Raw genomic sequence first — 139,137 nt, forward strand, 5'->3', positions numbered from 1 at the left:
AAAGAGGTTTTGTCATGAAAATAACACTAGCCGTCTATTTCTATTCATGTGAATATAAAGGTAAGTCGTCATTCAGTCGGTTGTGACTTAAATTCCCAACCGAGTGTTAGTTATTACTTCTGAAACTCTGACGACTGATTTTATGTGGACTACCTGAAGGCAGCATGAGCTGGAGGGGCGAGAGAAAAAGCGCGTGTGAACGCGCATGCGCGGCCACCGACGCAGCAGCCCTGCCTGTCTTTACCGTTGACGTCCCTCTCCTCCCTTTTTCTCTTGTCACGGTGTTTTTCGGAAGGTGGAGGGGGGGGATCCCGTTTTCTTTCGCCTCCTTCACAGAAAACAAATGCTATATTTCCGCCACAAGGGAGACATATCTTCGTGTTGCGCGGCTGCACATCCGAAGCCGGCGACTTTTCATTCAACGCCACAGCACTTTTAACCAAACCGAATGAGAGGAGCTAAGGGCGGACTGGACTGATACGAAGAGCCGGAGACAGACTGGGAGGCTGCACATTCGCCGCTTTCTTTAATACAACCGCAGTTTGCCATTGATTTATTTTCCAAAGGCCCCGGGCATCCCCCGGTCTCCTGAAATGTTATCTCAGACGGTTCCGGGTTCTGTTTTCGCGACAGTTTCTCCGTGGGGTCCACCGGTTTGACCCTTGTCACCCAGAAAAATTAGCTAGCTAACAGGAAAACACAAACTCCCCCTTTTTTTCTCAGCTCAGTCCGTGGTGGTCACAGGGACACAGAGAGCCCACGGCTGTGTTTCCTCTTATTAACCCTTATCAGTTGCCTCAGTGGTTGTGTGTTCACTCCTTTTTCACCAGAAGACGATGCAGCTAAAAGGAAACTGGTGACCCAGGGGACTGTTTTGAGAAAGATCCAGCCAGTGTCCACCGAAATGGTACGATAGCGTCTGGGAGGGATTTGGGGGAAAGTGAAAAGCTAAGTGGGGGGTTCAGTCTCGGCTTTTTTTTTTTTTTTTTTCCTCTCTCTCTCAGATGTGGCTGGTTGGTACCAACAACACCAGACAGACATGAGGTGGCTGTAGCTTAACAGTTTTGTTTGTTTTTTTACGCATCAATTTAAGATGGATCAGTGTCTTGGTGATCTGTGCTGCCTTCATGGACTGTGACAATGAGGACTGTATGAGAAGTGAGGCCGTTTTTTTTTTACTAATACACAGAGCCCGGTGTGAGTGACAATCAGGCTAATCTGGTAGTGTTTTTTTGTTTTGTTTTTTGTTTTGTTTTTTAACCCACTGTGAACACAAACCCACAGCCTACTTATTTTTTTCTCCTGGACGGCGGAGCGCACTCAGGGACGAAAATGTCTTTACGCATGGCACTGCCTGGGAACGAGCGGAACCCGGACCATGTAAGTAGACTATTAAAACACAGGGCGTCGATGTGTCACCTCCAGGAATAGGTTACAATTAGGTTTTATCATGCTTTTGAAGAAAATGATAATAACACACCACCCCCCAAGGCTGTGAGATTAGTCTGCCATGTGCAAAGAGCAGCTGCAATCAAGCAAGGCGACACAGACGCGCTAATCTCCCCCAGCTCTTTGGGACGGGAAGCAATTGGACACACAAGCTGGCCAAGACCGAGACGGAGAACATGGGGAGAGAGACGACGGATGGGGGAGGTTTAGGTGCAGGGTCGTGCTCGTTATATTGGTTTCAGAGACGTGCAAAATGTCTGTCAATTAGTGAATTGCTTAAAAATCCTCCTAGACTTTCCCCTCCACCTGCTTTACCCATCAGTGCGCATGTTAGTCTTCCCCCAGCTGATCAATAATTAATGCATCTGATGTAAGGCCACCCAGCCTGCCCTGCACACATCCCACCTTTTCTCTGCCAGTCCATCCCTCCTCCCTCACCAAACCTCCAGCTCTTCACCTTCTCTGTCCCCCTCCACCCTGTTTGACCTGTCCAGTTTTCCCTTTAATGAAACTGTGTGACAGGCAGCTTAGTGGGCAGCCCAGTATTGCAAAATCTGCTGTGTCAGGCTAGCCTGGTTTGTCCTGCTGATGTTTTTTCTGTGTCTGTAGCAGTGTCTGGGTTGTTGGGGAGACAGGACTTGAGTTGAAAGGCTTTTGAAGCATTTTACATGTTTTTGTTCTTAGGATTTTTTGAAAAGATGCTTGTAAGGATGTGACCCTCTCTCTAATATCTCTTCGCCACATATTGACATCAGTAGTGTAGCTGTACAAAGAAGCCCCATCTTTATTTCAAGGGCACCAAGCTTACACCAACCTAGCAGCTGGAAATATCACTTAGTCCTTTTGGATTTTAAGCTCTCACAAAGAGCTACTTCCTTTTGCAGCACCGGCTAGCAGCTGACAAAATACAGAATACTTCCCTATTGTTTTAAAGGGTATTTAAAGGGTATGTCGTCACTACACCAATCCCTGTGTGTCTGCTGCCTAGATATTTTGCAAATATCTCAAACCAATAGGGACTGTCTCAGAATTTATCCAACAATTAGCTGGTTTCCTTGGTGTTCACACTGACCTTTCACCACAGTGACTCTTGAATGTTTGCTATATTTGGGGTGGGAGACTCAAACCAAAAGAATTAGATTAATGAAATATAGTTTTCAGTCCTGGCTGCAGGCTGTAATGTAAGTTTTGAATGGCATCCATAAGTAACTACATGAAAGCCATACGTAAAGATGAGGTCCCTCTGCTCAGGGGCATTTACTGTATGCAGTGTAAACCCTGGTTGTACCATGGGTGAGATGTTGCCGCCCCTCCTTACCAACCTCCTGTGTGATTTTTGTCTGTGTTCCTGACTCAGTGTGGATTGTAAGTTATGTGTTTATTGCCTGTAGCCCTTGCCAGTGTCCAGAAGCACTTTTAAAGGTGGCAGAATCCAGGGGGATTTTTTCTTTCTTTCTTTCTTTCTTTTTTTTGTGTATACGAACCTGTATTTTTGGTTTGGACAGTCTGTGTCAGACCACACCCAAATGTAAGGGTCCAGAAAGTGACGCTGCTTTTGGGTGGAGCCTTTTATTCTGATAATAATCAAAATAAAGAGGAAACTTCCCTTCCAGTTACTTAAAATTTTTACAATATCTTATTTGCTTTCTGAACATACTCTTATTGTTTACATAGTGTTTAGCAGTTTCTGGGAGTTTCCAAATAATACTGGATGCCACTGGTGGCTACCTTCTCCTGTAGAATAACTGTAGGGGCGATAAAACAGTTTCTCCTGAACAAAACAGAGCACTACACCAATAATATTTCCTATTAAGTGCTTGATGGAGTTCCATCTTTGTTAGAATATGCTGTATGTTGAGTGCTAGTCTTACATATAAAAGAATGCTTCTTTCTGTCTGTGAAAGCAAGATAACTGAAATGATCATTTAAGTCAACAATCATGTTAACACTTGTAGGAAACCTGTTTTTTTCCTTCTTCAAAGTTATTGATCTTACATCAATCCCACTACTGTGAAATCAGCAGTTTTAAGATTTTTTTTATCTTCACAGAACAAAATCAGTCCTATTTTAGGTCCCTCTTAATTTTGGTGGATGATATAATAAACACATATCTCCAATCTGGTAGAGGAGGCATCTTTTATAAAAGCAGCACAGGGAATAAACTATTTGGCTGTAAGCTGGGCAGCAGAGAGACTGCTGTACTTGGTCGGGAACAAGCCATTCTTGTTAGCAACCTCACCATGGCAACAGCAGGGGGTCCTCCATTCCCCCACCTTCCTTTTTCTTCTCCAACCCCACCCTTCCTCACCCCCTTTTGTCCAATTCAACAAGCACACTCACATGAACAGTCATTAGCTCTCACACAAACTGTCTTAAAGAAACGCACACTCATGTTACTAAGTCTGCATGCAGTGTATAAAGGCCGGGACACATGATCAGTGTGTCTCTTGCGATTTGTTATCAAGACAATAACCTCGATATTGTGATACATTTTATTATAATACTTAAGCAGAGTTGTTTCCTTCCTTTAGTGCAGACATTTTCTCTGACCTATTCTGCTTCCTGCAGTTCAACTTTTTAACATGTTAAGGCTGTTTGGATAATGAATTATGGCTTGTATTCATGTTGCTGTGTGCACTCAGACTCAGACTATGCACTTAAATAGTGGAAGCTATAATCTATTGAAGATACTCACTACTGATTGGAACTGTGACTGCTATATGTCATCCAAGAAACCATCTCACTTCTCGTTTTAGCTTGATACGACTGAGGTCTTACATTACTCCTTTACTTAGCTTAAGAGCTATTTTATGAAGGTTTTTGGCAAGAAACAAGCAAATGTCTTCAGTTGATGCTGATATAGCTGCTTGTGCTAATTATAAAACTGAGACCTAAATAGATTTATAATGTCACAGAAGAACCTTTTCCAAAGCTGTCAAATTTGAGAATTTAATATTTTTTACTTTCCTAGTATGTCAAATTGAATGCATTTTGGTTTTTGTGATTTTGATCTTGATGTTGAAAGTCATCACTTTTTGCAGGACTTAGAAGATTGTAGTGCTTGAGAGATGTGAAGGTCAGAAGACAGACAAAATAGAAGTAAAAAGAAGTGGTTGAAATGGCACATAATATGAATGTTTTTGATGTGTATATGCGTGTTTCTGGGTATAACATGCTGATGCATGTACACGTGTATTTTGCATATTACAAAGAAAGCAAATGTATAGCTCTTTCACTCAGTTTCATAACCTCCTGCAGAGTCATCATAAACACACTGTTACGCTTATCTTCAATTTTAAAGCCTGTATAATTTTACAAGTGTGTTATTATTGTATCTCCTTGTACTACTTCTAAAATTCATCCTTTAAAATGTTCATCAGAAAATTACCATTTGTGAAATGCGTGAAACCTGCAAAAATGCATCATTATCACAAGAAACCCAAAGCCAGTTTCAGTAATATTCATGTTTTACTTTAAACGACAGGATCACATGTCTTTTTCACTTTAGCTACTTGAGACCTTTGACACATGTTGGTCCATAGTTATATTACTCTTGTGCACCTTGTTGTGATCTTGTGAAATAATGTCACAAACCATCTTCAGATCTGTTTCTGTGATTGTGTCAGTATCAGTGTTCATCCTCCTCTCGAGTTTCTTCATTTGCACTGACAGGTGATTTTACATAACCTGATAAACCTGCATCTGTTATGGTGATAGTTGGTCATGGTTAGAAAAAATAGGAAAATAAGGACATTTTGTCACTTTAAAGTTATAGTGTTGCATTGGCACTTGGGTTTAGGAATACATTAGACTCCAGTTTAGATTAGAGTTAGCACTGTGATGGTGAAGTTTATGGAATATAGTCAGTGAAGGTCCTTACCATTATAATAAACAGGTATGCCTGTATGTTTGCTGCTTTTTGTTGGTGTACTGTGGGAATGGACACTATTGTGCTTGGGGCTAATCTTGAGGTTTTAACTCTGTGTGTGAGACAGAAAAGGAAGTCATATAGTAGGTGTGGGTGAGTGCTTGTGAGTACATGTACAGCTGTGCGTTCTTACAAAAAGGCCAAAACGTCTTTCAGTGTGCCCCCGCAGGGCAGAGAAGGGCTTTTGTGCTCCACGGACAAGTAAAAGATTCATGAGCTTGCTGTTCTGACATGTTAACCAAAATCCACCCACCTCTGATGCCCCCGATTGTAATCGTTTCACCTAGAAACACATCAGATACACACACAAACAGCTCCAGGCTTTTAATCATCTGGTCTGCAGAGGCCAACTGAACCATGTATGATCGGTATAAAATTAGGCGGGTTCATATTAGATGACCTATATTGGTCACAGTGCCTCGCTGACGTGTGCGGTTTGAGTTACGGCTGAAACTGTATCCTAAAGGTCAGAGAAGTGGGCCAGTTACAGGGAAATTTCTGGCTTAAGCTCAAGAGGCGACCATTTGTTTAGCCTTAATAACTACTACTAAGGTGCCCGTGAGCAAATTACTGAGCTCCCAGTTTCTCAGGTGGCAGTTGTCATTGAGCGGCAGCGACAAACTGTGGTAGCTCTGCGAAGACTCAGATGTGAAAGTATGAAAGTGTGAATGTAAGGCAGGACAGAGCTGGGAAAAGAGCTTAAGACATTTAGCAGACTTTCCTGTGAATGGATTGCCCAAGAGCACTTCAGTGGCAGATTTTTAAGGGAAATTTAAGTATTTGCTGTCCTTACTGAGATTAGTATTACTTGCTTAACTGCATTTTTTTGAATTATTTACATTCCCTCTCCATTGTATTTTACACATTGCACTTTCCAATATCTGTGTGGAGTCTTCTTCCATGGAGAGTATGTAGATGAAATTACAGCTACTGTTGAGTTACTACACACTAACTACCTAGTTCTGTATTTAATCCAAATAAAAGCTATTATTTCTGAAGGGCTTTTTTTATTTTTTTTTTTTTTAGAACATTTAGTGTAGTGAAGTGGATGTATGTTGAATGTTTATTAATATATCAGTAAGGAATGAGTAACAGACATTTTACAGACCTATATGAAAGTGTTACAGACAAACATTCAGGTAAAGGTGCACTAAGTGACGGGAATATTGACATTGTAAAATGGGGATGCGCTTTGAATTAGGCATAAATTGATTGGTACAACAAATTTGTGTGAATTGAAAATCATGCCAATTCATCTCAGAATTGCATTTTTATGTTGCTTAATTGTTGTGAATTGACACATTTTCTGCTCTCTGATCTTACATAATGTAACTGTAAGCAAGCCTGTTTTCTATAAAATAGGACGTGTGTGTGTGTGTGTGTGTGTGTGTGTGTGTGTGTGTGTGTGTGTGTGTGTGTGTGTGTGTGTGTGTGTGTGTGTGTGTGTGTGTGTGTGTGTGTGTGTGTGTGTGTGTGTTAAATCCTTGAAGTCCTTTAGCAGTCCAGTTTCTTACAATATCTGTAAGCCAAATGTAAAAATGAAAATCAGGATTGGCTTCATGAATGTTTAAAAGGAAGGAGCCCAGTGTCAGATTCAGGATATAGAGGCCAAATATAAATTTTCATTTAACACACATTCATTAAACTTTGTTGGCATATAATCCAAACGTAACTGTCAAGGCCATTTGTAAACACAAATTGTTTTTTTTCTGCCAGCTATTGTGTAATTCTAGTCAAGTGGTTAGTCAGCAACCGGTGCTGAACAGGTGGTGTTTTCTGGAGATCAGGCTACCATGTGAAGAATGACGCTGTTCACGTAGCCTCTGTTAACTGCCAAGCACGCACGCACGCACACACACACAGAGACACGCACACAGACCCCTGCAGATAAATGTATTATCACACAGACACACACAGACACACGCACACAGACCCCTGCAGATAAGTGTATTATCACACAGACACACACAAATACAGAAAAACAAACTTGCAGACAAGCATAAAGGACACTTAAATGCTCATAGTCAGAGAACACAGTCAGTCTGTTGTTTTGCCTTGTGTAATGGGGCTCTTCTGCTCTCGAGCTCTCAGGTGTCGACTTGCTGTCCTCAGTCTCCTTCCTCAGGCCTGAGCTGCTGCAGTTTAACCCATGCAGATACCATTTCTACTCTTCCTCTTTTAAGTATGTTTGCGTTGTAGTGAGTCTCTTGTCAGAATCTTGTCAGCCTTGCAGCTCATGAAGCTCATGAAGCTCATGTATGCATGCGTGAGGTGACAGTCAGATAGAGATTTTGCAAGTTAAAATTGCTTGTTGAATGAAGGATATCCTCATTTTAACGGTAATGTCCGTATTCAGATCTTAAGTTTTAAACTTTTAAACTCTGTGTGTCTGCATTTCCACACACCTTTTTTCCATTTAAGCCACCCACTTGTTTTGCATTTCAATCTCATAGATAACATAGTGACGAATTGATATGGTATCTACATTTATTTGGTTTTTTGTAGACACTGCCTTAAAGCTGGTTTCCTTAAGGTGTACTTCTATTTCATTTCATTCATTCTAAGCTGTATGTGATAGACTGTATCGTGATCAGTGTGTGAATGTGATAATGTCCTTGTTGTTAACCAGAGGAAATGTCGCATCAGAAAAAGCTGCAACTGTTTCTGTCCTTTAGCTGCTGCAGATTGGAGCTTTTCAACAAAAGAGTGTTCTTTAATTGTGATCGGCAGAAACACAAACCTTATGATATGGTCATTTTCACAATACTAGCATTTCCCATTTGAACCCTCCTTTAGGGTTGAACAGACTTTTTGGACCTTTGTGCTTTATTAAATGGGTAATGGCAGACAGTCGTACATTGTAGGTGCTGTTGACTGTTGGGTTTAATGACTTCCCCTAACATAGAGCTCTAAGGCGGTGGCCACACTGCATACCTGAGCATCAAGTGTGCGTTGTGGAACCTCTTGCTTTTCATTTCGGCACCCATGTTAAAAAAAATTAGAGCAGCCAACCAGCCCACATGAGCAGTGCAGCTCAAGCGCAGCTGAAGCAGCGCATCATCTAGAGATTCGGCATTTCGCCTATTTTTTTCCACGTGACACTCAGCAAAAATAGATAATGACAATGACCTGTTGATAGTCATATTGACATCATACCAGCAACATTAAACCTTTCACTACAATTTCAATGTCTATATCTGTAGAATATAGTATGTAACAGACATGAAAAAAATAGTGCAAGCCACAGCAGTTCAGCGTGGTAGCCTTCGCACACAGGTAGAGTTAGGCGGTGTGTCACAGGTGTAATAGTTTCCTGCAGCAGACTGTAATCTTAAAAAAACCCATCACCAGACATTCTTGGGCAACAATCTTACTCAACAATTCTCCTTAACATTTTTGTTTCAAACCAAATAAGTAAAGGCCCATTTTCAAACACTAGCTTTGAACTAAAAATCTCATACAAGGAAATTCCTTGTTTCAACCAGGTAGTCACAGGATCTGCACTAATCCTCATCTTTGAAGCCAAACCAAGCATTACATTGCATTAAGCAGATACCAAGCAGGTCATGTCTCTCTGCTTGTCTCTGTGCCTGTCTTTCTTTTAACAAAAGAAGCTTGTCAACATCCCCCATGGTTTGACTTTTTAGACATTTTTTTTTGGCATGAGGAAGAAAAATAATTATAGTGAAAGGTTAAGGAGATCTTGTAATTTTGGGTCAGACTGAAGTGGCAGACTGGGCAGAAACAGACTATGAGCTGGGAGAATGATAGGGAAGGGAGTGGGTGGAAGTTGCTGAACATATGGGGTGAAATGAATGGTGTTAGTATACAGAGGTGATTCAAAGAGCAAAGGTGAGAGTATAATGTTCAAGTACCACCTTTTGGAGGGAAATTACAGTTTCAAAAAACTTCATTTTTGTAGTTTTGGCCACCATTGCTACCAGTAATAATACTCGCTAGTACTCACCATCGACATTGCTAAAAAGAAGTCTGATAGGGCAAAGAGCACAAGAAGTCAGACAATCACATTGGTTTTAAACAAACCACCAGGTTAGCCAAACCTGGAATTTGTAAGAGAAAAACAAAAGTGAACAGTAATATTATTACACAAATTCTCTTCTGCAAACATTCACCACGCTTTACAGACTGACTTGCATACAGTTACCCTGTGTAGTGAGGCAATATTACCGACATTTTGGGTGCACTCACTCTCAGTTTTGTGTTTCTTTCCCCGTCAGACTTCATTCTGGGAATGTTGCTGTATTCTTAGATCTCATTTTAGCAGGTTATTTTGGTGAGTACAATGTTATCATTACCAATAGAAATCATGGCCAAAACTACAAAAAATAGGACCCAAGTTGTAATGGTATTTTTTCTAAATGTGTTGGGTGTAACTAAGAAAATTGTATCTCTGTTTGCATTTGTAGAGGAGACTTTTAAAAAATGTATCTCAGAGCATGCAGTGACACAGAGGAACAGATCAGTACAGAAGGAAGTATCAGTCTATGTAGCGACAGCGAGAGAAATTGAGGTCTAGCCAAGGAGTGACTCAGCTCTTTAATCTGCTGCTGTTGATCCAAACAGAATAAATCTGAAACTTTCTCAGCCTGGTCTGATGATCACAGCTGTGCAGTGAATGATATACTGATGAATGTGACAGATCTCCAGAGGCAAACGGAGAGGATGCGTCTGTGTGTCTGTGTGTCTGTGTGTCTGTGTGTCTGTGTGTCTGTGTGTCTGTGTGTCTGTGTGTCTGTGTCTGTGTCCTGCACTGTCAAGACTTAGGGATCCAGTTACAGTTTGCATACTGGAGCCAGGTAATGTCAGACTGGAGGAGGAAACCCGCCTTTAAAATACAATGTCGGGTAGTTTTCCTCATCAAGTTTGTGCCCTCTGGCTCATGTTGTTATTTAATATTTAGATGTTATTCAGCATGTTAGTTGAAGGAAGTTAAGAAAATGATGACTTTTTGTTCCTCTTTAAATCCACTCTCTGATGTTAGACTATAAGAGAGTAATAGACTCAACAAAGGGAACATCATGGTGTAAAAAATTGTGGCATTCATTAATTTATTATTTTTCAGAGTAACTCAGTGGAGTTAATTTTTAAATGGGATGTTGAATACCAGGTAGACAGTCTTTCATATATGGTAAGATGTCACTGTCCACAGGGTAATTATTGACCAGAGGTTAGCAAATTCAGGTTCCTTTAATGATGAATTAAGCCCTAAAAACTGCAATTAACAGGCTGATGAGAAAAACCTCCATGATTGCTAACATCATGGAAGAACCTGACCCCTGGCAATTACCATGTTTTTACATGAACTGAAGGTTTATTTGTTTTAGAGCCAGTATCCTGAACTGAGGGCCCAAGAAACCCATTCCAAAGCCATCTTAAATTTTCAAAACTTCTACCTTCATCAGTGTAATGAGGGAGTCAAATGAGGCTGCTTTAACTGAAATTCCTGAAAAGTAGAGTTTTTTTTAACGAAACCTTTGCTAATGCTACTGGCACATAGGACAGAAGGTTAAGATTGACCTTCCAGTAAGAACAACACAATTCCGCCTGCCGAGAGCTAAATATACAGTAGCTGTCAGAGAGAGCAGCCCTAAAGCAAAACTGGTCTGACTTATACACTGGCTAATGGTTATTGGTAGGAAATTGAATGAGTCTGACAGAAGCCGAAGAATGTCTATCAGCGGCTGTGCTGTTTTTATTTAAAAATTTCTCTAATAAAAACAGATGCGGCCTCCATAATTACAAAAGAAGAAATGTTAGAGATGTTTTTTTTAATTATTGGTCATTTAAATTGTTAAAGGGGGCTGGAGGGCAGCTCATGCCAATTACTCACAGTGTAAAATAGTTTAATTTTGGCTCATAGCTTTTGTGGTACAGTATTTCATTTGCACCTCCTTAAAAGAAAACCAATTCTATTAGCAGCATTTTCATTGTTAATTATTCTGAAACTCAAACATTTCAATCCAATGTGACCTTCATCTATTCAACATGCTCTTCTTCCTGCCATTGAAATACCTCTGTCATATCGAACAGCAGAAATAAGCCATGAAAAGATATCCTAACAACTTCTTGTGACAATTTGTACAATTTTTCTTGTGACAAAAGTCAACCAAACTGATGGGGGTGTCACAGCTGATGGAAGACTTTTGTGTTGCGTCAGGGCTGAAACGTTTGCATAAGGATTGCTTATTACGTTAGTATTGGGGCTTTGTTAGATGGCTAGTGATCAATTTTAAAATAAAATCAATTAGACTGATCACACGTGATTTACAGCAAGGTTTTATATGGTCAGTCCTGAAGGTGGAAGAATGCCCCAGAGATTCACTCAGGCAGCCACTATCATCAGGTTTCTGTGTGACGATGGATTCTGATTATTTTTGTGGCTTTTATATGTTCCTGTGAATGATGCAGGATAATAATGGCTTGCAGATTGATTGTTTGCGTTATATTTTCAATCAGAATTTCTTAAATCACACTCTATTACCCTATTCACCAGGTGCGACTAATATCCAGGATTTTTTTTTCGGTAAAAACTGATGCACATTACTGAAAACCTGTATAGTACATAAACGGTTAACACAGTGGCTGATAACCAGTTCGAATTTTTTTCCTTAAAAAATGTATTATCTGGACTGAAATGCTTTGTGAAAAATCCAGACCACAAGATAGTTAAAGGCAAAGAAAGGCTTCAGCAGCTGATGGAGAGTCAGCTCCACAGTATCAGACAGCCTGTCTGTCACCGTTACTGACATGTTTTTGTGGCAGCTCCCTCTTCCTCGAGGGACCTCCCAGGAAACGCTTGCTGAGTGTTGCAGCGCAACATGTGACACTGCTGTCATCGCTGTGACATTTGTGTCTGCAGGACAGGAAGTGATGCATGTTAAGTTCATGCAACTTCCTGCTGCACTTGACACACACGCCAGATGGATGACTAAGATGTGAGGAGTTAATACAAATATTGACAGTTTGAAGATTAAAGATTTTAGTTTCAGATTCAGTAGAAGAAAGGATTTGTTGTGTGGCCTGACAAAGCAAATATGTCAAATGTGTATTGGCTCTATTTAACATATATAGGATCTTTTTATGACATTCTTAGTACTTGCCAGTAGAGAACAACCAGATAGAGAGGGGTGTCGTGAGACAAGGAGTCCCAGTCGGGCTTAAACATTCGATACTGTTGTTGCATGAGAGGAATCTTAGGCTGCTAGTCCACCACGAAGCCAGGACTATACCTACCAAAAGTGAGCCAGTGGTTTTTAGAAAAATTTGATTAAAGGCTGGCATGTACAGTAGGTGTAGAGCATCATTGTCACTCTTAAAGCCACAATGGTAAAAGACTCCCCTGTGAATGCCCTTTCACCTTTTTTCAGTTGTTTTCCGTGGTTTAGATGTAGTATGCAAATATTTTCTTAGTTTGGATCTAAGTGCTTTGAGCACTTCAACTTCTGCCTCAACATATTACATCATTTAGACCAAAAATAGACTTTTTTAAAAGACTATGCTTTAACTGCTGCGATGGGACATGATCATTTTAATCTCCTGACCTTCCCATAAAGCAAGATATCATTGGCTACTCCCTCCATCTCAGAAAGTTTGAGACTTTCTTTTCTTTGTTGTTTTTGTATCTCTTTTTGTTTTTGTTTTTTGTTAAATGGGACAGTACAAAGTACAGCAAGTTACCACAGACTGGAAGAAACAGTACCGATGTATGTAGAAAACATGACGGCAAAGTAACATGTTATGTAATTTAGTCAAATGAGCCACTAGGATAATTCATCCTTTTTTTATTTTGAAACCATTATCTCTTTGTTGTGTTTTGTGATGTTGTGGAGACAGTGTGTCTGCTGGTGTGTGATAGAGTAGGTGTGTGTCAGGGCCAGTGCCACAACGGTCTGAGGCCACAAGGCCGAGGGCCACAGCAACAAGGGAGGAAGAGCAAACTGGAAACACACTCTCTCTGTGTGTGTGTGTGTGTGTGTGTGTGTGTGTGTGTGTGTGTGTGTGTGTGTGTGTGTTAGTTAGCAGGATGGCTCAAGGTTACGCCATTCCTCTGCTAGACCAACGTCACACATCCTGTCTTTACTCAATACCTCCCTACTATTACATCCAGGCTGCAGCAGCAGGACACCTCCCTCAGGGCGTGGTCCATTGTTTGGAAACATGTTTGTGTTCGTCACATTATGAGTCTCGATGTAGCAGTTGTCTGCCCTCCCTTTTGCTGCTCCACCTGCTGCATTTAAAATGACAATAACAGAGCAAGGAAGACAAAAAAATCACATTTGCATTTTACGTTATTAGCATCGAGCTGACACTTGCATGTCATGTGAGTTATTTGAGGCCAATAGCAGAATAAGCAATAATATCTATATTAATAACGTTAAAAAACTCATATAATGACTGCAAGTGGCAAGATAAAATATTCCTGTAGCTTGAAAATACGCATGCATGGCAGAGAAGCAGCATGTAAAGAGATACAAAACAAGCAAAGATAATAAAATCGTTTTCAACTTTTTAAATGAAAATTATTGAACACTTATAAAATCATATGTTCGAAGTACAAAAGAAAAGTGGTATCACATTTCGTCAAATTAGGCACATTCAAAGTAGAGGAACTATATCACAAGATTCATGAGTCTCCTTTCATCCATTCATATGCATTTTTTTATTCAGCTGTACGCCCACACAGACTAAAACAGATGGAAGATAGCTGCTGGAATGTAGAATAGCTGATGGAATGCCAGACATGCAAACATGCGAACATACATGTCACCATGATGCCACCACATATTTTAGCTAATATTTATTCTTTAATACTGAGGAGGATATAAAAATTAAGTGATTTCTCATGGTTTGTAGCTCTACCTCATGTCATATCTGATATCCCTCAAGGGATATTACTTTTCGTAGTTCACATATAAGATGGGACCAGAACGCTGTAGATCCACTTTGAAAAAGTGACAATAAATGTATTTCATATTAGGAAGACACAGATAATTCCTGCATCGGATATTGAGCTCATACTTACCTTCCTGGATGGTATGTTCAGAGTTTGTGATGTTTCATACCAAAGAAAATAAAATATATAACAGAGGGAAAAGATCGAACATTGGGAGGGAGGCCACATAGAGCGCTGTGCTCATTCAAGGCTGGTTACAAAGCAGTTGCAAATTTCACCCTTTAAGAAGAGAACCAGATACGAATGTACCTGACTACACAGTACAGCCCATCTGCAGTGCCTGAATTTAGTCAAGCTGGTCTTTCTTCTCCTTAACATCTTCAATTTATGGTTAAGGCTGGTAATTGCATAATTACATTTTACACATTTTACATAAAAAAATCAGCAGCTTTGAGAAACAGTAAGCCACATGGAACAGTTTTTAACTTTAATATTCCCATTTTGCCCCATTTTTTTCAGTGCTTTTGCTTAGTTTTGAAACACGTGTAACAAAATGGCTGAGACATGCATTTAGGGCTTTTATTTTGGAGGAAAACTTAACTGACCCATTTTAGCTTGTTATTCAAATATCAGAGAAAGGACAGACATAGTCTTTATCTGTTTTGCTTACACATGATCATGATCAATACCCTGCAGTCATGTCAGCACAACAACAGGCTGACAGTAACAGTTTGTACGGTTGCTGATGACAAATTATTTTTTGTTCCTGTGGATTTGAATTACAAACACTTAGAATCTACAGTGTTATAGTGTGATAATTTCGTTAATGAAAACTATGACGAAAAATATTCGTTGACCTATTTTCAAAGTAACCTTTGAAAATGAGAACTATGACAAAATGTATTACATTTTTTGTCAACAAATAAACTAAACTAATGTGAAAAACAGATGAAACGACATGTTTTAGTGCAAAGTCTAATTCAGCAACCTGCATCTGTGGAATCAAACACTGTAGCAAATGATTAGTAAAACTGTTTCCTCTGCTGTTCAGAAGATGATTTAAAAATGATGATTTAACAATCTACAATCCACTGAGAGTTAGACAATGAGTGGCAAAATAACAGCTGAGACAAACTATGAAAACATGCATGAATTTTACAAACGACTTAAGACTAAAACTAAATCAAAACCAGTTACCAAAATTAACACTGGTGTTAGACATTGAATTTGTCAAATTGACTTATGTACTGAGACATTTTGATGTCTGTACATAACTCATGTACAGAGTACATGTAAATAAGTAAGTACATGTTGACGTAAGGACAGAATGTACTAGAATTCCCATCAGCGGCGCAATAATTTAAAGGAACAAACTTCCTATAGGCTTTTTCTAGTCAATGAAAGGAGCCAGATTGGTGACAGTGTTGCATTCTAAGTTGATGTAGATGGATTCACTGAAAATTGGGTTAATGCTGTTAACGGCTTATCATAAAACTCAGCACAAATAAAGCTTCCACAGAAATCAGCTCCTATCATTAGAATCATTGTCGTGCTTTCAATAAGAGTCAAAAAACCTGACATTTCAGGATAATTTTGCTTCAGAATAAATCAAATATTTTATCTTCCACACTTGTAGATGATTGAGAAGATAGACAGTTCAAATGGAGAGCAAAATAAAAACATCTGTAATTTTAAAATAAATAATATTATGGTAACATTAGATGTGTTTAGCGTCAGTTATGTCCTTGACTCTCCCATCCACCCCACAAGATTCACGAGCAGCAGAGAGCAAAGAGGTATAGGACAGCAGAGCAGAACATGATGTGAGATGTAGGGCATCGTCACAGAGAATTGGATTGCTTTCAGTTCGCAAGGACAGGGTGCAGCATGTTTGCTGAATGTGCAAATTACATAGTAAGAGCCCACAACAACCCATACCCCCCCCCCCAATCACCACCACGCCACACACATACACCTAACCATCCACCAGCCCTCCATCTATCTTCTATACCAAATGTCATCCTACGTGTATAATGATGTGGGGGGCTTTCATCCCCCCACTCTCCATCCAAATACCTCTGCCTGCCCCAGTCTGCTGGCGAGAGACCCCATCACACTTTGCCAAACAACACACACACACACACACACACACACATTCACAGAGGCTTCCTCTTGAATGAAACTGTGGGGTAATCAGAAGGAGTGGGTGAATCAATGGATTGCACTCCTTGAAAGGAGTATGTGGGATGGGGGGAAGGGGATATGAGAGTGGAGGGGTGGGGGTTTGGGTGGGGGGTTGTGGGGGTGATGGAGGGCAGCATGAAGCTCAAATTGATGTGAGGTTGCTGAAAATGAAGATAGTGGCGCGAGACAAAAGAGAGGGCGGGTCCAGGCATGGAGAGGAGAATAGAGGGAGCGGAGGAAAATTGATTTGTCTGGGGGATGGGATGAGCCAGGGGAAAGAGAAGGAGGGTGAATAAATGGGGGAAGGGGAGGAGGAGGTGAAAATTGAAGATTGCGAAATAAATTGGAAAAGGAATATATTGTGCTGGGTGGCTAAAGTTCTAAAAGTGCCTTATAGTACCTCTGTAATCCCTCAAACACTTCTTCCTAAAATCATTGAAAACTGCTCCAGTGGTTAGTTTACAGTTTTATTGTTCCACATGAGTTTTTTTGGTTTCAGTTTTTGATGCTTTGTTTCTGTGCCAAGCTTAGAAATTATCAAATTCTGGCCCTCGGTGGTTGATGTGTGTGGTCAACTTCAAATAGAGCGTTGAAATATTAAAAGCTGAAGTAGATTTTGGATGTTTTCTGGTGTACTGCTAAAAATGGTGTGAGTTGCTGAAAATAGTGAAAAGTAGAGGGTTCATCAGTCACCTTTGCAGGGGGATGACTGTCTTACCAGTCATGAACAGCCCTAAATACCACAGACTGCCACAGCGCTGTCACTTCTCTGTTTTATCATGTGAAAGTGGGTAGAAGTTGGCAAACAAGACAGTTAAAAACAGACATTTAAAGTAAGTGTAAGTGTTTTGTTTGTTTTTCATGGTGGTGAGGCCTGAAGACGGGTAACTAAAGTCCATCTGTGAGACTCTGATGCTTCCTCCTCTTTCTTGTTTTCTTGTTCCTCATGTCATCCCCAATACGGATGATAAATTCAAGTTAGTTTAGCAGAAGGCTGGCAGTGTTGGGTATTGCATGGCAAATGTCTTTATTCAAAATGACATTTTTAGTTATACTGACAGTTAATCTTTCTCTCTCCTCAGCATACCTCCCTGTCGGCCAGCCGCTCAGAGAAGGGTACTGGCTGGTCAAGCCGCTCACTTGGTGCCCGATGTCGTAACTCCATCGCCTTGTGTTCAGACGAGCAGCCACACATTGGAAACTACCGGCTACTCAAAACCATTGGCAAGGGCAACTTTGCCAAGGTCAAACTGGCACGGCACATATTGACTGGCAGAGAGGTGAGTTCAAAGAAAGCAGTTGACAGTATACTGCAAAAACTGTTCATGATGGTACCGGAGCAAAGTGTCAGTAAAGTCCTGCATGCTGGGCCTGATGAGGCTAAAGAAAAAGACTTACAGGAAGTAGCAGACTCCTGGGTAAATACCAGGGTTTGGGAGCCAGAAGATGATGGAACTCTCTGACTCAGTCCACAGATAGTTTTAAAGGGCTGTTCCTACAAGCTGAGAGCATCTTCTGTTAGCTTTTATAGTCAACCAAAACTGTCTTGTCTCACAGCACAGTCAAAGCCTTAACCCACTGAACGGAGACAGTCAAGTTTTTCTTGTGTGTAAGTGTATGCCAGTGTGTTTGTATACACTGTAGTCTTTCTTCTCATAAAACCCTGACCTACATTACCTGAGTTGGTAACGCCATCAGGCTCAGTAGAAAGTTCATGTGTTGCTTCTGGCTCGATCATGTGAGAGCTGTTGCTTTCCACCCACATAAAACGGAAGACAGTAATATACTGGGGGTTTACAGTGGTTGTTTGAAACAGTCTTTGACCAGGTCACCTCATGTTGTTAAGCTTCTTATGAAGCCTTGTTGGTTTGTTTAGTGGATTTCAGCTTCTGTGTTCATTACATGCTCTGTAACACTCTGCATTTGAACTGTTTGTCGTCACTACAGTGTTGTTGGTTGGCATGTTTTTTTCATGTTTAACTTGGAAGAGGGGATAATGCTAATGTTGCTACAAAACTTTGTTTTATTTTAATACATGGTTTATATAGTCCGGAAATTGGACCCTGCACCAGAGCACATTGCTCAGCAGTTACCACTCTGATAAAGACAAAGAAAGCCTTATGCAATTTGGAAAAACCAAAGTAGTTCATAATAAATTCGATTAGAGCTGAAACAAGTAGTCAATTAATTAATTAAAAAAATGATCAGCAACTATTTTTGATAAATGAATTGTTTAAAGTCAGTTTACAAGCAAAACCGAACTTTTTCTAATTTGAACTTCCTGAGTTCGTAGATTTGGTACTGTTTTTGTCTTGATTCATAGTAAACTGAATATATTTGGTTTTAGACTGGTAGTTGGACAAAATGAGACATCTGAGGACATCCTCTTGGGCTATAGGGAATTGTAATGCACATCTTTCAGTTGTTTTTTTTTTAACATTTTATAAATCAAACTATTACGTGGAAAAAATAATAGGTGGATTAAATCATAATGAAAATAATTGTGAGTTGCTTTAACATAAAACCAGAAAAATTGAAACCTTTTCACAGTGAAAAGCATGTCAGTGCTATAGCTCAGGAATAGAAACTACCTTTTTAAAACTTAGTGTTCAGTTTTTGTTGAGATTTTGTGTGGAATGATTTGCTTGCGACAAATCAGCAACTCTGTGTGTGTGGAATTAATATATTTTCTCTGTAAGATTGTTATTGTTCATTTCTTTTTCTATTGTTTCCTCACAGGTTGCAATAAAGATCATCGATAAAACACAACTCAACCCAACCAGCCTACAGAAGGTGAGTGACGTGTTACTGTTGTGTTTGTATATGTGTGTAGACTTGTGTGTGTCAAAGTAAAATGTAGTGAATGTAGAAGGTAAAGATGAAAACAAAGAGTATATGCAGCCGTCAAAGAACCATAAAACACAAACACATTGAGATGTTTTTCATTGTCCAATGTTTTTTGTGGTGATGTAGCAGCTGGTGGGTTTCTCAGCCTACCTACATCAAACTCATGAGTTGATCCCCTAATTTTCCTTGAGCAGAAATGATCTGCCTTCTAGTTTGTTTGTTGTTTTTTGTTTTGTTTTTTTGTATTATAAAAGCAACAACACGGTTATCCTACTTTATTTCTTTTTTGTGATCGCTGTCTCAGCCCTGCTACTTTATTTACTTAACCTCTGTATCTGCATGATCTGTGTGAATATGACCCCAAACTGTTTGTCCTTTTATTTTAAATATTTAACAGTCAGTCAGTCTGGTGTCCTAAGTGTGTTTATTTGCATTTGTGTTGCATCAGGAGAAGTCATTGAGCACAGTAACGTCTTCAACATGTTGTTTTGCCTTAGGCTGTAACTCAGATGACCCTTGTATACAGCAGTCGTCTGAACTTTGACCCTTTGGTTGTTATGTGAAACATCATTTTATGGAAGTGGTTACTGGCCGCAGGTTAAGAGCTTAAAAAACACTGCATCACTTCAGTGAGAATTTGTGAAGAGTTAAGACAACAGAGTTGGTTGAGTGGGTATGTCACTGTATTCTTGTCTAGTGACATGTAGGGTCCTGTGTTAACTACATGTATTGCATTCATGGCTTAATGAGATTAAGCTGTCTCCTGTCTGAACTTGGTCTGCTGCGGCTACTTGTGTGTGCATGTCTGATGCATGTGTTCATTGAAAGTGATTTAATGAAACAAAATTGAGTGAGAACGACTGCCTCAGGCCTTGGTACTGTTTTCAAGCCATTAAAGTTGCAGCGTTTTCTCATCCGGCTTTGCTAGTGGAATATTCGCATTTAAAAATAAAGCAGAATTGAAAGATTGATTTGATTTTTGGTCATGCTGTCAATGCAGCTTAACCTCTGATGGTTGAGAAAAAAAGTAAATCTTAAATCATTCACTGGAAAACATTGTCATAACGGCTGTATTACAGCATCTTTGGCTGAGCCAGCATTAGCCTGAAATTCTAAAGCTTGATTCAGTGTTGAGAATGAAATCTTCGGAGCTAAATAATTTCAGAAAACTTTTCCATTTTCCATTTTCGAAAGAACAAAGCCAAATTGAGCTAATGTGAGTGTGACTCAGTTTGGCTGATCTGTGTGTCTTTAGTAAGAGAGGTTCAGGTACCAAAATAGTTGTCACATAGTTTCTTAATATTAATATTTTATCAAAATGGTCCTTTATTGTCAACTGATATTTTAACTGACTCTAAATCAGGATTTTTGATGGCATGTACTGTAGTTGGTGTGTGTGTGTGTGTGTGTGTGTGTGTGTGTGTGTGTGTGTGTGTGTGTGTGTGTGTGTGTGTGTGTGTGTGTTCCGTTCATGCATTTTTGACACATTTTTTCACATTTGTAGAAGATTTGCATGGTCTTTGCTATTTGTCACTTAGAGATAGTTTTAACCTGTGTGTAGTCTGTGAAGCCGGCTCACGGTTGTATGGACAGATCATACAAGTCAGTCTTTGTTCAGTGGCGGCAGATCTGCTGACCAAACTTTGGCCTTCTCTGACTGAGTCTTATTTATCAGCACCACGACTGCAACAAATACACTCACTTGCATCATTGAGATCGATCCTGCATCACACACACCAACACACACACAACTAGCTTATTGATGAATACTCAGCTGGTTGGCTGGCCAGGCTGGGTTTTGACTCTCTTGATAACACAGAGTTGCCTTATTGATGGGGTCTAGCTCAGTGTGATAGTTGGTTCACCTGGCCTAGATACTGGTCGGGACGGCTGGTGTATCACTCTGCTGTTCTGACTGTTAACGTTAACACGAAATGGGGGAAAAAAAACAAAAACACATGCTTTGTTAGCAAAATCTTAATATCATATCACCTTTGTAACAAAAGATGGCAAAAAAGATTAGTTTATCATATTCTTTTGTCCAAATCCAGTTTCTTTTAGTTCTACTCCTAATCTAGCCTCACAATTTTTGTGTCAGGAGATTGGGGAGCCACCCTCCAGTCCCTTTAAAAGAAACTGTGGTTGTGTTTCTGCAGTTTACACATTTTGAAGGGCATTATTGCATCTGTAATGGTCCTGCCAAGCCTCTTTTAAACAGCTCCTCTCTGTTTTATTCCCTGTCCCAACATTCTGTTTCAACTGGAAATAACATCAGATAAAAGCATGAACATGACATAATTTAGCTAATTTAAAGCAAGAGGATACAGAAAAAAAGTTTTTCACAACCACACATTCCCAGTCTGAGCCTCTCCTAAAAGAAGTCCCAGTTCGGTGTGACGTCTGAGCTAATTAATATTCTTAAGTATAAACACCTTCAGAGCTACTGTGTATCTATCTAATCCAAACAGATGATTTAGACTCATCATTGTAAAGAACCTTGAGGACCATTACAAATCCCCCAGCCCTTGAATTGTTTTTAGCTCCTCTGAGAAATGAAACAAAGATCGATAACTAAGGGTTAACATATCCTGATCATTTTTATCCTGGCTGGAAAATGTTCAAATCGGATCCAATAGTGGCTGTAAAATCTAAACCATTTGGCACCTGCAGTTCTACTGTAACACACTTCAACCCAGTGTAGATTATTTACAGGGAGACAGATTGATACTGACTACTGCCACGCAAAAATGCACATATGACAAAGGATGGAAGTGTTTATTGCCAAGAGGCAGCATATCAGTTTTCAGCCATCGACTGAAGTTGATCATTTCTCTGAAATACACCAGGACATAACTTCAAAACTTTTGTAAAGTAACATTATCATGTCACAAAACCCATTTTGGAGTTCACGTTTACTTCACAGCACAGTTAATATTCTGTCAGTGTTATCACCTCCTGATAAACTACAGATACTCTTTAACAGAGGTGAAACTGGGGTGATGGATGGTTGTCTGTATCTTTGTGTGCACTTCATGTGAACACAGACCTGCTTGTGCTGAACAGTGCCTGTGAGATCCACTGTTTGTTTTCTCAGAGCATCATTTGCCTTCTGTTCCAACAGTGAAGTGTCTGCTTAATTACATCATGAATCTACTCTTCAAATCTTTAAGCTAAGACCTTGGTTTTAACAGGGCTGGTACAGAGTTGTGTGTGTGTGTGTGTGTGTGTGTGTGTGTGTGTGTGTGTGTGTGTGTGTGTGTGTGTGTGTGTGTGTGTGTGTGTGTGTGTGTGTGTGTGTGTGTGTGAGATATATATTATATATATTATATATAATATTATATATAACATTTCTTATTCTAGTCTATAATTACTGATTACCCACACACTATATATACATGACTTTAGAGGTGCAATTTATAAATATTCATTATTGATTAATCTGTCAGACCTTATTTAAATTATTCGATACATTTTTTTAATTCAGTAAAACATAAAGAAATTGTTCAAAATTAATCTTTTAAATGGCTTGTTTTGTCTGACCAACAGTCCAAAATACAAAAATATTCATTTTTATTCGGAATAAAATGGAGAGAGGCAGCAAATGCTACTATTTTTCACAACTGGAAGAGTAAATTTTTAGCGGTTTTGCTTGATAGCAACTCGATTAATTGTTGAAAATTGTTGTCAGTTAATTTTCTGTTGATTTACTAATTAATTAAGCGACTAATCATTTCAGCGCTACTACAAACCCTTTCACCTTTGTCACCATGCAACAAACTTGAGTATAAAGCAAAAACATACATAGGATTTCTACACACTTAAAGCCGTTTTATGAAAGTATAATGCAATAAATTAAAATGTATTTGCTGATTAAATAATGATGCATTTAAACTACTGAATCAATCTGGATCAGCAATTTACAGACCTACTGTCTCCCCTCCCCATTCTGGTTTTATGACCATTAGCTAATGTTTCCTAATTTTGCCTCTGGATGAAAACATGAAAGCTGACACTGAAGAATATTTATCCAATATTAATCAATCTTTTGTCTTTCATGGAAGATTGATTTGTATGCTAATGAAAGTACACATAATTTTTTATATTAATTTTCACGGCATTAATATTCAAAAAATGTAGTATTTACAGTTGGGTTGAAATAGAAACAAACAGTAGCATCTGTCTAATTCTCTTCACAGAAGCTCTCTGCTTCCTCTCCTTGCTCTCTCTTTCTGTTCACACTCTGATACACCTCAGTCTATATTCTGTCATCTTCTCTGTACTGTAGCTTTATGCCCCCCCCCCTTCTCTCTCTCTCGCTCTCTCTCTGTGTCTCTCACCCCCTTGCTCTCCCAACTCCCCTCTCCTCCCATTTTATTTTCCCTTTTTCTTCATCAACTACTTATTTCATTCTCTTTACTGCTCTGTGTCCCACTTTCTCCCCTTTTTCCCCCAGGCGTTGTATTGCAGTATTAGTAAAAATGTAATCACAGCTGTACTCTATACCGTCTGTAGTACTACAGTATGCATGCTAAATTTATTTCAGGGATGTAGCAATTGTCAGGTTTTAGACTTTTAAAAGTGTTCTCAGTTTCTAGAGAACAGCCAGCACTGCCAAAGTGCAACTGTGCAAGCTCCCTGCTTCCCCCCGGTTGCCAGGCTGCTCAAGTGCAATAGGTTGTTTAATTTGCCTGGCCTCGAAATAGTGTAAACCATGCCAATACAGGTATATTTATTGTTGACAGTGGATCAATCATACGATTGATGTAAGCACACCCTGCGAAAATTCATGAACAGAGTCATTATCACACCTTTCATCAAAATCAAACACAAATTTTCACTGGTTATCATAGTAACATGATAAAGTGTAGTTATAGTGGAAAAAAAATTATATCGTTGGGTCTCAGTACAGTCTAGACCTGCTCTATATGAAAGGTACCCTGCGATAACTACTGTTATGTTTTGGCACTAAATAAAATGGACTTAACTTCTATTGTTGCACACACCGACTATAGTATTTGGTAGAGTGCAAATCTGTGCCAGTGTTGAGCAGTTTTCCAAATTGAAAAGCTATAGTGTCTTGGAAAAGAGTATATAATGCATTTCCAAAGGTGTTTATAAGCAGAGTTGGAAATCCTAATATCAGACAGTCATACTCACGTTGAAACTTTGGCCACTGAATCTCAGTCAAATCATTCTGTAGGTTTTTGTCAGTACCTTTCCAAAAATATGCTGTTTTCCTTTTTCATATCTTAAAAATTATAAGGTTATAATAGCAGCATACAGGACCAAGTAGGGTTTTTTTGTGCACTCTTCCCCTGTGGTGTGTGTTGCTGGATAATCTGCAAGACTATGCAGGGCCCCATCAAAGCCTGGTATTACTTTGAGATCAGGAGAATTTTGTAGGCAGCCGTCCAATGTTGTGTATGTGCATAAAAGGAAAGTGTATGCGTGTGTATGCAGGACAGTGTTTGAGCCACCATCTAATGCTATGAAGTGTTGTGAAGTTTTGTCCCTCACCCAGGCCCCTCAGCCAAGAGCTGAATTCCAGACAGGCAAACAAAAGGGGGGGCTGAGTTGGCGTGGTGTGGGGGTGTCATGGGGGCCAGGGACCCTGAGAAAGACAAGATACAGAGCAGAACCGAAGAGAACAGACAGAGTGTGTGTGTGTGTGTGTGTGTGTGTGTGTGTGTGTGTGTGTGTGTGTGTGTGTGTGTGTGTGTGTGTGTGTGTGTGTGTGTGTGTGTAGGCCTACATGAATGATAACAGGCGGATAAACTCACAGTCTGACACGGTCTCTACTCTTCCTTTGTATGCACGTGTAATGCCATTATCTGCATTTCTATTCTCCCTGTTGTGGGTGTCTGTGCATAATCATATTGTTGCAGCTGTATGCATTGTTGTTATTGTGCCGGTGTGTAAAGAGAATAATTATACAATAAAGGGACAAGAGGGCGGGCAGAGCGAGAGCAGAAGGTTTTCCCACAACAACGGGAATAGAACAGTAGAAGAGAAGTACAATACCTTGCCTTGGTCTGTCTATATTGCTCCCTCCCTTTACCGTTCCTTGTTTAGCCAGCATCTATAAGAATATATATAATTCTTCTTATTTAATCAAGCTGAGTCAAGCTTCTTATGATCTGGGTCAAATTGCCAGCAAAATGAGACCAGAATAAAACTCCAGCTACTCTTCATTAATGATTCAGCTCTTCACATTGACAGGCATGGGAGTTCCAATTACTGCTGTACATTAAGGGAATGGAGGGATTGAGAGTAAGTGTTCATATAGTAGCTGTTTTATTGGGATAACATAGAAGGGCAGTGCTCCAGGCAACAGGCAACAAAAGGAGAAACGGGGTCAAAAGTCTATTCAAATGTTCCCCAGCGACAAGCAAAGGAGCGGAGTCAATTCCTTGAGTAATGCTACTCATTAGAGTCTCTCAAAACATTCAGCAGGACACAGTTTGGTTCATTGCTGTTTGCCTTTAACCCTGCCAGAGAAGCATCGACATGTGCTGAGGTGGCTCAGACTGTGGGATTTCTATCTGATCTTTGTTCAAATAAACATATGAAATGGAAGAAATAGAAGATTGGTTTATCCACTCAATAATTCCGATTGCTTGCAGAAGTGTTTGACCGGCTAGATTTTGTGATGAGGTATTAATAAGATAAATAATTTCATAGTACAACTTTATTATTATATATATATATTTATGCGAAATGGGCTTATTAATTCTTTGTTGAGGATGAACCATAAAAGTTTGACATGCCAAATATATAGGCCTCATGGTAAACTTAGTATTATATAATATAATATTATATTAATATTATATAGTAATAATATATAGTACGTGTCTCTAATAATATTTTGGTGCAGGAATCGATATATAGTTTTATTTATAGCTCACCATAGATTTCACCAATTGATAGTACCACTGCAACAATAGCTGGATGTGAATCATACACTATAGGACTTTACATGCTTTAGTTACATCCCAAAATATCATGTTAACATCCTTTTGTTCATTGTGTGATTATAGAATGACATTGGGAAGGTTTGCCCTGTCTCATTACCGAGTTATTTTGTTGACATTCTTTCATTAACTTTGTGATTGTAAAGTTGAGCAGAATATTTGCAAAGGAAATGACTCTAGAGATACTTGAAAAAAAAATTGAGCCTTTTTCAACTTTCTTGATGTTCAATTCCAACTGTGTCTGTCGGCATCAGAAAAATGCAAGAGTGAAAGCTTGCTGTCAAAACTGACATCTCACAATCTTTGCGGTCTCCGTGTAATATGTCCATAGTCACCAAAGCAAAGCAAAAAGAGGTGTATATTTGTGGAGGTGCATCTTAGCTATGGTGGAGCTTATACAAAAGGCCTTGGTAGCTGCACAGTAATCCCTTAATGCACATGTATTAATTTATTAAATGTATTAAATTATTACATTTAATAAATTTTATTTATTTTATTTATATATTTTACCAGACTAACATTTAATTTAACCTTTTAATCCTACCAGAGCAACAGTTGACAGCAATAGTATCTGAGCCAACATTTACTAACACATAACACATACGGAAAACCATTGATCTCTAGGGTTGTGTCCAAATGAACTGGCTTTGATTGAGCTGTGCCTTGCTGAAGGGAACCATGCCAGTTAATGTCATGATGACGACTTGTACCTAGAAACCTATAGGTACAACAAAAAATCCGGTTTTGCTGGTAGTAGTTGCCATATACTGACTGAAGAGAGATAAAATGGTTCATCTAAACCACAGTCAGTAATGTACTGAGAGCTGGACTCTCTCATTCATAGTTTAGAGACGTTTACACATATACACATACACACACACACCCACACACACACACACACACACAAACAAACAGGGTTATTCACAAGAGTTACTCTGACGTGGGAGTAGAGAGAGAGGCCTGTGTGTTTGTTCATTCCTCTCATTCTGTCGTTCTTTGTCTTTCTCTCTCTTCTCCTTTTTTCTCTGAATTTTGCTGGTCTTGTGATTGGCTGCAACTGATAAGTGGAATTGTCGTTCACATTGTGTAGAGAACTGTAGCGTGTTAGACTGCGTGTCATGCAGTGGACAGATGCGAAGAGGCTGGGTTTTTAAATATGTGAGCTAGAGAAATATTTTTAATTACTCATTCCTCTATTTCAGCATCTTTGTTTTCTTCATGCCCCTTCTCTCTTTCTCTCTCTCTCTCTCTCTCTCTTTGTTTGTGCATGCAAACTTGTATGTGAAGGAGAGGAAAAGCATGAATAGATGGCCTGGATAAACAGGTCAAAGGTCAACAGACTGGCAAGCCAGACACATGAATCAAACCCACGCAGCACCACTGTCAAAGTGAAGAAAAGTTTAAAAAAACAAAAAGAAACAAACAGTTATTAAGTTGCTTTGTGTAAATCCTTGTGGAAAAGCAGTGAAAGCTCTTACTTATTAACAGTTGAGTATTAATTCCTGGAGAGGAAAAACAGAGTAAGAGAGGATGTAAATGCTCAAAAGTTGATAAATGCTGCCTGAGAGGAGGAAAGCATAAAAGATATTTTGAGATACGAGGACCACAGATTAGAACAGCTGTGTGTCAGTAGGTTTTGTGTGTGTCTCTGTGTGCACAGCTCCTGCCATGTGCTTGATGTTCCATGACTTCCCACAACAACCTGGGGTGCAGGAGATTCAGGCCCAGGGATTAATACCTGGGTTGGCATGGCAATGGTGATGCAGGGCCATCGCCGTGTGAGACAAACGTGGAGTGATTTAAGAGAGGATGAACATAAGAAGGCCAGAAAGTGAAGTTATTCTTTTGGCTTAGTGGACAAATGCTCCATCCGGACGAGATGGGAATCTGACATTTTTATTTGTTTGTAATCTTCAAAATGCCCCTAAAAGTGCAATAAGAAACATTACAAGCACCACATTAATTCAATATGAGCTGAGGATTGATCGGACTGTTGATCAATACCAGTGACTCAACAATTTCCTGGCCAGCTGCTGAGGTTTCTGGTTCCTGAGTGTCTCTCATCCATAGTCGGATTTTGAGACAATTCCAAGTTGTTATTTTTTATCTTTTAAATATTGTCCCAGTGACCAGTTGTAACAGATTGGATTTTGTCAGTTTTGTGGACCAAGTAGGCAGAAAAAAGAGTGAAAACGTGGGAGAGAAAGAGGTGAATAAGTATAGGAGAGAGGAGGAGCGAGTGAAAGAGAGAGAGAGGTGAATGGGTGTATAGGAGAGAGAGGTGAGGAAGGAGAGACTTAAGTGATAATTCTTTTTAAAGCTTAGATGAACAGCTGATGCACCATGCACTTAATTCAATTACACACACTCCCAGTGGGCTTCTGTGTGTCTGTTTATGATGAGGCGGCTTCCTAATTTTAAAGCACTGAGTAGGAAAACTGACAGAGCAGAATAGAAACTAATGTTTATAACACATTAACAGCCAGAGCATATTCTCTGTGTTTCTTATGTGTGAATGCTTACAGAGCACAACATTTTTCTTCACATAAGTTCACATCAGGGTCTTGAAAATTACAGACTGGACGCCAAACCACCGTCTTTTCCTTTGAGGAGTTAATTTCCTGAACACTAATAAATCAGTTTATGGCTACGACTAATAGTTATTTTCATTATTGATCAGTCTGTCAATTTTTTTTTCCATTAATTAAATCCAGAGCCCGTGGTGGGGTCTTTTAAATGGTTTGTCCAAACACAAAAAATTTCATTTTACAATGATATGAAGCACAAGAAGCAAACTCTTACATCAGACAGAATGAAGCCAGCTTTTTTTGAGAACTTGGACAATTAACAGTATCAAAATTTACAATTCATTTCTAATAAGTCAAGTCAGTTTATTTATAGAGCACATTTAATAACGACAAACGTTGACCAAAGTGCTTTACAGACAGATGAAATTACAGGATTATTTGATTGATGATTGCAATCAAACAAAAACACAGGAATGATCAAATATAAAACACTGTTGCAAGTTCATCATATACACCAGTTCTTGTGTATTAGTTGTTTGTTATTTGAATGTTTTTTCTTTTCTTTTTTTTTTCCTTTTTTTTTTTTAAAGTAGTTAGCTTTTTATCTTGGCATTAAACTTGCATTTGGCTGTACAGTATGGCCAAGTTAGCGTGTGTGGGAGGATGGGTGTTTGCGTAGACGAACTAAACTGGTATTTTCCCCTGTGGTCAACTGCATACCAGGAATCTGTCTCTGATGATATCTGTGAAAACACGCACCCAGGGATACACACATCGCCTTGGGGCGACTCTAGAGTTATGTCACCGTGGAAGTGTTGTTACTTCACTGTGAGAAAGCAAATTCCTTGAACACGTGGCATACTCAGCAGCTGTTCGGTCTGAAATGAAATAAATATAATCAATATGAATGTGAAGCAGGACATATGTACTGTAGCCCTCCCTGGATGAATAGGATAAAGGTTTTGACATTTTCTATCCTCATTGAATTCATTGTTTCTCTAAAATATTAGTTTGACACTGTGAGAAATACAGTTATTTGCTTTCTGCCGGAGAGTTAGATGAGAAGATTGACACGACTCTCATGCCTGTACGATAAATATGAAGCTACTGCGAGCGGGCAGTTTGCTTAGCTTAGCACAAAGGCGTGCAAGCCGGGTTAACTGTTTCCCTCTGTTTAGAGTCCATGTGCCACGCTAACTGAACTGGCTGCTAGCTGTAGCTTTATATTTAACAGACAAATATGAGAGTGGTATTCTCATATAACTCTGCTAGAGAGAAAATAAGTGTATTTCCCAAAATGTCAGAGTATTTCTTTAATTGATCACATATGTTCAGAATAAAGTAACATAGAGTAATATATGCCTGTTTTTGAGTTCTTCTATCTGAAGCCTGCTGCAGTCAGGAATGTAGTGAAATGGAAATGCACCGAATGCCATTTTATTCACATTTTCATTTTTTCAACAGTTTATCATCTTTTTAGACCAATAAATAGATCCCCCCCATCTCCTATCCATTGTTAATTTGCCTCATTTCTGTCTTTCTGTTTCCTGGTACCACACTGCCCTCATAACACACACATTTTGTTTTTTGTAATGCATTCCACTTACACACCCTTCCCAGTGAGGGCGCATGTCTCACTTTGTCGCTAATAACTAAACCAAAACAACTAATGGTGGATGAATCGATTAGTTGCATTTATTTAACACTTTACAGAGTCAGTATGCAGACCTTAAAAAACTTTTGCAGTGATCTGGCAAAATCCCAAATTTTTAATGAATATACACATGTTAGTTTAGAATCCATTTTCAAGGGTCTTGTGAAAATTTGGTGTTAAAAACATCTCGAGACTGGCCATCAGCAGGTTCCAATTTGATGCGTCTAGCCCTGCTGATTTCACTCTGTAATCTTTTAAAATGGAGTTCACAGACAAATACATTACTTAATTGGAGAGACAGAGTGACGCCATCAGAGTGGCAGGATGAGGCAGCAGTCTGGAGCTCAGTGATGGATTGAATGGGGGGGGGGGCACACCCCAGGGGAGGAGGCCCTGCTGTCAGCCTAGCATCAGTGAGACACTCCCTTGGGTGGTCCAGAGGTGGTTGGGAGGATGAGTGTGAGGTAGAACACGTATGTGTGTGTCGAGGGGTAAGATGGATAAAGGGGAACAGTGTCTGTATACCAGCTGTGAACTGTATGAATTAACTGAAGAACCATTCATTTGATGAATGAACGAGACAGTCAGGATGAAGGTGGAAGAAACTCAATGTAAGCACAGAGAGAAGAGCTTCTATTTTAAAGTGACTCAGATGTATTTTTTATTTCACAAAGAAGCATTATATTGTGTTCTTATTCATTGTCTCCATATATTGATTGTCACTATACAGTCTTCATATTCCAAACTCCCATGTTAAGATTTCATGGTTCACAGTTCTTACGTGTAAATAAATGACGAAAAGTTAAATTCTACCCAAATCTGTAGCTGCATGACATCTAAATACATCAAGTCAAGATAGAGCTGCGGTAACTGTCCCTTTTTGTTTTTAGTTTTTGCCATATTGCCCATTCCTACGCTGAATTTACTTACACATCATAAAATAGCACAAGCAACTTTTCAGTTCTAGTCATATAGCAGTTTATAAGGCCCATTTATATATTTTTTTTAATATTTTAAGTAACTTATCTGTGAAATATCCTGTATATATAGATGTGTGCAATTTTATAACAGAGACTTGACAAGAACAAGGGAGTCTGACGGATAATTCTCTCGTTTAAATTTTTTTTTTTTTTCAGCTGTTTCGAGAGGTACGCATCATGAAAACCCTCAACCATCCCAACATAGGTGAGTTACACCTCAGAGAATTATCGTGTGTGTGTGTGTGTGTGTGTGTGTGTGTGTGTGTGTGTGTGTGTGTGTGTGTGTGTGTGTGTGTGTGTGAGTGAGAGATTCTGTGCTGACCCTTGTGCTCACATCTCTTCTTCTGTGTGTTACAGTGCATTTGTTTGAGGTGATTGAGACAGAGAAGACTCTTTACCTGATTATGGAGTACGCCAGTGGAGGTGAGTGACATCCCCACAACCTTCATCATCATTGCCAAGTATTGAACGGTGCCAATTAGATTCTTTACTTTGACTGAACTATAAAGTTCAACTGATGAACTTATTAATTTAGGTTATAAACGATTGAGCTCAATGCCACAGCCTTCATTTTCATTAGTGAGATCACATGTCTGTCTCTGTCTCCCAATGTCTGACTTTGTGCTCCTCTATGAATCTTACTCTTTAACATGGTTCATCTGATTCCCACACACTCTTCTAGTTTTTGTGGCTTCTCTATTTTTCTTTCTTCTTTCCAATTCATGATCCCTTAATCTCTCTTTGCTTCTCTGTATATTGTATGATCTCTTACTTCCAATACCTAATAAGGAGGCAGCAGCTCACCAACTGACATGCTGCTCTGTTCAACTCAACCTTAGCCTGCTTTACCTATTACACATACATACATACATTACAGAATATGTATGGAGGCTTGCGCACAAAAACATTTGAAACTGGAATATCATTTAAGTGTTCCTGACAAGGGATGTCAAGCAGTTTCGGAATATCAGGAATGTTTTTTTCAATGTGTCATCAAAGAAATATAGCATACGGTATTAAGAAATAGTTTCATACTTGACACTTTACTGCATAGCAGGAGCTGAACAATAATGTTAACAAACCAGGAGGAACGAACATTGGAGGACATAGAATAACTTATTGGAAGTCATAGATAGTTTTTTCTCTTTCCTAAACATGACCACATACACACACCCATATGCCTTTACTCGTTTTAGTCAGGCCACTTGTATCAGGTTTCAACCCTTTTACAGTGTTGCTACATTTGCTACTGTAATGCACAAAACAAATTTGTACAAGCTTCGCACAGACCTGATTCTAAATTCATAAACCCCTGGCAGAGTGTTTGGGATTTTGTAATGTTTAAACACACATGAACACATTCAGATCAAAGAAAAATCATCATATATGATTGGAAGGTGGATGGGGCATCGGACTAGTAAACAACTTTCACGCCTGTCTGAACTGCAGCATGTCTTCACACTCTTTGTTTTTCTTCCAGGCGAAGTGTTTGACTACCTCGTGGCTCATGGCAGAATGAAGGAGAAAGAGGCCAGAGCCAAGTTCAGACAGGTCAGAAAAACCCCATACCTTACCTCACCATTCCATGTGCCTGTACGTCTGTCTGTTTGTCCCTTTACAGCTGCACTGTGAGCCTAACTGAGAGATTGGCTAAGATTGTAATTTGGTCATGTGAAGTCAGTAGAAGAAAAACTGCAGTCACATTACGGTTGAAAACAAAATCTCAACAAACTTGACACTCTAGGGGTTGTCTGTGTATAGTAAAAGATGTGGTTGTAAAACTGAGCAGAACAAAGTAAAGTCTGGGCTGAAGACAAAGAGAGGAAGAGGACTGATAAATTCATCATGCTTACCAAAAGTTATAGGAGCTGACATCTCGTTAGAGTTCATGTGGCTTATTGTTTACAGTCATGGCCTTGCTAGTAACCGGGCAGTGTAAACCTAAAACAGGCCAACACAGAAATGCAGTAATTATTTCTGCTGGGTTTCAGACCTAATGAAGCAAAACACTAGGTGTGATCCCACAGCAAGAAATTCAGTTATCCACATTTTATTCGTAATCTTGTGTTATGTCATTAGTCAAGGAGGCCTGTGTGAATGGAGCTCCTAGTTTCTCTACCATTTATGTGATGTAAGTACAAAGAATAAATGCAATTATCGTATCTTGTTTGATGTCTTTTTTTCTATTTCTCTCCTCAGATTGTGTCAGCGGTGCACTACTGTCATCAGAAGAACATTGTTCACAGAGACTTGAAGGTGATTACACAGTGTAATAGGAGAAAGAATGAAAAGGGTCCATAAACCTTCTTTAGATAACAAAAACCTGTGAAGGTTAATGTCTGACTGCATGTATTACTTTTACCCATAGACATTTACTTTAAGCTAATATCTTTTACTTTCCATATTATAGCAGAGGGTGGTAACTGAAATGAAGTTAAAAACAACAGCTAAATTTTATTTAAATCAGCCATTGCAAAAGAAAACACATCACTTCCTATATGCAGTGCTGAAAGAAATCATGGACTCCACCTTTAAGTTGCAAATATGCAAATAACACTCTTATTCAACACTCAGCTTTTCAGTAACAAACATGATTATAGTTTCCTGTTTTTTTTAATGTCTTTATGTGTTTCACTGTCTGTGTTGTTTCCTACAGGCTGAGAACCTGCTACTAGACGCAGACTCCAACATCAAAATAGCTGACTTTGGCTTCAGTAACGAGTTCACTGCGGGCAGTAAACTGGACACGTTCTGCGGTTCCCCGCCCTATGCTGCCCCAGAGCTCTTCCAGGGGAAGAAGTATGACGGTCCAGAGGTGGACATCTGGAGCCTGGGTGTCATCTTGTACACACTGGTTAGTGGGTCGTTGCCCTTTGACGGACAAAACCTAAAGGTGGGTGATGTGGAGGCTGTGTTGGTTCAGTATAATGTCATGTGAGGTGACTGAAGGCTCCCATGAAGGGATTTCTTAGGTTTTGGTTTTGATTAGAGTGAAAATGGGTGCAACGACATTGTGCACGAAATAAAGCTTTATCTCTATTTGACTATTTTCCGTAATTTATTTTGGGTATACAGAATAAATTTAATTCACCAAAGAGACATTATTGTGAATTTATTTTAGATACAGTCACTTTACTTTGCCTTTGAAGGCTAAAACACTAGGGATTTTAAAATGCCAGCTAAAAATAGCTGTTATGCATCTTCTCATTTCCTTGCGTATTAAATAGCATACCAGTACATGTTAAAAAATAGCTTCCTTTTTTTTTTTTTTAGTTTTGCTTAAACTGTAGTCATTGCATGTCCTTCACAGTCAAAACTGGTTTTAATGTGCCTCTGAGGGTTGTCCACTATAGTTAAAATCAGTTTCATGATAATTAGGTAACAAGATTATCAAAATTATTATTTAAGATACAGACATTGGTGCTAGTCAGGTTGAACTTTATGGTATTCCTAGCATAATGTCAGAATTGAAATTTGCAAATAATCCTTTGAGGTTTTCCTACCACATTTTATCAGTTTTATAATCACAAAATTGTGCATCACAATATGACATCATATATTATATTTGGAAATTATAATATAGCATAAGTAATATTGCCTAGTTCCGTTCTTTAATTGATTCAGTGTTCCTCTAGTTAAAACTCACGGTGTATGGACGTGTGTTGTGTTCAGGAGCTGCGGGAGCGTGTTTTGAGGGGGAAATATCGCGTACCCTTCTACATGTCTACAGACTGCGAGGGAATCCTGCGCCGCTTCTTGGTCCTCAACCCTGCCAAGCGCTGCTCGCTGGAGGTGAGCAGGAAACTTAACAACAACATGACTGGGCGGCACATACATGACCACATCGGTGTCTAAATATCAAGCTCTACAATGCAGTGTGTTTGATCGTTAAATAGTCAGGATATAATTGCCCTTCATGTTTGATGCCTCTAGGTGATGTAATCTTCAAGGACAACAATCATAAATTAAAACACACAAAGATGAACAAAGGCACACACATTGATTTGTTATTGAGTATGTAGAATAATCAGTGCATAAAGTAAATGGTGAACAACTGAATATGGATACAAAGGAAAATCTTGACGTTACCACTCCCAACAAAATGAAAGTTAAACTAGACTGTATTACTGTGTTTGTCAAAGCTTCTCTCTCCTTCTATTTTCTCAACAGCAAATAATGAAAGATAAGTGGATCAATGTCGGCTATGAGGGTGAGGAGCTGAAGCCTCACACAGAGCCTGTGGAGGACTTCAACGATACTGGTCGCATCGGTGAGAAAAACATTAATTTATTTCTTAACATAGATAATGTTGATCACAAAATGATTAACTGATAACCGTTGGATTGTGTTGCAGATTACAATAAGACTAAACAGGAATATTCAGTGAAGGTTGACTGCGAACATCTGGTTGAGTATCCTGTTGGTAGTGTTTAACTCCCACAGGTCGGGGACAAAGAATTCGTAGTAGGGCATGTTCAAAGGCCTCCATTGCGAAGGCGGCTGTTTAGAGTTGTGGCCACAAAGTCATCAGTGTCTGCCACAATGACTTATGGATGACTTTGAAAAGGTTTGGGTGCACTGATGTATTGTTCAGCCTCCCAGGGGAAGGTTTTGCCAGAGTCCTGGATTATTACAGTATATCACTCAAAGTTTCCTTTACATAAATGTGCTAGGGGGTGTCATAATTTACTAACCATAAAAGCTTAAGTGGACCGACATGGTGTTCCAGACATGTTGTACTGGCTCTAAGCTCTTGGCAGGCGTTAAATTCAGGTCCTGCATATGGATCAAATACTAAAGGTTCACACCAAGCAGAGCACTGAGGTTGAACCTTTTATAACTGCACACAAGCTGAACCTACATGTTTCCTGCATCGGTTACAGGATGTAGGATAACTGTTTTTAATTTCATTTTTCTCATTCCAGATGTGATGGTTGGGATGGGCTTCACCAGAGAAGAGATCAGAGATTCTCTGGCCAGTCAGAAGTACAATGAGGTCACCGCTACGTACCTGCTGCTTGGACGCAAGAATGAGGTTTGTCAACTTGTTTTGTTTGTTTGTTTTTTCACTTCCTGTAATTAAATGAAATATATAAATTATGCAGCCATAATTAAAGTTTTGACAGTGAATATTATCTTTAGCCACATGAGCTCATATACAGTACTAACCAAAGTTATCTCTAAATGAAGAAATACTACAATTACAGGTGTGTCAGACTCAGAATGGAGAAGGTGTCTTTGGTGTCAGCATTTTTGAATGTTCATTTGTTTACAGCTGTATTGTGTCAGTCACGGCTGAATCTGTTTTATTCAACGTACAAATGTGAATATATGATTTGATCTGGTTTTGGTCCCTGTTTGATATAGACTGAGACCTGGCTTTGGAATTGATTGCTCTGGACTAAATTGGTTTTGGTTATAAGCCTGGGTTGTTGCACTGAGAGAAGCTGTAAACAACTTATCTAATGCCTGTCTCTGTTCATATTGTAATTTTGCATCTTCTATCTGTGTCTGTTTGTCTGTATCTCAGACTGACGGCAATGAGTCTCGGTCGGGCAGCAGTCTGAGTCTAGCCCGAGTCCGGCCTGGCACCATCACCAACGGAACCAGCAAACACTCCACATCCTCCTCCTCTTCTGGTGCACCCCCTTCCTCCTCTGGGCACAAAGCACAGCGCAGCGCCTCGACATACCACCGCCAGAGACGACATTCTGACTTCTGTAAGGCAAATTACAGAGATCAATTATATAGTGGGGTTTAACTTGATTAGTTACAGTTTGAGATTAATTCTGAAATCTTGAAATGGTGAAAGAAATCCACCTCACTGAGAACTTCTCTCCTATCTCTCAGGTGGTCCAGCAGTTCCGGGGTCGACGCACCCCAAACGGAGTCCCAGTGGTGTAGGCGAAGGGGCGGGGCTTAAAGAGGAGCGAATGTCAATCCGCAAGCCGAGCACCAATACCGTTGGGTCCCGTAGCATCCCAGCCCCCTCTAGTCCCATGGTTAGCTCCGCTCATAACCCAAATAAGGCCGAGATACCTGACCGGCGCAAGGAAGTTAACTCAACCACAGTAAGTATTGAATCATCCAGTGTAAACAATTTGTGACATTAAATCCCTTATCAATGCAACAGGCACAGATGGCAGAACCCTCACAGTCCTCCTAATCCCCTTTCCTCAGATTACCGCACCTTGAGGCAACACTGACACAGATATTATGGAGGCTGCAAACCTTAACATCCTCCACAGGTTAGAGAAGAGCTGAATAGTAAAACACTTACATATCTTTAGATTAATAATAAATTGTAGATTCATCCAGCAGGGGTAATATGGAGATCAGAGTTGTTCAGTAAAATTAGCATGAAACAGAGAAAGAAAGAGAGTTGAGGGAATTTAAAGAGTTAAAGACAGAAGACAGATTAACCTGAGATTAACTCTTTAATTTTCTGCGCGGCAGATACAGGCAAACTCGTGAACGTCTGAGGTCAAACAGTCAAGGCGGTGAAGTCTGTTTTCAAATCGTGTCAACTAAATTGTAAGGTAGAGGAAGGCATAATGAATATCCTTCCTGAATTTGAAGCGGTCTTTGCGTCGTGTGGTAAACCACTCTCATCCACCACATCAAGATAAAACAGACCTTTTACAGATATTCAGGACATTATTTATTCATCAGCAAAGTCATGTGATGTGGGGTTTCTTATTCTTTCTCCAGAATAACATCCCTGCTAGTGCCATGACTCGAAGGAACACATATGTGTGTACAGACCGATCCGGCACTGATAGACACCCACTGCTGCAAAATGGCAAGGAAAACAGGTGAGAGGAGCATAGGTGTCTGTGTGTATCTCCGTTAATCCTTTACTGTATTTATGATGACAAAATCCCCTTACAAAGCTGAAGCAGTCATTGACATCTTTCAAAGTGCTGCCATTTTGGTGATTTTTTTTTTTTTTAATTTCTCAAAAGAACTTTTATATTGTATTTAAGACAACATAAGGCAGTGATTTTTCTTGCTTTGTTTGTGGAAATCGGACCACAGCCAATGGTCATAGAGCATACATGTATAAATATATTTATTACAAGTGAGAGCACCATCATCATCACAGTTCTGTACCTGTGCTGAAGGTCTCCAAGCAGTAAGATCGGGAGTCACTTCACTGTGTGATTTTAAAAAAAATTCTGTCTGAAGTTGAAACATTTTTATATCAGGTAGACACATTTTCGCATCAGTTCACACTGCCTAGAGCAAATTTAAGTCTGTTTGCCACCATTTTTGACTTCTTGCAGCTTTAAATTTCACTATACTTTGTATCTAAACTCCCTGAAGGATGTTAAGGATTCTGAGTTGAGAGAAAGGGTTCTGGCTTGGTAAAAAATGATCAAATAGATTCTTTTCTATGAAAACAAGTGTGGTGCACAGGGTATTAATTAACTGCCTGGTATTGTTGGCTGTTAAATGTCAGTGCAGTGTAAGAAACAACAGCAAAGCAAACAATATTAAATAAATTATATTTTAGGAAATATATTCATATTCATAGTACAGTTTGAAAGTTTATTATAATGGGTTGGTTTATAAAGACTGGTTCAAAATAGGCTTCTTTTGTATTTGTTTTCTCTTGCTTAGAGAGTATTTTGTAGGGGGTGTTTGTCTCATATATATTTTGTCTCATCAAGAGGGGATAAAGGGCTTAAACTGTGCATGAGTTTGTGTGTGTGTGTGTGTGTGTGTGTGTGTGTGTGTGTGTGTGTGTGTGTGTGTGTGTGTGTGTTTATGTACACAGTACAAACTGTCTTTCTGTTGTTGTGACAGATGGTTGTCTGCTTGTCAGTCTCAGAGCATGGCAAGCAATATCTCCTCCCTCCCTCTCTTCCTTTGGTCACTCTCTAACTTTCATTCTGGCTGGCTGGTTTTCCGTCCCTCTGCCTCTTTATCACTCTGTAATTTTGCCTCTCAAAGGGAAAGCCAGAGGGGTCTTGTCTGCTGTCTGACCTCCAGTAAAATTTTTCCTGCACAGATGGGAGGGGGCTGGGGGCAGGTTAGGCAGAGGGTGCATCGCATGGATAGGAGACTTTTTAAATATAAGACTTCATTGAATGCAACAAGGAAAAACATGAATGAGAAGTTGTACAAATTTAGGTGGAGTCAAATTTTAAAAATATTTGCATTAAAGGTTTACCAACCGTGATGCTTTATAAGATACCAAATGGAAAAGAGAAAAAAGACAACAAATAGCACTCTGGATTGAGCACTGGCTCACTGGTGATTATGAGACAGTTTGGATATCACTCCATTTTGATTTGACTCTCCTTTGAGCAAAGACACACCTGACCATATTACATTCAGGCATTACAATGAGGTATTATTCTCTGCTGCAGCTCCATTTTCTGATTTAACAGGTGGTGCTGAGGGATGTATGAATGGAAGGAAAAGGAGGGAAGGAGGATGAGATGTGGAAAAGAGAAAGTAGAAAGCAAGGAAGCGATGAGAGAGTGGGAGAAAAGGGGAGGTGAGCAGTAGAGAGCAGCAGGATGAAGTGAGGACTGGCATTGTACCGGTGTAACCCTCCACTTGCCTCAGAGGCCTTGTCAATGCCATGCCATGCCAGAGTGGTTGATGGGACAAACACTTGCATGGACACACACATACCCAACACACACACAGTTATATTTATCTGATAAAAATGTGCATGACAGTTGTGTATATTATAGTGGTGAAAGCACATAGGAGACACTGATTATGTGTGTAACTATAGTAAGTCATATGTTGTTTATATTAAAACACAGGTTCTTGCATTTAACAAACATTACTGTGTGTACATACATTATATACACAGACACTAATCGATGATGACGCAGAAAGATAAGTGACCTCTATATACATACATACAGACTATACATTTACATCTATAAATAAGAAAACACATCATAAAGCACGTTCTAATGCAGACAAACAAACACAGTCCTGAAGTCCAGTACCCAGAGTGCGCTTATGAGGTGCAGTTACTAAACTAACTGAAATATACTTATTTTAGATTGTATTGTATTTTTTTTAGAGTTGTAAATGTGTTTTTATGTTGAACTCTGAAATTCGCGTGATTATAATAATTTATTTCTAATAATAAATGTAAGTCAATGTAAAAAAATTTCCATATTTAGCTAGAAATAACAAACATTTTATGGGTGTCCCCCTGTAGTTAGCTGCAGTAGGTAGCCAGTTCACATTGACATTAAACGATTTTGCTCTGCAGCGGCTGCGCTTCAACTTAAGCCATCAAATGGTTCTGCCCCACTAGAACCCTGTGTGTGGGTGTTATCTAGAGCGTTATGAATAGCAGCCTCAGGCCACCGGCCAGCCAGAGTCAGGGGTGGAGAGGTGTGTCTGTGTGCAGAGGTGTGACAAAACGTTAGTGTTGGATGAGGAGAACGGAATTGGATGAGAGGGCCTCAGTGTGGGGAGAGAGAACATTTTGGGTCAGTTTTCAGAGATTAAAGGAGGTGGTAGGATGGATGTGATACCTTTTCTCTCTGATCCTGCCTTCCATATTTAAGGTGTAAATTAAAGAGGCATAATTAATCAGAAATACACTAGGTAACTGGGTTTTTGTGTCTTTATTCTAGTTGTCTTTTTTTATTATATTAAACCTAAATTCAGTTGTTGAGTTGATCCTACTAGTAGGATCAGTACTAGTACTAGTACTAGTATTGAGATTGACTCATTATATTGTCCACTTGCTATAAATACTCATTAGCAACCCAAATGTATATTAATCCACCAATGAAAATGCTGCTTTTGGAGTAACGTGTATTTGAATAGTCTTTACTGCGATGAAAAAAATGTAAAGTTACCCACTAGCGTGTTTTTATTCTGTTTAAACTGAAGAGACCACTGTCCATATTTTTAATATAATATAAAAAAACAATGGAATGCTTTGGAAAATGGCAGGAGGTGCTATAATTTAAGACGTATGTGACTCCTGCACAGTTCATGAATTACCAGTCAAAATGATTTTGATTGCAACTATTCACTCTTGCTTTTCTTGCTCCTCTTCCTCTCCTCCCTCCCTCCAGTACCTTATCCCACCGCCTTCCCCCTGCCTCCCCCTCCACTCACAGCATCGCCGGCGCCTCTGGGGCATCCTCTTCGTCCTCCACGCCCTCCTCCCGCCTGTCCAGGGGATCCACAGTGAGGAGCACTTTCCATGGAGGGCAGATTAGAGACCGTCGGCCTCCCTCCCATGCTCCCCCAGCTTCCCCCACACCATCCCACGATGCCAGCCCACTGCCCCATGCCAGGACCCGGGCCACAACCAACCTGCTGAGCAAAATCACCTCCAAGTTGACTCGCAGGTAAGGGGAGATTAAGAGAGGAAAGGAAAGAATGGAAGGTTTCCATATGGAGTCAATTGATAATTCAGCATAAAAAGAAAATAGTTTTGCTTTTGTTTAGAGGGAGGCTCTAAAGTTGAAAGAGGAAGAGGAAAGATGATATCTGGCAGAAATCAAGAAACAACAGATAATAAATGAACTTTAACTTTAAGGTTCAGGGCTCATTCAGACATTTTGAAGTATTTTCAGGGGTTGTATGTGTTATTTTTTTGTGATTATTATTGCTAATCACCCAAATGGGGTGAAGTCATAGCAGACTGTAAGTTTAGAGGCTTGTAACTGGACGGTGTAGCTCTTTTGCCATAAACCTGTATATGAAGATCATTCAGATAACCTTGCTACCGCTCACTGTCTCTTCCTTAAACAAGTACTAACCTACCAGCCTTCCTTCTCTAATAAAGATTTTCAGAAGGCTTCAGATCTTGTCCTTCTCAATCTCAGACCTGGGTCTATTAGTGTTTAAACATTATTCTTAGTTTGTCTTACTTGCTTAAATTAGAGGTCTTGTGTGTGTTTTTTTTGTTTTTTTTTTTTTTTTGGGGGGTTGTTTTTTGTTTGTTTGTTTGTTTTGTTTTGTTTTTGGGTTTTTTTTCAATCTCAGACTTGCCAGCAGCTGTAGGTTTTCCACCCATTACCACCTGCTTCCTACAACACTTGCGACTGAAAATCTGGCTGCGCCTTCCCACAGGAAGGATAAAGGCAATGTGGCCCTTATGAAAAAGTAAATAACAAATATGATAAGACATATACTGAAAATAAGAAACATACATTTTTATAGTAATTTTTTTTAACTTGAACTTTTAATAGTATTTTAAATTTAACAAAGGGGGTGGTAATTTCTAATGTTACAAACGTATAGATCTTACTACATTACTAGAGAGAGCAAGAAGAAGCAAGACCGAATGGTAATTTGGTACTGGAAAGCATATGGTGTACTGGATGGCAATGGACATGATACTGTATCCTGGAGTAGTAATGCTGACTGCTTGCTTCCACTAGGAGCAGAGACACTCCACAGTTGTCAAGTTCGGCTGGACACAGTCACCTAGTCCTGTTGCAGCCCTCTATCTTAACCAATCAGATTTATGCAGTTGGGTAGTATGCAAAGTCTGAGAAAATAGTTCAAATCCAAGTTTCTGTCATCAAGACTGAGTACTCTAATCTGGTAAAAACACATGAAAACCTATTTGACCCAGGTCTGCTGATCAGGTGGACATACTGTATGTCTTTCACAGTCAGTTCTTCTTGGCTGCTTATTGTTGCTTTATCTGTCTGTTTGTTTGTTTGATTGTCTGATTCTTTAACATGTTTTGCTTTTCCTTGCCAGTCACCTGCTAATCTTCTATCCTTCTTTTTCCTGAAATACAGTACACACAGTTTGATTTGTACTTCTCTGCCTCTTCTTCCGGTGCTTCTTACTGTCTGTCACCTCTGTTTTGTTCCCCCTCACTTGCTTTCTTATCCATTCAATATGTCTGACTCTCTGCTGTTATTTTTTCCTTTTTTTCCATTCCTCTCATCCTCTCTTCATCTCCCTCTCTTCTTCCTCTCTGCCCCTAGGGTCACTCTTGACCCTACTAAACGTCAGAGCTCAAACAAGTCCATGTCGGGCTGCACCCTCCCACAGGGGACAAAAACAGTTAGTAAGTCTTCCTTTCCCATGTTTTCTGGCTTCTTCTGTCTGACTGTCTGCTTGCCTGCCTGCCAGTACACTGTCATTCCCCTTTACTTCTCATTCGCTGTCTGTTGCAGGTTGGAGATTAGTTATACAAACATTTATCTGAGGTGAAGCTGCTCTACAGGCAGGAATTTAATCAGTGGTTGTTTTAAATTCAACCTGTAGTTTTCTGGCTCCAGGAAAACTGCAACTGTATTGAAACTACTGTGAACTGGAAAACCTCTGTTTCTCTAGACCTACAAAGTCAACTCAATGTTATTTTTTTATTAACATTTTCCACTTCAGTTGTGGCTCTCAGTAGTTACTTTCTGTTTAAATGTATGTTCCATCAAGAAGAGACTCAGGTTTAGAGAGTCATGTTTGCTGTTTGAAAGGTGTCTTAATAGGAGTGGACATTATAAAGTCTTCTATCACAGTACATGTAATTTTATATCACAGGGCTGATTTACAGTATATTGTGATATTGATACACATTGTGATATACTCAATTTTCTGGCAATTTTCTTGTTAATCCAATGAAGCAGATATTTGAAAAATCACTGTTCTTCCTCACATTGATGCAAAACTTGTAAATTCCAATATTGCCCTAAATCAGTCCTATTACAATATAACTATATATTATATTAAAATGGTAGGTACCTCAGTATAAATAAATTAGTCATCTCATGGCATACTTTCAGTGTCATATAAAGTATGCCTGATCCTTTCAAGTTCAGCTGGTGTGGTTGCTGCTCACTCATCCAAACCTCAGGTCCACGCTGTTTTTACAAATTTACGTATTCTTTCTCTGGTAACTGCCAGAGGTGGGTTGGGTTCAGAAAATCTGGACTTCACAGTATCTCTTCAGAAACTTACAATACACTAAAACGGACATTTGCAGTCTTAAGAGCTAGAGCTGAGAATTGGAAAGCCCTGGCCCAGTTTAAACCCAGCTTATTCTCCAAAATTCTTATCCAGAAAATGTCCGGTATAACTCAGTTTAAACTGTTGGTTTCTTCCTATAGAGCAGCTTTATCTCTAAACGGTATGTTTGTGTGACTAAAACTCTGATCAGCAGCTGTCTGCCTGAATGTCTTTATGTCTGTCTGGACTGGTTGTGTTTCTGCTGGCTGGGCTTTATGCTGTAGCACTCATTAGAGGCTGTAGGTGGCTCAGCACCATTACCGGCCTCCTACAAAACACATAAGAGAATTGGTTTTCTGAAACAACATTGGCTGGACTTGGTTTATTGTTTAATTTTTTGATTTGAGTTGCCCCTACTTTCTAGACAGCAGTTGTGAATGTGTGTCTGTGTGTTCCCTTGAGTATGTGAATTTATTGCAGCTCATATGCACTAGTCTGAGTCATGTAATCAACACCATATGTTCGTCCATGCTGTTAACAAATCAGCTGTCCTGCCGCAGGGCCGTGGGATCTCTGGGAGCAGAGGATCCAAGACAGACAGGAAAGGCAGGGTGGTGCTTTATTGGTGTTTTATACAAGACAGAGGCAGGGGGTAAAGGATGAAGGGTAGTGATGAAGAGAGAGTAAACGACTTAATCACTGTTAAAATGAAGTACCTGTAATGTGGTTTGCATTCTTGGGTCTTTTTTAGCTTGTAGGGGGAAATATTTCTAATTCCGTGTATAATTGGCCAAACAGAGACATAATGGCACCACTTTTAAGCTACACATTTCCAGTTATCCAGTTTCATATAAAATGTCTCAGTGATCTAAAACTTCTGAAAGTATATGGAGTTTTTGGTGTCAGTCCTTCAGAATCAAAGAGGAAAGGTGTCTTTCTAGAGCCAAAGTTTTGCACCAACGTTAGACAGTCTTACAAAGGGGAAACCTGTGTTCGAGATACTAGTGTTTCATACCGGTATTAGAGACCATAATCTAGTGTGAGCATAAGATGTGTTTTGATTTTAGCTTTTGCTCTGAAGTTGATGGCACAATTTCTGGTGATATCTGTTGTCAAGTGTCATTTTGAGAAAGTTAAGAACTGATAACTGAAGTAGGAGTAGGTTGAGAGAATGTGAAGACAGAAAAATGGTAGTAAATTATAATATTTAATCATAAAATTATTCCTTTCTTAATGCACTATATATGCTAGGGCTGCAGTTATAATGATTTTCATTATCACTTAATCTGTCAGTTTTTTTTTTTTTAACCATTTACTCTATCAGATACCAGAAAAGAGTGGAAAATGCCCATCAGAATTTGAAGGTGACGTCCTCCTGCGTTTTTTTGTTTTGTTTGTTTTTTGTTTTTGTTTTTTTTTGTCTGACCAACAGTATAAAACCCAAAAACATTGAGGTTACGAAAAGGAAATGAAGGCAACCAGCAAATATTCTCATTTGAGAATTTGGAACAAGAGATTTTTTGTTTCTTACAAAATTACTAAAAAAAATGTATCCAATAACAAAATTATTTCCAATTAATTTTCTTTTGATTAATCATTGCAGCTCTAGTATATATACAGTATATTACTCTCTTGAGATTGTGTTGACTGACTTCAGGTTAGATTGTGTCAACCTTTGTGATCGCATAAATCACATTCACAGTGTAAAGAGCAGGGATATGGTGGTGAATAGTTAAGCAGGTAAACTATGACTTTCAGTGTATAATAGTGAAAAAGGCAAATACAGAAAACATAGGAATAAAAGGTTTACACTCTTTAATGACCCTGTCCTTGAAAACTGGTCATAGGTTGTAAAGATTCATGTCTGGGTAAAAAGGTGTAGGTGGTAAACAGAATTCAGTCTGCATCATTGCGGCCTTGAACTTGTGACAAAGTACACAGCATATGCCTGAGCCCTCTGCAAGAGCAGATACTTGTAAGAAACATCTCAGCCTGCACCAGTCATCCTGACTGACTGACCGACCCAGCGTCACTGCCGTTTTAAATCAGGATTAGTTATGTAACCAGGATTTATCCTTCTCTTAAAGAGGGATCTTACACAGCTCTCCCTCAAGATATAAGCATATTGTTCTGTTATACTGCTGCTAGCTTCTCTGTCTGTCTCTCACCCTATTTCTGTGTCTCTTTTTAATGTCGTCTTCTATTCTCTCCCTCTGTCACTTTCGGCTTATCTTTCTCTGAATCCCTCACTTTCAGCCCTCCCTGTCTCTCGCACTTGTCAGCCTTCATACAGATTTAACAATCTGGTACACATACCATACAGTATATACGCAGTCACTGCCTCAGATCACATGGGTGTATCCGGTCTGTCACTCCTTACTCCTCATTTAGAAAACACTTGGATTGATTTCTCTTACTTTTATTCTTCCATCTTCCATTTGATAGCACTTGTCTTACTCAGGGGCACCTTGGCATCAGCTTCTTAAGGAAAGGCTAAATGTTTCTCAGTCACTTTGTTTACCCAGACAAGGAAGGCAAGGTCATAATCTAAATGGGACAGTCACAAAACATTATCGTACAGTATATTCAGAAAGTGTTCAGAACCCTTCACTTTTTTCACATTTTGTTATGTTGCACTTTCATGCTCAAATCATTTAATTCATTTTTTCCCTCATCAATCTACAGTAAATACACCATAATGACAAAGTGAAAACACAATTTTAGGATTTTTTTTTGCAAAGTTATTAAAAGGAAAAACTGAAATATCACACTAACATGAGTATTCAGATCCTTTACTCATTACTTAGGTGAAGCACCTTTGGCAGTGATTACAGCCTCGAGTCTTCTAGGGCATGGGGACCGTCAGTGAACTGCCATTTTCACGTGTCTCCAGAAATGTTCGATTGGGTTCAAGTTAGGGCTCTTGCTGGGCCACTCAAGGACATTCCCAGAGTTGTCCCTAAGCCACTCCTGCATTGTCTTGGCTGTGTGCATTAGGGTCATTGTCCTGTTGGAAGCTGAAACTCTGGCCCAGTCTGAGGTTCTGAGGTTCTGATTGCTCTGGACCAGGTTTTCATTAAGGATATCTCTGTACTTTGCTCCGTTCAGCTTTCCCTCAACCCTGACCAGTCTCCCTTTTCCAGCAGCTGAAAAACACCCCCACAGCATGATGCTGCCACCACCACCATGTTTCACCACAGGGATGGTATTGGGCAGGTGATAAGTGGCACCTGGTTTCCTCCAAACATGACACTTAGAATTTAGGCTAAATCTTGTGTCTCACATTCTGAGAGTCATTTAGGTGCTTTTTTGCAAACTCCAAGCAGCTTTCATTTGTCTTTTACTGAAGAGAGGCTTCCGTCTGGCCACTCTGCCATTAAACCCAGATCGGTGCAGTGCTGCATTGATGGTTGTCCATCTGGACGTTTCTCCCATCTCCAAACAGGATCTCTGGAGCTCAGCCAGAGAGACCATCAGGTTCTTGGTCACCTCTCTTACCGAGGCCCTTCTCCTCTGATTTCTCAGATTGGCCAGGCGGCAGCTCTAGAAAGAGCCCTGGTTGTTGCAAACTCTTCCACTCTGCTCTTGGAAGCCTTCAATGCAGCAGAAGGGTCTGAAAACTTATGACAATGTGATATTTCGGTTTTTCCTATTTAATAGATTGGCAAAAATTTCTAAAATTCTGTTTTCACTTCGTCGTTATGGGGTTTTGAGTGTACATTGAGGAGGGAAAAAATGAATTTAAACGATTTTAGCATAAGGCTGCAACATGTGAAAAAAGTGAAGGGGTCCGAATACTTTCTGAATGCACTGTAATTGCTGCCATACAACTGAGTAAAGACAATTATTGATAAAAGATTTCAAAAGATGGTCTTAGAAAAATATATAGGTAAACATTTGTACGGCTACCTATTTTTAACACTGTAATGGTGTTAAGAGTCAAATGTTCCCAACAAAATTGCTGGAATGAAATTTAGTGTTACAATCCAACAGGGATTCCCCTCCAGATATTTTCTGGATAATTATTTGGGTAACATTCATTCATAAATGCTGATGCATGTCTCAGTGATTATCTGTGTGGATTAGGTGGGATCTCTCCATGTACGTTCGGAGAGATGACTCAGTCAAAAAGCTGAGACACAAAGTCTTGACATATATTTAGATCTGATTAAAGCCACTATCCAGCAGCAGCTCCTGAGTCAGAGCCAGGGCCAAATGAGACTAGGTTAAATTTTCAGTTAAATTAAAAAAAAAAAAAAAAAAAATCTGTCAATGAAATCTCACTGCTAGCTCCTCCAGGCCACCCCCAGTTCTTGGAATAGAAATCAGGTTGCCAGGTTGGTTGGAAAAAACCCTCAGTGTACACACGGAAAATAGCAGCGGTAGCCCCTTGTGGCCATCAAAGGGAAGTGCAGTAGTGACACTTTAAATGCAATAATCTACTCTCTAAATTGTAAAGAACTTGTATTATACAATATGATTAGAAGATGAGATTTTTCACATCTGCCTAAGAAAGGACCAGAATAGGAAGATCCCACATGAATAACAAGAAGAAATCACATTCTACCAAACTTAAACTGTAGTGAGGGATGTTAGCAACCTTAGTGGTGTCTGTGGTGCATGAATGGCTGTGCTGTGGGAGTTTTATATGCTGCAGTAAAAGTAGAAAACCGACATAATCAAACTTAACAAGCCCAGAAGACAATGGACACCAGAGGAAATATAAACAATTGACTACTAACATTGGGTTATACAGCCTGGTAGCCTGTCTTATGTGATCATAAACTGAATATCACTGGGCTTGAGACTGATGGTCAGAGCAGAACAAGCAATTTGCTAACATCGCCTTGAGCATTAGTAAATGAATATATGCATTTTTCTTTTTTTAATAGGTTAAATGATTAATTGATTAAATAATCATCAGAAGAATCAATAAGGAAAATAATTTTTAGTTGCCATACCTGCTTTACAAACTTTATGCTCCTATCTACATCTCAGCTGTGACAGATGTCAATATCAGGCAGAAAAGTATAATGTTTTCTCTCTGAATGAGGCAGGTGTTGTGTTTTGGCCTGCATTAGATTTGTATTTGTTTGAGTTATGCCTGGCCACCACTGCAACAAACACTGTATTTGCTGTCTGTTGAGACCTGCTAATATGCTCTGGATTCACTCCCTCTACATTTGTTTCATTCCCCTTGTGTTTTGGTGGTGACTTTGACATTTTGTCGTTTCTACTCCATCCAATGTTCCCGTGTGGTGAATGTAGGTTGGTGATGATCCATCTGTGATTTGACGATGAGTTGTCATGTTCTGTGTCGTAATTGGTGCAGTCATTGACGTGGATTGATTGATATAGCTTTGCTGCTGATTGTTGCAATATAACAGGAAGTGGGGGGCAGGGGAAATGAACGGGGGGTTAGTGTGACAACATGATTGGCCAGTTGATTCCTAACAGATACGTTTGTCTTCTTCTTGAGGGTCACAGACGAACCTGAGAGAATCAGCAGATCTCCGGTCACAAGGTGAGTAATAATATACATTCTTTCAACTTCAGCCAAAGAATAATCCTAAAATTTGTCTTAGCATCATTACAAGTAGAGCTAGACCAATAAATCGGCCAGGCAGATAAATCAGTATTGGTGTATATGTCAGCCGTTAATTAACAAGAGATTGCAGCACAGAAATGCCAAACTAGGTTTGAGATAACTAAGAAACAGTGTCACCATTAATGTACATAGTTTGTCCAGCAGAGAGCACTAAGAGGATAATTTTTCCACTGTGAAATGCCTCGCTTATTATGTATCTTGATCACTATTCTTTACAAATCAAATCTAAGGGATCTACATCAATATTGTTTGTCTATAGTATTTGTTTATGTTAAAGAAATTACTATCGAAATTACCAATGTCTTTATCTTTTTTTTCTATCAGTATCAGACTAAAAAATCTAGTATCCTAAAATTTATCCATCAATTTACCATGTACTTAAAGGATGCAAATGGCTTTAGTTCACTCCTTAATGAGACATTTTGTCTGACAGAGAAGTCTCTGAGACTGAAGAAAATTCAATTGTAGCAGCTAACTTGTACGTATTAGTCGGTATTACTTTAATCTCCAAGATACATTAAAAAGATTTGTTGTGTACTGTATGCATAGACTTATATACTGTCATACATGGTTTAAGCATTACAAGATGTCAAATAAATGGCGAACGGAGAAACATCGTGTTCACACTGCAACTGTAAGTGTTCGAATTCTGATGTATGACCAAGACCCGTTTTTTTTTTTTTGTGGTTGGGTTTTGTTTTTTTTTTTGTTCTTTTTTTCTGATCAGTTTCACACCAGAAGTCTTCATGGAGTATGGAGTCACACTTTTGCATGTGATCCAACATGGGAACTGGATAATAAATCCAGCACAGAGCCCTGAAGCATACTTACTCACATGTGAACATTCAAATCAGATTTTTTTCTCCCTCTTTTTTTTTCTTTTTTCTCTTTTGTGTGGTGAAGACATATAGGAATACAAATATAACAAAAGCAATTTCACATTGTTTATACAGAGAGTGCACACTGTGTAGTCAATAATCTACATACATTCTCATGAAAACAGAATAAATGTGTACTTCTCTGTTCTCCATCTTGTGAAATCAAGAACCTACAGCAATTACAATTACAATTGCTATAAATGGTTAAACACAAACATCAATACCCACCTACACTATATTCCCTACATACAGTATCTCTAAGCCCGTAGTTGCTGAAAAGAATGAATGAATGATTGAATGAAATAATTTGATACTGTTGCCTTTTCATGATGTCTATCTGAGACAACAGTCGTCATTTTGCACAAAATAATGGCTTTTCACTTACTGCATGTAGCACAATCATACACAACAATGTAATGAAAGTCAGGTATCTATCATTATTGTTGCAACACTTTGATTAGATCAAAGCTTAAAGGCACATACTGCAACCATTACAAGCACATACACTACATCTTTTTGAATCACTGTCAGTTATTGGTTTCATTTTTGAGTTAAATGCAAAAATATTTTATGAAGAATCAGCTAAAGCATTTTCATGCTTTGTGAAACCATTGAACCAGAGATTATAGAATTGGTATTGATATCTTGTACTCTTACCTTATTTATAATGTATTATTTCATGGTTATCAGTCTCATCTTATCAGTATGTTACTAAAGGTCTTATATACTTCCTCTCAGCCTCAGCTGCTCCAGCCCAGTGTCAGTCACAGATTAAAAACAGCAGGTAAACCAGCAGCACCAGGGTAACATTAGCTAACAGACTGTGTTGTGGTCGTAGATGCTGAGCATGGCTCCTTGTGGTAGATGTTCCTTTGATGTCAGATTTAAAGAAAAAAGAAATTTTAATAAGTTTCATCATGTAGTTTTTGTGTGATTCTTGAAAAATGACCAGCTTTATAGCAAATTTTATTACAAAAACAATCCATTAAAAATAGTCAGTATTCATCAGTATTTTATGAATTTATCTGTATAATATTCTATTAATTATATAGATTTAAGTATAAATTTCCATTAAAGAACAAAAATAATTGTATGATTAATCCCAGCTTGACCTAAATCACTCACATGAACAATAAATTTGAGGTGGGTATAATTTGCATTTCCACTTATCGTATTGTACATCCATTGTGTTGTTAGACTAGAAAATCCACATTTACCTAGCTATGACCTGTGTAGGTTGCAAAATGTCAAAATCCAATGATGTATGGTATTAATTCTTTTTCTTCTTCTCTCCTTTCCTGACCATTCATGTATTCACACTCCTACAACCATGCATACATTCACTTACCTACACTTGTCTCTTTACACATCCATCTCACTCAAATACCCATACATTAATTCCTTTATCCTTAAATCTGTTTATCAATTCTCTTACATTTATATCTGATCTCCTGCTCTCAACCCTCTTTTGCTATCGCACACTTTAACCCTCTCCCAATGTAAACCCCCCGTTTCAACCTCACTTTGTCCCCTCTACTTTAAATCTTCATACATTTCGTACTCCATCTCCCATTTGCATCACCCTTCCACTCCCCTCCCCTCTGCCCTCTTCCAGTCGCCATCTATCTGGGCATCAGAAAGCGGCCGAGCCCCGGACCCCCCGATGCGGCTGGGATGTGAGGGTGCGGAGCCCTCGCGACCCGGCCGAGGTGGTGCTAGCACTGCGCGAGGCGGCGCAGGGCTGCGGCTGCCAGGTCCACCTGGCCGGGCCTTTCCTCCTGTCCTGCACCCACGGAGCAGCCGGCGCCCGGGTGGCCTTCGAGGCCGAGGTCTGCCAGCTGCCCAGCGGGCTGGGCCAGAGCAGCGGTGTGAGGTTCAAGCGCCTGTGGGGGGCACCATTAGCCTTTAGAGACATTGCCACCAAAGTGTCCAAGGAGCTAGAGCTCTGAGGGCGACAGGAGGCGGGGCAGATTGATGAAGGACAGGACAGGTTGACGAATGAGGAGGGATGAGGAGGAGGAGGAACAATGAGACAGACACCATTGCCTCCTTCTCTTCCTCCTTAGGCTCCACCTCATCTGATGCGGCTAGCGATGCCTCGCCTCCGCCAAAGACCCTCTTCCTCTGATGCCACCAATCACAGCCAGAAAAACGGATGCACAAACACGGATAGACCGCCATCGGCAGACTTACGATGACCCTTGATCTTGGAGCTATCAGTGACCTACGACCCCTGCTTAAAACACGCCACCACCTCCATATTATGTGAGCCCATGGAGTCAAACTGTTGTTTTTGTTTTTGTTTTTTTTTTTCAAATTTTTTTTTCAAATTTTTTTCAGGATTTAATATTTGATAATGATGATAAGGACGGTGTTGCTGAGAATGATGGAGAGTGATAATTTGTTGTTGTTGACATTGTTATTCCTATTGTACCATATTTGTCATCATTCCTTTTTAAAGAGCTGCTATTTAAAGAAACGTTTTAATTTTTTGTGTATTAAGTTTATTTTCTTTCTGTAATGCTTTTAAAATGGGCAGACGTTTGACACCTAGTCATCCACGGGAGCAGACGTCACACATTTAAGGAGTTAGGACGCAGTCTGACCTCCGGCCTCTAGAGGGAGACATGCAGAAATGCAGAGACTTGTGACAGACTGAATGAAGCACCATGGCCTCTGCCCATCCACTGACAAAGCCCATTTTACTGCTCAGTTGGGATTTTGATGTTAGTTTGCACCATTTCTGGTAAAATGTTGTCTTCTCTGCAGGTTATCCAAACTGTGCTGATAGCTGGCAGGTGAGTTGCCTACATAAGAGCAACGCTGCCTAGTATTACAGGACCCAAGCTCAAATGTTGTAGTTCATAACCGGATCATTTGAGTTTAGGGTTTGCTCCTTACGAATACTCAACTTCGCCTGACGTTTTGTTCCTTTCTGCGTTTCTCAACAAGCAAAAGTCGTTTCAAATAATTGAAAATTACAAAACTTTTTGTTGGTTTAAAGTGCAGAGTAGAATTTATTTCTACCAAATGAAAAAACAGAATCTTCACCTGGACTCATAATTTGACAGAGTTTTTATTTTATTTCACAACAGGATGTATCAGCTGGCTCATTTATTTTACAGGAGTTTTTAATCTGGAGTTGGATATACGCATGCAAAAACTAAGTAACTAAGTAGGTTTAGTTTATTAGTCTTTCTTTTTTTTTCTTTTCTTTTTTTTATTATAAAAACAAATTTTGTCAGCCAATCAGAATGCATTATTCTGAGACAATATCCCGTTTAACTAATATCAGCTCAAGTAAGTAAAGTCAAATTAGCATTTGACTAAACTAAATTTTTTACCCAAGAAAATGGAAAAAAAAAAAATTTCAGCACATATTGAATGTTTTCATTCATTCATCCGTGCCAAATTTTCTCAGTACATACAACTGGTGCATTTGATTACTGGTCAAATGACATGGCTTTTATTTTTGACTGATCCTAGTTATTATCTGGTTTGATGGTAATTTAACACAGCATGAAACAAAAAGAAAATATCACCCCTATTGCTTTAAGGCCAGAGCAAACATAATTCAAAAACCTGATCCAATTTTAGGATATAAAGACTTTGGTCCATTGTCAAACAGTTAAAAGTCAAGCAGCCACAGATTTCTCTTTAGTGAAGGCAATGTAAGTTTTTAGAGATTACCTTCATGTTGGCTCATTATAATTTGATATATTTCTTCTCAAAACATTTTCCCCAAAACATGATTACTGTAGAGTAAATGGAGGGTTTTACTGATATACAGTATTTATTCTGGTAGCACTTTGGCATAACTATACTGTATCACCTGTCAGGATGCCAGCGCTTTCATAAGTGTAGTGCAATACAGTCACAAAGCCAAGAATTAAGACTTGAAGAAGAATTAAGACTTAATAGGGCTCCTTGTTTAATTTATTTTTCATTTTTGATATTGCTGATTTCTTGTTAAAATTCGTCGAGCACTTTTTTGCTTTTTAGCTGGGATCATGTTGTACTGTTCTGGCGGAGTTTTTAATTCATCTGCATTTTTCTTTTAATGTTAAAAATCACATTGTTTCACACATTAAAGCCCAATGAAGTGAATAATCGACACTATGAATGCTTTTCTTTCCTTTACTTACATGTACCTAACTACAATAGCTTCTTGGCATTATTCACTTTGCACAGTAAAACCAGCCGGAGAGATGACTTAAGGTTTCCCGGTAGAGGTGCCATTTGATTCCAGTGATGCCACAAAGTCATATCAAGGAAACTGTTAGAAAAAACCAAATTTCTGAAAAATTTAAAAATGTCATCTGTCTCCAAAGCATTGTCAATTTTAACTGTTTTCTTTCATCCAATATTAGATTTGTTTTCTGTTTTTAACCTCAGCGACACCTTTTGATATATATAATGTATAGATTTTTTTTCCCTGTGTCGACCAATCAGGCTGCAGCATTGATGAGAGGTCTATGACTGTTGACAGATCAGATCCCATAATTGCTGTAAGAGGTGTATGACTGTTAACCAATCAGACTCCTGCCGCATCCAACCAGCGTATGATTTTAAAAGCATGCAACATGTGCGGTGATGAGGCAGTGGTTTAAGATGAGAATGTTACCTTGAATGACCCTTTGAGAAATTTGATTCTTAAATTTTCTTTGATTAAAAACAGTTTGCTGCTCATCACAGAACAAATCAACCAACATTCAACAAAAACACACAGTCCACCAAGTGCTACATCGATCACGTGTTGCTGCATTGACACTGACGACTCCAAAATCGAAAGGTTGTTGTACTTATATAGTTAACTCTTTAAAGCCAAGCAATTATAACTTGTACTTTCAAAGTATGCAGCATCTAACAAAACACTGAAATGGAAAAGGAAAAGTTAGATGTTACAGCAGATTTGTGATCTTTACGGCTGTAAGGTCTATATGTTTATCTGTTTCATGGGAGATTTCAGCCGCAGCACGTGTCCACCACTGTCTGAAAATGTGAAGCTGTGATTTAGGGCTAGTTTTTGCAATTTGTTTTGTGTACAACTGGGCCTCACTCTCTGAACCTGTTCTCTAGATACAGTTAGGGCTATGCTTTAAGGCTACAGTTCTGTTGTATAGTGTGTTTGAAGCTGTCGCTGTTATCAACAAAAACTTAACCTATGGGCTGAAATTACAGAAACGTTCGACCTGCAATCCTGCATGTCTCCTAGGAAATAATGTGTGACACAAAAATAAAGACTTTCAACCTTTTTTTATATTTTATGTCAATTCTTTTCTCAAATATGGCTTTAATGTCTATGATGTGGCATCTCACCAGTTTCTTTGTCTAATCATAAGATTGTTGTGTTTCCAGTTAAAACTAATATTAATATTTAATCATTGTGTTTACTTTAGCTTATATTAAAATGTACTATAACTATTCATATAAGCAAAACTCTACATATCACCGTCAGTCTGTTATGAGTAGTTGCAAAATCCCCATTTGTGTTTCACATAAAGAAAACATGAGATAGAAGGTTGGATTGTTACATGGGGCGTAGTTTATTTGTCCAGTTACATTTTACAACCAAAAAAAAAAAAAAAAAAAAATTCTCTTGGTGCATATACATAGCCATTACCAGACTATGCATGGATTGATCCCAGGATGTTACAGAGAAGATGGGGTGAGGGATTATTTAAGGGACAAGAATTTAGAAAGGGGAGCCAAAGAAAAAGCAGGAAAGGAAAAGACAAGGAAGGTCAAAAGAAGTAAGAAAGAAAGAAAGTTGGGGTGTCTTCTTGATCGAAAGAAATAAGCAGAAAGTAGTCAGTTGGCCAAAACCAGTAAGATAACTTTACAACAAGGCTACCCATTTATTTTTTTTATATTATAAAAAAAACAGACATTCGGTCAGTCATTGGTTGTCTGTCCACTTTACTTCTGGGCGGGGATCATGCCATCAATGGACTCTCCCTTCTCCAGCTTCTTCTCCATCTCAACCATCAGCTTGACACCGTCAACCACCAGCTGGACCTGCTGCACCTCGGAGGAGCCCAGACGGTCGGCGTTGGAGATGTCAAACACACCACCCACGGAGGCTGTGTCCACACCACCTGGAGGGAAAAGAAGGGGAGAAGAATAAATCCACTGTCAAGAGTGGCAGTTGGAGGGGAAATGTACTGGGACCCCCATCCTCTGATATACATATTAGCTCTTGTTCCTTGATATTTTGGTGAAAATGAGCTATTAGGTAAGAGAGGCAGAAGACAATATTGCTACTAAACAAAAGATAAATGCAGCAAATTATGCAAAATAATAAAGTTTTAGAGAGCCTTTAGGTCAAGGTAATGCTGAAAACTATCAATGGCAGCCATTTTATGATCATAGCTATTTGGAAGCTATCTAGACTGTTTTATCTTAATAGATCATGAAGTGTTATGTCATGAATAATTAAAAAAAATGGATATCTATTGGTTGCAATGTATTTTCTGTTACTGTTTTGACCAGAGACATCTTTGTATCTTACTCCAAGTTAGCCTTTTAGCTATTGTAGCAGCTCAGTTTTTTACATTCAGTATAATGAATTTCCAGTACATTAAATTTCCAAATATTTCATTTGTAATGAAGACAGATTCTGTTGTCAACGCTTCACCTCCATTCAATTCAGCTGTGTTAAGTCTAAAACCACAACTCTTGAAGCTTCTCTGAAAATAATAATCTCTCACTAGCTTTGTAACCGACCCATGATATTATTTTGATTTCAGTACCTGTGCCACGCTTCTGCAGACGCAGCCTGGTCAGGATCTCTTCGAACTTGGGATGTGTGCTGAGCTTGGGCAGCTTGACGTGCACTCCACCACGCAGGCCAGTTCCCAGGTTGGAGGGGCAGGTCAGGATGTAGCCCAGATGCTCGTTCCACATGAAGCCGTGGTTGTGCTTCTTGAAGATCTCCTCAATCTGAGCAGCATAGAGGAAAGTAAAATGAGACATTATAGTTAAAATATAACTGGATGGATGTCACTAAATTCTAACTAGACCTGTCAACAGTGAAGAAAGAAATTAAACATCATGCATTTTTTTCAACAGCCATGAAAGGTCTATATAAAAGGTCTAGTGAAAACAACAATAGAAAATTGTTTTTCTCATAGAATGTGACTTGGCTTTAACTCTTGTACCCATGTTCCTAGTTGAATCGTGCATCCTTATGTGTCTGTGTAACTGGATGTTTTATGTGAAAGTATGCATGGATGTTTTTGTGTGTTACCTTCTGCAGGCCAACGCAGAAGCGTCTGAAGACCTCCCTCATGTTGCCTCCCTTCTGCATGGAGATGACACGCAGGTGATCCTCCTCATTCACCCAGACCAGGAAGGTCTTGTTGTCGTTGTGCCTTGAGGAAGAAAATCCAGCTCAGTTTCACTCAATTTACACTCAGCAGAAAAAGTTCAAGAATCAGGTGAAAAAGGTGGAAATGCGCCTTACGGAAACTGACTGTATACATTTTATAGTATGTGTTCCAAGACATTACCTGTGAAAATGTGCATAATGTGACACACTGATTTGCACAGTAGTAGGTTTACAGGATGTCACCCCATTAAGGGTGGGTATAAGGGGCAGTGAGCTGTGGTATTCATGACACACTTTAACAGATGTTTGACAACAGGAATAATCAGGATTTTCATATTTGGGCTGTGGGAGAAAGAGACAGATGGTGAAAGTTTTAAAGGTTGGCTTGGGAAGGCCAGATGGGAGATTTTAGCTCAGAGGGTGGTCATTTGTGCTTTGTTTGTATGATTGTGTGTATGTTTGTGTTCACATAGGCCCACAAAATCTGATTTTACAGTTGATTAAAGCACATACTTGATCATCTTTTTAGTTCCTACAGTCTGATTTGTAATCGGATTTTTTCAATTTCATTTCCATTCTGTTTGCCTCTGTTTCTCACCAGATGCCCCTGCCGTCGGGCCAGTCACGGGCCATACCAGCGCAGGTCAGCAGGGGGGACACGGGCTTGTCAAACAGGAAGTGATCAGCAATCAGCTGATCCTGCTCAGCGTCGGTCATACCGTCCAGGGGGTAGTACTTTCCCTTGAACTCACCCTCCAGGCTGGACAGGGCTGAGAAGAAAGAACGAGGGAAGGTGTCAAAGGCAAGGAGTCAGCCTCTGACAACTACATCCAATGCTCAACACATATTCGTGTTGTTTCTGAAAAAAATTAGTCTGAGTTAGATTGATAGATTGGCATTATTGTCATTAGTTTGACATTCACCCTCAATGGACAGCTTCTCAATGCCTCTACGCTCTCCACGGCTGTTGTGGGGGGGCAGGGTGAATCCCTTGATGCTGCGGCCGGTACGAACACGGCTGGACAGCACATAGTTGGGGTCCAGGTCATCACCACCCTAGGAGAAGAAGGCGAGAAAGAAAAAACACAACAGAGACATGATTAATATGTTTAGCCATCGTTTTTAATCTTTTATCTAAAAACTCGCTTGCTTCACCCATGGGGGATTGGCCTGAATTTTATAAAAGTTTATTTGTTTCACATTTTAATTTGAGGAGAAAAAAAAACCTTGAGATGCACCATCTTGTTTTCAAGGGGGTAATTAATAGACATTTTAACAAAAATAAATACATAAATAACAGTAATGATAACACTGCCAGACACAATAATATCATATCAAGGTACTGTGTCTACCTATAAACTAAAAATGAAGACAAGTCCAATCAAAACAAGAACAAAACAGGTAAACAAAAAAAAAAAAAAGAAAAAGATGATGAAAAATGAAAGACAGATCTGTGTTGATTGTTTGACAAAAATTATTTATCTTTTTAAATTTTTTAATTAAAAATTCTTTTTTTCTGTCAGTTTATATATATATATATAAAAGCAAAAAGGGGGGGGGGGGGTGAGAGTGATGATATAATATGGATATATATAAGCTGTTAAGTGGATAGATGGTGTTTTCAAGTAAAAAGTTGATTATTTTATATTAATATATAAGCTCCTATCTTCAGTAAAACGATTTAAAGAATGTATCAATATTTTGGGAGGCCATTTAGTAAACTTAACCTTGAAGCAATGTGACCATAAAGGTAACCAGTAATTTATTTAACACAGCTAATAAATTAAAGGCTGTTAACTTGGAGGGTGAACTTGCCAATGGAGCAATTTCCTTCATTCTTAGAGCAGTGCTGATCTCTAACAATATTATCATGCATGTCTTCTCTCCTCACCTTCAGGTTCTCGAAGTTCAGGTCGGTCTTGTGCTTGTCAGTGGGCTTGTATCCGCCGTGACGGTCGGAGATGACAGGGTCCAGCAGATCCTTGAAGACCTCATAGGACTCCTCATCACCAGCAACGCAGCCCACGGTCATGATGAAGGGGTGACCTTGGGGACAAGAGGGAGGATGAGGAAGATGGTAAACATCGTTAAGTAGTTCAGTTTTGAAGATTGTTATGTATGTTTGTTCAAAGAGTGTGTTTTCCGTTCCTCTACCACTATTGGACAAGGAATTCCTGGACATATCTAATAACAGGGGCAATAGAAAACTTGCCAGACCTCTGGTGCAAAAATTGGATAAACAGTTTCATGTCACCTTATACTGTAGGTACAAATAGTTGCTAGCATAGTTGGATTTAAAGACAATCCATATTCATAAAATAATGATAAAGTGTTTGCTTTAGTTAATATCTGGCTCCCGAAACCCTAGCCTTGCTGGTGTGTGTTAATCTCTACGATGATGACTCGCTCTTTCTTACCAGGGTTGTCAACACCGGTCTGGATGATGTCATCCAGGGTGAAGCCGCTGGGGGTGGACTTGCCTCTCAGCCTGCCGTAGATTTCCTTGTTCAGCACCTACAGCAGATGACACACAGTTCAGGTCAGTGATTATACAGTTACACGACGTTAAAGCTGTGCTGTATGACAGCAGAGTATCTTAGCACTCGCAAAATGTAGGGGGTTCCAAAAGCAGCCATGGAAATATTCACAGTTCAAGTGACTTGTCTCATCTGAGGTTTATTTTGAATTGCCCACAGAAAAGTCATGCCTTGCTAAAAAGCACAGTGACAGAATAAGCCGAGTGGCTGCTGAGATCATAATAATGTTGTGCTTGAAATTACTGGTACCTGTGCCTGTGTTATGGGTGTGCGGCCATGAATAGACAACATCAGAGTAGGATTTGTACCTTGGCCATGTGGTTGTTGTGCAGGGACAGATCGGGGTACTCATCGTCCAGGGAGAACTTCATTTTGTAGTCGTTGTGGCAGTTCTTTGCCATGGCTGCGGTTCTTACTCCGTCTGAGAGGAGACAACAAACAGAGGAGAGGAGGTGTTGTTTTTCAGAATCTGCAACGCTTGTAGAGTCATTTGATGAGACTGCACTAGAAGAGAGGAACTAATTGTCACTTTTTGTCCTCACTGTATTCAATCAGAAGAATATTACAGAAGCAGACCTGAAAAATGGTTTTACTAGCCACTAGCGACGCATTTGTCAGATGTCATTTGATGTTTCTTTGATGTAGAAATGTAACAAAGAAACCCGAAACAGAACACAGTGATCTGATGAATACCAATTTTTTCAAGGGCCTTGTCAATGATTCTTCTGGTGAAGAGGAGACACCTTCTCATTCTCTCTGTCCACATTTCTTTCTTTCTTATTTTATTCTTGCTGTCTTTTTCCGCTGTCTCTCTTCTCTCTGTCAGCTTTGCTGTCTACATGCAAAATGTGCTGTCTCCCAACATTCCTCCTCCCTCTGACTGTCTCACCACCTGCCCCCCCCCCCCTTCACAGCGAAGATTATTAATAGTGTGACTCTGCCCTCCCTTGTCCTGCACCCCTCAGCCCCTCATATCTCTGGGAGCTACAGTCTCCAGCACATTAGGATAAATGATTATCTCTCCAGTCTCACTCTATTCACCCTAAGACTAATGCTTAACGTAATTTAGTAGCCGAGCAATGCAAAACTTAGCATCGTTACTTTAATACAAGAAGCAATGAACTTTTGCAAGTGGTTAATTTAGTAATAACCGGTCTTGTCTCATTTTGTCTTGAGAAATAGTTTTGTTTTTTAAATTCTATTACTATTAAATCCTTTCGATTTTAAGGGAACTGACAGAGCCTCTTAAAGAAGGAAAAGGGCAAATTACTTTCGTATATTCTCACTCCAACACTCACCACACATCTTCAGTTACATAAATTTTGGCACTTACTGATCCAGTAACTAATGTCTAATTATTTTAACACGAATGTCTAAATGCAAAGCTGGAATCAACAGAGCTGCAGCTGCAGATTCAGCCAGAATAGAGGAGTGGAGTCAGGAATAGATTTACAACTACAAGCCATTATTCTGTATCTATTTTCAGGTCGATATCTCTTTCTGTCAGACAGAAGTCAAAACTCAGTTGCTTCAGCAGCTCGAAGTGCGTTTGACTGATGACACCTTCAACACTGAAAGGTCAGAGCTTGTATGCCTCTCAGATGGCTCCACAGGTTCTGCGACTAAATCAAGCGCTCCTAAACTATTCACAGACACACCTCAACCCTGCCCTGCAAGTGTCAGCAACAGCTGATTGTCACAGCTATTTCAGTGCCACTACACTGCCATACACTTAAGTATCCTTTTATCAGCAAATTAGTGCTACCCACATCCAAGAAACCAAGAGCGCCAAGTCTTTCAAAAACAAAATCCCTTTCACTTTCAGGCTATAGAGTGCACTAAGAGAAGATTGATCAAAGTAGATTTTAGTAGTTTCCATATCAAGAAAAAAAGGTGCAAAGCTTCAGAGGAATCCAAGACAAAAATGTGAAAAGAGAAAAGTTTTCATAGCTCCAGAGTTCACCAATGGAGAAATCTGTCTGACAGATATATGGTTAAAAATGCTTCCCCCTCTTAGAGCGATATTCAGGAGGTTTGGTCAGGGAGAAGTTTTTGTCCTTACTTATATGGAAAATCACCACAGTCTTTCCAATGGATTTATCAAAAAATGATGACTAATGCATCGTTTTGCTCTTTTACCTGCTTAAGGAGAAAAAGAAAGCGGTAACAGATCCCGGGATCAGATCCTGTCCACCAAATGTAGGGGTTGCCCAACTCTGCCAGGTGATGGACTTGAGCATTTATACCACGATCTCTGTCCCTATTGGCTGACTGGGCTTGGGGTCCCCTCATTTGATTGGTCACAGGGGGTCTCGTGTGCCCGGGTGAGTTTCTAAAAGGCAAGAACAGACATCACACAACACTCAAGACGAGAGACGAGGCAACAGCTGCAGCTGCCCGGTCCAACCTTTCACCCTCAGCCTGCTCCTAGTCTCTCTGATGGTTTGGACACTTAGTCTGGGACGCATGTACATGTACTGTACTGAATCTGTCCTCCATGTTTCATAAGTGTCCCGGGGAGTCGATGAAGCAGAGTATCTGGAGTTTTGTCTGTCATCGTATTTAAGAGTTAAAATAACCAATTTGTCTTAGATTACAGATTGAATTTCATTGAGCTGTGGCCCTCTCACCTACCAATTTGCTAAGTGGAGATGTCTGCATGTGTGACTTTAAGAAATGTGTACTGCTCCCTGTGTGAAATGTCATGTAGTGATACATAGTGACAGGCTGTCAAAACTCAAGACATTTGGCAAGTCAGAAGAAGAAAAACATAAATTCCAGTGTCTTTTCTCCATATCAGAACTTATATGTATTTGTAAACTGTTTTCTCGGCATACACTTGAGTGTGTGTATCTTGTGATAACCTCAGAGGTTTAGTCAATCATATTGTCCTGACATGTTTTAGGGTATTATTGCTTTGTAGCCAATGTAAAAGGCCATTAGTCAAATTTGGGCTCACAGAAGGTTACAATCGGAGTGAGATCTGACTTTAGTTGTAAAACCTGTATTGTACAAATGCCAGTGTCAGTTGGCCCTGACGGGTGATGTGACAGACCTCAGTAATCTACCCACAGACAGATATTAAATCACACACACAACATGTGACAGAGGAGAAATTGCGGGGTGGAGCTGAGAGACACAGTGACGCAAACAGCAGTCTCACAAAAACACAACAGAGAACTGGAGGTCAGATGTTTCATATTATATAGATTTCATGTTTAATAACAGTTTTTGCTGATTTTCTTTTTTTATAATTTCTATTTATAACAAGATTAATTATAACAGAAATACAAAAATTATTGTTCAAATTATTGAAAAATGTATCCATTACCGCCTCAACCCAAACACCCCTGTATCTTAAAATACAGATAAACAACTTCATCAGCAGTCATTATTTATCTAGTAGTAGATAAATATGGTATGGTATATGGTGAATACATAAACCCAACTGTAGTTACGTATATATATATATATACATACATATATATATATGTATATATATGTATATATGTGTATATATGTATATATATGTATATGTGTATATATATGTATCTATATATATATATATGTATATATGTATATGTATATATGTACATATATATGTATATGTGTATATATATATATATATATACATATGTGTGTGTGTGTGTGTTCTGTCAACGGCTCAAATGAAAAAGATTTTTGTTATGTTTAATATAGGAATGAACTTCTAGATCAAGTTCTAACAGACAGATCTTATGACATAAAGAAATTGTAACAAGCACTGTTTATATGTTATATAGGAGGAAATTTTTGTTTTTTAATGTGAGTTGAGAATAATATACACAGTTTTGTGTTAGGAGTTGCAGTGTTGAGCATTCAAACTTCTTTTTTAGCAGTTTTGAACACTCGAACCTGCCAGAAAATTTGGGTGGAGAGATCAAATAAAAGACAGAGCCGGTATGTCTAGTTGTGTGTACAGAAAAAGGGGGTAGTAGTTGTGACTTGAAGACATGGTTAGTAGCTTTGCCAAAAAATACGAGGCTAAAATGTGCCGATTTAAACAGAATGGCACACACTTTAAAAAAAAAACGCCCAGGTGATCATTTAAATGCTCAGCGCTCTGTTTTGGTGTACCACAAAGTTTTGCTCTAGGCCTGTTGATACTCTCTTTTTGCACACACGCCATCATTTGAAAATCTGGGATTTACATGCCTTGCTGATGACAATCAACTCTACATACCAAATGACCAGGCCCAGTTCAAAAATTTAACTTACGATAAATGTGATAAACTTGCTTAATGAATTGCATGTCAATATTTCATTTTACCAAATAATCAATGTGCAGGAACTTGAATCAGATGTATGTCCTCTCATGCACTCAGCTTATACCGACAAATAGCACACATTCTACAGATTTGTGTGTGTGCATTTGTGGTTGTATCCATCCGTTCGGCTTGATTTTGTAACCGACAATTTGCAGGTGACCGTGTTCACGATCTTTGAGTCTGAGTTCCTTTGCTCTAAATCAACACACAGGCTCCAGTTTCACGGCTTTGGTTTGACCATCCACACAACTTTCCAAATTAGTCTTTTTCCATGTCGCTGCATGTTGCTCACCTGGTGTGAACACTCTCATATGAATGAGCACATGAACACGCACCTACTTATTACCATAATAACCAGTCACAGAATGTTAATTTAGTGCAACCACATGCACATAACCTCTTAATTAGTTAGCAAACTGTAAAATCCAGTTAATGTTCACTATAAAGTACAAGCCAAGTAAGATGCAAAGTAAAATGGCACAGATTTAAGCTTTGACTGAAAAATATTTTCATATTATTATTCTGACACTAATGCAGAATCTGGGAATTACCATCAAAGACTTTTAGCAGCCTAAAGGGGTATAGAAACTATTTTACATATAAAAGCACTATTTTACCCCTAACTACATTCTTTACCACTAAACCCCATCGGTAAAACTTAAAGGTCATGCTGGCTGACGTGCGATATGTACTGTGCGTATCTTCTGCCCATTCAGACCAGTTAGTTCTGTAGCTCGTATGCCGCTGTGGCACAGATCCAGTATCCCAGTTTAGACTGTCACCGTATCCCCCAGCACTCCCCACACACACACACCCCCATGCCACCTGCCCACCGCAGAGCCAAACAGCCCCAGAACCCTGCAGCTGCCCCACGGAAAACTGGCACCAAGGACGGTTATGTAACCAGGAACATTGTGCGAATCATTTATAATGATTCCAATCTGAATCTCATGAGCAGAATGTGCAAAAAATCAAGACAGTTGAATATTTTTATTGGCTCAGCGTATACTAAATGGCATGATATTGAATTGAATACACTTACTTAGTGTTTGTTTCTGTTTTCAGTGTTAAAATATAGTATTAGAACAGATGCAAAGTAGATCATCCAGGCAGCATCTTGAGGAGATAAGGGGAGGAAATGGTTTGCACAGCCCGAGCTGTATTACAGTCACAAATGAGATTGTAAAGTTGGTGCAGTTTGCGTGCGTGCATGTGCATACATGCAAGCATGCAAACAACTTGCACAGATTGTTGCAATCCATTACAACAGCCTTTCATTAATTCCAACCTTTGTGAAGATGATATTGGTATATATCTGTTGAAAGGTGTTGATTCACAAATACTTTATAAAATTAATATACAAGTATGTGTTTCGGTTAACTTGTTTAGATGCATTCAGTGTGTGAGACAGCACACAGCACATACAGTACATATGGGATGTTGTGATATCCAAGACGTTTATACAGTTTTGAAGTATTCAAGAAAATCTTAATGCAAGACTAAACTCCTGTCTGCATCTTAATTTTAGTATCACATTTTCCAAGTTGCTGGTTTGTGTTGGTTGTGTTTTAGTGCTGGTTCACATCAGTTATGCATTCTGATTCCTACAAAACATATTAAGTACTAAGGCAGGAGTCACTGAGACACAGTATTATATATACACAGTATTTTATAAACCCTTGTTTGAGCTGGCTGGCAGTCTGATAACAGATTCTTATTCAAAGTAAAGGCCTGAGGGAGCAATTGAGGGTTATATGCATTCACACATTCACACATGGGTGGTGCCAGGAACAAGTGGAAGTCTTAGCCACTGACGCACATTTGTGATGTTGTATGTGCATTATAGAGCGTCTTATGGCTCTAAAATTACCCTCGTGGTTCCTGTTCTGAGAGAATGAAGGGACTCGGAAAACTGGTTTAATGTGGAACCTGAAGATGCAACGACGAACTAACCTGAGCTCAAGGTGTGGTCTGTTTCCTGAATTTTGATTGTTGTGTTTTTTTCTTGGTGTTTACCATGACATTGTCTCTCAAAAACTCAACATCAGTGTTTTAAACTTGAGCTGATAAGAAAAAAAAAATCACTTCATAATTTCAAATATAAAGACAATACTTCCTAAACTCAAAGGAATTTGCTTCTCTTATGAAAGAGATCCGCGTTCCCTTTCATAAGAAAAGCAGCAGCCAGGATGTAGGACACTCATGCCTTCTTTGGATTCCTCACATTTGACATACAATTCCTGAGCCAGAAGAGGAAAAATCATGTTAGCAGTTTGAGGAACCCACTAATAGACTTAGACATTTGTAAGGCGACTCTGTCAACATGTGTGCATGTTAAGTCTGACATGCAGTGAAAAGTGCTGGAGTGGAATGAGCACGGCTGAATGCAGAGGAGTGACCGCGTTTGGGCCAATGAGATGTGAGGTTTAGCGTTTGGTTGTACACAACAGTCTATAGTGTCAATCATATGTGACGAAAGGGTTGGTGTTCATGATCATGTGTTCCATGTATATCTAGGTTTAGGTTATCAAAACACTCGGTTGACATCAGGGAAACACTGTGGTCTTATAGACCCCAAGTATTGACCATTTATTGAAAAGACAACCCTGACTTGAAAGGGGACTCCACAGCTGAGGTGTTGGGGAGTAGAATTGCATGTGTGAAAAAAGTTGGGTTTTTTTGCAATAGAGGGATAAATACTTGAGTCAGCATCCGTTGGGTCTGAAGACCACAAGTCTGAAAGGTAAAAAAAAATCTGGTGGTGTGGAGTTTGAAAGGAAGTGAGATTACCAGACCTCTGTAGTCCACTCCTCATCTCTGCTTGAGGCTAGTGGCTCATGGCAACATTAGCTGCTCCTAGCATAACACACACGAATCATAGGCCGAACTGTCAGTGGCCCAGCTGTAGTGTGGGTAATGTAGGTAATGTAGGTCCAAGTGTGCATGGAATGAGAAATATAATATCTCTGATATGAGAGCAAAAACAATTTATGTTTGAAGTGAACAGTTTGTAGATTCCTTATACAATAGATGCTTCCTCATTATGTAAAATAAAAAGCAAAACCTGGGTGGAATAACATTTTCTACTAAATGCATTTGCTAATGAATTTACCTGAACAGGTTGTCAGTTGTTGTGTCAAAAATGTAGAAAATATACTGTACATTTACCTTCAATGAACCAATGACAGGTACAGTTCTCAACTCAGCGTCAGCTTTGGGACAAGTTGACACTGGGCTGATACCGACAACAATAAAACATACTGTGATTGAAACCAATTGACTGTATTCTTGACCGGATTATCACTTCATTTGTGTTAGTCGGTGAGTAATCTTCTCCACACAGCATGGCTCTTCACAAGAATGTGATCACACTCATCTCCATGAAATTGAATTAGATCTCATTATAAGGCCTCTGAAGTGACTCGCCAGGTGGTGCAGCAGACACCTGCTAACCTGCCAGAACAACAAACACATGCAGGAGGCTCATCATCTTTATTTCAGTCTTCATGATCTTTTCACCAACGCATTTCATGGATAACATGTTGAACGTAAGAGCTCTGCTACACACACTTTACAGAGGGTGATCATCTCTTGATACCTTTGCCTTTGGTATGTCTACGACTAAGTATCTGCAGTTTGCAACCACTCTGTTTGGTTCCTTAAGTGGTCAACAGTTAAACCCAGTAATTATCAATAAATGAAAGTTACAGGACATTTTAACTTTATCTTTACTGAATGGCCAAACAGAAAATAGAAAATATAAGTTTTTTTTTTCATGTGTAACCACTGTTCTGTGTATGTAAACTATGTGTTTGTTGTGATGTCTCTGTGGTTTGTCCATGCTCATATTGTATATGTTTGTCTGTGCACAGGTCACTCTTGAAAAAGAGATTTTGATATCAGTGAGACTACCTGTTTAAATAATGGATTGAAAAAAAAAAGATATTTAATGATGCAGAGCACAAAATGATTCTGATATTGGTTTTTGGTTAATACTAGTGACTCAGTGTTTGCCTCACCAGGTGAAACATTTTCTTGCTGCAGAACTAATAATGACCAGGATTATAAGACATTTTAGAAATGCCAAAACCTGATTCTCAAGATGAAAAAAAAAAAAAAACAGTTGCCAGAGCAGTGATCAGCTTCAGTTTTTGCACTGTCATGTATCACGTACTTATTTTCCACATAATTTGCTACATTAATTCGCTGTATTGTGAAAATTTGACAGTTGTTTATGCCAGTTAAAGTCTCCTTTGGTTGTGTTTTCTTGAGTCTAACACTGTTTAACAACAGAGCTCAGTGAAAGTAACAGATTTCACTCTTGAGCTGATCCAATCTTTCACAAAACCTGATGGAAAACTCACAACATTCACTGCAAGCACGGTTTGGCGTGAAGCTCGTCAATGTAGTTGACAGAACACATTTGTCACTGTAACCGTCCGTATTCATAGTTATCTTTAAGATGATATCATCAGCAAAGGACAATTGACATAAAGCGGGGGGATTTATTAAATATAAATAGGATCAGTAATATTAGAAAGATGACAGATCATCACAAGATGCACAGCTTTAAATGTTGTGTTCTCATTGTCCAAATTAAATTGGATTGTTGTGCATATGGGTGCCGAAATTCCTGAGGGAATCAAACTATTGATTATTCACCCATCTGCACCAAGCAACGTCAGAGTGTATTTCAAATTAAAATGCTGGATTATGTACTTAATTTATCTTATTTTTGGATCATAGTTGTGAATTTCTGTGATATTTTTTTGTTTGTGTGTTTTTTGAGAAGGTGACAGTGGAGAGCTTACACTGAAACATGAGCTACCTGAGTAAGGCATGATGGGATAGGGGGACACGGGGCGGGTGGGAGTCATGAGGGGGTTGGGGCTGGACCATGGATTTCTATCTTTAGTGCCACCTCACCAGGTCCTCCAATCTCCAATGCCAGTTCTACCGATTGAATTGCATCGACTCAGCTGTCAGACTGTCCGTCCTTCCTTCCATCCCTCCATCCATTCATCCGTTCATCCACTGTCACTTGACCGGACTGACCAAATTCATATTTCTTGACCAAAGCAGCAGGATGGCTGAGAAGAAGAAAGAATAATACAACAATATAGACATGGATAACAATATGGATTTACATACACTATCTGTGATATACAGTATATGACTTTAAACAGGAAGCAGAAACTTTGAATTTTTGCTCTCGACTTTGTCTTATTAATCATGTCTGTTCAAATTTTGCTTCAATTTTGACACACACACACAAACACACACAAATGGTTCTACTGTGTGTGTGTGTCATTGTTCCCATTCATTCTATAAGTCATTCATTTCTAATTTTACATCAATGGGAGGTCGGCCAAGACAGCTGTAACATTTTAACTCTGCTGAGTTCTCCTCTGTGTGTGTGTGTGTGTGTGTGTGTGAAGTCTGTGTGTGTCTGTTGCATAATTCTTTGATCATGTGTGTCTACAGACATATTTCCATGCAGTTATGTCTATCATGCACACCACCATGTCCACGTCTATGTGCACACACACACACACACACATATCCGCCTGCAGCCCGCGCATCATTCCTTCCCGCTGTCAGCTGTTTGTTGGGTGCCAGCAGCAGTGTTGCATTGCCAGTGTGAACTCCAACCATGTTGGTGTCTCATCTCATTTCAGCATTTATCTAATTTCCTGTACTTAGCAGCTTCTAACCTAACTCACCCACACACGTATACATACATATATATATATGTGTATATATCTATATATATATGTGTATATATGTATATATGTATATATGTATATATATATATATATACATATATATATATATATATAGCTTTGGTTGACCAGGTAAGGTGTATTACTGTATACAGTATACTGTATTACAACAAAAATCAGTGAGTGAGTAAGAATAACAAATTAAACATTCCAATGGATGACGTATTGTAATAACATTTATAAATAGCAGCTTTATTAACAAAACCTTTTCCAAAACACAAAAAGAAAACAAAAAAATCAAACATGAGTTTGCATTAAATGGAGTCAATGGTTAATGAGTCAATAATACTGTACTGAAGAACAAAGACTTAACTGTCATTATGAGGGTCAGTGGGGTTTATGAAGAGATTTAGAAGGCTGAACTGATTTAGGGAAGCTTAGCTTTTCACTCATGAGGTTTTATATTAAAGCAGTTTTTGTCCCCCCTGGTCCTCAGTCTCGACTGTTTAACTAACACCAATTGTTCCATTGTTGTCAATATCAGAGAACAGTTTATTTAGCAAAAGACATAATAAGAAAAGGAACATCAGGACCCAATAAAACAGGCAAAATAAAATCTATAATTGAGAAGCTGAAGCGGTTCAGTTCGGTGTTTAATTTCACATAAACACAGTACTGGTGTGCTATGGCACCCACAATTAAGTAAACAAAGGGGATATAAATATTTTCACCGCAACAGCTGAACAAATAAAGTGGTTTGTATTTTCTGCAGTAAGGTCAGAGGTTGAGGTAAGACTGAACTTTGACCCACAAAGCTTTATGGGAAATTTTTGGTGGCCGCGCATAGTTCCATGTCACTAACTGGGGAGCTTGGCTCCCAGCGATGACGCCCTGAGGAAAGAGTTTAATTCGGCTATGAGTTTTTATCAGAAAAGTTTCTTACAAATAGCAAATGCGTCTTCTCTCCAGGGTTCATGTGCACGGTAAACCACTCGACAATATTTAAAAAAAATCTTATATCACTGATACGGCATTTCTTACCCTGTATCAATTTAATCTTAAATCCTGTGCCATAAAATTTCCAGAAGCAAAACTATGCAAGCAAACTTTGCTTGTAAAATCTTATAGTTTCATGCAGACTTCATGCAGACACATTAAAAACTGGCTTTAATGTGAAAAAGTAAAGATGAGTTATTCACCCAAATTTGTTTCAGCTGCCAGCAGTCCTCCGGTGGGTTGTGATTAATATGAGTAACTGTTTACAGTTTGAATTACATCCATCATTGGTGGTAATTAGTATTTTAATATCAGCGTCTGATTGCTGTCAACAGCTGGTGGCCTACACCTTTTCTCTTATGTTTCAGTAGCAAGACTGCAACACATGACAGGGGAGACAACCTGTTGTCTATGTGCTATACTATTCAACATTGAGTATCTTCATAACAAACCCCTATGTATGGATTTTTATTAAGCGTTTCTAAAAATCAAGAATTTTGTTTGAGTATCAAAATCTGTCAAGCAACAACACATTTTTTGTCAGATTTAAATCATGAATTTGTTACAACATTGAACACTACATAGAGATTAGGCTTGTTGCATTAAGTGAAAAAAGGTTTTGTAGAAAGCAGGTTTAGAATGCAAAGCAAAATCTCAAATTTGAAAGTTATTTTGGTTTCAGTGCTGAAACCATTATTTAAAACTTTGAAAAAGTATCCAGTCCAGCAAACCATTTTAGACTTTAATGTCTGTTCATAGATAGATACATTTATTTGGCAATAGTAAAGAAAATACAAGACCACATTCACCAAATTCTGACATACAATTAAATAGTTGATGATAAAAACCCAATAAAGCTTAATTCCATTGTACTTCTCGTTAGAAAGGGAAAAGGTAAGATGACAGATCTTCACCATTCACCGCTTGATGTCTTTTGGGGTTTTTTTTTTAGCATTGATGCTTTTTATTTAGTTTATTATTATTATTTTATTTATTTCTTAGCTGTATTTAGATGACCCATAATATGTTAAGGGGCGTTAACAGTAACTCTTTGCTCAGTATTTTTTTTTAAGTTGCTGAGAGAGGAAACCTCAAAGAGCTCTCTTCTTATTTCCTTCACCTTTCATACATCCTCTGGCCTATCACTGCAGAGCCAGTTTCACATTTGAGCTGCGTTGATTTGGACAACTGCAAGTTCAAACTTCACCAGAACCTGATCATTTGACCCCCTGACCCCGATTCCAGCTCTGACCCTAATAGGTGGACGTGTGCTGAGCAGCAGGGTTGTTTGTAGGGAGCACAGAGGCCTGGAGGAGTTTCCCTGGGGACCAGTGACCTTATATGGCCAGGCCCTGCCTGCACACGCCCACCACAGTCAGTCGCTGGTGCTTTTCTGCCTACCTGACAGCTGAGCTGTCCATCAACCTGCTCATATAACTGTAATGCATAGGCACATGCAGCAGAACACCCACACAAACCGATGCCCTCTTGATGGTCCCTGTTCCTTGGGCTGCTCACTGTCTCCCTCTCTGTAGATTTTCATGTCATTTGATTTTAACCATTTTTCACGAAGTCATTCCCTCCATGGAACTGAATATGTTTTAAGTCTACAGTAAGTAGACAGGGTAACACTAACTTACTTTAATTCAACTCCGCAGTTATTAGCATGAGCAGCATGCTAGCACATGAGCACCATCTACAGAACCCCAAAGTTCTCTGACACTCCAAAGAACGGGAAATCACAGCATGGATATGGATAACTGAGCCACTCTGACAGAGCACAGTCCCAGGGGCCAGAGCCTTTATTTGAAGTGACTGTTCTTCTTGGACAGTCAGAGTTCAGTTAAAACGGATGGGATCTCCTGATTTGATTTTTGTTTGCTTTGTTTTCGTTACCTCTGCCAGGGAGGTTAAGTTTTCACCCGTGTCTGTTTGCTGGTTTGTTTGTCAGCAGGATTACGCAAAACCAATTTGCACTGAACTTGGTGGGATGGGGAATGGGCTGGGGAAGAACCCATTAAATTTTGGGGCAAATCCAAATCATTTACTATGAATTTAATTTATTTTTCTGCAGTCTGGTGTATGTTGTTTGACATTGGCCTTGCCGGAGGTCTGCACTCTCTGAGTGCTGTTCCAGTGTTTTTTGTTCCTGACCCTGATTACTGAGTATCTGCCAACCAAATTCAGTGGTGTAGGAAGTACTGAGTAAAGTAGTGGAAAAGTAAAAGTAGTGATATCACACTATAATAATACCATTACAAATAAAAATCTTGCAAATTGTACAGCTTAATATATGTAAAGTATAAAAAGTAAAAGTTCTGGTTCTGCAACAGAACGACCCTTGTTATTGTTATATTATTATATTATTGGATCATTATTATTGATGCATTAGCATGTATACAGCACTTTAATATTGTAGCTGGCTCATCAGATGCTTTATATGTAGAATTTTAATCTAAAAAACAACCTCCAGCTGCCAGATACATTTTGTGGAGTAAAAAGTAAAATATTTCCCTCTGAAGTGTAGTAGAGTAGAAGTAGAGAGTAGCATAAAGTAGAAATACTCAAGTAAAGTAAAAGGGTATTCAAATTGTACTTAAGTAAAGTACTTGAGAAAATGAGTTACATTCCACCACCGACCAAATCCAATCCAACATTTGTTTTCATTTTTCCCTCTTTCACTTTCCAGCTGCACAGCACACTGAGGCTAGAGTAACTTTGCATTCTAACAGTCACATCAGAGAAGCAAATTAAATCTGTTTGACAGCAGAGTAGCTCCGCTTTAAGAAAACAGAACCAGCATTTCGGGCTCTCTTTGATGGTTTCCTGTACTATTTTTTTTATAGTGTGCTGTAGTATTTAGTAAATATGTGTACAGAGGAGTGTCCATGTGGATCTGCTGTGGGAGGAAGCTTTAGGGCCGGAGTCTGACAGCCTCTCTTCATGTCCACTGTGAATGAAGTTCAGCTGCAGTTTTTCAGTCAGCAGCAACAAAAATAGATATCTGGTTCACCAGCAACATGTCCCGGTCAGGTCTTTAGTATTCATTCTGAATCTCTGTCAGTCTGGGTTCTTGCTCCTATGTAGGAAGGATGGGGAGGCGTTTACATGTCTGTACCCAGGGGCCCAGTGTCTCATAATCTGCCCTTAAGTCACTGTGCTCCTGACACAGTTAGGTGAACTACTTGATTTGACCAGTGATCTTTAGGAGACAGACATACGCTGATTTCAGAGCACCAAAAATGTCACAAAAAATAAAGAATTATAAGAGCAAGACTATAAGCAAATTACCACCACCAATGTATCCTCTGTCGATCAAAATTTATCAACAGAAAATCTTGCTGTCTTCCACTTTGCTAAGACTAAGAGGTTATTAACCCTGTCTCCACACACACACACACAAACATACAGTACTTGTTCTTTAGATCCTGTTTGTTTGCAGTGACTTCATGTTAGGCTGCTGAGCCTTGGGCCCACTAACTCCCACCAAATGCTGCTGTAAAAGTCTTAATGTAACTCAAGTTGATTGTTTCCTAAAACCCTGTTCCTCCCCCGGCTTAGCTAATGTGACATTAATAAGACTAATGCGGGTTCCACACTGTGACCTCTGGGTCACTCACACACACACACACACACACACACACACACACACACACACACACACACACACACACACAGACCACCCAGTTAATATGACTGCATGGATGTGCAGCAAAGTTACAACATAAGGAAGGAAAAATGCAAGCATTTAAAAAACAAAAAACAAAACAAGAACTATGACAAATCACAGCACAGACTGCAGCATGAAAATTTACATATATATGCGGGATACAAAATATATATGCTCTCTTGTCTGTATGATTGCATGCACATACAACAACACTGACACCTATACACAACCACCAAACATTCAGAACACACGACTGTAATAAGATGCTCAATTCCAAATTAACTGAGAGTTCTTTTTAAAACACAGTTAGTAATGTTTTCTGATTTTAAAGGTTTATTTACATCGGTAGTAGGCTATTTGTTAAAATGAAAGTGAAACATGTCTGTATTTTTAATTATGATTAGTTGATGAACACCAAATCATTCACGTGTACATTTCAGCCCTGACTCAGTTTGGTTAAACATTTGTGATCATACTTAAATATAAAATATCGTTAGTAACTTGGTCCAAGGAGAGGAACGGAGAGGGTGGATGGGTGCTTTCAAAGTGACAGTGTTCAAATAATAATATTATTATATCATATATCTGGTCATTATAGATACAGCCAATAACTCGTAGTAAGTGTTATCTTTTAAAATGTCTAGAGAGGGACAGAGGGTAAACACCTCCCACTCCACTTCATGAGCCTCAAACACAAACCGTCAAAGTAAACCGCTGATAATCTGGCATTAATCATCTGCCTGCTCCGCCCTCCTGCAGGCAGCTCCTCTGTCCGGCAGATGGCCGTGTGATGTCCGGCCCCGGTGCCGCGGTGTATGGTGGGAAACATGGGATCAGGTAAGCTCCCCGGCTTCGTCAAGCCAAACAGACGTAACTGGGCCAAATGCAGGAAGTCATGGGACGTTGCCTTCAGAATAAACAGAATAAAAGCGCTGGGTTTTTAAAGATGCTTTTAAAGTTATAAACTTGTTGAGTTCTACTCAAGTTAGACAGATCAAGTATATCAGGTTATTGCACAATACTTATACACAATAGTATTTTAGTATTCCACAATGTATTTATTTTATTGTTTTTGCCATCTATGTTGTTTCTAGTGTCTTGACATACTGTAGGATCAATTCCCCATTTAGACATAAAAATGAAGCTTAAGTATGAGGTGATCGGTGGATGTTCAGCTGTGAAATGTTGTGGATACAGCCGCTAAACTGACTATTAAAGACGAGTTACACACTATTGCTTTTGTTTCAGTGTTTGCTACCATGCTGTATTGCCTAATTGCAAACATATTTCTGCATCATGTTTGCACATATGAACATTAAATTCTGCTAAGCACCTATCCCAGTTTAGTGTAACCATTATATGCCAGTGGTGTTTTTCTGAGGCGAAAGCAAAAGACAACAGGATACTGTTCAGGATACAAACTCACTTGGTGCTGAAATTCGACAGAGGGGTCAGGATGTCATTGGAAACAAAGATGAGCCTGTACAGACAGCTGTGAGCGATCAGAAGCCTGGAGAATATGTTGATTTTGCATAAAGGAATATGCACAGTGCTGCGGAGATAGGTCTGGCTATGTGAGACAACATGATTCATAGAACCATCATATCCCAGATCTGATCAAAAACAGGATGTGACTCAGACGTTGGATACTGTGCATTGTCATCAACAACAGGGAAACCATTACTGGGACTTGACTAAAAAAAAAAAAAGGGGGTTGAAATTTAATTTAGAAAAATCAAGTAGATCTTGGAAGAATGTTATTTGTTTTTCTGTACCCCTGCCAAAAGAAGTCCTATTCAAAGCAGACTGAATGCTGGACATCTTGTGGGGTGAAAATCATTTTCATATGTTTTGGAGTTGTCCCTCTGTGGTTCAATTTTAGACTTAAAATTAATAGCATCCTGGAAACTGCCTTTTGAGCTGATGTACCTGATTAAACTGGAGGAACTTGAATGGAGGAAGGGGGACAAATACTTTTTGAGAATGCTGCTGTGGCTTGTAAGAAATCCCTAAACTAAGAAATGCCTGGAAAAATAAATACCTAGTGTTGATGAATGGATTGACCTGGTGAACAATATCTAGCTATGTGATGGAGTGAACTACTTTTAACTTGAAAAGCCAGAAAAATTTGTCAAGGACAAAATGTGTTACTTGCATCTCAACCTTCAGATCAGATTTTGTGTTAATCCACATCAGAAACACATTCCTGTGTATCCATTAAGTCCCAATTGTCTCTCTATATATAAGATCCATATAACAACCACGTGTTTGATTTTTATAACTAATCTTAACATTGTAAACACAATGTTTAGTATGTGGTTGTTATGGGGATCTTATTTAGTATCTCTAGGATGCAGCCATATCGCCTTTCATGTACACCGATCAGGCTTTTAGTCTGAAGGTGAGAACCGGAAGTCGGCGCCGGCGGCTCCGTGGTAACAGGGGCGGCTGAGAGCAGAGGAGGCGACAGGTGAATGATTTACAGCTTCTGGTTTTTACCGTCCCACCTGTTCAACATTAAAGAAACCGGGAGATACTGAGAGAGGAAATGCTCCGCTGTGTCCGACAGGTTCCGCTGTCCAAGTAAAAACAACAACATTAGCTCAGAGTGGACAAAAAAAAAACGAAACCACGCCGCCGGAGCCCGGACTTAGCAGGTAGGCTAAAAATAACTTTATGTTGATGTGGATCTGAAATGAAGCCTACGTGTGTGTGTTTGTGTGTTTACATCCCGTCGTAGTGCGTAATTATCTACCACAGGTAAACGCCGATGTGTTGTACACCAGCCGGTGATGTTTTCACTCAGTCACAGCCAGATGAAATTACATTAATTTGTAATAATGAACAGAAATGTCTAATGTGACGCAGTCGTTGTTAAATCAGCCGAGAGGTTCGTCGCAGCTTTAAATTAGCATAAAAGTTCGTTGTTACATACACGTTGGAAAACCGGCTCAGAGGCCTGTTGCGCCGCCCACGGTAACAAACCGATTGTGTGTGTGTGTGTGTGTGTGTGTGTGTATGTGTGTGTATGTGTGTATGTGTGTGTGTGTGTGTGTGTGTGTTTTCTTTAACGCTTAACCCTCTGGAGTCCAGGTTTATTTTGGTTCATTTCTTCCGACCTTTACTTTAATAGGAACCTAAAAAAAAATACAGGAAAAGTGACACCAGCGCCCATAAAAATGTCCAAATAATCTGTGAAAATCACTGAAAATATTATTATAGATTAGTTTAAGGTTTTAAAAAATATCGTTTCACTCTTTATACACACATATACAGCAGAAACGATGTAAGACATAAAATCATCATGGAATCTGTTTACACATCATGTGGTTTGATTCGAACTGGTTTTTGTGCCTCTTGGATTGAAAGAATCCTAAGTCCTGTAAATCACTGAATAATTCATAATTCACTGCTTTAAACCTTTTCTTTCAAAAATGTTTCATGCTCTACAGACATTAATGAGATATTGCGTGAAAGCCCCACATCAGCACTTTCAACTCTAACATAAATACTATTATAGCAATATGAAAACATGCTCAGTGTATTCTTAAATGCATAAACAGACTCCAGAGGGATATACTAAGTTGACTGTAAAGGTGGGAAAAAAGACCAAAACCCAAACCAGCATTTGGTTTTTGTTTATTATTGTGATTGAAAAAACAACTGCTTTTCTGTCCCTGGATGGATGGACAGACAGATACATGCCTCAGTTATTTACATTGCAAATTGTTTGTGTTATATCTTGTTTTCCTTTGTTTCATTTTGTATGTTTTCTTTCTGCATCCCCATGCTCCATGTTGCACTGGGTGTCTTGTGAATACTTGGAAAAGGTGTGGAGGTTGTTTGTGACGTGATAAAATCAAAGCAAAGCAGATAGACACAGTAGATAAAGTAGACGGATACTTGAGTTGGACTGCATGATGATAAAAAATTCTCAGCCAGCTCCGTATTTCTGAAATCAGTCTTGAAGTCTGAAGCAATGCGTTATATTCATGTAGCAAACACGGTGACCTGACAGGCAAACACATATTTTGACTCAGGCTGACTCAGTTTGGATAATAATCTGCCCGCATTTTATGCATGTACTGTAACATTTGTATTTAGTTCCATATCCCCATTTCACCTCAGACTCTGCCCAGATCCGACCAGAAAAGAGGAAACTGAAAACCACCATGTTTGTGTTTAGTGCAGTTGCTGACAGTTGTCAACAGTGTTTATTGTATTTTCTTCACAGAGTTCTTGTTATTGTCAACAGCCCAATGTTGCTGAATGTTGGACACTCCCTTGCATTGTTGAATTTCAATATTTGGATGGAAACCATGCCTTGAGCACCCAAAGGACATGTTTGTCTAATCTCCTTACCTTTTACAATCAGCTCTGTTTACTGACTGAAATGGATCTATTTGGTGAAATCAACAAGAAATCGCAGCTTCTATGTAGATTCAGCCTGTAGAACGAGTAGGTGACTCCTCAGTCAGTGTTTGTTAGCCACATCCAAACATCTTCTCCTGTTTTCCTGTCTTTTCTTTACAAAGTCTTTAGTGTTGGCTATCTATCTTTATCAAATGAGACAGGACCAGAGTTGATACTAAAACAGTACTATACACACTTTTAAATGCTGCAATTAAGAATTATTTGCAAATATAATTTAAACTCTGCGTGCTTTCAAAGAATGTGCTGTTACACTACTCCTCATATGTTGGAAGTTGCAGCCGTTGTCTCCCACAGTACTCGTACTATCACGATGACTTATACGCTTCTTCTGCCAGTGTTGCTACTACTAGTAGTTCTCCAACTTCCTCTCCCATCACTACTACAATATTCCTGCTTCTGTTTGTACTTCTGTTAATTCTGTTACTACTACTAGTTCTCTTACAACTTCTCCTGTTACTGCTGCTCCCACTGGTGCTGTTAGTTACTAATACTACTAATAGTACTCATAATACTACTACTAATACATCTCCTGCTATGTCACAACTACTACTACAATTATTATTATATTACCACTACTGCTGCTATCATGACTAATTCTACCAGTGGTGGTAAATATATGACTACTACTTCTGATACCACAAAGCTAGTGGTACAGGCTATTGCCTCTATCACTACTGCTCCTTTTACGACTACCACTTCGAGTACTACTATTATGACTTATAATGACTATTTATTCGTTCCTCTTTGTGCTATTCCCAGGTCAGTTGTTGTGAGAGGAGGAACTTCAGAGTTGGCGCCATGTTGTCGGCGGAGGAGATTCTGTGCAGCACGCAGCAGGTGATCGCAGGGCTGGAGGCGCTGAGAGGAGAGAACCACAGCCTGCTGGAGGGCCTGCAAGAGGCAATGGAGAGCCGGCCGGCGTCGGAGAGCGGCAGCGTGGAGCAGGAGAAGAGCGGCATCATCCGCCAATCTCTGGAGAGGATAGAGCTTGGGCTGAGCGAGGCACAGGTACAAGCAGAAGAATAGAATAAGGGCAAAGCCATAATGATGGTTTTGTTGCTCCGGTTTTTTTTTTTTTTGTTTGTTTTGTTTTATTGCAGGAGTAACTTTTATTTATTATATTTTTTAGTATTATCTCTATGTATTTTTAAAATGTTATCACTTTTAATTTCTTTGCACTTTTGCGTCAATTTTTGTCCAAAGTGACAAACAAAATACAAATCTCACAGACAAAGCAGGCAGTTTAGGTATATTCATTAAGATTCGAAGTTAATTATCTAATTACTTTAAAAAATGACTTTCCCACACCAAAAACTCAATAATAAAATGGAATAGAATAAAGGCTGACAGAGTAATAATATAAAACTTATTAATCGTAAAGGAAAGAACTGCTCAAACAATTCAAAGTAGAAGAAAGGGCATTATGAGCGAAGTACAAATAAAACTGAAAGTTTTAAAGTAAAAGTTGGTTTTAACATAAATGGTCATTTAAAAACAAAGAGTACAGACATTACAACATACACAAAATGTAGTATTAGATAAGGATTAAAAAGGCAATTGTGTATTTTTTTAATTTTCATATAGTCAAATATCTTTGAAGCATTTTATAATTCCCCATACTGTGTCAAGGAAAGTTCGATGTGTCGGTCTAATGTTTTGATGTTTATGTTATGAATTTAGTTGTAATTTTGAGGTTCATTTCAGTTTTCTGTTGTATTTTTCCTCTGTATGTCATGTTCCAGTTGTCTCTCATCCCCTCAGGTGATGATGTCATTGTCGGCTCATCTGGGATCACTGGAGGCAGAGAAACAGAAGCTGCGAGCTCAGGTAAGTTTCTGTGAAAAAATGGGGGGGGGGAAAGGAGAACAATAACTGAAGAGATAAAGCGCAGACTGGAGGTTCTCTGATGCCATAGTTTCTTGAGCTTTCTGGATGTGTTGTGGTTTTAATGACATTTACACACGGGGTGACTCCACAGTCCAACTGCTAAATCCTCCATTGTGTTTTCTGTGAGGAGTTTTAACCCAACTTTGTTTCGCTTGAAGGTTTTTGTGCTTTGTTGTTGGTCAAAGTTTTCTGCACAAGAAAATTAAGCGTACTGAAATCCTTCTCCTTCAACCTGTTCTCCACATAATCATCCCCTCCTCTTGCTGCTTTTTCTTCCTCCTTCTTCCTCTTTTACTCTGCCTCTCTTCATTTCTTACTACTAATTCCTGTCTTCCTCCCCCCTCTCTATTCTTCATCTGTCCTGTCCTTCATGTCATTTTACCATTTCTCCCTCTCTCCTCCGTTTGTTTTCCTCCCATATCCATCCTCTTTTTCTTTCCTTGTCCCCTACATCCTCTTCCTCCGCTTTCTTTCCACTCCTCATTCCTTTCATCTTCCTTTCTCTCCTCTACATCATTTCTCCTCTCTCCCTCCTTCCCCTCCACCTTCTCTCTTATTCTTCTCCTCACCCTTCATTGTCACCTCCTCCTTCTCTTTCTTTTTGTCCCCCACCTCCTCCATAGGTGCGTCGTCTCTGTCAGGAGAACCAGTGGTTGAGGGACGAGCTGGCCGGTGCTCAGCAGCGGCTGCAGGACCGGGAGCAGGAGGTGGTCACCCTGGAGGAGCAGAACAGACACCTGCAGTTCATGTCCTCTATACGCAAATACGACCAGGAGGAGCCACAGCTGGTGAGAACTAACAGTGTGCAAACACAAATATGTCCTTGTGTATTTTCAGGAACATTTTGCTATCACCAGCCAGCTAGGTGTTCAAATAACAAAGGATCGATGGTGGTTTAAAGACTTGGCAACACTAGTTGACTTACAGCAAGAGCCTGTTCTTTATTTAACCTACACATTTTGGCACGAGGCCTTTGTCAGGGCCCTGTTTTATGTGTGTAATCCTGAGAAAGATTAGTGTAGACCTATCTGAACCCGTGATTTTTTTTTTTTTTTTTTTTTAAAGTGTGGTCCAGACAAACCACAGTAAGCATATAAATTGATTCTTAAAGCTGCAGTAATTGTATTGTGGCTTCTAGGGAGCAGAAGAACTCACAGCCCTGAAACATTATCGCCTTAGAAAGTTTTTAAGACTGATGTATTCCTGTAGCAAACAGTTACCTATTTACACATTCAGCAGACATGGAAAAACTTTAACATTCCTTTGGAATTGATTGTGGATGCACTTACACTTTCTTCACCAGTTAGTCGCTAACTTTGTCTGTCTGCTGTTTCGTGTTGGACAAATAATATAAATTGGGTTTATCAGAGCTTATTAGCCGAAACAAGCAACGTGCTGCCGCTAGAATAGTTCTTTGGGTTCCGTCACTGGGAGCAACTCTTTTCCCATTACAGATAGTCATTTGATTAATTGTTGATATCCATCAGGTTTAAATCAGAATTGAAACCCTTATAAAACTACTACATATCACGCACATTGGGATATACTGCGAATATAACGTGATAATTTACCTGCCATTGTTGAGAGTGTTTGTTTCTCCTTTCAGGATGACAAAGACATGTCCTCCAACAAGGAGTCTCTGGATGATCTCTTTCCCACAGAGGATGAGGAGCAGTCACAGAGTAAGGCTCTGCTAGGGGATGTGAATGTGTGTTTATTACAGACTTTTATGTCTCCCTAAAATTATCGTGTGTTACAATCATCAAAGCACAGATGTGACATGATTATCTTTCTCTAAACAAATGCAGGACAAATATATGAGGGGTTAGTTCAACCAAAATGAAAAACCAAAACTTTTATTTTCAGAGTTTTGGGATACCGTTCCAGTGCAGTGGAGGTGTTGCATGATTGTAAGGAGACAGTGGTGATTTATGTCACAGAATGCTGTGAGCATCACGAGAATTTTCCAGCCACCTTGATTTTGTCAGGTTGGTGTAAGAACTCGGCGGTGGAGATCTCAAAAGCTCAGAAAATAAAACTCAAACAAACCTAAGTGCATGGGTAGATACTGCTGGTGTGAAAATGTTTGTAATGTGGGTGAACTTAATCTTTGATGTCTGTGTGTGTTTTCTCCTGTTACTAATCTCAATTCCCTACTAGAGGTTTTCAGCTGATAAACCGTATGACTTTCTGCGTCAACACTGTTGAACAAGTCTTCATTCTGCATAGATAAACTCAGAGTCTAACTATTTCCGCTGCTTATGATATTTTGAGTAACATCTCTTCACGCACAACAAAGACATTTCAAACTCTGACGTCACATTTCCAGCATCTGAATCACATGCAGTGATAATGAGTTTAAAGCATGTGAGAGAAAATCAATTTCAGGCAAGCACACTGATGTGTTAAGAATAAAATTATCTTATGTTTTCATCCTACAAATTTTTTCTTCAAAAGCAACAAGCACCTTCAAAATGTTGTATTAAGTTATTTTATCACGTGACAGCTACGGAGATGGCACTTTTTTTATTGCAACTACACAACATAAGATCATTTAAAGCTTCAATGAAATAAAACCAAGACAAAGATACTAAAAAAAAAAGAAATATGATCAAGTATATAAATTAAATGTGACTCAAAATAAATTTAATCAAATGAATTGATTGCTTACACATCGGTCGTGATATTTGTCTAATCTAGCTTTAAGTGATCTCTGAAGAGCTGAAAAGTCCCAGCTCATGTCAAATCATCAACAACTAATCAAGCCATCTCATTTATGTTGGAGGAGTGGTACTTTGTCTGTTTGCTGTTTACTTAAGAAAAAGTTTTACCATTTATAAATGTGACATGAACATTCTTCTTTGTTTTTCTCTGTTTATTGTTGTTCAGTGTCCCAGCCTCACCACAGCAGTGCAGCAGCTGCAGCCCAGCAGGGTGGCTACGAGATTCCCGCCCGCCTTCGAACGCTCCACAACCTGGTCATCCAGTACGCATCCCAGGGACGATACGAAGTCGCTGTGCCACTCTGCAAACAGGTGTGAGGGACTTCCATCTCCAACTGCACTCCCGTACCGCATGTTGTAACTGTTGCTGTCTGGGTCCCATAACAAATTTCTGACGATCTGAAGTCTACAACAGCTCTAGCACCTTCCCACAGGACAGGTTGAAGTGTGAAAATCCAGTTTTCCAAAGCCAGCCTGCTTCTCAGCTGGCATCATACTGGATCCTTATGTCTTTTTGCAGCTGTTAGGCCCAAATTAAAATTGAATTGCTCTACTGAATCTGATGATCATCTCTCAACAGGCTCTGGAAGACCTGGAGAAGTCCTCAGGCCACACACACCCAGACGTAGCCACCATGCTGAATATACTAGCGCTGGTGTATAGGTGAGGCCAGTTACCATGGTGACAAATGTGAAAACTTATCAACAACCCTTTTAAAAAAATAAAAATAATAATATCCTCGATTTACATCTGCGCTTAGTTATCACCTTCTGAGACAGATGTCCTTGTTACATTGTATTTTTTCCTAATTTTTACGACTTGGTTAACTGAGGGTTGAGGTTGTTATGAACTTTGATAAATTTCTCAAATTTCTACATTCACATGCATCTTGGGTGATCCAAACACAAGTGGACAGGAGAGTGACATCGCTCTGTGCACCCGCGTCTCCAAAGTGTCCAGCTGACCACTTGTGCTCCGATTTCGTTACTGCCTACGTAACTTCCGTCCTTGTAAACGGCCCGGTTACAGTAGGCGTCGTCTAGTTTTATTTGGAATGAATCTTCTACCCAAATGGTGATTAGGCATCTGGTTAAACTTACATTCCAACCGTGTACATCAGTGCTCCTCTCCATTTTTTTTTCAAGCATTCGCACAGCACGCTGTCACCAAAACAACCACCACGTCCTGCATTGATGATTGCATTTTCCTGTTATGTCCTCATCGGGGACGTTTACACTACAAAAGAGACGTGGTCAAATGCATCCCAGACCACCTCGGTAAGTGGTTTGAGTGATCACAATGCGCCTTGGTGGTCATTGAGACTTGAATTTATCGCTGTCTACTTGTGATCCAATCACCCAAGACGCAGGTTAATGCCAGGTGTTAACGTGGTCAGAGTATTTAGGTAATCAGTTTCTTCATCAATACCATGACAATACATTTTAGTTGTATACCAAACTCTTCTCAGAAATGAAAAGCAATAAAACTTGAAAGCAATAAGAGCATTAACAGTGAAAATCACTAATGTTGAAACTAACCGAGCTATGATTCTTCCTGCACTTACAATGAACTCCTCTTACCGAAACCGTGTGATTTTATATGAAAAGTTTGATCTGAGATTAGAAACAGTGTGACGTGTTTTTATTCGACAGAGATCAGAACAAATACAAAGAAGCAGCGAACCTGCTGAATGATGCATTGGCGATCAGAGAGAAAACTCTTGGGATGGACCATCCGGCTGTAAGTTACCGTCCCTTACACCTTGTAATGAGTCAGTATAATAACTTCTGACTCTAAAGTTTGCTTTGTTGTCTTTTGTTGTATTTTACTTTATTTTCTCTCACCATTTTGTTTTATCACTGTATGAGAAAGCTTAAAACCTAAAACTCATGGCAGATGGATGTATCATAGCAGACATTTGATCCGGGGGCTCATTTTGTTGCTGGTTGTTGGGACTGCTGCCTCTCTACTTTACCTAAATATATTTGGATTGTTCCCTTTATGGCTGTTTAATGTTGTTTAGATCAGACTTACTCTCTCTCTGTTTGTGTGTGCGTGCGTGTGTGTGCCTGCGTGTGCAGGTGGCAGCAACACTCAACAACCTGGCAGTGCTTTATGGGAAAAGAGGAAAATACAAGGAAGCAGAGCCGCTGTGTAAAAGAGCTCTTGAGATCAGAGAGAAGGTGAGAAAAGATGCACATTTATATTACTGCACTTAGGAGGAGCCTCAGAGTTCACACAGTTCCTAATTCTCCCTACCACTTAAGTAAGCTAAACCCTAATCCTAACCTTAGCTGATGTAACTTTGATTTTAAAACCGTGTTCTAACCTTGGAAGAAGTGAAAACCACAATATCCTCATTTTGAGGAATTTTCTTTTTTTTCCTTCGCTTTAAGGATATTAAACCATTAAATGTATGCCTATAAAGGACTCAATTTACATTGTAAAATAAATCTGCTTGTTTTATCTTTTTTAGTGTTGACTCCTTGAGTTTTTCACTATTTTGTAACATCTTTTGATGTTACGAGCTGCCAAATAAATAAAACTATCGAAATTATTTGATACAAATACAAGAATGCATACCTGACCTGAAATTTGTGTCAACGTGTATCTGAATTTGAAATTCAGTGTTACATTGGAATATTCCACCATAAGTCTACCTTTGAGTATTAACACTCACCTCCTGTAGGCTTGAAAGGTGCCTATGACACATAGCCACATGTAGTTTGCTCCTTCTTGGGGAACCGTGGCTGTGGTCAGCTTGAACTTTGTTAAAATGGGTTGTTTTTCGTGGCAGGAAAGGTTCACAGCTTCCAAAGAAACTTCTCAAGCCACTACTGCAGGATCATTCACTTCTTTACTGTCATACTTGTGCTTCCAAACGGTAATATTCCTCCCAAAATATGGCTAAATGCACAGCTTCCATTTCAGTCTTCACCAGTGCTGGAATGTAGCACTGGTGTATTGAAGTTTACCGAAGTATTGTACTCGAGTACAGTTTTGTACATCTCCACCTCAACCAACTACACAAACGACAGCAAAATTCTACATGTGTATAAAGACATCAGTAATAATAAGAAAATTATTATATTATATATGATAGAACATTCACAGGAGACATTTTTCTGCATGACAAGTTCTTTTACTTTTGATAGTTTCAGTATATATTCCTACTAATAGCTATCAATTTTTTGGACATTTTTGGACAGTAGATCAGTTTGAAATATTGCAGGGAGTAATAGAACAAAAAGGAACGGTCACAGTGAGCTGTTAGATGAAGAGCTGCAGGCGACAGGCTGCACACCTGCAACTTCTCATCCAGGTAACCAACTCCTTTTACTGTGCCCTGCTGTTTACAGACTCATGCCGGGTGCAGCATAAAATTAAATCACGCTTGCTCACAGAATGATGGAAAGAGTCCAGTTATTGCCTGACTTCTTTACTAAAATGGCATTAAGTTGTTTAGGTGCCCCCTGAATTTTGTGACCTGTATTATTAAACCACATTTGCTGTTACAACCAGTAACTACAGGTGTAGCCAAATCAACCAGGACTGAAATCTTCCATATTGCCACTTGAAGTAAAGAATGTCATGTCAAAGAGCGTCATGCATCAGATTCTGTCATTTTTATGGAAAATTGTACGCATTTTTCATCCTGAGAGTGTATTTTGTCCCCCCTCAGGTTCTGGGCACCGACCACCCAGATGTGGCTAAGCAGCTGAACAACCTGGCTCTGCTGTGTCAGAACCAGGGGAAGTACCAGGAGGTGGAGCAGTACTACGAACGCGCACTGCACATCTACCAGAGCAAACTGGGACCAGACGACGCCAACGTAGCCAAGACGAAGAACAACCTGGTGAGACGTGTGGATTTTATTTCTAAAATGTCTTTGGTGTTCCCTTTTAGATTTCACTGTGACTCCTCGGTTTCCATGTTTTCCTCGCAGAGTTTGTCATTTAAAATTTAGAAAGGTATAAGATCAAACACCGTTTCAATGAAATGACAACTGTAAAACAATAACTGTTTATATTATATGAAAAGTTACATTTAAGTCATTCTTTCATTTATGCCTCCCAACAGTGAACACCGCTAATGGAACTATATCTGATTTTACAACATTATTTGTCTCTCTCCCTCACTCAGACCCTCTCTTTCTACACTCATCCATTTTTCTTTTGTTTCTCTCCTTCTCAGGCATCATGCTATCTTAAGCAGGGGAAATACAGACAAGCTGAGGCTCTTTACAAAGAGATCCTGACCAGAGCACACGAAAAGGAGTTTGGATCTGTAGAAGGTACAAAACGGTATTTTTTTTTTTGTTTTTTTTTAAAAGCAGATGATTTTGTTAGATAGATTGTTTTGAACTCGTCATTTGGGTTTATTACATGTCTGCCACCACATGCTTTATTTTACACAAGTGATTTTGATGGTGAAAATGATGCCTCCCACCAGAATGCTTAATATTTTGTTTAACAACCTGGATCTTGTTTACATAGTTAAAGCCATCATTCTTATGTTAAATTGATGTTAGCAATGAGCAATGATCTGTGTTACCATATTACCTAAAACCACTACTTTGAAAGTGAGGCAAATATTGACAAACCTAAATGACGTTTGCATTACAGATAAATTTCCCGGTTCAACTTAAACCTCCCTCTATGTGCGTACTGTTTTACGCCACGATGTATCAATATGTACACTGTTCTTTATAGGTTTGGAATAATGGCTCTAAGTGGCCACAAGCAACAACTATGAGATAATGGCTTCTGATGCAATCTTACACAGCATTATTTATCTACAGTTTGCTAACATTAGCCACATTAAGCTACTGGCCATACCAGTCCAAGTAAGGCTTTAGTAACAAACTACATAAAAATATAATCTTGTAAACATCAAATGTTTCACCAATGACAGGGTGGAAAGTTAGTTTACAATGTTGAAGTGTGCAGGAATACCTAACAAAACCTGTGTGAGGCTTAAGGTGATAAACAAATCCAAGTGCAATACCTGTGCTCTTCACAAGTTGTCTTGTTGATCCTGTTTGAACCAGGTCTTTCTGTAGACTGTTGGCATTGGGATGTAATGAATTTATTCTTGCATTAGTATAACTTTAAGGTTAGATTTACATTTTTAAAATGCATGATAAAAGGAGACACGAACGAAAACTGGATGAGAGCTAGTTTTTGCATACTGTATGTTCATACGCTGGTCTTTCAGTGTTTCTCATTCTGTATGTCCGTCCTCCAGGAGAAGGTCGTCCCAGCTGGTCCGGAGCTGAGGAAGCCGGCTGCAGACAGGACGGACTCAGTAACCTGAAGCGCAGCGGCTCCTTCAACAAACTCAGAGAGTCGATACGCCGAAGCAGCGAGAAACTAGTCCGCAAACTGAGAGGAGTTGGAATGGAGGAAACCACCCCGAGGAATGTTGGGTAATGTTCTGTTACAACTGTGTTTAAAACCCCCACTGTTAGTGTAACTGTAGCTGACACCAGATCCCTTCAGTGAATGAAAGTTTCTGGAACATGGATGCACACAGATTTTTACTTGAAATTTACTGGTTAAAGAAATATAACCTGTTGGATACTTTTTCAAATGGTGGATCTCATTTTTGAAAGAAATTCCTCATATTTTATCCAATACTTAGATGAAGAAGTCAGGACTGAAAGACATTTTATAGGAGGAGGTTATGTTAACTTCTGCAGATTGATGGCTGACTTCTCTAAACTGGTTTGACACTGTTGCACTTCAACCATTATTGGTTGCTTTTTTCAAACAGTAAAACTGAGCTTGTAAGAGTTTTGTGCATGTTTAGTGATATTATGGCCCTTTATAAAGATTAACATTTAATTATGATATTCTGTCCGGTTGTCAGGATGAAGAGGGCAAACTCTCTGAATGTGTTAAATGTTGGAGCCAGAGAGAGTCAAGATGGCGCCCAGGTGAGCAGACTGTTGGTGATTCTGTCAGTTTATCCACTGTAGACATAGGACAGTAGTTTCTCTAGTTTTTAATTCAGTGATTTATTTGGTACTAAATTCTTATTGTTGTGGTCTTTCTGCATTGCACAATGTAGATTTACTTCCCTGAAAATTCCGTGGATTGCTATCAACCATACCTACTGCAAATGGGTGAAACCTCAAGTTTAGAACAAAATTTCCCTACTAGTGTTACTAAACAAGGCAACCGAATATTTAGAGAAGACCCACAGCAATTTTATACAAGAAACAAAATTCTTTGTTTTTTCTTTGTTTTGCATTGTCTTCAGTAATTGTAACAGAAATTCCAGTTGAAATCCCAGCACTGAATCAGTTGTATATCTGGTCACAGAAATGTTTAACATGTTAAAACCTATCATGTGTTTTTATTTTATTCCTCAGTCGAGCTGTTTGACAGACATTCGAGGCCTGAGCTCCAGCACGCAGAGCCTGACAAGACGAGGTTCACTCGGTGGGACCAGCTAACACACACACACACACACACACACACACACACACACACACACCTTTTACATGCAACAACTCTCAAAATTAACTGGACAGATGTTCATACTCTGAATGTTGCGAGAAAGAAACATGCAGCCCTGTATCAATCGCTCATAGCAGACAACACCAAAGTTCTTTGAATCCCTTTAAGAAAAACTAAGATAGTTGTCACGACTAAGTGACAAAATCTAATGCGCACACTTTTGTTCCGATCACTCAATTCAAAAGTAATAACAAATTAATGTTTGCATAATAATGACACGTTTGTCTCCAGTAATGACCAAAAGTAATTAGTCACATAATGACTATACCTTGACATATTTACATTGAAAAATAACTTGTCCTTCCTGTTCATTTTAAATTCAACATTGTTCCTTCCTGGGTTTTGATTAGAAACAAATTCAGTTTCCTCATTACTATTAACTATTAACTCAAAAGTTAAACAATATGGAAACTTTGTTTTGTTGAACACAAAAAATCTTAGACTGTCATAAAACTCTTTTACAAGTTTACATAAACCAGACCATGTCATTTGCAGGTTAAGTAAAGTCAACAGTAATCTGTAATATAATTGATCTGAGGTTGCGTTACTCATGGAACTGTTCCCTTTTTTAGGTACGTTTTTAATATCAACACTGAAAAAAAACTATTCTTATTTATTTTTTTAAATTAAATTTGCAGTTAAACAGGCAAATTGACATTAAAGATGATCATTTCAAACACAAAAGTTCTCTTTTGAGGAGCACAGGGACGTTCATTTGTTTGCAAAATGATCAAAAATGTGATGTTTGTCAAAATGTAAATGTTACAGTTGGTTTACGAGGGAGAAGTTCAGCTTATAAGTTTATACTGTTAAAGAAATGTACTTAAATGTGATAAGTGCTTTTGCCTTTAAAAATGTGCACGTCATTCAATTTATAGTTTCGTATTTCCAGATGATAATCATAAAAACACAGATGTGTTTACTTAAGCTGTTTTGCACCACAGTCCAGTTCTGTCATTCCATATTGTGAAAATAAGGACCAACTTTTTTGTATCTTGACTAAAGTTAAGAAATCCAAAATGTGATAGGCTCCACCTTGTAAACAACCAACACCAGCTCTACTAAAGGATTTACACACTTCAATATTCAGCAAATTACAATATTCACTAATTATGCATTTGTTGCATGCTAAGTTTTTAACCATCTATTCTAAATAGTTTTAAGCTATATGGATACCTAAAGTTTTTGTTGTGTGCCTTGGATTGAAGTTAAGTGACTCACTCCAACTAAAATGTGACAGAGCTGTACCATTTATTCAAAGCCACACTCTGTGTAGGATTTAAAAAAAAAAAAAATCTTTCTTTTGTGCCCCTCAGTTGTATCCAAGACATGTGGCAGACAGCAAAGCATGTCACACAAACTGAATATGAAGTAAATTGTAAAGCCGACTGTAAAGAGGCGAATTGCTCTAGGGGGCACAAATTTTGCATCAGTAAGTTCAAAGTGTCTCAGCAAACAAGCTTAGACGAGCCAAATAGATACTATTTGCCCAAAGCCAAAAGCAGACATGGGCACAAAGTTAGTAGCTAATGTGTGAAGAAGGTCAAAACATCTAGCAGCTAAAGGGTGAACTAGAGCTACAAGGAGAGTGAATAATGGACTAGATGGGCGAAAACTACACTCCAGTAGGATACACAGGGCCACGTGTGCATGTGATGCAGGGGTTGCCAGATGTTTGGAAATACAAAAATCCAAACTATTTTTGATTTTTTTTGGGGGGGGGGGATCTGACCCATGAAAGCAGCTTAACATAGACTGAATGAAGATCAACTGAGGCACAGGTAATGTCCTTAAACCTGCAGTAGCTAATTTTTTTTTTGGCCACATGGGGGCAGCGAAAACAAGTTGTGAACAGAACATTGACAGTTCATCACCTTTTAAGTTGATATCGTGAACTTGTTACCAAACAGTTGCTTAATCATGTGTCGGGCCACCTCACGAATACAAGTCTAGTATTCATGATGTCTTAGCTCTGTTTTTGGTCTCCACCAACTCCTGAGGGAAATATCTGGCTCTTTAGCTGCTAAATGCTCCACTATGATCACTAGCTAGTCTCTAACTGTGTCTGTCTGCTGTGTCAGCGGGTAGTGTACAGTGGGTTTTCAGAGATTTTTCACTGAAAACAGCTGCCTGTTGTCCTGAAAACAAGGACATGAGAGCAGTGAGAAAGAACTTAGAAAATGAGCCGAAACGCACTAAAGCTCTGTAAAGTCGAGGGGAGCTGCAGATTCGAGTGACAATTCTGCTTTAATTATGTCTTTCATCTTGTCATTTTGCATCTATGCTTATTCACTGAAATGCCTGAAATCCACAACACATCTCAAGTCACCATTATAAAAAGAAAAATAGCATTTAATATGTTGTAGATTTTTGTGCTCTTTTTATAGAAAGAATTACTTGAACTAGTGACTCAAAGTCAGGATTTCACGACAAGACATCAGCACTGAGTGAACAAAAAAAATGATGGCTTCTTCCCTTTTACGTTAACACAGAGCATTAAATCATTTCACACACACTCACTTAACACTCAGGAATGTTGAAGTAAAATACGGATGCAAATAAATTAGTGCTGCTAGGAAATCATGGCTCCCTGAAAATGACGTGACACCAGACCTTCATACATTTTATTCTGAACTGCTCTTTTCATGGCTCACTTCCATTTCTTTTTGCTCAAACATATACTGCATTTCCTATTTTTTCATGACGGAGAGCTACTGATTGTACATTTTTCTATGGTAGAAGAGGTTACCGTTTGTTGTAAGGGCTGAAATCGCACTGTTAGGTACTGTAGCTATTATCGTCTGTGACAAGCTTTATGAAGCATTTGTATGATTGTTACATACAAAATGGGGAAAGATAAAATTTTTAGAAAATGGACTCTCTCCTCTGATGCTGTTTATTCTGGTAAATATGAATGTTTGTATTTTATATTTGCAAACTTGAGCTGAAATAAATTACAGTGAGACATTAACACGCTCTTATTTTTAGCGCATGTTTACATTGAAATATTGCGTTGTGTTTTGTGTCTCAGTGTTTTAATAAGTGTGGTTGTTTTCAAAGGGCTGCTACCTTATTTTTGTGTTTGAATAGCTAATGTCAGATTTTGTCGGGATGGATAAGCCTCTTAACAAGTAAAATATCATCCTCACGATTAAAACCAAGAAGAAAAACAGTAAAGGAGTCCGTTGTTTAATACAAACATGTATATTCCAACCACCAGGTTGAAGAACAGATACAAATATTTGCATTCACTATAAAATGTGACTATGTACAGTTGCAGTAGTAAAGTAAACTAAACAGCAGTCTTGTCTGTATGACAGACACTATATGGAATAACATTCCCGTTGATAATGCAATGCATTGACCCACTGATGATGACTGTAACTTACTTCCCACACATCTGCTTGTTGTATTGGACACACAAGATTTTACTTATCAAAAGACACTTTGTTTTGAAAAACAGCACAATGTGTGTTTATCTTTTTTGGTTTGAAAAGTAGTAAGTGCGTTTTTTTTTCCCTCCAAACTGTAGTAGCTCTGAAAATGCTGAAAACTGCCCACGCATATTAGCAGTTCAATGTCAAGTAAAAGTTGTCACACCATAACGGAAAGGATTCACTGTAATACCGAACACATCCAGAATATACAAAATGTTAGGCCCAGCTCCGTAAAACCGCTAAATCCTTCTCCCACGTGTAATGCTGTGTTTTTTACCAAGCGAGACAAGAGGGCAACTTAAATCAAATTGAAAACAGGCTGACCACTTTGACTGCCAGGGGGAACAAAAAGCAGATTTAATTGAAGATGATTTTAACAGGACTAAATTGTAAAATACTAAATGGCTCTAAGTGGCAGTTTACAACTTGAGTATTTCAGTGAGAAGTTGCAATTTCTATAGCAATAATTTGCATGAACTAAGTGATTTGAACTGATTGGTGATAGAAAACTGTAGGCCCAACATAAAAACCGGTGTTAAAAGTTGTACATTATACTGAAATACATGCTGCTGACTGGTGCCACCAAAAGTGTGCCAACTTTGTATAGATTTGATGTTTTTGAATCTGATGGGATGTTCTCCCCCATATAATGTGGACAAACACAGCACTACATAGAGCGTCTGACCATGTGAAATACTGAATCCTGAGTGGCTTTTTTGAGCCTCAGACCTGTGGTGGTGTTTAACCTTGCACAGACTCAAAAGCTGCCCACTCAGAAGGCATTACTGTGACCACCAGAGCTAAGCCAACCCGTATTTTTAAATACTTCTCGTGGTTGTTTACCATATAGAAGGAAAGAGCATCTTAAATGTAAAGTAATTAAGTATTATTTCTGTTGTGTGATAACAACAAACGTCCTAAAGTATATCTGAACTGTCCTGATGTGGTAAACCCTGCACATCTGCCACTCAGTGTAGATTAAGATAAACTCTATAAGTGGCATCTGCTATTCAACCCAGTTCTGATCAGTGCACAGTAATGATGTCCTAATAATGCTGCTGACCCCATCGCGGGCGTTGCCGTGGTGATGACATTACGCAGTGTATGTCACCTTCAAGTCTGATGAGCGATCTGAGTGATTTTTTGCAGCATCTCCTCTGACTCCAGCTGCTGGAGAGTCAACAGAGACAGACCCAACTGGTCCTCCTGAAGAGAGAGAGAGAGAGAGGGTGAGAGAATTAATAGAAAAATCAGGGAAAAAACGAGGTGAGTGAGGTGGTTACTGCAGATATTTTCAGCGTCTCGCTAATTGACACTTCAGCCTTCTGACATTGCTGAGGGTCTGAGGACCTATTAAGGTTAACTATTCTGTTTCCTACGCAGCTCTAGGTAACTTAAATTTAAATAGAAGAAAGTGGGAAGCGACTACGCTACAAACAGTCTTTTTATTTGCTTGATCTGTGCTCAAAAACAGCCTGTTTTGTGTGATCTCGATGGGAAAGTTAGAGTAGATATAAAATTATTGTTTTTGTATCTACATTTTTTTCACTCTTTTTTACTGTAGTGGTTCTCAGACTGGGGGGGGACAACAACCGTTTGCTGATGCTATCGTGCTAACCCTGATATCACTCATTCAACATGGATCCTTGTTTATTAGGTGGTTCTCCTATCATTGATCAAAACTGGGGGGTAGGGGGGCGTACCACCAAAAGTCTGAGAACCACTGGTTTACTCGATCTCATCCAGTGTTAGAAATGAACTGACACAAATGCATAAGGCTCAAAAACCTAAGAATTATTTTTACCAGCCAAAGTAATTAATTTCTCTTTCATGAAAATGTCAAGTACATCAGTGCAGATTGCAGGTGAGGCGTTGCTTGTAATTATTCCATAATCATGAGTCAACACAGCATGATTTAGAAAATGTCAAGATCATGAAATAATTTAATTGTTATTAAAACAAAATTCAAACATCTTTACCCACATTCCCTCTGTTCTTTTATACAAGAGAGAGAAGAGTTTCAAACTTTAAACTTGCTGTTACGTCTATAATCAATTGTTTTGTCTTGGTCTTTTTTCTTGCTTCTGGTGACCTTACCCCTGCTGAGTGAAGACTCTGACTGAGATTAAATTTACACTACTCTTAGGCCAGTTAACTGCTCAGATAGTAATGGAAAAAATGAATAATTTGAAGCAGAGATTCTACATTTGCGTGGTACGTGGCAGGTGTGAATCATACCTGTCTGAAAGGCTGAGCCATCTGCCGCAAGAAGTGCTTGGAGAGCTGGACGGCCTCGTCCACGGTGAGGTTCAGACTGCCGTCGTTAATGTGCTCCTGAATCCAGCGAGGAAGCTTCCCACGTTTGTCTGCTCGGGCATAACGCTGTGGAGGGGAAAGGGGGTTAATCCGGCTTCAGTAATCAAATACTGATTCATCTTCACTCAGCTCAATGAACCACCAACTACTCCGATGGAGCTCCTTTAATGCTAAAATCATAAGACTGGGGATGTAACCGACCAGGAGTGAATGTGAAGCAGGATGATGCGAAGAGATTTTTGGTAACGTGTTTGTAAGTATGCAGAGGGCAAAAATATAGACTCGGAAGAAAGATCACACACCTTGTCAGCAAAAATCATGAGTCCGTAATCGGTCTTGCCTCTGATGGCTCTGCCCACACACTGAGCTGCGTGACGCATGGCATCAAACGTTAGGAAGTCATTCTCTCTGATCTGAAACTGATCCCGAAGGTACTCCAGACGAGCCTGAAACGTCAGTTCAGTCAGAGAGGAAAAAAATATTCTCGAGCTATGAACAGAGGGATGATGGTAAAACCACACGGTCAGACTGAAGAATGTGAATGGCTTATTTTGGCTCAAGTAAAAAGACAAAAATCTTGAACTACCTTGAAAGATTATTCCTGATATCAAACATCACATGTAGAATGTGTTAAGTAGGTAAAATGAAATCAACATTACAATCAAGTGTATTATATATTTTGTAACTTGAATATCATCACTGATTTATATTTCCAAGCTTTTTGGTCAAATCCCATAATTTCTAAGGACCTGGAAATGATGAACTATAAACTCAGTTACCAGTTTGTTGTTAGGTATACCTAGCTAAAACTTAATGTGTGCTGTATGATACATCGGCCGCACACTAAATCCTTCCTTCTGGGACGTTATGATGTTCAGATTTGGATGACGCTTTTTTCTGAGAGGTGCTTGATTCAACTCTGGTCATTTTGGAGGATGTAGTCTGTGGTGCTGTTGAATTGAACTGCATAATATAGAGAGGTGTTTCTAATATTTGTCCATCACATTTATATCAATGAGGGGAGGCCAAAATTAATAACACCTTTCATTATAACACACTACAAGTTACACCAGAGACCACAGTGTCCATGAAGTTGAATAAATGACTCTGTAAAACTCTTTCAACAAAAAGTGAAAATTATAACCGTCGCAAAGAGAGGATTTGTTGCAGGGCTGCTGTATTAGACTGCTTTACGTCTGGCTAGTTGCACCCAATGACTAATAACTGACTGACCAGTCCTGTGGTAGTGAGTGAAGACAAGGGGCTATGTCTGAAATCATTCAGCACGTTCACTCATTCACTACTCCCTGTAAAACAGACACTCCATAGTTTATTCTGCAGTGAGCAGCCAAATTGAGATTTCGGGCACTTGTTAATCACGCGTCATCACCGGCAGATGTAGGGGGGCACCTCTAAAATATGATGCACTGCATTGTGGGATTCTTATCAGAAAGTAGAGTACAAGCTGCACTATTTTTTGAACTCGACTGTGGGGAATTTTGCACTATAGGGTGCATAAGTTTCACACACAAATCAGACAGTCGGCGAAAATAAAACGAGGAAAATAGAGCGTTTTCTGGCAAATAGTAAATGATTTCAGGCACACGTATAGACACAGGGACAGTTCTGACCTTTAGGATGCGGCTCTGAGTGTAAACATAAGGCACTCCAAACATGATGACTGCCCGGCCAAAATGGTGCACTGAACACAAAACAGAACAAGATCCATAGTTAAGAAGTTGAAAAACTGAACTGAGTGTATACACACACACCCTCAAGTTAAGGTGGAAAACCATATGGAAATCTCTTGCATTGCTTGTATTGTTTCCTTTCATCCCTTCTCATTTTCCTACTGGATCCACATTTCCCTACAGGGAGTTTCCTGTCAATTCATCGCAGTAACCTGCAGCATCACGATGATTTACCGAAATCTATTCCTTCAGACACCTTTCCTCTGGCCACAGACAGGAGGATGGCTCCTCTGCCGTTCTCACATGCCTGAAGAGCAGAGAAAGACAGAGAAAGGTAAGAGGTCCAAAGTCTGGTACCCATCAGCTTATTTTTACCTACATGATCTCAACACCTTGGCAGCTTTAATTTTTATTTCTGACTTATTTAATAATAATTAGTCTAAAGTAAGATGTCAGGTGTCTGTCTGACCTCCTGGTATTTCTCCAGGGCCATGCTTGTCTCTGCAGCGTCCTGAGTCTCAATGAAGATCAGCTTGTTTCTCTGGATATTCTCCAGGATACCCTAAAAAATAAACATGTAAAAAAACACAAATATGGAAACGTCAGGAAACTGCGCTTCTTTTCCATTTACAAAAGAGATAAGAAAAAGAAAATAAAAAATAATATGAAAAACAATGTCTGCTCCATACTGCAACTATAACTTATACCAAATGATTGCTGATACTACTACTATTCTGTTTTAATGATGCAAATATTTGAAATATTTTTATTTATTATTATCATCATTATACGGGAGAAATAAAGATAAATTGCCACCGACATTTTTTTTCACAGATCTTTTTCTTTTCAGAATTGTTTAAAAAAACCGAGATTTCTCTCAAAAAAAAAAAGAAAATGCAAAAAAAAATGTGTACAACTCAGTTAGTTATACATGCTAACCAGTATGTAGTGGTTTGCACATACATATAAAGTGCGAATTCTGTAAGTTATCCGTGTTTAAAAGCGCAGTCTCTCAGGTGTGTGCGCTGTGTCTGCTCACTCACTGACCTGCTCATACCAAGACGCCACTATGTTCTCCATGTAGATGTAGCTGGTGAAAAACGCCACAATGCCGTCAGGAACGATGGCAGACATCTCCAGAAGTAGGTTACCATAGTTACGAATCACAGCTGGAAGCAAATAAAAAATAATGCCGTTGTTTTTGAATAAAGAATCGCATGTTTTGTTTTTATAACTGTATAACAAAAAACATATGTAATTATCAAATAAATTTATTTTTTTCCTTTGGGAAATCAGTCTAATAAATAATGCTGAAGATGTTCCTACTAACCAAAGTCTTCTCTGGTCTCAAACTTTGAGCTCAGGGCCACCTGGTCATTTCCCCTTCCAACAATCTATGGGAGACAAAACAGAGGCATTAAAGAAAAAAAAGAAAAAAAGTGGTTGGAAAGGTTCCAATAATTCAGTAATATGTTTCAAATGTGGAAACCAAATGATTAAGATTTTGCCTGTGGTCAAGGATGCAGTGTTTCTGTTACACAATTTGTCACTTTTGGTCCCTGACCAGTTCTATAATTTCTCTCTCAATCCGCTGGAGCCCCCACAGTGATTTGTGTTCCTGAAAGTGTGTATCTGAGTGTGGTTACACACCAGAGGACAGAGGCAGGTCCTTGCCAGCGTCATGGTGAAGGATGCCATGGTAACGGGGCGGAAGTCCAGGATTCGGGGATAGATGTCCAGTGGAGAGAGAGTCTGAGGCGGACAAACAGAATGATGAGCCGGTCAAAATGAGGGCAGGCATTCATTTATTAGTGCAGGTCAACAGTCATTTGTTCTGGGAACGCAGACTTCACGACTGCATGTGAAACAGAAAATCTAATAATCACAATATTGACTTGTGGAGTTTCCAGAATGAAAGACGGAAGAGATTTAATATTCACATATTTATTATCCACCGGTGTGAATAAAAATGTTAATAATACACTACTAACTGTGATGCATTAAAAAAAAAGGAACCCAAGACTGGGAAGCAGTTCTTCAAAGTGCAATTACTGTACATAAATAAAAACAAATGAACGAAAAGGCAGCAGGCAAATTCAGTCAAACAGTACATGAATGAAGCTGTGGGATTATATTTTGAGAAGCAAAAAGGTAGAGCGTCTCCAGTATGAGTTGTTATGTTTTATCACTTCATTAGAGGAGGACTGAAGGAAGGAGACATGGAGCAGGTATTTTAACGACTCAGATGAAACAGCATTCAAACAAAGAGAGACAGTGGTATCTAACTTACCCCCGAGGTGATGACGACTGACTGAAATCGCTGAAAAACAGGTTTGATGGCTATAGATGGGTCCATGCAACTGACAGAGGACAGACAGAAACAGAGACAGAAAATAAAGATCGGAACAGTCATTTGTTTTCCCTGTTTATATCACACAGGCTCAGTTCGGCATCATCTCACATATTTGATCAATCCCTTTGATCAGCTCTAACCTTTAGACAACAAACTAGTGCCGCGAACAACAGAAACATCTATTCAACATCATCATTGTGTAAATAGTGTAATAACTGCTTTGGTTTTGTTTTTTTGATCCCCAGAACAAGGCTTCTCTGTCTTTCTAGCTGAGGTTTCTTGCAACGTTGGTCGGCTGCTCGCAGCATATCCTCAATAGTTGTGCAGCTGACAATTTAAGTAGGTATTGAAATTATTAATAGATATATGGCAGGAAGTTTTTGTACCAAAACATCAACACAGATTTTCGAGGCCTGGAAGCTTGTTCAAATGGTTTTGAGGTCATAGGTACTGACTGACAACCATAAATCTCAAAACTCCTACAAAATGTCTCAAATTTTTGCAGGGTGAAGTGATGTTGTTGGGTAAATGTTTTTCACATTTAAAAGCCAGAAATGTTGCTGATATTTCCGGGCTTTGCAGAGTCCACCAAATCAGTCACAGATTACGCTATGCTGTCAATTTAGCAAAATCTCTAAACATCTGAACTTAAACTATAGTTATAATCAGTGAATAAGATAAAAATGTTATTTGTCGACTCTACCCCACCTGAAGTGCAGCACAGGGTTGGCGATGGTTGGAGTTCTGTCTTCAAAGGGCTCAATGATTATGGTAAAACCTTCAGACATTGAGAGAAAGAAATACTTAATAAAGTTGGGGGGGGGCAGTACACACAGCCAAGAGGATTTCAAACCTGTCAAACACAGTCTGAACAGACTGAGTAAAGTTTTCCTTAAACTGCCTTTAGGATTTTTTTTTTTTTTTTTTTTTTTTTAAACAAATATTTTTTAAAGAAATGAGCAGCATTATGAAAAAGAAACCTGCGACGGCCACTTTCCAATTCTTTTTATACAGCAGAAGCAATGACTTGAGAAACATAACAAAAACAGAACAAACATTTGAGAGTTGACCAAAGCTAAATCTGACTTCTACCACACATCTTAATGCAAAACCTCTCTAACACCTTCAGTGAACTGTCTAGATTTATGTGTGTGTGTGCTTAATAACCAATGTTGCTTTTCTTCTATTGTGTGTGCGTACAGATTTCCGTGATACAACGCACCCAAATGCATGCAGATTGACTGTGTAGTATCTGCCAGGTTGATATATTTGTGTCTGATTGAAGTACTTCAAGTGGCAATCTGGAAGACTTCAGTCCTGGTTGATTTGATTTTAACCTGTAGTTACTGATGGTTAAAACAAATGTGGTTTAATAATACAGGTCACAGAATTCTGGGGTTACCTAAACAACTTATTGCCGTTTTAATAAAGAAGTCAGGGAGTTGGTTACCTGGCTGAGAAGTTGCAGGTGTGCAGCCTGTCGCCTGCAGCTCTTCATCTAACAGCTCACTGTGACCGTTCCTTTTTGTTCTGTTACTCCCTGCAGTATTTCAAACTGATCTACTGTCCAAAAATGTCCAAAATGACTGTTGTCTTGTTTTGTAGACACATTTTTGATGAACTGTAAATGATAAGCTGACTGACAAACACATTACATTTCCTGTGAGTACTTCATAATAAAACTCAACTTGTGTTTCACCATTTGAATGGTTTGAAGCTTCATTAGTAGGAAATGTTTGTTTTGCATTAGTAGTAACTTAATACAGCATTTTCTCCAGGAATGTCGCCACAGACACCCAGTTCATAATACTGCACTTTCATCTGTGGGCCATAGGCTCAATCACCATCGTGTTACCTCATTCGGCGATAGATCGTGACTTAACAGACATGAAAAACTTTAAGATTGCCACTTTAAAGGTGTATAGATGTACGGTGTGATGTAAGTGTTTTAGTACCTTGGCTATAGGTGCTGACCAGGGTAGCAAAGTTAGAGATGAGTGTGACAGCTGAGAAGTCTGCAATGTCAGCAATCTCCAGAGTTCGTAGTAACGACTGCAACCGCTCTGCACAAAACCTGGAGACGCACAGAGGGGGACAGATAAACGATGAAGGAGAGACGGCATTTAAAACATGAATGATTGTTTAAGAAAGATAATAAAGGTGTGAGCTGAGAAGACGAGCGTGGAGGTGACAGTGTGAGTTGGAAGCTGCTGAGGAAATGAAGGAGCATGAGGATGAGAAAAGAAAAAGTATAAGTAATTGAGCTACTGAAGAGGAGACTGAGAAAGTGAGCAAGAAAGTCAATGAGCGAAACCCATGATCACATGAGGCCGCACCACTGACTAAAGCTAATGTTTCTGTGGAGAATTCAAGCAGAAAAAGTTTGTTAATTAAAAATGTGATTTCATTTGTAATCTGTTGCTAAAGCCGACACTGACCTAAGAGGCTTGCGGTCGATGCAGACTTTGTCGAAGATGTCTTTGAGGAACTGCGGGGCGCTCTCCTGTACGACGTGTTGGACCCTCAGGCGGGACTTCAGATACTCCAGGAAACGCCTCAAGAAACCAACAAAGTGCTCAGCTGTGCGAATAGTACCAGGAACTGCCTCTGAGAGGGCGCAGAGAGAAAGAATGTGAATTGGATTTGGGTTTCTGTAGAAACCATCATTCTAAAATCAGTGCAAAGAAAGGAAAGATTATAAGAAACAAAGATATAATTTCGTGTTCATGTCCAATCCTGCCGATGGCTGTACCTTGAAGAATTTCATCTGGCAACACTGGATTTGCGAGGTAGATGTCTGTTTCCCTGGCAACATTGGCTTCCTTCAGCCCCTCCACCAGTCGCCTGTACTCCTCCTTCAGCTTGGCAGCGTCCGTCTCCTTTATCCTATCAGAGAGCAGGAGAGGCAGAGCAGAGATGACAACATGAGGCTGATGCGCCACACGAGGAAACAAATCATACAGAGTAGCAGCTGCAAGCTGACGGCCCTGACAGCCTCTTACTTGTGTATGGTGTTCTGGAGTGTGTCCACGTTGTTCTGGCAGCGGTCCAGCGTTCGTCTGGTGATGTTCACACTCATGGAGTCGATACATACGTTGTCTAAAGGCAGAGGGAAAGAAAATTAAAATCAGAATTATAAAAATAATCTCAGATTTCTGTGATGCCTAGGATTTGATGATAAATTCAGTTCATTACACTAAATCTTCATGTTACAGTCGGTTCAGTTCCTAACCTATATTATGAGCCTCATCAAACACCACCACAGATTTCTTCGCCAGCTCTTTGGACACCAAGTCGGCTATCTTGGGGTCCAGCAGGTAGTGGTAGCTGTACACCACAATGTTGGCATGCAGGATCTGAGAGGAAATAAAGATAGGTGAACAGTGCTTCTCAAAACAAATGAAATGATCACTGAAAGCTATCTTGCCTAATACTATTTTTTTTTTCTTATTTTAAATGAAACACTCATAATAAAAACATCTAGAGTAATTGGAAGATCTGTTAATTCAAATATTTTTTCCTCAAAAAAGTGCATTTGTTTAGAGCCTAACCAGCCATAAATCCATCCGGTATTTTCCCCACATACTAGAGAAGCAGGCTGAATGGATCATGGTTGTGCAACGTACTGAGTAGCGTGCCAGATAGTAGGGACACCAGCCTTTCCTCCTGCCGAAGTCCTTTAGGTCGTCAAGGTTGTAGATGCCAGCAGGAAGAGGCACCTGTCGGCCGACTGCGTCAAACTCCTACAAAAACAAGCCACAACGCAGAATTAGGTTCAAGGAAACAAGAGTAGCAGGCCGACACTTTCCAGTGTTCGTTTTGTCAGTTGGAGCCTTGTTAGGTGTCAGACGTCTGGGTTTTAGTTGAATAAAAAAAAGGACGCAGTTCCACCTTCTAACATACATGGTCACGGATGTTGCATAACTTCCATACAGCACGAAGCAGTGAGGCAGTGCACCTGAGATGATGTTATGAGGTCATTCAGAGGACAACCAGAACCAGGTATGAACACTAGTCCGTAGTCACACACAGTATGTTGTGCGAGTCCTTCTCATTATTTGCTGTAGCCTAGTTAGAGATCCTAACAAGAGGGTAACCCTGCATCCTGTAATGGTTTTTATGTTCTCAGATGTTGCCTCAGGGTGCTACAGGCTGCTGTAGCTGTATCTGTTTTAAGTTTTAGTCGCTCACACAATGGTAGGGCCTGTCCAATCACACGCTTGCATGAAAATCGGATGGCTAAGTGTCAGCAACGACTTGTCTCATTTCAAACTTCGTGAAAATTAAGTTCAGCAAACATTTTAGTTCAAAAGAAATTTTCCATTAAATCAAAGGTGAGGTCGTGCAAATGTTCAAAAAGTCAAAAGGAAGTTAAGTCATTCAGGTTTAATCAATCCAATTTAGAGCTAAATCGATTATTTGATCAGCGGAAAGTGAATGAGCACCTATTTTGATAACAACTTACAGTCCGAGCCAAAGATTTGATGGCACCTGATCTCAAATGTAAATAATGTGAGCCTCTTTCTCTTTCATACAATTAGAAATTGAGGATCTTTTTTCGTTTGGACTGTTGGTCGGAAAAAATTCATTGAAATATATCACTCTCAGCTCTGGGACACTTTGCAGACATAATGATTAAGAGAAAATAATCAGTGGATTAACAGATAATGAAAATAATCATTAGTTGCAACCAAAATCCAGTGACATAACTACCCTTCGACAGATTCTACCTTAATACCTTTATAACTTAATGCAATATCCAGTCCACATCACAACCTCACAAGCCATTTTTTGTATCATCTTGCTAAAAACTAAATATATTACGTGCTGCAATTCATAACTTGTTGAGACAGACGTTCCCTCCACCTGCCTCGTCTACTTCTACTTCTACTTCCTGTTGAATAATACCAGCTGGAATCAGATGAACTCAGGTGACTCCCTACCTCGTAGAAACGACAGGCAGGCAGGTTGGGGTTGCTGTGGCGTTGTGCACGAATGTACGATGCTGTCAGACTGTGGCACTTCCCATCGACCTCCTTACCGAAGCGCAGGGAGCTCACCTGGATATAAGCAGAGGATCCCGGTTACAGTCAAGGCAGACAAGGGTTCATTTAATCTTTCAGACATACAGCAAACACAAAGAAGAACAGAAAGCTCAGTTCTGTATCTAAAGGACGATGTCATGGCACCTTTACACGTGTAGGTTAGTGTATTCATGCTTTGCCCATGTTGTAAGTGAGGTCTTGATTAGACCGCAGGTGTTCATACCTCAGGGTGGATGCAGAGGTTTTTCCTTGAGGAAAGAGCCAGAGCCAAGAAGGTGTTGCTTTCTCCAGTTTCCTTGGAATAAAACTCCATCAGCTTCCTCAGCTCCTCCACGACCTAATCAGAGGGATGATCAAATATATGATTCAAGTTGTCGTGATTTGTACAGCAACTTCTTAGTACTTCTGAATTGACAACATGCTTTTCTTTTGTGCTTTACTGTTTGAGTTTAACTTAAATTTCTGAGCAGTAGGGACAGTTGGACTGGATAAATTGAAATGGAATACACCTTTCATCACTTTGAGCGGGGTGTGATTTTATTTGACACTGACTCACCTTCTCGATCTCGGGAACTGTTCTGGAGCAGTATATTAGCTTGGTCACCTCCAAAGGAAAGGCCTGAGAGAGAGAACCTCACGTTAGGGGGACTGTGTAGCACTGGCTGGTGGGAAGCCATGATAACTCCGGCACAACCCTGAAAGCACACAGGAAGTCTGAGAGAGAGAAGCTGAACTCACCCTTTGGTAGGCAACGATGAGAGACAGCAGGGAGATGGTCTTCCCTGTTCCTGACGGCATCTCCAGGACTCCATGACCCTGAACATAAACAGCCGGCGATGACGACAAATCACACGAACACACAAAGTTAACACTGTGTAGCTGTCCTCCCAGCGATGCAGCAGAAAACAAGAACTGAAGATAATTTAAACTCTACCCTTAGTTTTTGTTTCATCAGCCACTTGGAGACAAACTGGGGACAGACAAAGTCTTTTCAATCTTTTTACTACAAGTTTCCCTGGGGGAGTAAAACGATACGACATAGTAACACAAGAGGGAATTTTGTACTGAAGACTGTAACTTTGGAAGACACCCACTTTATTTTGAAAGTTATACAGGGATTTCTTCAAGTCCAGTATAGAGAGGAGGAACAGTTAAAGTGACCAATAACTCCTTTAAATATACATATGGGCATGTAAGCATTTTTTTAAGTTAGAGAAAAAATGTGAACATGTCCTTTAAACACAATAAATAATCACAGGCTCCATCACTAATTCCATCTGACAGAGACTGTAACTACAGTATGTGTTAAGAAAGTATCTGTATTGACCAGCAGATTGGTAGGTAACTAAGTTAATTTACTCAAGCACTGTACTTAAGCGCAAGTTTGAGGTACTTTACACAAGTACTTCCACTCTCTGCTACCTTAATTACTTTAACCCACAGAGGAACATACTGTACGTTTTACTGCACTACACTTATCTGAGAGCGGTATTTACTTTGCAGCTTCAGATAAATAATACAAAATGTATTCAAGAACTAAACAGTGATGTATCTATTATAGGTTCAGGAAAGCCTTACTCCATACTAAAGTAAAAGAATCTCAATTTTTCAACAAGATGATTACTTCTACTTCTGATGGTTAATGCTAATACTTAGTAATTTACTTAAGTAAAATTTAAAATGCATGACTTTTCTTGTAGTAGTGTTTCTACACTGTGGTGTTACTACTTTCATTTAGGTAGAGAATCTGGGTACGTCTTTCACAGCACTGACATACGCATATGCACTTTATCATACGATGGTATGAGAATTTGTTACCGTGTGTGTTCTTGTCTGTGTATAATGTACTTTCAACATATGAAGAGAATGAGCCCTTTACCTACAACACTGTTTAAGCCAGCTGAATAAACTGTATCCGTATCCCGCGGAATAAACAGAGATACTGAAACACCACCCACCTTGGCATCTAGTGTCCTCTTCAGCTCCAGCATGTAGGAGTACTGCTCAGGATAGATGTAGTCATACGGAAAATACACCAACAGACCCTCGATGTTGAGCCTGGAATAAAAAAACGACTTGTAACTGACTTCACACATGCTGCAGATACAGAGCAGAGACAAGTCTGCCTCTTTGTGTCGGTGTGTGATGATACGTGAAAAGCAACATCAAGATGCTTTGCCTAAAGGCTTCTGAAACCTTTTTAAAACCACACAGAATGACATTTAATACCTGTTTCCCCAGCCAGAGTATGAAAGGCAGGTAGGGATGATGTGCTCTGGAGTTATTCAGCAAGTGCATGAATTTATTGACATTTATTTCACATTTTTGTCACTACTTCCCAGTCATTTGCAACAACAATTCCTAATTGAAATCATCTATGTATTTGAGGTCCACGTGAATTTTAGTACTGGAGATTTTCCAGAAAGTTTTAAGGCTAGAAAAATATGAAGGAACTTTATAAAGGAAATGTAAGATTGAAATTCTAAGATCTTTAAGACTTTTCAAGACCGGCAGACACACTATTAATGTGGCAGCTACAGTATTTGAACTAGACATGTGTAGGAAGCTAAGCTAATGTGGACGCTGTCTCTGTAACTCGCATCCATTTGCACGAACACACAGGCTGACTATTTACTTTTAGAGAATAGCCCGAATAAACTCAACCTGCCACTGTCAGGTTTAATGTGAATTTAACTAATTTAAGTCGGATAGTTAGTGATTGTTCTACTTGATGCTATGATGCTAGCACTGACTGCACATTACGTGCTCAAGAATTGTTTTGTTTTTTCTGTCTTAGCAGAGACACTCACTTCATTTTGGTAAAACGCGTAGCAGCCGCTCCTCTTCTTTAACATCCACCTTCGTTATTGTGAAATAATCATTAATAACTTTGGTGTAAATAAAAACAACACACAAACTGCTGCGGTGCAAAGCTCGAAGAAGAAAAAGATGATGATGTTGATGATTCTTCTTCTTTTTCTTCTTCTTCTATGACTTTTGCCAGTTAAACGCTCTCAGGCGCATTACCGCCCTCCAAAGGTTGAAGAATAAACTGCTTTTTTTTTGTTTGAAAAAATTATTATTATTTTTTAAAATAATGATAATTATTACCAAATTTCGGACTCTTCTGTCAAGAACTTCTTCAACATGGCAACACTATGAGACCTTAAAAATAAGAAAACGCACAATAATTTTGTTAAATACGGTTTTTATTGAATGACAGGCCTTTTATAAGTATTTTTTAATGCTCTGGTTGTATCCCTGGTATGGACAGTTTCGTGTGTACATCTTTCATATTTATTGTTCTATTAATAAAGGGGGAAATACATTAAATAAAAAAATAATAATGAGATACTTTAATCACCATTTGTACTGATAAACTTACAGCGTGTAGGAACTTGAACGATTGTCATTTCGCCTCTTTAGGGTTGACACCGGATGATCTTCTTCGAGAAAAAAAATTCTTAATCTCCAAATCGTAGCGAGCATTATCTACACCGTTTTATTTTGAACATCTCTACCGGAAAGTGTTTGCTCCCATGTCCTCGTCGACGCCGAACTTGACAGCTGCGCCGCCGTTTCCAACGTGTGGCCACTAGCGGGCGATACACAACACATGATCGTGTAAACCCCGGCACGCCAACATTTACGTCAAAACCAGCTAACTCGCCTCCCGCGGCGGTTTTCCGGGGCTCGGGTGCCGCAGTTGCATTCATTTCACCGGCATCAACCAGCAACAGGGAACATGTAAGACGGTCCCCTTGCCAATGTCTTAGCGGCATCTCGCACTGTACGAGGGCGATCAGTGCCGGTGGAGAAACTCTCAAGTCGTGCCAACTTAAACCCTCGTTGAAAACGTGACCCTCGCCCTTGCGCTTCATTAACGGTCGGTCTTGTGTGTTACAACCGACATGATCATTTAATGCCACTTTCTTACTTGTTTTAATAAAGGCCTCGGGTTTCGTCGCTAATTTGAAAAGATTCACCCGAAGCTGTGGCGCACCGGCACGTCTGCGTTGGCGCTCGCTTTACTAATCTAATATGTTGCAGTACCACGTCGTGACCACAAGGGGCCATTGAACAGTCGGTGATTGTATTATGGGTGTTTACCGCCCTCAAGTGGTTAAAACACGGAATTTCAACCCATTGACTTAGTAAAGTTTACCTTATTACGGCAAATTTCAACTTCCGGCGAATCCTTTCAAAATATATTGATTAAAAAATGAAAGCAGTTTTTTTAAAAAAAAGGAAAATACAGACTAGATTGTTTCTCAGTCAACTGTCATCTCTGTCTAGCGTCAGGGCAGACCGGAGACTACGGACTCCAGCCTCAAAGGCAACTTTTCGGACCAAAACTGAACCAATTAGACACGAATCGAGTCATCATGAGACGAACATTTAATTGTTTTCCGATGGTCTCTTTAGGAATCTACAACATCATATTCTTCGGTGCGTATTCCTACGGATCATCCGTACTAACGTCGAGTTCAATTAGACTCTGGGAAGCCCGGCACCACGCAGTCAGTAGCTGTTACTGCCCTCCAGTGGTCACGGTGAGGGACTACGACCACACGATTCAAACGACCCCGGAACACGTTTACAGGCTCGACGCTGTCTGCAGACTGTCCTACAGTCTTTGGTCCAAATCGAGTTTTAGTGCCTTTAACATTTCAGTTCATGTTGTGCTTAGTTGGGGCACATCCTCAGACGAGTTCAGGCTTAATCGCATTATTCCACCATAGGAATGTTGTCCGGGCGTGATGGGATGACGGACATGAACTTTATTTGAGGGGGCTCCTCTTGTCCCGTATTGATATATTGATATAGATATATAAATAAACAAGAAACTCCTTTGTTTTTAAATCTCAACGTGCAGCTCCTTATAGTCATTTATGTTTATGTTTGTGTGTGAAGAACTGTCCATGAATCCAAAGCATTTTTTATAGGAACCTTTTATTCATAGATGTACAGTGATATATATATATATATATTTATTTATATATATACAGCATAAATGACATTTGAATAATAGGCTGCTGTGATAATGCAGTCAGTGAATGTTAGGGAGGCTGACAATTCGCCACAACACAGAAGACGAGTGTTCTAAAACCGACCAATGTCTGAGAATGATCTACAAAGCAGCACTTTTCTTACACTTAAAGCATTTCATTAGTTAAACTACGAGATTAAACTTCTTCGGTTTCACTCTTATCAAAAGACTGAAATCTGCCACTGAAATGTCGGCGCTGTTACACTGGAGGACAGGTAGAGACCATTTGAGCTTATGTCTTCATCTGTCACAGAGGGACAGTAGAATTGGCAGTTCTTCACATTTCATCTGGCAGTGAAGCATTACGGTAAAAGAGTGGCGAGTAGAAACATTCAGTCTCCTGACAACTGACAATGCAAGCAGGCCAAATGAATTAGGACAGAGTATGACCCACAACATCAAAATAATTATGTTTGCAGTTCAGCTGAGTGGGACTGAGCATGTGTCGTTTGAGTCCGATGTTGCAAAACATTACGTGTTAGTAGCTGTGGTTTCCACCATGGATAAGTGAGTCCTACTGTTCCTGAATATTCTTCACAGCCGGGGATTTCTCCCGTTTCCCCGGGTCGGTTGCGACATTTACATCTGACTCAGCTGGAAATTTATTTAACAGGCAGAAAAAGGAACAGAAAATCCTCAGCACGTCAGATTAACAGACAACACAATGTGGATAGCGGCTGCTATTTTGTCCAGAGAGAAGCTCGTGATAACAAGGTGACTCTAGTGAGGCTCGTTGTTTTCTTACAGTTTGAATGTTTATGAGTCTGGGGCTCAGCTTTGATAAAGGCTCCTAAGGACCAGCCCGTTGCCTTGGCTGTTGTCACCTCGGGCAGCAACGTCCCAGCACTTAACAGTAATGTCCGCATGCCTCTCGGCTCTTTAAGTCTTTCATCAGCTTCAAACTCAGCAGTCATTCTACTTGAAAAAGACATTTTCTCCACCCTGCATTGTCCATTCCTCCGTCCCTTGTCCTCCTTCAGTCTCCTCCCAAAGTGTTTAAGGATATATTAAACCATGTATAAAAAATATCTGTACATCACATTAATCTTTAAATTCACAGCTCACAGCGGTCGTCCACAGTCTTGTAGCGGTCCATGATACTCAGGACATCCTCCAGGATGGATGGACCCAGATCCAGGTTTAACCCCATCATAGAGTCTGACCGTGACACACCGGGTGAGGCTGTGAGACCGATCGGATGAAAGGCAGCGCAGGGAGACTCGCTGCGTTCGCTCCTCAGATCCTCGTTGCTAAGGCCGGCGTCAGAGTCAAGACTGAGGCCCCGGCGAACGTCCAGGGGCCCGCAGGTTTCTGACATGGAGTCCTCAGAGGAGACCTCTGAGAAGGAGCCCGAGGACGGGACAAGTCTGCGGACGGCAGGGGAGAGGGAGATGTCACGGCAGGGCTCCGACGCCAAGCGGCCCACCACACCGTTCTCACAGAGCGACAGGGTCGGGTGCCGCTGGCTGTGGTCGTCTGCGTGGCCGTGGCCGTTGGCCTGTTTGTGGCTTGTCTCTGTAGGCTGCTGGTGGGGGTGGAAGTGGTTCTGCTGAGGGGGCAGAGAGGGAGGGGAGGGGTCGTCCAGGTGGAGGCGTGGAGGTTTGGGGGGAGCCTGTTCGTGGGCGATGAACACAGGCATGGAGATGGTGTTCTTCAGCAGGCCGGTGTTGGAGTGCTGATAATGGAAACCGTTGTAGGCGTAGTTGTGTGCGTCCTGTCTTGCAGTGAAGCCCTCGTCCAGGTGTCTCTCCTCGCTGAGTGAGCGCGTGTGACCGTTTGGCGTCCGACTCAGCGACGGCAGCATGTCCATCTTACCCTGGAGGAAACCCACGTCTCCAAACATGTCGCCCTCCCCTTCGGGACCCACGTGGGCACTGTGACGTACGTCGCCCAGCGGGGGGCTGATCATGTCACCCGAGAGGACGTCGCGAAGCTTCAGCTTCTTTCCCTTCTTGGGAGTTGTAGTTTTTAAGTATATTGGCGTCTTTGCCGGCATTTTGCTCTGTGTGCTTCTCTTTATCTGAGAGAAGAGGTGAGGCTCCTCGGGTCCACTCGCCGGGCAGGACTGGCACCTCCGTAGGTTCGGGTAGCAGTCGGTTTCTCAGGGCGATTAAAACCAGCAGGAGCAATTTAACTAAAAGCAGATGCAGTGTCAACAGCTCACAAAGCAAACTCACTTGATAAGGAGCTCTGTTGGCTCTTTCCTCTTCCAACTGTGTGATCCAGTCTGTCTTGAATGAGCATACAAGTATGTAGGCCGGTCAGCGTAGCGATAGCAACCCCGGGAGTCGTGCCTCACACTGACATGTGACTCGAAGGAGGGGGGTGGAGGAGGAAGGCCTTGACCTCAGATCAGCTCCCTCTGTCTTTTTCTCATGCACAGAAAAGCCATATCCAAGCAAACACTGAGCCGCCTTCTCTTCAAAACAGACAGTCTCTCCTGCTCGTCCCTCCTCAGACAGACGGGATGACGGGATGAGGAATACGATCCCTCCCTGCTGTCGGGTCGGTCGTCGGAGTTCGGCAGAAACTCGAGGAATGTGACATCTAAACACCGGAGATCTGTGAGGAGAAACCAGAGAGAAAAAGGAGTCAGAAAGAGGCTGGAACAGATGAAGAGAGAGGGAGGAGAAGCCGGGGCAGATGGATGGGGCGAAGGGGAAGGGAGGAGGCAGAAGCTGGGGGAGAGAGGAATGAAGGCAGGAGCAGATTTACAACCTTCTTTTCAGCGAGCCAGAGGACACATGATGGAAAACACCCGAGTGTTTGCTAAGAGGGGTCTGCCTGCCCCAAACTGTGTGAAACCGTGTGACTCGAGGACTTGTGGGTGCTGAGGCTGCTCTTGCAGTGAGTCAGTCGTTGAATCGGTCCAGAAAACCGGTCGAGTATTCCCAGAGACCCCTCAGCATGGTTAGTGGAAACACAAATTACTGCGTGGAAATTGCTGGTTTTGAAAGCTTTTGGCGTCAAGACTCCCTGTCTGTTATCAGTGAAAAATCCTCAAGGCTCTTTCCCGAGAAAAACACTCTGAATTATAGGATGACACGCGGGTCACGCCTGAGGCTCTGGGATCTTGTGATCCCACCACAATCCTAAATGTCCCTTTGGTATTTAACTCTTTAAACGTAAAGACACGCTCTGTTGTCTGTTCAGGGCTCAGCGGTTTTGTTCCAAAATTAGATTTTGACAGTTTTAAGAAGGAGATCCTTGCCTTGACAAAAGATAGCTGGTTAGGAGAAGCTGACTTTATGATAAGGACTTAAAAAAATCTGAAAAAAATAAAAAAATAAAAAAAAATACGCTTAAGAAAGTAAAACCACTTGCTTTTTCAACAGAGGAGCAGCGTGAGGTTCCATTTCGTCTTGAAAATCCAGTGTAAAGTTTCTATAAAACGCAAACTGGATTACCAAACATTTCATCAGGAATAGTTGTTTATTCTTGTGTAATTTTCAGATCTTGTGACTTGTGAGAGAGAAACAGCTTTGAACAGACGTTCATCTTGTGACCTTCAGTTCACAGGCCCCCTTAGTATTTACTGAGGAGGTGCGTTGAGGAATGTGTGGACTGTCGTGTGAGTGATAGTGTGGAGCCTGAAACTGCTGAAACGAATCATTTTCAACAAATAACACTTCACCTTTTTCATTATCATACAGCCCGAGACTGAGGCGCGTCTGTCTTTTCCGGCAGGTCTAGATTCTGTGGATCTAAAGCGAGTTTGATTCAACCAGTAAAGGACCTTCGACTTCTCATGAAACAGAACAACAACAACAACAACAACAGCGTCATTATTGTCCAGCGTCAAAACTTGTTGCTCAACCCTCTGAATGGTTGAGATTTCAGTGAGGTGACTTCAGTTTAGTTCGGTTTCTGTGACTGGAGGATTTCACAGCTCACTTTTTTACCCAGCTATTTTAACATGTCTGCGCAAAGTAATAACAGTCAAACCAGCAGAATGAGTTTTCAACCAAAATAGTCTCATCTCCATCACATCGTCACCACATTTGGCATCTGAAGTCCTGTGAGGGTTCACACAGGGTTCACATTTAGGTGAACTTCGCAGAGATCAACCTGAGCTGGAGTATAGACAAAGGCTCATTTCTCTGGCGCTGAAGTGCAGGAGTTGTTGCTTACTGTCAGTTCCATTGATAACGCAGTGGTTGTAAATTTGATTTGATTTGAACTGGAATTTGACCACAGCTTTCACTCTCTCTTTTGGCTCAAGTTGTTCTTGCTTGAACTCTTCTTAGTCCAGCTGGGATTTTGTTCTGGGACAAAACCTGACCGGCTGGAAAGAATGTGTCCCTCTCGTGTTTTGCAGCTCCTTCACAGGGAGGTCTTTGGAAACAACAGGCGGTCAGTGGTTTCCTCCCAGAGCAGGAGTCGTTTCGTAATGCGGCATGTGCAGCTCCACAGAATCTGACGTGTAGTCCCAGTATGATGTAGGCCACACAGGCTGAAAAATTATAACTTAAGTCCGATTGTTCATGTTGCAAAACCTTTGTTTGAAGTAGGCCAACTTGTTCATTTGTCTCACTTGTGTAGACAAAGACAACAGTGTTTCATAACTAAACCACTTGAGAAAACTAATGACTTGAATAATCTGTTTTTTCACTGGAGCCATCACTGTGCCACAGTAAGTGGTGATAATATCACAAAGCGAAAGAATTAAGAAATTAAGGGAAGTTAAATGTTGCTATTACTAGTGTTTACAGTGTTTAGACAAAAACTGAGAGCAAACTAAAGACAAATACAGATCTATCCAAAATAAATAAAGCTTTCATTTACATTTCAGGTCCTTTTGATGCTTTGACAAAGTCACTTCACAAGTTTGCACCAAAGGAAAATAAGTTTCATTTTCTAGACGAGCCACAATACTGGAAACTAACCTCTCCCGCACAAAACATCCCCGTAAGCACTGACTTGGTGATTTACAGGCCAAAAGACATTGAGACAGTATTTCTAGCTTAAAACTGAGCTACATTTGGTTGAAAAAGCAGAGTTTGTTGGATGTCAGCAGTATTTAAATTCCTCCACTTCAACATGTGGTAAGAGCCTGCTCCACTTTGAAATCTACTGTTGAACCAACTCTTAAATGAGGAGAGAGATTTAAAGTTCTGAGTAACGATCTTATGCGGTAACGTGCTGAGTAACCGTCCCAGCAGCAGTTGGACGAAGTGGCTCCAGTGGAGCGAGTGATGCATCGGATCAGTTGGAACACGAGACATTTACGGTACATCTCGGGTAATCAGCTCAGCGCTGACACACCTCTGTGATCAGACAGTGACAAATCTGTAGCTGTCCCAGACGAAGACATTCTCCTGCTGCCACTGTTCCTCTCTTCTCAGACGATATCAACACCATGCAGCTCAGTTTTCTGTGTGTATCTCTTATAAAGATAAATCCACCCAAAAGACTCTGTCACGGTTGACAAAGACAGGTGTTGGTGCCGTACTCTCGATCTATGGAGCTATTTCCAGGTTTTCTCTTAGCCGTGTTAGTGTCATGGCTGCAGGAAGGGCAATGTCAGTCCGTCAGTTGGCCCACCGAGTTGGTCCAGACTGAAATATACCGACAACTATTGGATGGTTTGCCGTGAAATTATTTACGGATGTACATGGTTCCTGCACGATGAATCCTACTGACCTTGGTGATCCCCTGACTTTTCCTCTAGCACCACCATGATGTTCATGTTTGTGTTTTTTGTTTTGTTTTTATTTACACGTTCACAGTCCCCAGAGGATGAACTATGCTACGTAATGTTGGTGGTCTCAAGACCTTTCATCGGACGCTATCATCAGGCCGACACTTAATTTTGTTCAGTTCTTTGGTTTATGACGGAACTGGTGACATTTCCATCAACCTCAGGTGTAGTTTGTGTTGAGTAACTGGCAAATGTTAGCACATTATCAGGCTAGACTAAGATGGTGAACATGGTAAACATTATACCTGCTAAACATCGACATATTAAAATGCTCACAGTGAGCCTAAGTGCCTAAGTACGGCCTCACAGAGCTGCCAGCATGGCTGTGGACTCTTATTCACACAGACGGGTGGAAAAACACAAATGATGCAACATCACATCAAGATATTATCAGTACAGCTAATCGAGATTGATGGTAGAAAAAGTTTCAGCAGCTTAAAAGAAAAAAAGGTCTTTAAATAAACTGTCACAACAAAATGACCTCACCATGCTATTATTGATTTCTTCATCTACACGTGCTGTGTAGCCCAGAGGAAAGTCTTCTGGGATCCACAAAACAATTCCGATGAGACAGGTTGAAGGAGACGGATCCAAACTTTATAAAGCACTTTCTAGGTCTCCTGGAATGTCACAAGTTGCCAGTTAAATACCAAACGGCTGATTTGTCCTTACTCGAACTTTTTAAATGGGAAAAATCTTACATTTCTCTTTCTCCCGCACCATTATCCAAAGACATCCATCCACCACAAATGAGAAAGAAAACAGATTCTCTCCGTCTGAGTGTAAGAACATCTGAACCACAGATTTATTAAAGATAGGATTTTAAACAGTTCAGTCTAATTTAAGCCACTGAGAGTCATAAAAAATGAGACACTGACTTGTCCGCCATCATTTTACCACAAAGAAAAACAATAACAACCATATTTATGCAGCTAAAAGTCAAGCAAAGAAGTGGAACAAATGAATCAAATCGCTTTGTTAACAAACTATCACATCTAATGAAGGGGAAGACATGGACTGTTGGCTCCATTAAAGCCCACAAAAACTACCAGACTGTGAAATGTGATAGCAGTGTGAACGCAACAGTACAAATACACATAAATATAACCAGTGTAGAACCGAACCGGTCAGAACTGGTTCAGAAGGGTGGAGACACTCCTGCTGAACTGCCGAAGTGACAGTTTCTTTTCTGTTTCAACACTGATTTCTGCCCTCCAGCTGTTCTATTAAAGGAACAGTTCATCCAAATCAGGAAAAACGAGTCATAAATCTATGTCTGTTCAAGTCTCTGTCAACCAACCACAAAGCTTCATCACCCTTCTCCCTACTACAAGACATACATGTTTAGCAAACAAGTGTTCGGCCCCGAATCAAATGTTACTTCCAGCTTATCTAGAAGCGGAAAAAATCTGTAGTGACAAGAGCTGAAATGATTGGTCTATTTACCAATTAGCGGATTGACAGAAAAACAATCAGCAACTATTTTGATAATGAATTAATCCTTTCAGTTATTTTTCAGGCAAAAATGGTAAAACAATTCTTAACGTTCTCAAGTGTCCGCTGCTCAAATGACTCAGATTTTCTGACTTTTGTTGCTGCATTGTTTTATATGACTGCAAGTTGAATATCTTTGGGTTTTGGACTGTTGGTCAAACAAAACAACACTTGAAGACGTCACCTTGAACTCTGGGAAGTTGTGGTGGGGATTTGATTACTTTTTTTTGACCATTTATAGACAAAACGATGAACTGATTACGTAAAAAAATAAAGAAATGAATAACCAGGAAATTAATTGTTAAAGAAAAAAGTGTTCGTCGCAGCTCTAACACAAACTATGATCATGTAAGAGAGTCAGTTTTCCATGAAATGGCTTGACAAAGACTCTTGTTTACAGATGATCAAACATTGGAATGGTTGTTTAATGTTGATGTGTCGAGTTTGCTAACTTTGTCTCAAAAGCCTTGAAGAGAAGGTTAGATGGGCCATTTAATTTGTATTTCTTTTGATTTCATCAGTATTATCCAGTATTTTTTTTCTGCCGGTGTTTTATGAATTTTGTTGTAGATTTGGGTTTTTTGGGGGGTTTTTTTTGCACTCTTTTGCAGTATCGTTGTTGGAAACCCAGTCACCGCACTCTGGATCTGAAATGTGAATTAATGATGTCTCCTCAGCCCATGCAGGGTGATCATGGCACAAAAGTAAACATTCATTCATTCATTCACTTAAACTCCCGATGCTAGCCGGGCACATCTAGTTACAGCGCCAGTCACTGCACCGTTTCATGGCTAAACAGCTGCACCGTGGCTCCGCAATCACAACATTAACCCCATTTCTTCATCCTTTTTCACTCGAAACGCTTCGAGATGTCGTCAGTGAAGACGTTCAGTCAGTGGCGAGTCACCCAAACACACTCACACTCACGCTCAGGGCTGAGTCAGGTTGAAATACAGTTACGTAATGCAAGCAAGATCAACAAGGATTGTACCCGATCGGGTTCCAAAAGACTTGTCATCTAATCCAACTTTTTTATTACGTACCTTTGTTTTTACACTTCTAGGTCAATAAGCCGATCAAAACCAAATCAAAAATCTTCACATTTAATTAGTAATCACGTACTCCATAAAAGGTCATTACAATCACATAACTTGGTTTATAAAACCCCCTTCATGGGCACATGCGTGGCCCTACTGGAAGCTTTCCAGTGCCAGCAGGGGCGTGAGTTGCATGTTTGTCCTACAGTTCAGCCATTAAGGTTCCCGGGTCTGGTCTGTTTGCCAGTCGGATACACACTCAACATAATCTCTACTATAGTCCCTATAGCTCCGCTCCTGACATTGACCTAGGAGTAATTCACCCTAACCCCCGAAAACAACGTCGAACCCCGCATCAAACGGCTCTTTGGAGAAGTGAGCAACAGACAAAATGTCCTCACTTTCCACGGACCAACGTCGTCCTGCTCCTCGGCAGCAGTTTCTTTCCTAAATGCACCGCTCGGGTTCACCGGGGCTCGAGGTCACCGCCTGAGGCCCCAACATTAGATAACGTGGTGACATCATCCAATGCGGTCGCACTGACATTCCTTAAGCCAGGATCCATGACGTGGGAACTAATCGCATGAAGTCGCAGTGACCTGATCACTTGTTGATGTGATGCATCCGGCATTTATTCATGCACTGAATCGTCACCATGAGTCACGCCGTAGTTACGCATTCGCTAAGTAAACGATTCTTGGCCTGGTTCTAAAGTGTTAACGTAGAGTCGTAGTTCGGCCTGTCTAGTGAGTCATGACTGGGGGGGGTTGTGGTACTTAAACGCGGCCTTGCCTCCGGGGAATCACCTTTCCTGGAAGCCGGAATGTGGGACACTGCCGGTGATGCAATCATCTACATCAGTTCGTGCTCTCGGGCTCCGTTTGCCGCCCGTGTCCCCCCAAACGGGACGGAGAACCAGTGCTGCACCCGCGGGCCCCGTCGTCTCCTGGGACAACCGGGCGCAAACGGACCAGGGCCCGGCTCCGCCGCCTCTTGACGGCCGGCGATTGTTGACAAAAGGCCCGTCGCTTGTCCGCTAATCCCTTTGTTTTTACCATAAAAGTAAAGCAGATTTTGTCCGTCCTCCAGCTGATATGCTCGCCCCCCCCCTGTGAGATGTGTCCTGTAATTGTTTGTGTCTGCTGAAGTGAGTTACTGATGATCCACTTTCCCGTTAAGAGCCGTAATGCGTGTGAAGTGTATTGAGTTTATTTTTGTCCCACGTCAGCTCAGACCCAACACCGTAAACCACCGGCTGCGCCACGAACACGTTCCTGTTCCTATAAAAACCCTGGCGAGGCGAGTCGGCCGAAGGTGGGATTCGTCTCTCGCAGGGTGTTGGGGGGAAAAAAAAAAGGCTTCAACCGAATTAAAGTGGGAGCAGATTTGGGAATGGACGGGCCTCCCTCCGCCTCTCTGTTCACTTGTCGCTACCAGCGTGAAGAAGGCCAGCGGGGGAACACGTCCCGCGAGTCAAACACAAAACAGACTGGACATAAGAGACCGCGAGTTCGAGAGCAAGGCCCGACTGCAGCAGTCACCCCCCCCCCCCCGTGTGTTATGTAACTACAGCCTCTGAGATCACCCCTGTCCTCCTGAAGACCGTTGGCCGATTGGTGCCAGTACGAGAAACCAAACAAGTCTCTGTAGAGTCCAGCGCGAGCCAACGTGAGGGGAAGCTGCTGCGGCTCCGGTTGGCCCCTTTGCCCCCTCGCGCACCGTGACAGTTCGTGAAACTCGGCTGTTATCAGCGCTTTCAATGGCGGCTTTTGCTAAAATACAAGCGAGTGTGTGCCGGAGCGCTTTGAGCGGCAGCGGGACACCCCCCCCCCCGGCCGAGTGCGCTGACCTCCTGGCCTCCTGGCGCAGCGCAGGTAGCCGTCGCCGCTTTCCCCTTCCTTTCTCGGGAAATTTCGCTCACGGGCGGCTCGGGCCGCCTCTGCGACACCCCTCATCCTCTCGGAAGTTGGATCCTCACACCCCCGCGCAGGGTGAGACCGTCCACCGGAGACTAACCCGAGCGGTAGACGCTGGGTGCAACGCGTGCGCCTCCGAGAGCTGGAGCCGCTTGGTGTTGCCAAAAAAAAAAAAAAAAAACAAACCCCGGAGCCGCGGGAGTCGACAGTGCGGGGGGAGAACTTGTTGTCACCTATGAAACGCAGGGTGAACTCTACGCCGCGAGTAAAACGTGTCTCCCTCTCCTCGACGTCGGACCTGACAAACTGCACGTTGCGCACATTGAAAACCAAAGGGAGTGTCACGCGCGGCGTGGCCGCGGCTTTTATGTTGACAAACAAAATGTGGCACTGGTCGGTTTTTTGTTTGTTTTCCCTCTTTTTGTTAAGTCGCATACTGGAAAACAGCGGATCTATTCAACAGGTAGGCAGCGGCCACCAACGCACCACTGACCACATTTAAACCCATGGGGGGGGTAAATAAATAAATAGCGCACAACAAACTGGTTCTTTTCTCCGTGATATTTACCTACAGAGTGAAGCGTCGCTCCGTCATGCCCAAGAAATAAAATCACTGGAGGCGAGTCGTACAATCCACCGGGGCAGGGGAGTCCTCGGAGTGGCGGGTTATCGGTGTCTCTGGAGCGCTCTGGACGGAGAAAGTGAAGGCGGGATCGGTTTATCGCGCACGGAGAGGCGTCAAGTCAGCCGGAATGAGCACGGGTCACGTCCGGTGGGGGATTTCAAATTAAGATCTTCATCCCCGAACACGCGCTGGAACGTTTAAGGAGTGTCTCAGCCAGGGGGGGCAGGGTCCATCCATTGCGTAAACTATTTTTTTTTTTTTTTTTTTTTTTGGGGGTACACAGTTTAACTACACAAGGTTATTACCCACTACAATTCCACTTTCCCTTCATTTTCTCTCCACTTCTTCTATGCAATATGGAATAGTCTTAAGTAAAAAGTGACAGTAACAACCCGAGGAAGTACGTAAAAGTCTTTGGGTCCTGAAAACCTGAGAACTGAAAATCACGTTTAGTTCACTGCATTGTCTGGCGTGAGTTCAACCTAAAGGGGTCAAAAGGCTGAGAGGTAGCCTACTATGTACCACACTGGAAACGGAGAATAGAACTTCCTTTCGTGAGTGTCATTCATGAGAACAAAGATTCATATATTATTATGCCAGATACAAACAAGATGCGCGTGATTTTATTTTAAAAGGATAAAAAATCTTGGCTTCCGGTATTATTTATCCTGACACTCTGATTTGACACAGCAGACCCCCGGATAAATGACCTAATGAAACGGGTCTCTAAATCCGTCTGTGACGAGCGCAACCAGAACCGCTCAGAACTGCTCTCATAACGACGGTGAGACGAAGTCACTGGTGAGATTCACCAACGAAGACAAACAAAACTGCTGCAAAACTCTGGCGATTGACGGAGAGCCACTGGCGACCTCTGCGACCGACAGGCGTGAAATCACCAAAGGTCAAAGGTCACAGGGTGAGCCGTAATATCATAGCAGAGGATCTTCTCCTTAGATAGGCTGATGATTTATCCACTAGACTCAACCTATGAATACTTGTGTTTCAGTTACATCTACAACTGACCAAACACAGCCAGATTAATTATTATTATTATTATTATTATTTTAATTTTATAATTAAAGTTACATTATGCGCCGTGCTGCTACGACCCTTTGTTTTCTCTGCCCTGTGAGGCGGCTGCAAGTGAAACCGGTAAAGCATGGTTTTCTGGCCACCTGTCCGCTTCATCCAGCCAATGGGAGAGCTGTCTTACTGTTGATCTCTTGCTGTGACAGACGGCGTGCCGGTGATGAAGGCTCTGTTCTTTAATTTGATTAGCAGCAGGCGGAGACCACAGGCCTACTGATTCGCAGTCCAACAGCCAAACCAGACTAATTAAAAAAAAAAGAAAAAAACAGGAACAGGCACAAAAATCATGTTAAGTGCGTTTTTTTGACATTAAGATATTTGGTCAGTTGAATTATTGTCAGGCTGCATTGGAAATGTTGTCTTTGCAGTCTGCAAGCTCCAGCTTGCAGTATCTGCGTTACGAGAAAAATCAAAAAGGTTGTTCCAACCATTCAAAGTGAATCAATGTGGTTCCTTGATGACAACCACCCCACACAAACTATTTCTCCAAGTGTTTTTTCTCGTAAATTTGTGACTTTATAATCTCAGAGAATATCTGAGTTTTCTTTTCGTAAATTAACAACTTTAATCTCAGAAATTCAGGCCCCTGCGCCAGCTCCGCGATTTTTAAAATTTTTAAATTTTTTTTTTTTTTTTACCTACAACAGACGCATGCTGAGCCGTTTACTCACGTCTTCTTACAGAGTTTCTGAATACTGTAGTTCAAATTTTGAGATGACAACTGCAGCTTAAATGATCTTGTTTGGCTAATGTCACGTATCTGCGTACAGCTACTGCAGCAGTATCTGGGTCAAACACAACACTTGCCTTGTCTCAGCATTATAAGGAATAATTAGACGTTTAAATGGGCCTTCAAATATTTACTGCTGGCTCAGTCAAGACCTGCTGGAGCATAAAGTTTCGGGGGCACATTCTGGTGGCCCCAGCAGGGTTGGCGCTGAGCATAATTATGGCGAGGTAATGAGGATTTAATAAATGGAGAATGCAGACGTTTGCTGTTGGTAGGTCAGACTGCAGACACATCTTGTTTAAAGCTCCTGCGGGATGCCTGCAAGGCAAATTAAACTCATTCCCTCTTTAGTCATCCACTGGTGTGTGATTTGTGCTTGTCTGCAAAGAAAGACGGGCGCCTTTTCCGTTGAAGCAGCACCACGCCATAAAACTGCACACAAGCAGAACCACCTCCAAACAACATGAGACGTTACCGTTAGGGTTTCGGATTTAAGAGAAGGGGTTTCTGCCACATCTTCCCCTTCTTCCAAGGTGCACGGAGAAGGGGAAATAAGTCCGCAGAGCTCCAAACTCCAGCAACAGTTGAACTGTAGAGAACAACCTTATTGTGAGATCAACGCATTTTGGCTTGTGGTCTTCCTCAGGGTCATCGCACAACACATTCACGTGTGTTGAGTTGCATGGAAACTGTGATGAAGGCCACGGGCTGATCGCCTTGGTCTCATTTTTTTCCTCACGCACCAAGGGTTGCTGGAATTTTGACCTCTACAGGGGTTTTGGTTTCTTCGTTGCACACACAGCTGAATCGCTAAGTTTTCACTGGAATTTCTTATAACAAGGCAAACACAGAGAGAACACACACTCTTTATCTCTCTCACTCACTGCATCAATCTCACTCTCTGTAAGTGTTTGAAGCCGACTGGAATGTGTAAACTAGATAAGCAGAGAATTACACAGAGTCTCTGAAAGATGTGGTTATATCACACAGCAGGGACTGATGTGTACTCACACGCACGCTAATACGCTCACACACACACACACACACACACACACACACACACCCAGATATGACATCACCTAAGTAAATCAAGATGTAATCAGGGCAGTGTGGGGTGGCTCCACATGAGGATCCATGAGACCACTATCATCTCTCTCTCTTATACACACACACACACACACACTCCGCCAGGGCCTACGGCGAGGCTCCAGCCCCCCAGGTTCTGCCCCATGCTAAGACCCCCAGAGAGACTGGTGTTTCTCCAGCTCGGAGGCACTAAGTAGGGGGTGCAGGTTTGTATGTGCGTTTTCTCTTTTAGAGTTTAACCACGCGTGAGGACTGACGACCAATGTGAGCTCTGTCAAAGTAACCGAAGAGTTGTGCAAGAACAAATGGAGACGAAAATAAAAGGTGGAGAAGTAAAACTAGATAAAGACAAAAAGATACAGTAACCGATCGTATTTTCTCATAGCTGTTCTATTTAGGTTGTGTAGAGAGGGAAGAAGTAGAAAGAACAGAATTACAGGAAGAAGGAAAAAGATTATATTTGCCCCCTCTTTGTAACATGGCACAATGTTGGTCCTGGAAACCGACTCTGGCAGACAGGACTACAGCCAGAACCAATCTGTCCTCTCTCATTGTAAGTTATTATGTAACAGGCTCATTTAGCCATTTGGAATTAATCCATCCCCGTGACACATGCAGTCTCAAAGATTTCTCAATAAAAGAGTCAAGACTAAGACAAATTCCCACGCTTGTGTCACTTCCAATCTCCTCCCCAGAAAGTTTACCTACCTACTAATCAAAACTTGGTTTCAGACTTAATTATGCCCTCAAATTTCCCCTTACGTAGATACGCTTTTCTCGTTGTATGACCATTTTTCACAGTATATGACAATATCACATGTAAATATGCTGTAGCTTCTCCCAACACTTCACTGAAGCTATACAATCATTTAAGATGTCATATCCTATGGTGGAATGAAGACATTCTAGATGTTTTCTGCATCATTTTATATATTTTCCCACAGTTCAGAATTACATCTAGCTCATATTACATTAGCTTGCATTTAGTGTAAACATTTGAATCTTGTGACAAAAAAAAAGTTCTTTGAGTTTGAACAATGTTTTACTAGATGAAACATGGTTGCAGTGAAGGGCCCGCCGACAGGTCCGTCAGGACTGAAGACGTTAAAGATTTTTTGCAGTTCTGACGAAGTCCTCATTGTGCTCTGTGTCCGAGTTTATGATGACTGTCCGCTGTATTTGAGCTCATTTTAGGGAACGTTATGTTGTCTTGTTATCCCTTGTGTCATTATCTCTTTATCTTAATTAGTGCTCTAAAGCACTCCAAGATTAACCCATAAAATCATTGTTTAAAAAAATCTGACTTGAAACTCACCTTCAATATATAATATTATAATATTATAATAAAAATAGTCCTGACTCATATAGCCTAACGTCAGCACATAGTGGTTCCTCGTAAGTGTGAGGTTATATTTCCACGTCCAAGGAGTGAAATGAGCGATATACAACTTAGACACTGTGTGACCTCATCGCCAGGAATTCTGGGAATCCCTTTGTAAATTACCTCCATGTGTTTCCATTTAGTTTGCCGAGATTGAGGCAAACTGCAAAGCCTCAGGGGTGATTGGGCTGAAGGAAGAGGGAGAAAAAGACCAAAAGAAAAATGCAGAAAGGAGGATGAAGGGAAAACAAGAATAAATCCAGAAAAGGAGAAGAGGAAAAATATTTTTAACAAGCCTTTCGGTCACAATTAAAGCTTGTGTTTGGCCACAGATATACAAACACGGGCAGCTGTGGCTCAGGAGGTAGAGGGGGTCGTTCGATCCCTGGCTCCTCCAGTCCAAATGTCGAAGTGTCCTTGGGCAGGATACCGAACCCCAAAATTGCCCCCGATGTATCATCGGTGTGGGAATGTATACATCGTTGTGTATTTCTGTATGTATAGAAAAGTATGAATGTGTGTGTTAACGGGTGAACGTAAAGCGCTTTTGCGTGTTAGCATGCCGATATTCGCTAATTAGCGAATATCGGCATGCAAAACTAAAATGGTAAACATGATAAGCATTATACCTGCTAAACATCGGCATGCAAGCATTTTCCTAGTTAGCAAAAGTCAACCCAGAAATTTTAACGTACTTTTGTACACACGTCATTCTCACTTCAAATATAAAAATAATTTCTAGATTGTCACTATGTGAAGTTAGGAACTTGACAGAAGATGTTTTATTCTGTATTTGTAACACAATCAATATTTTCTTTCATCGTCAGACTAGATTGTAGATTGTTCAAGATTATAAATAAAGCATCGACACATTATTAAAGCCCATCACCCCCAAAAGAGTTTCCATTTTAGCCACTTTCATTCAACAAAAATAACCGTTTTTTTTTATTCTTTGGTGACATGAATAAACTTAGCCAACTATCTCAGCTTTCGCAGCTTTCAATTTCGACCCACAAGGGGAAGTTAAAGTGGCTTATATGCTACTGGGTTTCCTTACAGACTGAAACTGTGAATACAGTGCCGCTGTAAGTTTTTCCAGCAGCGTTTTCCAGAGAGTGAGCGGGCAGTGGAAAGCTAAACAATGAATGATGTAAGAGGGCAGAAGGCAAAATAACACAGGACACTGTAAATGTGTCAAATTCAGCCTCCAAATACTGAACAATTACATAAACACTTCACAGAGGAAGGCACATGCGTACACACACACACACACACACACAGTATCAATTCTGCAAGTGCTATTACATAAATGCATTCACATAAATGAATGCATTACACAAACATTAGCTATATGCTTTCTCCATCTCTCTCTCTCTCTCACACGCACACACACACAAACAAACAAACAAACAAACAAACAAACAAACAATCACACACACGCACACGCATGCGCACGCACACACACACACAAACAAACAAACAAACAATCACACACACGAACACGCGTGGGCACGCACACACACACACGCACATGCACACATATATTATCGACATATTTAACCCCCCCCCCTCCAATCCAGGGCTGATCCTACCGCCTCTCTGGCCTCTTTCCGTTCCCACAATCCTCCCCTCCTCTCCTCTGGCCTCCCTGCGTTCCTCCCTCTCTCTCCTTTCTCCTTCCTCTCCTCCCCCTCCTCCTCTCAGTCAAGGCTCGGGGTTCATCCGGAGGGTCCCTGGCCGCCTGGAACAAACACACCAAAATAGACAACGACAGAGAAAGGGAGGAAGGGAAGTGTCCGGATGGACGCCTTTCTCATCTAACTCTCAGAAAGAATGTGAATAAGTATATATTCCAAAATGTTGACCTTTTCCTTTAAGACTTGTTTTTTAGGGGTAAAGGTCAGTTAGTTCAATGTTAATATTAGGGGTAGGGGCTATAGGGAGTGCAGTATGGTTTACAGTACAAACATATGTGTTTATATGTGTGTGTGATTGACAACCTAGACCTGGGAACCTTAATGGCTGAGCAGTAAGACAAACAAACATCCAACTCATGCCTCGTTATTACTGGAAAGCTTCCAATTGAGCTAAGGTGTATGTGTGTGTGTGAGAGAGAGAGAGAGAGAAACAAGTTTTTAGGCAACAGTGGGAAACTTGGCAGATGGAAGACTTTAAATGTTTATCTCAGTAAAACATCAGGACTGAGGAGTGGACAAAGTTTGTGTGTGTGTGTGTGTGTGTTTGTATGTGTGTATTTCTTTTTGAGAGAGCATGTTTTTTAGCACATGCCAGCCATGGTCAGTTTTAAATTTGTCTTGTGGATTGGCTAAGTCTGCTCCACAACAGGAAGTTAAGATGTTATTGTTGGCATTTCTGGGAACGGAGGATGACAATGCCTGATGGACAGACACACCACCGCAAATTGTATCAGCGTCATTTTGAAATCGTTCCCCCGTGTTTAATAAAACTGAGTACTCCAGGGGTTGAACTGAATCTCAGTCCGACATTTCTCAATTTAGAAAAATTAGATGAATCACATCTCTTCTTGTTGTCCGAGATGATCTGGATGATTTGGTTGTGCCAGGCCATCTTGCGCTTAAGGAATACTCCTGTCTTTATGTCATATTATACCTACTGGAATTACAAGCAGTTCAATAGAAAAAAAAAAAAATGACTTAAGCCTCCTAGTTGATATCCTAAATCAGAGATATTGGGAATTTCTAACAGCTACGATATCTCCCAACTGGCTACAAGAACCACAGAAGTGTCAATAAATTTTAGGCAGAATGGCTGCAAAGCTGCTATAGATGGCAGTTACATCTAAATTAAGTTTAACATTAACACTAATACATGTGAACTAGAAGATTAAAATAGACTTGGACAGTTAAAATCTGGTTTAATTTTTTTAACAAACGGTAAATGGCTGCATTTATATAACATTTCATCCAATGGGATTTTCATTGGAAGTGGTTTGGGGTTAAGTGTTTAGCTCAAGGACACTTCAACACACGGACAGGAGGAGGTAGGAATCAAACCACCAACCCTGTAATCAGTTGATTAACCGTTCTGCCTCCTGAGACAGCCACTTGGTGACAAACCTCTACAAATGTTTAACATTATATAAAATAGCCCATTTAGATTTAAATTCCGTGTATCTGATGTGATTACATAACTATTAGTGGAGGCAAAAAAACTCAGGTCAGAACAACATGAGGTTTTCCAGTTCTTCCCATTCTGTGTACACAGTGTAAATACAACGTAAGGGCATAACCAGTATTACCAATACACTTATCAAGAACTTTATTAGGAACACCATACTAGTACTGGGTAGGGCCTCTATTTACTCTCAAAAAACCCTCAGTTCTTTGTGGCCTGGATTCCAGAAGAATCCAGAAAAAAACCCTCAGTTCTTTGTGGCCTGGATTCCAGAAGATGTTGGAAACTTTCCTTTGAGATTCTGCTCCATGTTGACATGATTGCATCACATCATTTTTGCAGATTTGTCAGCTGCAAATTCGTCCTCCCAATTTCCTGTGCTACCACATCCCAAAGGTGTTCTATTGGATTCAGATCTAGTGACTGGGGGGGCTAAGGAAGTTCACTAAACTCACTGTCATGTTCGTGAAACCAGTTTGAGACGACTTTTGCTTTGTGACATGGTGAATTATCATGCTGGAAGTAGCTATCAGAAGATGGTAATTTGTGGCCATAAAGGGATGCACATTTTGCAGCGACAACACCCAGATGGGCTGTAGCATTCAAACGATGATTGATTGGTGTTAAGGGGCCTACTGTGAGCCAAGAAAACATTCTCCACACCAGTACACAATCACCGCCAGCCTGGACTGTAGACACGAGGCAGGTTGGGTCCATCGATTCAGGCTGTTGATGCCACATTCTGACCCTACCATCTGCGTTCCTCAGCAGAAATCAAGATTCATCAGACCAGGCTGCGTATTTCCAGTCCTCAGCTGTCCAGTTCTGGTGAGCCTGTGTCCACTGCAGCCTTAGATTTCTGTTCTTGGTCGACAGGAGCGGAACCTGACGTGGTGTCTTGCTGTTGTGGCCCATCCGCCTCAGCTTGTTGGATGTGCTTTGCATTCAGAGATGCTTTTCTGCTCAGCACAGTTGTAAAGAGTGGTCAACCGAGTTACCGTGACCTTTCTGTCAGCTCCAACCAGTCTGGCCATTCTCCTCTGCCCTCTCTCGATGATGTTTGATGTGAACATTAACTGAAGCTTGTGACCTGTATCTGCAGGATTTTATGCATTACACTGCTGCCACATCATTGGCTGATTGGATAACTTCATAAATAAGCAGGTTTACAGGTGTTCCTAATAAAATGCTCAGTAAGTGTATGACCAATATAAGCGGGTCATTGCAGTTAATACAAAGAAGTATGACACATTCTATTTAGAGATACACATAATTAGAATATAATAATTTTTAAACCTTAATGCATCATATGTAGGTAACTAGTGTCCTCAAGTAACAACATCTTCATAGTTTTTAGAGATTTGAGTTGAAATTTAGGGAATCGTGTTCTCCAAAATTATTTTATAGCATTTTTGGATTAAAAGAACCTTCTGGCTGCCTTATTCCTCAAAACAACCTTCCCCTCATTTTCAAAACATTAGAGTTGCACTGAGCATGCTCTGTTGCCTGCCACTATGTAAATACACATCAACAAAGCATCATGAACACTATTGCCACAACCTAATAAAACCTCTCAAATTACACTCGCCAGATGTTTAATAAATTGATCTTATATAACCAAAGAACAACAGAAAAAAAAAACAAGCTATTTAAGATTTATTCTAATTATCAAAACCCTATGGTGCAACAAAAGCAGCGGAAACAGAGAAAGAACATTAACTGTCATCCAGATGTTTACAGACTTTTCTCAAAATACACTGCATGATTTAGCAGGTGTCCCCAGTTCAGGGCCATAAAAAAACCCAGCACTTGAATAACGACATTAACTTTCAATTCAAGGATGATTATCATTGTACACAGGAAAAAGTTAGAGGTACATAGTTATTCAGCAGACAGACAGACAGGCTGGCTGCAGCATGACTGAGATATAATGTTCCTTATGCCTTTGACAGGAAAGCACAGCATTGTTTAGTTTGTTGGCGAAGTGATCCATCAACGAGGAGAAAAGGGCTTGTCCCACTCGAGCAATATGGAGCCTAAGGAGGAAAACAGGAGATATGGAAAGAATTTGTTTTGATGAAAGCGAAGGACAGTGGCCATCAAGCCACAAATGAACACATGGACTTGAACTAGAGTAACCTCGGCACATACAGAAACAGATGAAAGGAAGGGAAGGGAAGTGAAAAAGAAAACGACAAGGAAGCAAAGTAAATTTAAAGAAAGGAAAGGAAAGGAATGGGAAGGAATGGGAAGGAGGAGTCTTCCCAGGATGAGAGCAGTGATGGCTGGAATTCTTTCAACAGGGACAGGAAGCAGGGTGTGAGTGTGATATATATATATGTGTGGGTGTTTGTGTGTATGTGTGTGTGTGTGTGTGTGTGTGTGTGTGTGTGTGTGTGTGTGTAGTGTGTCCATCCTGCGCAGGGATAACAATGTTTATCCCTCCAGTGTGTAATGCTATTAGTCTGGGATTGTCAAGTCTGAGGTTCCCATGCAGCCTTGCCACACACATACACACAAACACAAACACACTTACACAAAAAAAATACACATCGCACACATATATACACATACACTTACACAAAGAAACATAACTGATCACACGAGGTTCAGTGTCCCAAGCATTTGTCTGTCACTTCTGAGTGAGGCTGTCTCCACATTAATCCAGATAACAGGGTCAATATTTAAAATATCTAAATATCAATATCTAAAATGCAAGCACTTACTAGATGTTGGTTTGTCAGGAGTTGGCATTTTTGGCTGCCGACAGGACTGCAGACTAAAATATCAAGCGTATTTATAATGATCGGGATGTCCCAAACGAGGTCAGGGACACAATAAGGAAATTAAACTTGTGATCAGTAAGCCTCTGAAAGCAGGGGAGTGATATGGATCGAAATGACATTGCAGAATCTAAAAACAAATCCGGAACAGACATCTCGACTGTCCCATCGTCTCGTGGAGGCTTGGCGAAAAAATGAGCTATCAGAAAAACCAAAACAACAGAGAAGTGCTTGAACCTGCAACAACCGTTTGTTTTTTTCCCCCCACACAACATTGACTATTACCATATTTTTAAGTTGATATGGCAAACAGTTGCCTATTTACACATCCAATAGTCACAAGCAACATTATCATTCATTTGAAATCATAATTATCGCGACCTGGCAAATATAAGTGCAATATTCCTTCTCCTTTTACCTCTGTTTTGGTCTCCAGCCGCTGAGGGAAATATCTGGCTCTCTAGCTGTCAAATGCTCAACTATGTTCACCAGCTGGTGGCTAACTGTCTGCCTGCTGTTTGCTGTTGAGCAGGTAGTGTAAGGTAGGTTTATCAGAGCTTTTTGGCTAAAAACAGCTGCTTGCTGCCGGTGAACACGACCCGTAAAGAGTCACCTCGGACTCTCTGCAATCACCTGTTGTGCATTCAAAATAGCCAACAACAGTGTACCGTTTTCGTAACTAGCTAGTGAGCCAACTACCTTAAAAACAAAGCACACTACTAAAACAAACTTGACAACAGTATCAGGAAACCACACCAAAAGGCTTTCGCACTGGAATCTTTATCTTACCAAAGAGGTAGTGTATGATACAGCATTGGCTTAAATGTATGGTTCTTTCAGTTTAAATTTCACAGTGTGTTTGTGCACACAATGATACACACATTTAAGACAATCTGCTGTTGATTAATGGCACAAATTTACATGTTGCTAAAGCTAAACTATATTAAGTTCATAGCTTTCAATCTATTATTACGAGTTATGTTAGTTTGACTGGAAGAGATTCATCTGAGATGTATATTTACTGTAAATGAGATGAGGATTGGCACACACAAACACCCACACATGTAGTCATACGTGTGAAGTCACAAATACTGAATTGTGTGGATTAGATCTATACGAATACACACCCACAAAGGCCCCTGTCACATGTTGCGCAGATACATACCAACACAGTGATGTCAGTTTGTTCATCTCAACCTCAGACTGCTGATCTATTCATCAGAAACTCTGTAGCTGAAGGCCACAGTGAACACTGTTGAGTCTTTGCTCTATCAAGAGTCTCTCATGGTTGATAAACTCAGATTTCTGTGTCTCAAACAGCAAAAAAGTCATTTTTTCTCCGGATCTGCCGATGACGTGGAAAGTTCTGTGAAACTGGTGACATGATGCACCAAGCACACTTTAGTCAAACTGTGTATTCCAAATATTCTTAGAGAATACATTTTATGTAGTTTGAAGTAGCAGATGCGTGGAGTTTGTACAGTAACAGATGACATAACAAGAAGTAGCGCCAGGCGAGGTTTGTATATTTGTAAATAAAAAATAATTCTAAAGCAGAGAGTGGAGCTACAACAGAAAAGAGCCGACCATTCTCACTGACTAAGATGCTTTGGATTTGCACTCTCTGAATAAACTATTTTCAGGTGCTGATCAGATATGGCCACAGGTGGAAAATCTTCTCAGCACACAGGAAATAATGTATCAAAACTGAGGGATATTTTAAACTTTAACTCAAACAGCAGCAAACCAACTCTATTAAGGAAAAGCTATACTCACTAACAACAAGTAAACCTGTTGCATGTATTTCACCAACTCCACCAACCAACCACTAAAAGAAGCAGACCTGAAGAGTCTGCAGAAATCGAAGCTCTTCAGGTTTTTCAAAACGGTATCACTTGATCATTAGCACAAACAGTGTATTTGTCCTACAAAATATGAGACATTTTTTCGTGATTGACAACTAGATATGAACTGAATTGTCCTGACGCTGTAAACCCCATCCACCCAGTGCTCTAGGGTGAGCAAATGCAACTCTAAGAACTGTTTGCATCTCCTGTTCCACTCAAGATGAGTATTTGTAAATGTTTGCATGGTTCAAAATCTTATCTTTCCCTCAAGATAATAGCTAAGTAACAGCTGACCTGAGGTGTTTTTGCAGCCAGACTGTTCTGAGGTTTCAGTATCACACGGGCACCTAATTGTTGCATGAAAACCAGCTGATGTTTTGAGGGCTGTAATTCAAATAAAATTAGTGTGTAACAGCAGAAAGCACAAGTTGAATATAACAAAGTATTACATTCAGTTGGAAATTAATTTGTTGCATCCACTAATCTGAAGACTGCAGCTGCACTACCAGAATCCTGGCTCACATTCAGGTTTTCTGAACAACACCGGTCCCATCACAGTCCACAAACAGCCTGAATATTACCGTGGGGGAATGTATTTTTTTAACTGAACTGGGTTAAGAAGAGTGTCATCAAACTTTATAATGATGAAATATTGCTTCCTGAAAGATACTCATATCATTAAGCAAAAGAAGGGTTTCATTTTAGTGCTTTTTCAGCCTACAAAAATGAAGGTAAAGGATGATTCCACTTCCTTCGCTGTTTAAAACCTTGCCCATAATTTATATCACATAAATTTGAGGTGGATTAAACAATTACAACGTTCAGGTTATAGAAGCTCCTACAACTATAACATGAATATGCAGTATAACTCAGCGTGTAACTCTTAATATACAGTATATACAGCTCTGGAAAAAAATAAGACCATTGCAAAATTATCAGTTTCTCTGATTTTCGTATTTATAGGTATGTGTTTGAGTAAAATGAACATTTCTGTTTTATTCTATAAACTACTGACAACATTTCTCCCAAATTCCAAATAAAAATATTGTCCTTGTGTTTTCAGACCTCAAATAATGCAAAGAAAACAAGTTCATATTCATTTTTAAACAACACAATACTAATGTTTTAACTAAGGAAGAGTTCAGAAATCAGTATGTGGTGGAATAACCCCGATTTTCAATCACGGCTTTCATGTGTCTTGGCATGCTCTCCACCAGCCTTTCACATTGCTCTTGGGTGACTTTATGCCACTCCTGGCGCAAAAATTCATGCAGCTCAGCTTTGTTTGATGGCTTGTGACCATCCATCTTCCTCTTGATCACATTCCAGAGGTTTTCAATGGAGTTCAGGTCTGGAGATTGGGCTGGCCATGACAGGGTCTTGATCTGGTGGTCCTTCATCCACACCTTGATTGACCTAGCTGTGTGGCATGGAGCATTGTCCTGCTGGAAAAATGAATCCTCAGAGTTGGGGAACATTGTCAGAGCAGAAGGAAGCAAGTTTTCTTCCAGGATAACGGTGCACATGGCTGGATTCATGCATCCTTCGCAAAGACGCATCTGCCCGATTCCAGCCTTGCTGAAGCACCCCCAGATCATCACCGATCCTCCACCAAATTTCAGAGTGGGTGTGAGACACCGTGGCTTGTAGGCCTCTCCAGGTCTCCGTCTAACCATTAGACAACCAGGTGTTGGGTAAAGCTGAAAATTGGACTCAGAGAAGATGACTTTACTCCAGTCCTCTATGGTCCAATCCTTATGGTCTCTTGCAAACCTCAGCCTGGCTCTTCTTTGCATCTCATTGATGAAGGGCTTTTTTTCTAGCTTTACACGACTTGAGCCCTGCCCCGAGGAGCCTGTTTCGAACCGTTCTCACCGTGCACTTCACCCCAGCTGCCATTTGCCATTCTTTTTGTAGGTCACTTGATGTCATCCTACGGTTGCTGAGTGACATTCGAATGAGTTGACGGTCATCCGGGTCAGTGGAGAGTCGTTTTCTCCCTCTGCCGGTCTGTAGCTTTGTTGTCCCCAATGTCTGCTGCTTGACCTTGTTCTTATGAACAGCCGTCTTAGAAATTTTAAGGATGGAAGCCACCTGACGCTCACTGCATCCCTCTGCCAGTAAAACCAGAATTTAACCCTTCTTTTCCTCACTCAAAACTTTTCTTTTGGCATGGTCAACAGTTATTTTTTGATTCCAATTACTTTTGTGGTACTACTAGCATTGTTTTTGCCATCCAGCTGGTCCTATTGCAAAAGGATAGAGATGACCACAGCAGTGGTTTTTATATTTTTCCTCGTTAAATAAGACTTGGTTCAAGTGATCACCTAATCAGTACCTCATTAAGTGGTGGTGTTGTGTTGGAATTCAACAGACAGTGGGATGGAATGGCTGTCATACATGTAGAGATGCTGATTTCAGAAAAATTTGGAAAAAATTTAAATTTTTCCAGGGATTATTTACTGTGTCCTGTTTCTGTCAGCTCAGAGTCATGTCAGTCTTTTCAGACCTACAGTTTCATCGTAGAGATCTCATTTGTTCGGTGTCAATTTCAGACTGGATATATGTTCTAAAGTAATGTCATTTACTACTACTACATAATACTAATGAGGTTCGGTGACACAGCACAACAGCTGACATTTGAGGTCGTCCTTAGTGACGCGCATGTCCTACTGATATAACAACAGTCAAGTCATAACACAGTGATGGTGGTGTATGTGGAGTTTTGTCTGCTGTAATGTCAGGTCCAGTACACAGTTCCTACTAGGCTCCTTAACAGGATGATAAAACAGCTTACAGAGCTGAGACGATCTGAATATTGTGTACAGAGCGGTTATGTTGAAGTGAATGCACAGCTTTTCAGACGAACTATCTCCCAACATAATAGGACAGAGCGGGAATCAGAGAAAGGAAGGAATTTACATTTGTACATTTTTGGCATTTAACAGATGCCGTTATCTAAAGCAGCTCACAAAAAGAAACTCACAGACAGACTAGCAGAATGGAGAGCGTGGGCGTCGGGCACAGAAAACTATCAAAGGAAAATACTGTGTCCCTTGCTTTTAATTTCTGTTTGTCGCAGATGATGGCATAAGTTGAGCTGTTGTGAAAGGCTGTTTAATTGTTTTTGTGCAAAGTGGGTCTTTAATAGTAATTGCCCTCTGAATGGAATAAATCTCCATTATTTCCTTAATCCCAGTGTCCTCCACTCTGTTAAGTGCAGCATGTGGGAACTTTTTGAAGTATTGTGAAACTTATGAAGCAGTGATTCCCAGGATAATGAAACAGATAGACACAAACAAGCAGAGAGAGACAAAACACATCTTTTCAATGGAGACTGGAGATTCAGCCCAGCCATCAACATTGGCATTCACACACAGCGCCCCCACAAGCACAGAAACAGCACTGCAGCTACCGGGCAGTCAATCTCCAAATCCCAGCCGATTCATCCTCTAAGAGGATCAGAACTTCTATATATACACACTTACCACAGTTAGCCTTCCTGAACAGGGAGCTAAGCAGATTACTGATAAAAGATACAGTGAGCACACATCTCTTCAGTGTTCCAGGGAACTCCCGGAAAACTTGAGAAGTGAAACACTACGGGAAAATAGAAAACATGGGCCCAGTATCACTTCTAAATCACTGCTCCACATTGGATGTACAAGCACAGATTTTTCAGTTTCCAATGTATGGTGATACAAGGTATTTTCTACAGATATTTTTTTGGCCACTGTGTTCCTTTATTAGACAGATGACAGTAGGGAGATGACAGGAAATAGTGAAAGAGATGGTGAATAAGATGCAACAAGGTCCCACTTGCTCTGCTTGCTTTGTACTGTAAAGCAATCCAGCAGATTTCACTATCAAAAATAAATGTGTGTGGTGGCCTACAGAGGTTTACAAGTAGCACCTCAAATAAGAGCACATGCCGTTTATTGGGCAACTTTAATCAAAATATTCCATAGTACCACAATTTCATGTTTTAGCATGCTGTAAAGTGAACTTCACCTACTTAAGATACCATATATAAATACGGTAATCAGAACAATAATACACATAAAAAAAATAATAGTATGATAGTTGTATTGTTTAAAGATTTTCATTGTGGCTGCACGTTAATACGCCACAGTGTCAATATTAATATGTATATTAATAGGTGTGCGTACAGTATATGTGACTGTATACCTGAGTGAGAGTAGGTTTACAATATATGATCATGCACATATGATGTGTGTCTATACATATGTTCGCTGTAGTATGTTTTGAACATGGTCTTAATGATTTTAATAGGACTTTTAGGAAACTATTTGGGTAAAAAGACTCAAGAATACATTAGAGTATGAAGACAATTCCGCCCAGTTATTAAACTTCCCTTTTCAACTGTTTAACGTCTGAACGTCCGTTAAAATTGCTTATGTACAGAATCAAGTATTGTTCTATGGTAATTTTCTACTGTGATGCTGTCCTGTATGAAAGCTTTAAGACAAAGCGAAACTATTGCTCATGTGACAAGCCTCCACAGATGCTGTGGTTGCACAGTACAGGAATCCACCTGGCTATATTACAGGCGTCGCCAGGATTTGTGTTTCTGTGTGTCTCAGAGAAACGTCATCGAGAAAGAGAATTATTCATACAACAGCACTCACACAGTACATGGTAAGACCTGCCCAGCTTGCCGCTCTGCTGACCTCAAGCTTGTATTACTCGTTAGCCGACCTGACTTTCAGGTTACACCGAGTTTCCGGCTTATTATGTGCAACAGCACCTTCAAACTAATCCTACATTCAACAACTTTTAATGTGCATCACATTACTGTGGTGATTGATGCGCCTTTTTGAGCATCTCCAATATGGCTGTTGTCTTTAGCTGTTCGGCTGATTAACTTCAGCCCATCATTTCATCACCTGAGTGGCCTGCACTGTCTCCAAATTTCAACGTCACTGAGTATCTTTGCATCTTTGATTTGGAAAGGGCTGTTCACTGGATACTGAGCAGTTTTCCAATCCGCAGAAACACAATCTTTTTCTTGTACCATAGTCATGCACAATGCATCCAATATTTGTCAAATGATAAATAACAGTGGCCCTGAAGGTCAAAAGAGGTACAACATTCAGCTAGGTAGGTGTAACCAATAATCTGGCAGCTCAGTGTGTGTGTGTTTGTTTGATAGGAAACCTTTGAGGTACTGGATGAATAGTATGTCTTCCTGGAGCCATTGTTGCAGGATGGGAGGGGAGCAGGAAGTGACTCACTGGGAGATCGTCGCTAACAAGGAAACAGGCTGCGCGGTGCTGCGGTGCTGATCCAACGCCACAGAGGCCGAGCCAAGAGCCTCAGAACTTCAGTCACTGGAGTCCTAAAGATAGCAAGGAACAATGTCAGAAAAGCTGACAGCAACATGCCTTGCTTGTGAAAA

General features: G+C 40.2%; 5 protein-coding genes across 8 annotated transcripts; 2 read left to right on the forward strand and 3 right to left on the reverse strand.

The window, feature by feature from the left end:
• The first annotated feature begins 236 nt into the window (after positions 1-236).
• mark4b (MAP/microtubule affinity-regulating kinase 4b) lies at positions 237-53,165 on the forward strand. Of its 2 annotated transcripts, none has more exons than XM_040130566.1 (18): positions 237-907; positions 1,285-1,380; positions 17,558-17,755; positions 19,215-19,268; positions 31,612-31,660; positions 31,813-31,878; positions 32,936-33,006; positions 33,655-33,711; positions 34,112-34,348; positions 35,128-35,247; positions 35,626-35,725; positions 36,381-36,490; positions 36,986-37,175; positions 37,306-37,526; positions 38,167-38,270; positions 41,523-41,801; positions 49,841-49,885; positions 52,463-53,165. In XM_040130566.1, exons 1-18 carry the CDS (start codon positions 905-907, stop codon positions 52,794-52,796), a joined length of 2,334 nt encoding a protein of 777 aa, XP_039986500.1. In that variant the 5' UTR covers positions 237-904; the 3' UTR covers positions 52,797-53,165. The 2 variants fall into 2 exon arrangements, with proteins under 2 accessions (XP_039986500.1, XP_039986501.1); XM_040130567.1 differs by having other exon boundaries at positions 49,849-49,885; positions 52,463-52,490.
• A 3,601-nt stretch (positions 53,166-56,766) lies between these two features.
• Positions 56,767-61,489, reverse strand: ckmb (creatine kinase, muscle b). The gene is made up of 9 exons (XM_040130724.1): positions 61,408-61,489; positions 61,023-61,135; positions 60,595-60,691; positions 60,069-60,223; positions 59,101-59,233; positions 58,776-58,947; positions 58,097-58,220; positions 57,600-57,789; positions 56,767-56,945 (listed from the first exon to the last, which is right to left on the reverse strand). Exons 1-9 carry the CDS (start codon positions 61,478-61,480, stop codon positions 56,767-56,769), a joined length of 1,236 nt encoding a protein of 411 aa, XP_039986658.1. The 5' UTR covers positions 61,481-61,489.
• A 16,362-nt stretch (positions 61,490-77,851) lies between these two features.
• On the forward strand, positions 77,852-93,031 carry klc3 (kinesin light chain 3). Of its 2 annotated transcripts, XM_040130564.1 has the most exons (14): positions 77,852-78,067; positions 80,604-80,852; positions 81,606-81,671; positions 82,355-82,519; positions 83,338-83,413; positions 84,621-84,766; positions 85,035-85,117; positions 86,107-86,194; positions 86,536-86,637; positions 88,137-88,310; positions 88,649-88,748; positions 89,702-89,882; positions 90,326-90,392; positions 90,831-93,031. In XM_040130564.1, exons 2-14 carry the CDS (start codon positions 80,643-80,645, stop codon positions 90,912-90,914), a joined length of 1,542 nt encoding a protein of 513 aa, XP_039986498.1. In that variant the 5' UTR covers positions 77,852-78,067; positions 80,604-80,642; the 3' UTR covers positions 90,915-93,031. The 2 variants fall into 2 exon arrangements, with proteins under 2 accessions (XP_039986498.1, XP_039986499.1); XM_040130565.1 differs by lacking the exons at positions 90,326-90,392; positions 90,831-93,031 and having other exon boundaries at positions 88,649-88,758; positions 89,702-89,846.
• Positions 93,032-94,916: 1,885 nt separating this feature from the next.
• Positions 94,917-108,786, reverse strand: ercc2 (excision repair cross-complementation group 2). The gene is made up of 23 exons (XM_040130563.1): positions 108,631-108,786; positions 107,779-107,878; positions 106,559-106,636; positions 106,377-106,439; positions 106,044-106,157; positions 105,719-105,835; positions 104,402-104,518; positions 104,008-104,131; positions 103,778-103,874; positions 103,528-103,661; positions 103,214-103,382; positions 102,731-102,849; positions 101,484-101,553; positions 100,713-100,782; positions 100,073-100,174; positions 99,753-99,816; positions 99,470-99,591; positions 98,892-98,984; positions 98,657-98,729; positions 98,363-98,433; positions 97,034-97,177; positions 96,654-96,797; positions 94,917-95,621 (listed from the first exon to the last, which is right to left on the reverse strand). Exons 1-23 carry the CDS (start codon positions 108,633-108,635, stop codon positions 95,529-95,531), a joined length of 2,283 nt encoding a protein of 760 aa, XP_039986497.1. The 5' UTR covers positions 108,636-108,786; the 3' UTR covers positions 94,917-95,528.
• A 1,559-nt stretch (positions 108,787-110,345) lies between these two features.
• On the reverse strand, positions 110,346-121,752 carry zgc:154093 (uncharacterized protein LOC777623 homolog). Of its 2 annotated transcripts, none has more exons than XM_040130871.1 (2): positions 121,591-121,752; positions 110,346-113,432 (listed from the first exon to the last, which is right to left on the reverse strand). In XM_040130871.1, the coding sequence occupies exon 2, from the start codon at positions 112,864-112,866 to the stop codon at positions 111,925-111,927; it is 942 nt and encodes a 313-aa protein (XP_039986805.1). In that variant the 5' UTR covers positions 112,867-113,432; positions 121,591-121,752; the 3' UTR covers positions 110,346-111,924. The 2 variants fall into 2 exon arrangements, with proteins under 2 accessions (XP_039986805.1, XP_039986804.1); XM_040130870.1 differs by having other exon boundaries at positions 121,587-121,750.
• Positions 121,753-139,137: the final 17,385 nt, after the last annotated feature.

The sequence above is a fragment of the Xiphias gladius genome, chromosome 7 (genome assembly GCF_016859285.1).
Source record: "Xiphias gladius isolate SHS-SW01 ecotype Sanya breed wild chromosome 7, ASM1685928v1, whole genome shotgun sequence".
Taxonomy (NCBI): Eukaryota; Metazoa; Chordata; class Actinopteri; order Istiophoriformes; family Xiphiidae; genus Xiphias; species Xiphias gladius.

Excerpts from the sequence above, each read along its gene's own strand:
- mark4b (XM_040130566.1), top strand. Across the intron at positions 17,756-19,214 it reads ACATATTGACTGGCAGAGAG|GTTGCAATAAAGATCATCGA; the intron begins GTGAGTTCAAAG and ends GTTTCCTCACAG. Across the intron at positions 19,269-31,611 it reads ACCCAACCAGCCTACAGAAG|CTGTTTCGAGAGGTACGCAT; the intron begins GTGAGTGACGTG and ends TTTTTTTTTCAG.
- ckmb (XM_040130724.1), bottom strand. The coding sequence starts at position 61,480 with ATGTGGACAGAGAGAATGAGAAGGTGTCTCCTCTTCACCAGAAGAATC. Across the intron at positions 57,790-58,096 it reads TCTGCGTTGGCCTGCAGAAG|ATTGAGGAGATCTTCAAGAA; the intron begins GTAACACACAAA and ends TATGCTGCTCAG. Across the intron at positions 56,946-57,599 it reads TCTGCAGAAGCGTGGCACAG|GTGGTGTGGACACAGCCTCC; the intron begins GTACTGAAATCA and ends TTTTCCCTCCAG.
- klc3 (XM_040130564.1), top strand. The coding sequence starts at position 80,643 with ATGTTGTCGGCGGAGGAGATTCTGTGCAGCACGCAGCAGGTGATCGCA. Across the intron at positions 80,853-81,605 it reads TTGGGCTGAGCGAGGCACAG|GTGATGATGTCATTGTCGGC; the intron begins GTACAAGCAGAA and ends TCATCCCCTCAG. Across the intron at positions 89,883-90,325 it reads ACCACCCCGAGGAATGTTGG|GATGAAGAGGGCAAACTCTC; the intron begins GTAATGTTCTGT and ends TCCGGTTGTCAG.
- ercc2 (XM_040130563.1), bottom strand. Across the intron at positions 103,662-103,777 it reads CTCCAGAACACCATACACAA|GATAAAGGAGACGGACGCTG; the intron begins GTAAGAGGCTGT and ends GCTCTCTGATAG. Across the intron at positions 98,434-98,656 it reads GTCTGAAGGAATAGATTTCG|TGCACCATTTTGGCCGGGCA; the intron begins GTAAATCATCGT and ends TTTTGTGTTCAG.
- zgc:154093 (XM_040130871.1), bottom strand. The coding sequence starts at position 112,866 with ATGCCGGCAAAGACGCCAATATACTTAAAAACTACAACTCCCAAGAAG.